This window comes from Corvus cornix, chromosome 1, assembly GCF_000738735.6.
Source record: "Corvus cornix cornix isolate S_Up_H32 chromosome 1, ASM73873v5, whole genome shotgun sequence".
NCBI classification, from domain to species: Eukaryota; Metazoa; Chordata; class Aves; order Passeriformes; family Corvidae; genus Corvus; species Corvus cornix.
In genome coordinates, this window is record NC_046332.1 from 103493991 (window position 1) to 103638169 (window position 144179).

General features: G+C 40.0%; 1 long non-coding RNA gene across 5 annotated transcripts; it reads right to left on the reverse strand.

The window, feature by feature from the left end:
* Nucleotides 1–28885: 28885 nt before the first annotated feature.
* LOC109143969 lies at nt 28886–98704 on the reverse strand. 5 transcript variants are annotated; one of them, XR_002044436.3, is made up of 9 exons: nt 98659–98698; nt 97687–97794; nt 92995–93067; nt 54727–54831; nt 47412–47491; nt 39717–39806; nt 37157–37312; nt 31121–31276; nt 28886–30179 (listed from the first exon to the last, which is right to left on the reverse strand). It is a non-coding gene; the product is annotated as an uncharacterized LOC109143969 (long non-coding RNA). The 5 variants fall into 5 exon arrangements; XR_002044433.3 differs by having other exon boundaries at nt 39717–39834; XR_002044434.3 differs by lacking the exon at nt 39717–39806 and having other exon boundaries at nt 97687–97778; nt 98659–98704.
* Nucleotides 98705–144179: the final 45475 nt, after the last annotated feature.

The window sequence follows — 144179 nt, forward strand, 5'->3', positions numbered from 1 at the left end:
GAAGGAGAGTAGGATTTATGCCAAAGAAAGGACCACAGAAAATTGCTGCTTGCCTCAATCTAATTTGCTTCCAGGGCTTTTCCCCCTAGCTATTTTTTAATGGGGTGTGTGATTAGTGGGGAAGCAAAGTTGACTTACATTTACAGATTGCATCATCTCTGCTGAATACCAGGAATCCCCAAGGCTCTGGCACTGCTCTCAGTAAAAGAGGAGGCTTTTCTGAATGGCTTGCATTTCTCCTGCCATTATTCTCCTTTAGATTTTTTCTGCTTGTCTGTTTCCCCTTGCTCATCTAGTAAACTAAACTGACCTTATTTGCCTCTCTCAGGTATTTTTAAGATTTTTCCCTGCAATTAGTCATCTGTGTCAAGAGAAAACTGAAGCAGGTTTACAGTATTGCTAGTGCAAAAGTTGCTCACATGAAAAAGAAAGCTCTAGCTTCCACATTCATTGACAGAATTATGGAAATTCGCCTGTTGAGGAGGTTACTTGAAAAGCTTTTGGCTGTATTGCTCTCTCTTTGCACCTTCTCTCTTGGCTTTAACTGGAATATGTTTTCTGGTGCTGTATCATGTGGGTTATTGTTGCTAACTGCAAAATATGTCACACATTAAATCCAGAACACAATGATATTTGGGCACACTTGTGCAGATCCTGAAAAAGTGTAAGCAGTCTAAGCAGCTGAGTGCTTTTAAAGGCAGAGAACTTTTCCTCTAAATGTAAAGTAATCAATGCTTTGAGACTGAAATACAAGATTTTCTGTGGTGGATTTGGCTATTTTATCATTGTCTGTAGTATCCTGATACTGTCTATGCCAAGTAGCAGGAAGGTAGAGTAGAAAAGAAGGAACATGACTTCTTTTAGAGTAAGTAAAGTAACTTTATGGTAGCCTGCACAAAGAAATCTTGCCTCATGCTTGGGGCTTCCAGATATTATCAGCTTTTAAGAATAATGTGATTTATTTTTCATTCCTGAAATTCAAATATCTAAGAACTTTCCCCTTCATCCCCACCCATGACATTAATAATACTCCCTGTCTGGAGTTATTGTTGTTATATTATTGCCTACAGCTTTAGGTAGAGGTTATGAGGAAGAGAAAGCACAGAAATGGTGCTAGGCTTAATGACTTCTGCTTACATTTAGCACACAACTAAGCCACTCACCATACAGCTGATAAGAAAGCTCAGTCCACATCAGAGTATTTGAGATTGTACAACAGCACCTGGTAACTGCTATGTATCCTTTATGATGTTAAAATTAGGTTAATGCAGCTCATATTTTATACTCCTGGCTAACAGTTCCTGCACTTGCTGTGTTCAGGCTTTCCATTCTCTCCCTGATGTGCCAGGAATAAGAAGGAGCTGTTGGAAAGGTCCTGCACAGCCTGATGGCAGTATGGAGGATCTGGGCCATGTAAAACCACATGTATGGTTTTTTTCCTCTTCTCTTTTGCCTTCTTTTTTTTCTCTATATTGTCCATGAGGAGCTTCAATGGGTTTCCTTTGCACAATCTCGTTAGTTAAAAGTCTGGAATGGGAGGTCTTGAGGAAGCATTTTTCAAGATGCTGGCAATGACAAAGTCATGGGTGACCAGCAATACTGTGTGCAGCAGTCTTAGCTGGAGGGGTAGACATGACCATGGACGGATGATGGGAAGGATGAGTAACAGGAAGAGATTCTGCAAGGCACAGGACCTCAGCAGAGCATCTACCCTTTTGTATAAGCTTCATTTTCCATGTTTTAAGCTCTTTACTGCTATTACATGCTTGAAGACAGCTGGCCCATCCCTGTAAATTTGATTGTAGTCTCCTAATCCTGGGAAAGCACTGTTGTTATTGTAAAATAAATTCAATTTATTACTATTTGGATCACTTTTTAGTTCATATGTAGAACTTTTACTGTACTGTGCAAAACTATTCTATCATTTCATAATCAATTAAAGTTGTCAGATTCCATGCCTTAAACTGAGAAACCTATGCTGCATAATTTCAGTGCAGTAGATCCCATAATATTTTGTACCGAAGTTCCTCTTACCCTACTTTGACTGCATTCCTCTGTCTTCTGATGTGCAGGATGGAATGTCAGTTTGGAATAAGGAGATAGCGCACAATATATGGAAATTGGAGGAGGTGATGGATCCAAGGGCATGACAGCATCCTATTTCTGTACCTACTGAAAAAAGGACGCAAGCAAGCCAGCCCCAAAGTCCTTAGTGTTTGAAAGGAGATTTTGCACATCTTGGAAAAATGGTATTGCCCTAGTGATGCTCAGGGAGGCAGCATCAAATGTTAGAGGAAATAGGAAGCCCACAGCAGGTGCTGGAGTGGTACCTACTGTTCTCTTGCTGAGGTTGATGAGTTAGGGGATGGCAACTCAGATTTCCTGCAGGACGGTTCTGTTACTGTGTTTCCTATGGCTCTGTTGGCTCATACACATGAACACACAGATGCAGGGATGGCTTCAGTAATATTAAGCCAACGGCAAGGAGTCGAGAACAGTCCTTGCTTAGAGTTCCACAGAAAGCAGTTTATTGCTACAACTTGAGAAGGGTTCTAGAGACAAATGACCCCGAGCATGTGACAGCTTGGGCTTAGGTATAGGGGTGTAGCTAACACCAGGAGCCAACCGGGGAAGCAGAACTGGGGTACATTACCATAACTGAACAAGGCATCCTGGGAGAGGCTTCTTTCCCTCACCATAACTGAAATCTTTGGCACCAGAGACTGAATTACCAAGAACTCTCTCTGCCACTTGTACCACAGGTCAATCGGCCACCACAAAGTCTCTACTTAGGGCTGCAGCTGGCAATGTCATAGTGCCAAAGGAAATAGAAAATTTAATATAGAGGAAGGTTTGGCACAATAACAAATGGGTGCAAAATTGGCCCTGAATAAATTGATATGGAAAATGGTTCTAACCATTATAGTGTAAGGTTCTGGAGCAAGTCTCAAGGAGAGGCACTGAGGAAGGGGAAAGAGGATGTCCAGCTTTCCTGAAAGGCAGGAAGAACAGGTCTAACTCACCAAAACTGTGGCTTGGGTCTGACATTAATTGTGATAAAATGTGACATTCTGAAACTGCCCTTCAGATCTTGTAGAAATACAAAATGATCTGGTTCTGGCCACTCTGGAGACTCAAGTAAATATTCCCATACTTAAGATGGGATGTTAACAGCTTCTGTAAAAATTCATGTGGAAAAACCCTGCTGTTTTAGGCCATAATTTCATATCGTCTTGACTTTCTGAAATACTTATTTTTCAGTTGTAGAACTCAAACATGCCTGTATTCTGTGTCTGTCCTCAGAAAACTGGAAGTCCCAATCATTTAAACCAACTTTGTTTAAGCCAGGGAGACTTAGTGGCCTCCAGTATGGCCTTCAAATGCTGTATTTTCAGATAAAAAGCAAGACTTCTACCAACTCACTAAAATTCAGTACTTAACAATAGCTCTTTTTCGGAACCCCAATGAAAGGTGCCTACTGTGTCTAAAAAATGGGTTATTTTAGCTCTAAATTGCCACTTGCCTCCTACTCAGTATTCTGACACTTGGGACTATTTCTGCTTCATCCTTGAAAGCTTTCCCAGTACATATTATCAAGCTGAAACTCATAAGCAAAGTCCTGTCCTTGCGTGACTTTTTCATCTCATTTTAATATATTTTTTAAAAGCCAAACAACAACAAAAAAACCCCATAAAATTCGTTCCTTCTTCCTGATGAGGATCTATGTAGCTATCTCCTGAATGAGTCATCAGATTTCTCAGCTGATAATTTATCTATTAGATTTGTCTGTCCCCACTTTTTTAATGCATGAAGTATAAGTGACCTATGTGGGAAGATTAAACCTTATCTTTTCAATTGATGCCATTTTATAATATAAGCCAGGTCATCTTAATACCAGTTACTTTATAAAGTCAAACTGCTTTAATGCATGTACTTCTGTCAGCATTATGGGAAATCAGTTTGTTGTTCCGGCAGTATGGCATATAATATCTTTTTTTAAATCTCTAGCTTTCTGCCCTTACCCAGACTTTCTCATCCAGTTTAAAACTTGATTTTTCCTTTCATCCCTTTGTGACTTTCCAGGCAGTTTCCAGAACTCTAGTTATGTCAACTCTTTAGGTCTGGTGCCTTAGCCAAAAACATCATAATGCTTTCCATATAAGAAAAGAGATGGGAGAGTTGTACACATCAAAGCAAAATGCCATTTTGTTTGTTGTCTAGCATCCCCATTTGTTTTCAAAGTTCCTTGTAGCTCACTACTCTGCTATCAGGATTAAAGCCCTTACTGTGGCTCTGAATTCAGAGAAGCTTAGACATATTTGAAGAATTTAATTTACAGTCATATGAAGAAACTTAAAATCCAGTGGTTTTTTTGGAAGAGCTGTTTAGTTTGCTTTAGACAGTGCTGCTATTCTACAGCAGAAAAGAGAGGGAGGCTGTCTCAGTTTAATAGAACACAAAAAGATCTTCCCAAGCATTAAAAACTTAAAAAACCTTAATATCAGAACATTAAGAAACTGTTTTAAAATAGCTATACTGCTATTTTTAATGCTGCCCTCTCAAACTATGAGTTAAACAGTTTTGTAAACATTAATATTCGAAGTCTCAGAATGACGTAACTGGGGAGAGATGAAGAGGAGTGAACAGTCCTACCCCCTGCCCTTACAGAATTAAAGACATCTTCTTAGACTTAGATAAAAATAGATACCATTAAGTAATGTTTGGTAATTTCTTTTTTTTTCAGATTGGACTTCCAGTAGAGTGTAAGAAAGATAGGGAGTCACCTCTCACTGAAAATCAGTGTGAACCGAAGACACCATTCTTTTAAACATCTTCTGAAAAGCCCAGCATGTAATCTTCCCTTCCCTTCCCTTCCCTTCCCTTCCCTTCCCTTCCCTTCCTTCTTCCCTTCCCTCCCTTCCTTCCCTTCCCTTCCCTTCCCTTCCTTCCCTTCCCTTCTCCTTCTTCCTTCCCTTCCCTTCCCTTCCTTCCCTTCCCTTCCTCCTTCCCCTTCCCTTCCCCTTCCCTTCCCTTTTCTTTTCATTGCTTCATTCAGAAAGTCCAAATAATTATTGCCTTCCTTCGACCACACCCTCCTACTTCTTTTGAAGAGACTGATTTGTACAGTCATGGAAGTGCTACATTTTTGTGAGTTGTGTTCTCTTTGTGTGCATATGTGGAAAGGACGGAGGATCACATGGGAGGATGCATAACTTGTTTTCTCACAGTTGTTGCATTTCCCTTTCTTTAAAACTCTTTGCTTGGGCTGCTCTTTCTTCCTGTGTGTTTATCATCCAAAGTAAATTTTATACCGATCACTTATATCTAAAATAAAGGTTCTGAAGAAATGTGCAGAAGTTTAACATAATTTTTATCTTGAAGCTTAAATAACACACCTGAGGAAACCACCCAGGAAGCCTCTGTATTTGACTGAGAGGTTGCAGTTTTTTTCTGTCCCCCATCTTCCATTTCAAGCAGAAAAAGCCTCCATATAAGCAGACCACAAGAGCCAAGGTTCCCTATAGTAGAGACAGACAACTTTATACATTTTGATAATTCAGGTTTCTTAGCTGACTGCTAATTTCCTCTTCCATACCCCATCTAAATAAATAATGAAAAGGAAATGAATGAAATCCCACCCTTATTTGAATGCCATTATGAAGCTCCCATTTATCGCCTTTATCTGGGTTAAGACACTCCTGAAAGAACTTTTAATATTCTATTCTGTTTCTGATGTTTTTAAGAAAGAGAATGTAACAGTCCTTATAAATAGCCCACAAGACTGGGAAATTGTCTGGGAGAAATCTGATCCCAGAGAGTCAAGTGTTGATGTTCCAATCCAACTAGAAGCAGAGTCTGAGAGGGCTTTTTAACCCACATTTATACTGCTTTGAGCCTGTTTTGAGAAATAGCTGTAAAAATAGTAATTTGTCTCTTAAAAAATATTAGTTCAATTGATACAGTGATATGACTGCTAACAACATGCTCAAAGGTGTGTGGTCCTTTTCTATACTCACCTATTCTTACCAGGCACTGGTCTCTGCTTTCCTCTGCCACAAGATGATGGCATTAAGACCAGTCATGTGATGTGACTTGAGGTTCGGTAGAGTGATCTTTCTTAACAGGACCACTGCCTTGTTGATCTTTGCAGATCCTTCTGCTACAGAGTAGTGGGGATTTGGAGGGAAGGTCTGAATGATGCTTACTCACAAGGTGATGTCCAGGTCCTTCAGCAAAGGTGTTTGGCAAGCAAAGAGAGCTGCTGTGTGTGACACATTCTGGAGATCAGGCTCTTAGAATAAAGGACTGAATCCTGTTATAGCCTAAAAAAATCCAGCCAGTGCCTGTAGTTGTTATTTCCCAAGGGCCCTAGAAATTCTTGCCCTCTATGAGCAGGATTCAAATTAACAAAAAATGAACACAGCTAGTTAAAAAATTCTAGAGTGGGTGGAAACTATTGTGTGTCTTTTGGAGTCATATTGAAATTTTTCCTTAATTAACAGATGAATAATATGAGAAGTGTGCTGGTTTCAGGAGCCAACTAATTGATTTTCTGGAAGAATGAAGTATATTTTCTGCTTTAACCAATTGAATCCTCACTAAAGAGATAAGAGGCTTGTTGCGGAGAACTGGAATTACAGGGCATGTGCTTTGCTGTGCTCATAGTTGGACCAAAATCACAAAGGAAGCTGATTCTACTAAGATGGCTCTTCCTCTTAAGGAATTAAATAGACCTAGAGTCTGTGTATGCTTCACATGCTGCTCTTCATGGCCGGAAGGAGAGTAAGGAATGGAGGTCAGGGAGTTCAGTCAGTAATTCCTTTGGGATAGTGAAGCTCATTAAGCTTAAAAAGAGTAGGGGACTTCCAGGTATGACAGTTTCTGACAGTCCCACTTGTGTTTGCTACTTCAAGAACACTTCATGTTGAACTTTCAATAGTAGCTAATTCAGTGCTGAATCAGTCACTAAAGCTTTCAGAGTAGTTGTGCCTTTGGAAAGGAAGACTCTGAGGAGAAAAATGAAATAAAAGAGGAAGGAATTCTCAGTGTCTAGGCCCTGGCAGTATAAAAATTTCACTGTGCTTCACAGTTTGAAATGCAGACTAAAATGTCTCCTTTTCTTGAAAACTCCTTACAGTGAATCCCAACTATGTGCTTAAGACTTACTGTTCTCACTGGAAATGAAGCTTCAGAAATTTTTTAAAAATCTACTTGCAGAGAAGTGTTCTAATTTGTCACTTTCTGCATCCTCACAGCTCCACTCTTGCAATGACATTGACGCAGGAGTCAGTTCTGTCCAGCAGCATCTCAAACTATCTGCTTTCATATGGCTGCTTCTGCTTCACTTATTTTGACGACTCTGAATTCCATCTGACTTCCAAAATTGTATTTGGGTCTGGCTACCCAAGTGCATGTCTAGACATGTGAGTGTGCTCTGGTAATGACGCATTCCTTTCCTTGATGATGATGTAATTTTCCCCATCAATCCTAGTTTTGGTGAAGAATTTAGTAATAGCGATCATTCAGATGAAGCATCAATAACATCTGCTCACCCTCTTTTTTCCTAGACTTGTCTCTCTTTGAAAGGACCATCTGTTTCAGAGTACTTGCACTCTTCTGAAATGCCCCTTTTCCATTTACTTTTTTGTTTCAGAGTTTTATTCCTGTCTTTCCATCAAGCTCTGTAAAACTCTACCATCTTCTGGTTCTGATAACTGTCTATCAGATTTGAATCTTTCCAGCATGTCAAGTTCTCATGATTCTGTTGTGCCTTAATTTTCTTTCAGTGCCATGCCTCTGCTTAGCCCTTCTTACTCTGCTCCCAGAAACTTTTGAGATAAGTGACCATGAGGATTTGGTCTAACAGTGACACTTGTGAAGTCACTATGCTGACAGATTTCCCTATGGTAAAATATAAACTATATATGCTGTTACATTCAGTGAACTACAGTGTTGTTTTGTTTCTTTTTCCCAGCTCCATCTTATACTAAACACATCTTTGTCTAACCACTACTACTAAAAGAATTAGTGCCATTCCACATGGTGCAGAGGCTTTTTGGAAAAAAAATACAAAAAATAATCTCTTCTTCACAAATATTTTCAGAACTGCCAAAATGACTGTTGAAATTTGCTAGACTAGGCATATTCTCTTAACCTTGGTTAAACCAAGATATGATGCTTAAAATATTTGAATTTACCAGAAAGTTTGCTTTTCCTTCTAAAGGCTGCGTGTTAAAGGCTCTTCATTTACCCATGAATCTTTTGTTAGAGAGACAATCATATATTATGTTTCACATTTTGCATTGGTTTTGTTCATCAGAGACAAAATGGGCTTCATACCCAAACAGTATGTTTTGGAAATCAGGAGGGCTCACTCTCAGCGTAGCCTGAAATGTGCTTTGTGATCTTTGGCTTGCCATGCACTAGATACAACAATAACACTATCTTCAGACACCAAGTGCCCAAAGGTTTATTTCGTAAACACTTTTAGATCCTACAGTGGAAAATGCTGCATGAAGTTTACAGTTAATGATGTCCAGCATAAAGAAAAAATACTGTAAATCTACCTCATGTTTTTTTCAGGTCTTCTTGTGGCTAATGTCCTGGTTACATCCCAGTGCAAAATCCTGTCTGGATTTCTCATGTTCCTTTTAACTGGAATAAATGCCATTAGTTTAGTCACACAGAGGAAGTATTCACAGTGTTCGTCTTTAGGCAATTCATTCAGATGATTAAGTTAGGAGACTGGTCTCCTTAAGCTCCGTCAGTGGAGTGGGACGTTCCTCCAGATGACAACTGACAGCAGGAGCTTAAGAAATGTGTCAGTAGCTGTATCTGTACTGGTAAAAAGGAGGAGGTAGAAAGGATTGCGCCCACATTCTTTTGGCAGACTTTTTTCTAGGTGCAACTAGGTCCCTTTCCATAGCACTGAGCATGTCTGGATATTCTTCTGGCTGGCATACAATGGCTAGATGGTCTTAAGACATAATAATTCTTTCCTCCAGTTCAAATTGCCTTAAATACTCTGATAGGCTGTGCTACAAAGTATTATGCATACCTTCCAGACAGTGGCCCCTAGCTGGAATGAACCAGCACCAGATTGCAACTTGGGGAGGTCTGGTAAGCTCATGTCAGAACAAGCCTGAGAGCAAAACAAAATACATGAAATTAGAAGGAACAGAAAAACAGGGTAAAGAGGTAAACACCAGAATTGGACTTTCTGTGGTGTGGGTGTTTGTTTTTCTCTTGTTCTTTTTTTGTTTGTTTGTTTGTTTTTCAGGGAAAAGCAACTGAATTAAGCTGGGATCTTTCCACTGTTGCTAAGCAATGCCCAAGTCACCAACATCCCTGGCTCTTTTCTTTGGTTCTTCACTGGACCGCTGAACACCAGACTTCAGCTCTGAAGTACAGTGTTGCCCCATATTGGGTGAAATGATTAATGTGGACAAATTACAAAATAGGGAGGAAGACAGATGGAAATATTACAGAATTCTTTTTATGTAGTTAAACCAAGGTTTTGTTTCCAGACTGGCAGCTCCCCTCTCTCTGGACTCTTTGCTCTGTCTTACATCTCTTCCCATCTGTCCATGTCCTGATTTCCCTTTGGAGATGCCAAGTTTGAGCCCAAGACTAGGCTGAGACTTGAAACTCTTTAACATTTCCAGGCAGCCATGTGCAGTCATAGAGGTGGGAACAGGATCTCTGTGGGTTAACATCTACCTACTAGAAAGTGAATAATCTCCTTTATCCTTTATCTTCCTCATGCCTCTTACCCAGAAGAGGTGCCCTGTTCTGCAATGCCAGCACTTGCATGACATGCAGTGAAGGCTTTATACCAAGTAGCATGGAGGAAGAAGCATCTGCAAGTAAATAATAAGCATTCTGAACATGATCATGATTATAATGACCAATCTTCAAAATCCTATACCATAGCTCTTGAACTAGAACCATCGTGGAGAGCACCCCATTGCGCTAGGCAGGGAATGAAAATGGTTCCTGCCATGAAGAACTTACAATCAAAGTACAAGATGGGAGACAACAAGAGGTTATTGCACATAGATAGGGAAAACGCACGCTAAAAACAATGACGTGCATTTCAGTGTATTTCTTTCTGCTCGTCCCTCTCAGTCAAGTATACAACACTGCCAGTGCAAGGGTGAACCAGTCCCACCTTAGGATCATTACGGTGTTTTTGACTTCCTTTAGGTAGCCGTGTTATTTGTATTCTTACAAAAACTACTATAGCAGGAACTCTGTTGTCCTTCATAGTGTAACTATGTTTGCAATCAGTAACTGAAGAAGGAAAAAAGTGGGTATGGAAAAGACAATTAGGCCTAATCACTTTTGGAAACCCAGACAGTTTTTCAATAGTGGTTCACTAACTTCTTGACTCTTCAGTGTTCCAGTCTTCAATTGCGGTATACTGCTTAAATGACGCCTTTCAGGGGAGTTTTGTCAATATTTTTTAAAAATAGTATTGATTTAATAAAGTTTTTAATTGTCAAAAAAAAAAAAAAGCATGGGCAAAGGATGGCATAAACAGGAATAATTTCGAAGGAAAAAAATGGATGTGCCTATATGGAGACAATAATAGGCTAATGGATGAAAAGGTAATGGGGGTTTAGTCAGGTTCCTCTGAAGGCTCAATCTGTTGTCTGTTAGATCCAGCTGCCTATTGCCCAGGGGCCTCTTATAGCTGTTGAGAGTTACTGGGACACAAGAATGCTCCAGCCCATGCCCTACTTACACGGTCTTGCTTTGAAGGCTGCCAGAAATCTGTTGGCGAAAACATTCTTTACCACCAAAAATACCCTTCAAAAGGAGTCTTTTTTTTTGAAGGAGACAACCTCCCCAGCTGCCTTGCATTGCTATTTTGGTTTCTTGGTACCATTTGCTGAACAACTGTGTATGCTGCTATTCCTGTCACCCTGCGCATACAGTTTTACCGGGGCCATTAAGAGGGCTGGAGTTCCCTTGGCCAGGCATATGATGTAGGAGCACCTTCACGGTTCCTCATTCCCTCTCAGGTTTGTGGCTTTTCCAGGTCGTTTCCTGCTTGGTTTCAATCTTCTGCTCTAGGCAGGAAGCAGCAGAGTCACTGCTTTGTGACAGATGGCCCTTCTTGAAATGAGTCCTTCGTAGCTCTGCTGTATTGCAAACTCTCTGGGATCAGGGAAAGGGACACCGTTTAATACAACAGTGTATCACCATTTACTCTTTTGGATCTTCCTTAAGATCTATAGATCTTTAGAAAACAAAAAAAAGGAGAGAGACATTAGGGAGAAAGGAAGATGGTGAAAGGAAAATCAGAAGAGAGAGTATTCTTGCACCAGTAGAGCAGGTCTGACCCTCTGTCATTGCTCTCTACAGATAATGGAACAGTGAGTTGGATCAAAGGGAAGGTAAGGCGGTCTTTCCTAGTATGGACACATACTAACATGTGGGTAAAAAGGTTTTCAGTAGGAAGTTATTAATATATTTATTAAAATATACACTGGTTCAATAATTGCATGTTTGCCAATAACTCTGGAGCCATCAGAGCATCCTCTTACAGCAGTGGACAGGAGCATTATTCTTTCTGAATTTAGTTATGATAACCGTTTTCAACAGATATAGTATATTTCCCCATGCTCAAATGCAGCTATACTTTACTTTTTTTACTTAGTTCTGGGGAAAAGGGCGTTTTCATCACTACAAATTACTTTTATAGGCAGTCAACATTGAACCTCCTTAGTGTAACCCACTCTTGCCTGCCCACACACGCAAATACTCCAGGTTTTTAGTACTTTACGCTCTGTGGCACTCCAGTCTGTGTGAGAGTTAACTGATCTCTGTATTACTTCTTCCATTGCCAGCAGAATGGTGCTGAAATAAGCCTTAAAGAATCTTCCTTTTTATTGAATGTTAGGAACAACTTACTTCAGATGGCAGGTTGAATAGTCAAGAAATAAACCAAAAAATTAGTAAATGTTCCTCCCCATATAATTTTATTCAAGTCCTTGCATGACTGAATTTAATAATAAAACTCTTACTGACTTCAGCTGGGAGAGATTTGTACCTGATCTGGAATGTATTGGAAGAATAAGCCTAGAAACTCTGATGGATGCACTGGACTCCTAAACTAAACTAGTGGTGGTTTGGTTCATTCCCCAAAGGAAGTGAAGGACTGAGCCCTAAATTGGCCAACAAGTCCTCTTGTTGGAATTGTGATTAACATGTGATTAACACATGAATAGAGTGTGGGTTTTCCAAGACTCATTTATCAAGGGGCAAAGAAAGTGGTGGGTCCAAGGAGTCTCATGCATACCTTTCCCATGGCATATAATTTGACTATGAGTCAGCCACTTTATCCCCATAACTATGACAGCCTAAGGGAGCCACCTTTAAGGTCTCCCTGCTGAACAACCTGGCTGCATGGCAGCTAGCTCCCCTTGAGCTGGAAAGCCTCTCAAGGTTGCTCCCTGAGACCCAGACAATTTTTTGGTAGGCGATGGTCATCATGCATAGCCTCGTACTAAAGTGCACTAAGATTTTGTCTTGGTAATTTTTGATCTTTGTTTTGGTAACTTTGGTTCTGCCTCGGTACTTTTGAATCATTGTTGTATCCTTCATGCAGTACCATAACAGAGTGAATCTTGCCATCAAATGTTGATACGTTTCAGTTTTATAGCATAATATTTCAATAAAACCACTGTTGCTGATATCTTTGATGCTACTTCTTTAAGTGGTCTGAATTGCCCATTCACAGCAAGCCAGCATAGTCAGAGAGATCTTGAATCAGGATTCACAGGAGAAACACACAATGTTCTTAGAATCTTTTCTTCAGAAAAATCGAAGTTTAGGGATCAGAATTTCACTGTAGCCCTATGTGTTCATCTGTAAGCAATGGACGTTTTCTGGTATCTGCTTCAAGAGTTCTTTACAGAATTATTATGGATATATGTAATAGTATGTAATCAATATTATGAAATATCATCTGAACTAAATATGGGATACTTTAAAAAGCAGTAGTCACTCCAGAGAATACATTTTTTTTGTGAGTCTTCACTTTCAGTTAAATTGTAGATACCAGAGTGACCATGCTGTTTAGTTGGAGATTGGAAGGACTTGTTTCTAGTCTTCTTTTGTATGTTTCCAATATACATTTATTTTTTCTTGTATTAATTTCTGATCAGAACAAATGCTAATGATTTTAAAAAATGTTGAAGAACTTTTTATTTTGTGCTTTATGCCTTTCCTGACAACAGTGTTTTCATATGGATAAGAAGGGCAATTATGGAACTGGTTCTTATGTTTTCTGATTTTCTTTAGAAAGTCATTTCACTTGAGATGAGCTCTTCATAGATCAAAAGAGACTGCAGGGTTGTACATGATGCTTTCACAGCAAATCACAGCCAATATTTTGCCTGTCTTTCAGCCTAGAACGTTTTGTTCAACACCACATTACTTGGTTTTTGAATGAGGCCTTAACCTGAGAGAAATGTCACAACTAACTTTTATTCATTCTTTCTATTCTCATTCACAGATCCCTTTTCTTGCATGTGCTTCTCGTCCTTGACGCCCATTCAATCTCTGAAACTAAGGTGAAAGGTGCTTCTTACAGCTGAGCAGCACATCATCTCAGCCTTATCTACCCCTATGACCCCATTTCAAAATCGGGGTTTTTTTCTGCATTGAAAAATTTTGAACCACTGTCTTTCTGACAGTTTCAAGTTCTAACCTGAAATATGCTGGGGCAGACCTTGAATTATGATTTGTTTTTGCATTACAAATTCATTGCTGGTGGATGCTTGTCATGTTCTAATGCATCTACACGGATGACAAGATTCAACTCTTGCCTGTTTTCATTGGCTTCCAGTGGTTGACTGAGCAGTGCTTTTTTTGTTTTCAGGAAGAGCACGTGAAATGTGCTGAGCAGAAACAAAACACATTACACTGTGATTCACTGGAGTATTATGTGCCCTTCACACAATTTGCATGACAGCTACTGCCTTCTCTCTACTGTTGGAATCTTTGCCTCTCTGCCATTCCCTTGTGAATTTCTGACTTTTGTTCACGAAATGCCAAATTTATTTGTCACTGCAAAATATTGTGTATTCTTGGTAACTGGGACATTATTTTCCTTTCCTCCCAACCTGATCAGGACACAAGTTTGTTCTACAATACAGACTCCACTAATAAGTCTCTTTCAATTTTAAATGTCTTATATAAAGAAGCTCTGCTTCATAGACTATTTAATAGTATTTGAGGCCCAGATTGTGACTTGAATTTCGTATATCTATAAATCATACAACCTACCTGAATCTTGGTTTCAAGCATATGGAATGAAAGGTATTGTCAAAGAAGAGGTACAAAAGAAGTCTGTCTGTGAACTTTCTGCTTTGCTGCGTCAACTTAGATCCCAGAGCAAAGGTGGAAGTGCAGGGTGGTTGCTGCAGAATAGGCCATCAATAAAAAAAGTGTGCTGACAAAGACATGAGCATGATTTCTTTTACCTCATGTGGCTTCTCTGATCTGGTCTTGGTCATTTTTTATGTTTCGTTTGTGTTAAAATCGACAGCTGTGGTGAAAAGTAGAAGAGGTCCCTATTTTTTATCCACTGAATATCATCCTCTGAATTCTGCAGAAAATGTTTCCTCTTTCTAGTTATACATTTTCATCAAAACTTGGCCATTTGCTGAATAATGAAAGGCCTTACTTGCCTGTCCTAGATTAATCTGGGAATGAAACTCCTACAATATTTTAAGCAGTCATGTTGCAAAATACAGATGGACTTTGTGTAACTGTGAAGTGGAAGTTAGTGCTAATTTATTCCTTTCCATTAAGATTTTGCCAATATCTGTGGATGGACTGTAAAATAAGCTGTATTATCATGGTTCCTGGAATGACACAAGATCTCAACTAGACCTTATTTGTGATAGGCTAGAGGCCAAAGTTGACTAAACTTTGTAGATTTCTTGATCATGACAAGTGAGACTAAAATAAAATATAGGATAAATTATATATAAATTATATATTATACATTATATATGCTATTGGTCTGAAAGGGGCAATAATGTGCTCACTGAATCTCATCTGACTGTTCCTTCAACTCCTCCAAATTTCTGTGGACAGGGACTCACAACTTGTGTTCTACTTGGGGATACCCTTTGTTGATTCACCTCATCATAAAACTTCCCTGTCTTGTTCTCGTAGTTGTTTGCTCAGGTGAAAAAAAAAATAGTGTTTGTTTTTCTTTAGCTTTTGAAAACAAGGTTATTCTGCATTTACAGTTTCATTTGCCATATGTAGTGTCCGCTATCCTTCTTTTTAGAGATTAAAGAAGTTCATAGTCAAATATTTTTGTATAAATCTATACTTATGACTATGAATACTTCACACTGGTGGGATTTCAAACAAGCCTGTAGTTAAACTGAATTTCTTCATATGGTCCATTACTTTTTTCCTTCTACTGCAGGTGGTTCTTGTGTATTTAAGGTCTCTTAAAGACTGTTTAGTCATTTGTGTTCCTTTTCCAGTGATAGCACCACAGAGCAGCAGATAAATTAATTTTCCAGGTGGAATGAGAAGGCAGAATGCTGATTATTGCCATTCTAGGTGTGAATGTAATGAGATCTCAAGGAAAAAATAGGTTTCTTGGGTTTCTTCTGAAGTTGAATGCATTCAGTTCAAGAATAGCTTCTTCTGGAATGAAACAAAATTGCTGATGAAACTCTCATAAAAAATTAAAATTTGACTCACCTAGTAGTTTCTATATAGAAGGTCAACAAGCTTCTTCATATAAAGAAACTGTGTTTGGAACTCATTTGTAAGAAAGAAATAGTGTAGTCGTGTTTTTGTTGCTTTGTTCCTTCATCCCTCTTTAAGCATAAGTCAGTATGCGAACATCTTTCTTCTGTCTTTAAATACAATTAGTGGAGGCTTGTTTATCATCAGCCCAAATTACTGCCAAGAACTTTCTTGAGAAATAAAAGATTTATTTTAAGACACTTTGAAAAATGATCTGTCTATGAGAATTGGAACAGAAAATTTTGATGACATTCAATGGCTGTTCCTGTTTGATTCATGAGAGTCCATTTGACTAAGGAGCACAAGCACTCAGCAGAGGGTTTGTTCTTTATAATGAGATTATGAGATGCTTGTTATCATAGCTCTTTTCCATCTGGCTTTCTATCATTAGACAAAGCATGTTGTCTGATTTTTTTTCTTTTTTTCTTAGGGTTTTTCTGAGTTCTAAAAAACTACTTGTTGATTATAGTCAACCAGCCGTGATAGCTAACTCTAAAGACATAATGCAGCATCAATGAGCAGATTATCTTGCATCTTTTGATGCCTTCTCATCTACAAACTTTTTTTCCTTTTCCTAACACCAACAGGACCAGCAAATGATCATACTGACCTGTTTTTTCTTTATTGTGTACTTGCTTCTTCTCAAGATGATAATAGAACTGCTATTCAGTTCAAAGGAACAGGTTCAGCATCTGTACAAACAGCTAACAAACCATCTGCGATAATGAAGTCCTGTTGCCTTTGTATGTTAATACCAAAATCCAGAAGAGCTGTATTTGTTCTTCTAGCTTGATTAGTTGGGAAACCACGCTGTGGTCACAGAAAACTTCTGGGATGAAGGCCCTGGCAGCACCTAGAAGAATGTGAACAGTGTGGATGCTACATCGCAGCCTTTTTGTATTTGGTGAGATTAACAGCCCCCAGATGTACACGAATAGCAGATGGAAAAATGTGGCTGTGGGCTTTGTGCATACCTCAGGGTAATTCTGCTCTGGCAGATGTTTATCAGTAAAGAGGATGTTCTGTAAGATGTGACTATAAAGTTTTGGTCTAGCTCCATAAGTTGTTTGTTGTTTTTTATTTTCTTAATAAAGACCTCAATAAAAACATGAAATTTGAAATTTTAATGTCATGAGATTCCTACACTCAGTTTTATTGGCTATGCCAAATGCTTTGTTCTAGCATGCCCTGATGTTGTCAAACCTTCAATATATTGCACCTACAACACTGCTGAGCATTTTTTTAATTCTCTTTTTTTCTATGTAAAATGTTAGAAATTAATTCTCTATTTGCTTGATCAGTGATAAACTGCTTTCATCCAACGAACTTGAGTCTGTTGCATTTAAATCCCTACAAAAAATAAATCCTAATCAGTACAGTGACCTAAGTATATGATAATATCCAGAACTAAAGGCAGAGTAAACTTTTCATTTGCACTGTAAAGGCAACTCTTTCTAGGACCATCTTAAATACACTGGCAATAAGGAAAGACAGTTAAAATGAAATTAAGCAAAGGCAATTGATTACTAGAAAGCTATCTGATAAAACTCTTGATATGTAAAGGTTTAAATTCAAAGCCAATATAACTTGGATTCTGGCATAGCATTTGGTCCTTCCTCTTACTGACATGAAGCTGAAAGGAATCTTTTTGAGTTCACCTTCAAACTTAAGAAGAAAGCTAATAAGATGAAAAAGGTCAGGATTTGTGGGAGACCTCAAACAGCAGCTAATTTTCAGAATATGAAATACATCTGTGGTAATTCCACCAAATCCAGTAAAACTGTTGCTGGAGGAAGGTAGGCTTCAATGTAGGTAAAGAATGACCACTAAAACTGAACATCAAACCTTGATACAAAGTGTATTGAAATCAGTGAGAAGACTTACATTCCCTATTTTGATTCTTTCTCTCTTTTTATATACAATTCTTCATGTAATTATTCTTTTTTCTTAAAACACACAATTCCTCATGTATCACAATGTACCAGTCTTCGTAATTATTTTCAAACTACTCTATTCATGTGATCTTGAGCATGCCTGGATCTTGTCAGTCTTGATATCTGAATCAAAATTGTAGCAAAATTACACATTTTTTAGGAAAGGCATTTAAAACTCTTGCTATGTCTACAAATGCAGACTTCTCACAGCAGTATCTAATGACTGGGATATGTGGACACCAACCAAAACTGAGCATCATATCTACTTTAAGGAACATGAATACATTCAGTAGAAGAACAACAGCAGATTTTGGCTTTTTAGAAGCATTTCAAATTTTTGTCCAGATGCTATGAAACACTTTTTTTCTTTAAGCTTGGATAAAGATACCAACTACTGATCCTTGAGTATAATGAATGTTCTACATATGTGTTTCCTTGATTCTAATGGAAAAGAACAATGTAGGATAGTGAAAGTAAGTACATTTATATGGTATTGGTAAGTAAATGTGACGTTCCTGCAAATAACAATTTACCTTACATAAGATTCCTCCCTTTCAGGGTCAGGATTCAGGAGCTTCCCCTTTAATAAAGCAGAATTAATACTGCAATGTGAAGTCATGAATTAGTGGGAATACATGTACAACTTCTTTTGTATCTGCATTGTTATTCCCAGGCCATTGAGCACTTGCATAGATGATGGCAAGAATATGTTCTTCAGATAAAATGTCAGTTCAGAAAAATACTGATGATTAGGAATGGTTGTGTGACATCCTGGTAATGGAGGTGGCCTAGTCGTGCTTCCTCACTGAGCACTTTTTCTCTGTATCTGATAGATTCATCCTGCATCAGGAGAATAAGAGAATGGGTGAGATGAGATTTGAATTGGCAAAATCACTATTCCACCATGTAGTAGTTCAGGGCAACAGAAAAAAATTAACTTTTCTTTGAAGGAGGACAGGACTTTGTCTAGAATATCTTGCAATTATATGGTGTCCCATGCTGTGCTTCTTCTGCTGTCTTCAATCTCTTTTCTTCATTTTTGTTTTATGTGATCTTGAAACTGTTTCCTTAATATTGTTGCTAAAGATCTGTTCAGACTACAGTTCCTGTTCTCCCATCTATACTGTCCACATGCCACAAGTCATTTGCCCATCTTGCTCTGTTGCCAGGCTCTTTCCTTTCCCTGCTGGCATTTGAACTTACTAAGCAGCTTCCCAGATCTGACCATCACATGCTTTAGTAGAACGTTCTCATCACATTGTAGATTGCCTTTATCACCTCTGAGAGAAAGGATTGTAAACATGCTAGTGTGCCTGTTCTGCATTTCTAGGCAGAGTAATTGTCACTTAAGAGAACCTAAATAACACCATAATACACCATTCAAGATTGCAGCAGTGCAGGAGATCATGGATAAACAAGGTCCTGTCACCCCTGTGTGTTACATTCTGTTCTTTCTATTAAACCAACCTCTAAATTAGCAATCCATAAAAAAATTGGATCAATAGCAAACCTTTTGTTACTGGTAGAGAAACAATTCAGGGATATTTCACAACTCCAGTGCTTAGTGCTTTCTCCTCACAATCTGATGGAAATGATTAAAACAAAACACCTCATAATGAGGTGGCTGTTGAACAGTAAACTTCTGGGGGTTTTATTATCATTTTTATTCTGTTGTTTGGAACAGCAGTGGGATCTGGAGTGTGGAAAAGGGCACTGTTAGAGAAGTTTGTTTCTATAACAACACAGTGTAAAAATGGAGTTCCCTTTCTTAGCATCTTTCTTGAAGTGAAAAAATACCAGAGTTTATTTCAGATGCAAGGTATTGGATAGCACTAGCACTGTGTGAGACAGTAAGTAGTGACAGATGGAGTTTAAAGCAATGCTGTGTGTGTGTGCAATATTGCTCTAGGGTGATAAAGCTGTTTTTTTAAATTTTCCTAAGGTTTTTTAAAGCTGCATATATGTGTGCTCACCTGAAATCATGTTGCTGACTCTGCTTTCTAGCCCATCCTGACGTTAGCATTTTAGGAAGGAATCACATTAGGCTATGGTACCTGAGTAAAGTCAATTCACTGCCACCTTAAGATTGAACATTACTGTGAAAACATGTCCTATAAGTCTTCCTAGTGTCAAAGGAAGAAGGAAACAGAATGATTTTAGGGGCTGCTTGGGTGAATGTCTTTGAGTCAGCTAAAATCCGTGTACCTGGTAATTCTTCATCCTGTTACCTGCAGGACTCCCAGGACTATTCAGCCAGAGCCAGGATTAGCCCTATTCCATCTGATATTACTGTGACAGAACTCATAAGGTTTATGAAGGTTCATAGTATTGCTAATTTGATGTTACCTTTACTGCTGTCACCTACTCTTGCACACATACTGGCACGTGGGTGTCTAACTTTCATTGAAATGTACACAAAAGACTAATTTAGAGAAGTCTTTTCCCGGCTGCTGAAAATCTGTGGCTTGGTGACTAAGTTTGGCTTTGTTTTTTAGCTGTTTTTTGCATAGTTACTCAAATTCATGAGAGATATTTTAGGTGATACACTCAAAGATTGCATTTCCAAACCAGAGAATCGAATATATTAACTTCCTGTCATTGCTCCCATTACATTTGAATTAGTTTATTCTGATTTCAGCAAGGAACTTGCCAAACTTTTTTAAACTATCAAAAATGTGAAATTAGAATATTCTGTGATTGCTGTCTATGGATATATCTGCTCTCTTTCAGGTATCCTCCAGTACCTCTTTTTAGGTTATAAGGTATAATTCTTGTGGTTTTACATGTTGTGCATAAGACTGTGTAATTGTCACTCCTTGTAGCTAGTCCCTGGGAGTCAAAACAGCCGTTCTAACTGGTTTGTAGCTTATACAGTTTGGATTCAGTGGCCAGCATAGAACAGATAACCTTAAAATCAAGTTGTGTTGAAAAAGGGAGGCTGCCATGGCTCAGAGGAGAGCAGCAGGCAGTGGTGGGTCAGTGCTGGCATGATGTGTCCAGTGCTGGGGCTTATGCTGTGCAGCTCAGCAGCCTGACTGGGTGAATTGAGTCCTTGTTCCTCATGGAAACCTGAGCAAGAGGGTTGTATGGAGGAGGTGGCAGAGAAGGAGAAACTGATGTCTTTGGTGGCTTTGCTCCAAAATCCAATAGGATTGTGGCCAGGAAACCCCTCCAAGCCTTGTGAGAGAAAAGGATTCCTTGGTTGACAAAGAGTCAGAACCATCTCTGGGAGGAGCAGGTACTGTCTGCTCTCTGTCTCTTTCATCTGCCTCTTCTCTTCTTTGTGGTAATGGGTGTGCATTTTATTTGGGCACTGAGGGAAAGAGATGTGCAATAGGTGGAAGTTCTGTTCTTTGGTGCTGATAAACTGAACTCCATTCTCCCATCTGAAAAACCATTAAAATTATCTGCTCTATCACAAAAGCGTATATTTGTTTTCTGGAAAGGGAGCTCTCAAGGTTAGCTTTGCTTATTTAGGAACCATGTTCAGAGAGAGAGAGAATTATGCTGGAGAGAACATATGTATCCATGTGCAGAGAGATAGCCTTGTGGGGAGGACATGGTGTGCATGCCCTCAGGAGGAAATTCTTTTCAAGCCCCCATACCTTCTCATGAGGGAATGCAGGCAGCAATACCTCTGCGGGGCTGCATGCAAGGCCCAGGACACACAGAAGAGTCTTTTCCCTTCAACCATGAGGAAAAGAGGAAAAGCCAGGTCTCTGGGAGGCTTTTTCTTTCACAGATGGGATGTACATCCCTTCTTTGCAATCTGAATTCTAGCTGAATATTAAGATAGGACTGCATACAGTTGGAGCAGTACAGGCTTGCATGCTGACAGATTCAGCTTGTTCTTTCCAGATTGCTAAAGCTTATTTTAAAAGGTCTTGTTATTGGAGATCTTCCATTGTGTATCTAAAGCCACTGATAACTTGCTGTCAATTAAATGAAAATAAGTTGTTGTTACTTTTCAATTTAAGGGGGACCTCTCAATAAAAATATGTTTACCAACAGTTACACATACGGAAGTGTTTTAAAAATATTTTAAGTGCACCGCAGTTACCTAAAGGTGTGAAATAAAGTTGCCTGTGTTCACTGCGTCACAAGCAAGGCCTGAAATTCAGTGACTATCGGGGTTGTTGGGCTGTTTTTCCATATATATGGCCAATAAAATTAGAAGCTTTATCTCTAGGCAAACTCATTTATATTTTCTTAGGTTTAGATGATTCTTTCAGCTAGGAAAGCCATAGTATGAGTTTCTTAAGCAAATACTTAGCTCTTTATAGTTGCAGTGAAACACTGATATGTGAAACACTGATGTACTGTTCCATGCTTTTAAACACTTACTTTATACTATATACCAGTGTATAATGCAGGAAATTTTGAAAGACAACTGTAGATTTCTGAGAAAAGCCTTTACTTTTAGCTCAGAAAAATATTATCGTGGCTTACCCAGTCAAATTATAACAAAACAGATTCTGGTTTTGGTGGAAAATGCATTCACATTAGGACATGTGAGTCTATAATTGTAAAAGTAATCCTCCTGTGGTTTATGAAGCTAAAATACTTGTGGGTGCAAAACTGCTATAGTTTTGTGCAGAAATAGAAATGTTGAAGCACATGTACTTCACTGCACGTGAATCTTGGGTTCACATCAGAAAAGCTGGTTAACTGTTTTTTGTAACACGTGTCTGTTGTGGTGGTGCTGTTCTCCTGATACTTTACAGCATTTAGAAATGGCTTAGGTGACTCACTTGCAGGAAAAAAAAAAGGGACTTGAAGCATTTCTAATAATGGAAAGAGTGACAAGGGAAAACTATTATTTCCAAATCTATTCCATTACAATGTTCTAAAACCTTTTTTTTTTTTTTAATGTACTGGAGCACAATAATTGTAAAAATAATTGTATTCACTTGCTTCATAAATGTGACATTCAGTACCTAAATTAGCTAAATGTGTCAAAAGACAACTCAAATAATATAGAGGGACGTATTATCAGTCGTGTTATAGCTGTGGGTTCTACTGGTCACATCAGTCCTCTTGCTCCAGTTGAAATTGATCTTGAGATCTGTGTAAACTGAACATCTTCCAGTGAGTTTGAACAATAATTTAAATACAAGTTAGAAGGAAAAGGCTTTGCATTCATGGTATTTCAGGCATGCTGCGAGCTAGAAGTGTCTGTTCCATAAACAGGATCAGATGTACACTAAGAGATCTGCATCTTGTAAGGTTTCACACGACCTACAGGTACTTAATACTATCTTATATTTCCTTGAAAAGCAGTAATCATGGGAAGTTTCTTCCTTGCTGCTACTGATGACATCAGCATGGCTTCAGGTTCCTTCTGCCTTGCTGCCAATTCGTGGCATGCATATTTTTGTACATCTTCCTCGTCTTCTTGAGACCACTTTGACAGCTGAAATCCCATGCAAGGGACCCCACTAACATTTGCCAATAGCTCTGTTCCAGCTGGCATTGACACTGTCAAATGACTTTGGCAAGGTGAGTGAAATATTAACATAGAATCAAAGAATTGCTATGGTTCAAAAAGACCGTGAAGGGGATTGAGTCCAACCATTAAGATGTCCAACCAACATCCCTGAGGATTGGTTTTCAGATATTCCTCCTTGTCATAGGTGGAATAGTGATCTGGAGGAAATGCTTTCTTTCATGCAAATTCAGAGCTTGCTCTTCCTTAATTTCCTCTCAGTGAACTCATTGCAGGTGAAGCCAGAAATTTTTTAGTGTATCAGCCAGAGACCTGTGCTTAGAAAGTACTGGTTGGAATTGAGATAAAGACATTCTGACACTTCTTTAAGTCAATTTCTACTGTATTTCTTGTAGGAAATGATAATAAGTTCTCCATGAGGTCAGTTTGCCCTGCTGCTCCTCCCCTGTACTCAGGGTCTCTTTTATTATTTGTGTTGCCACACTTTGTCTCTAGACCCCAGCTGAGATCGAGTTCTCATTGTGTGAGCGACCATAGAAATGGATTGTATGTCACAATGAAAGCACAGTTTAGCAGGGGAGGACAAAAAGGGGTAGCTAAGGTAACAGAGACATGCTGAGACTTGTGTAAAGTCACCCAGTGAGCAGCAGGAAGGAGCAGCCATAGGACTGTAATTTCCAAGTCCCAATTGCACTGCAAAACTACTGACAGATGTTTCTTTTTAAAGGAAGACTCTCATCATAAAAAGAAAATGTTATTTTTGAAAATTTTCTTGCTAAAGGATCTTTAGAAATGGCAGACAGAAAAGAAACTGAGAAATCCTAGGTTGATCATTTGAAGAAGAATTAGGTCTAAATCTTGAAAAAGATTTTAAATAAGACTTGGACTGCTTTTAATGATGTTTTCCTAGTTACCAGCAGATTCAGTGGAAGTTTCCTGTTGTTGCCTTACATTACGTAACTTAACAAACCCAGCTCTACACTGATAGTCAGTGCATAAAAATGGTACAGAAAAAAATTGAACTCACAGTGACTTCTTCTAAACAATATTCTATCAGTTTTTTCATTAGAAACAGTATTTTCAGTTGGGCTGGGAAATGGAATTACATCAAAGAGGTTCTCACCCCATATAGTAAATTTAATTCTGTTTAACTTTCATCAATATGAGAATTTATTAGCATATAGATAAATCAGAAGTAGAAAGAAACACAAGAAGCAGTCTTGGAAAAAACTTACAGGTATGTGCTGCAAGTCCACAGTTTATAATGATGTTAAGTAGACAAGAAAGTAGAAAGAACAGACACAGGAATGAGAACAGTGAAGTGGTGAACAATGTGAACGATGCTCAAGTACGTCTTTGTTGACTTTATTGACGTTGGTATTCACACCAAAGTCTGTCAGGAATATATATCCAAATATCTATATACTTTCCCAGTCATATAATTTCTTTCCCTAACTAGTCTTCCAGAACAGCTGGGAAATCTGCCCCAAGAAACAGTTCAAGTCCTGCTTATAATCTTCAAAAAGGGTATTTGACTCATTTGCAGGCAGTGTCTTTTTGAGATATCCTGGTACAGGCAGAGAGGTTTGTTTTATAACACTAAATTCTAGAGAAATTCTGTGGGATTTGAGTAAATCCATTCTTCCGTACACTTTAAGCATGAAATTTAACATTATCTAAGATACAACATGTAATAAATTGTACATAATTTCTGTTGAAAAGAAAAAGACTCTTGTAGACTCAGAGTGTTCACTGAAGTGTGTTGATTGCCTTGGAAATTTCAACTAAAATTAAAATGCCTTACCTGCTGCATTTTTTTGAATTATATTTGTATTTTTTATCAATACAAGTGCAAGAAAAGTTAATAGAAAATTGCCAGCCATGAATTATGAGTTCCAAACTTGTATTCCACTGGCTGCTGTTCCACCTGTTAATAAGTAAACCAAGCAGCAATTGCCACATCATTGAGAATGACTCATTTCTGTAATGAATACCAATTAGGATATCAACATATTCAATGTTCTTATTCAATATTCTTGTTCTCTTTCAATATTGCTATATTATTGCAAACTCATTAAAGGAGTTGTGTGGTGAAAACATTTATTTTACAGAATGGAGAGAATGAAATCACAAAAATACTTCTATATCTTGAAAAAATGGTTCAATTTCCTTCAAATTAAATGGGCTGATTACAAATTTGTATCTTTCTAGTGCAATGTTAACGCTTTGATTTAATTTTTCTTATTCAGAATGCAAAAAATCCCCAACAAAACAAAACAACCCCAAAAAAACCCAACATAATTTTCCACCATATGGCAGTACTGGCTTCTGAGCAGTTCTTGTGCTAGGCACTTTACTGTCTCTTCTATTCTGCCCTGAAGATGTAACAGTTCAGCAGAACCCTGCTTCCATTTGCTCCTCTAATTTTAGTTCAGACAAACACGACAGGCAGGTAGCACTGCTGAGGGACAACAGTCTTGCTATACAAAGGCAGGGGAATATTTGATGTGAGAATTTTTTTCACTTGCCCAATTAGAGTCCTCATTAACATGTAGAACTGTTGATGAGAATAAGCTAGGATAATACACCAGCTACAAGTCTCATTTATCAAGGTGCACATTTTATAGTTTATAGTGGTCCTCCTGACTGCTGGTGAGCCCGAAATGAACTTCTCATGTTGACAATAAAATGCTCTGTACCTGCTAGGCTTTGTCTGTGCCAGATGGGTTTCACAAAAAGTGAGTCATGAGTCATCAGTCTCATCACAGCTCTGCTTGGGACAAGATCTGGTTATAGGATGCATGTAGTTACATACCTGGCTGCAATGTCTTTTTGTTTTGGGTGCTGGCTCAGACCTTTCCTTTGGCTTTTTTAAGTTTGGTAGTTTTGTCATTGGAGAGGAAGGGTATGGTTGTTCCAGGATTTGAATTGTGAATATTTTCCCCTTTTCTGACCAACGTCTCCTTTGAACATATTCTATGATTGCGGTCATTTTGTTTGATTGCAAACTTAGAGAGAAAAAAAAGAGAGAAAGTAACATCATCTCAGTAGTGGAACTGTTCAAATCCTGTGTATGATGCCATGCATGGAGACAAGGAGCTCAAGGCTTCAATTAATGAGTAGAACAGGCTTGTCTTTAGACAGCAGCAATACCCCCTAACTAACCACCTAGCTGTCTGCTCTCCTTTGCCCCCTTGTACCCAGAGGTCCCTGGTGAGATGACTGAGCTGCTTATTATTCATTTGCTAAATGGCTTGAGATACTAAGGTAAAACGAGACATTTTGGTGTCCTGTAGCCTACTGGGCTGTAATTCTTGTGCATTCAATAATGTAGAAAGTGCCTGGGCTACTGGGCTCCTGAGAACAGCAATGCAACCAGGATCTGACTTGAAGAAAAGCTGTTTCCTAGAGTCAGACTCTTGAAGATGAAAAGAAATTAATACTTCTGTATAAAAGTATTTGCCCCCATGAAGACTTCTAGAAAATATAAAGAGCTGAGTTTTGTTGGGTCCCTCCCCCTGCCATGTGGTCCTGGGAGAGGGGCCCTGAGGGGAGACACGGGGTTTCCCTGTCCCTGGTCAGCCTCGTTCCCCATTGGATGTTTTGTGTTCCCCTGCGCGGGCAAGAACCCTCGGGTCCCGTGATGGCCTCAGTTCCTGGGCAGAGCCCCGGCCATGCGGCTGGAGAAATAAACATCTCTGAAACATCTATCAAGAATTGGTCCATATATATTTCTTTTCCACGGCCCTCCTTGTTTGATACATCGTGTTACAGAATCCCCACTGTAACAGGGTTTTATACCCTACAAATGCTTTTGAGGGGAGTGAGCCATTGCAGGGTCACTTACTAAGTAAGTGGTAGCAAACAGGAGATCTGTACTTCATGAAGATTTTCTGACATACTGTGTGTTATGACCTGCCCCCACAAAGGTGAGAGTAACCCAGGTTCTTGGCAATGGATCCTTTGGGGCAGATTAGAGTGAAACAACACCTAATGATTGGTGCTTGTAAATATATATATTTGTGTTGGGTTTATTTTAGAACAATTTGGTTGCAATGGAAAATGTAGCCATTTTGGTTATTATTATCTATAGTAATATATCAATATGAAATCATAGAAGTATTACTTGAGAAAATGTATAAGGAAAAAAAAGAAAGAGAAAGGATAAGAGTAGAAAGATACATAGTCACCACCCATGGATCTGTGATGAGACTTGATTGTTGCTGCTAGTTGAAGTGATGTTCTTGATCTGTCTTGATCCATCAGGGGTCAGGAAAGAAGCCCCCAAAACACAGTCTGATGGGTTAAAATACACTCAGGCTGGGTGGGAACACCCAGATACTTCCCCTGTGTGTGGGGGAAGTTTTACACTGTCTCTTGCAACAGACCTGGGATCTGCTGCACCACCTTTGGATCACGTGCAGTCCTCTGATGGCAGGCTTCAGGAATGGGTCTGGGGGTGCTTCAGGGGTCCCCGATGGTTTATGGCACCTCCTCAGCTGCCTCTCACATCAGCGCAGTTGAGCCAGTAATGCCCCATCAGACCTTCCCTGCAGGGAGAGGGGACTTTCACAACTGAGTCCTATCTCTCACACCATGGAACCCTTGGATCATTCCAAGCATTTTGCTAGTATCCTAGCCCATAAAAGTAAATACAATTCAACTTCACAGTGACTTCCTGAAGCTTCTACAGATCTCAAAATAAATATTATATTCACATTGCAGGCAACGCTGACATGTTCATTCAATGAGCACTTACTGCAGATGAGAGTTATGTACAGTTAAAGTGTGTATAAACCTCTTAAAGTGATGAAGGGTACTCAAAGCTCTCTGATAGCAAACCTGTCATCCATGGTATTGCTTCAGGAGGAACCCCTACAGAGAACCAGAAGGAGTGGGGGGTTGTGTGTTGGATAAGATGTGCATACAGAGTATTCCCTGTGATACACAGGGAATGCAGAATTATTGTGGCACTGTGAACTGCATGAAGGCCATTTATAGTGAAGAATAATAGAATCATAGAATCCATTAGGGTGGGAAAAGACCTTCAAGATCATAATCTCTAACTGTTAACCCATCACCATCGTGTTCACTGTAGAGGAGAACTGCGAGCCCAAGACTCCTGAGTGTAAAGTCAGGAAAATTCCCCCAGCAAGGCCCTGCTTGCCACACAGTGAGCCAAAGAGGGCTACAAATCCAAATAGAGATGGGGAAAATAAGGGCTCTGTATGCTCCCAAATGCAAGACTCTTGGGGGACAAAGAAACCGGATCCCCTCTGGTGAGGAGGTATATCTTCAAAACAGCTCACAGTTATGCATAGACCTAATGTTTGTCTCACACAAATGGAGAACTTACAGGCCAGGAATATTTATTTATACTTATAAAAAACTTTGCATAAATCCATAATGAAAGGAAGTTTTCTTCAGGGAAATTCAAATGATTTGTGAAAAATATTGCCTAAGGCTATACTGTAAACAAATATGGATTTCACATAGATAACAGGGGTGATATATTGATGAATTCAAAATGTGAAAATGTAAAGAAGGACATAAAAATGTCTGTTCTAAATTTAATCAAACATTAATTAAAGAATCCTGTGAGGTAAGTGGTATTCCATTACATTTTTTTTCCCTAAAGGAAGGAGAAAGGACTGGCTTTATTGTCAGGTAAAGCAGATGCTCCCCCCCCCCCCCCCCCCACCCCCACCCTGCCATACAGAGGCTTGACGTGTCAAAAACCAAAAATGCTGAGGTTTCTTAGCAATTTTTGCCTAAGTTATACTTGTCTATGCAAGTGTACAAATAGTGCTCTGCTGGATCTAGCAGTAGAAATGGATCCAGGAAACCAAGTCAGGTTATGAAGACCCTAAGCTTCCTCGTGATGCAGAGCTGGAGTTTGAATTGATCAGCATTTCTACAGAGAAGTGCTCCAGGCACTTAAAGGGTGGAGAACTTCATTTATCCTTGAGTGAAGAGTCCCTAGAAGGGCCATCACAAAGAAGAGATCATTGAATTGCTGGTTGTTTCATTTGACAAGGATAAACTATTAGGAAATCTACACTTCTACTTGACATGTAATTGAATTTTATGTTCAATCTCTAATTCAATCTAATTTTCTGCATAATAAGGATACCGTGATTAATGAAATATAAATGGTCAAATGAAAAGGCAGTTATGTTCTTCCTTTGTTCAAGGTTGGTATATGACCCAAAATACTACCAATCTGGCTGGACAGTTACAGTACAAAAATCACAACACTGATTACTTCAGAAACGTAGTTTTGCATTTAGGCTATGATCTGACCTGTTTTGATTTAGCTGAACTACCCCAGGCTGGATCTGAAGTTATCTGCAGCATAATTCAGCTATCTGATGGCACCCCAAGTGTGTGATTAAGCTATCTGACCTTCCTGTGCTATTCTTTCTTTTTCTACTCTTGGTTAGATTAGGTTCTGTCCTAAAATCCATTCTCTCATTCCTGCTTTTGATTTCCAGTTTAGAATAATAATAATGTTATTAATAATAATAAACAATTTATTTCATTTCTTCTCACTCTGTTACTGAAAATAATCCTTGAGATGTGTTACTTCAAATAAAATTAGTCAAAGCCACTGTTCCGCCTCCTTCATTCACAGGAGCACTAAATCTGGTGTGAACCTTTTGTTAACAACTCCTCCAGGACTTAATCCTTACACTTGAGTCTTGGTTCACGCTCCTCAGTTTTTGGTTTCATCTAGTTTAACAAGTGGGTTTTTATTTTTGTTTTTATTTTTGTTTTTAAATATTCCCATTTGCAAAGTGAATTTTATTTTGGTGAAATGTGGGATTTCATCCCTGTGTCCGTGGTCCATGTACACATGCTGCTGTTTCAGCTGCAGGCATTACTTGGCCCAGGTCAGTGAGAGGTGGCCCTTCTGCTCAAAGCATCTGCTGATGTCAGCAGTCGATCAAACAGCTGGTGTTGCTTGAAGCAGAATTTAATTCAGCTTCTAGGACGACAAGAATTCTTACCTGCCATGCAAACAGATAAGGATTTACTGTTAGTACATTCTAGATACCACAGCTCTTTAGCTTTCAATTTTTTAATCAAGCAGAATTTTTAATCAAAACTAGCTAGCTGTGAGCGTGCAGTAGCAAAACTTTATCTAAAATGCAGATGATCTTTCATGCTCCCTATGTATTTTACTAATGCTTGAAAAAAGAATTAATTCTGTGTGCAGTCTGAGTCATTTTGCAATGAACAAGCTGTTATTTATATTTTAACATTTCCTGAAGAGACAGTTTCTATAGAACATCAGGAAGCAGCCATAAAATGAATATGGAAAAAAACTGGGACACAAACAAGTAGATGTTTTTTGCAATTGGCTGTGCAGAACCATTCCATAGCAAAAGGTAGGATCACATGCAGTAGAAATCGCTGGCTTTTGTGAGTTGACAGAAAATATAATTAAAATAAAGAAGTGACATCTTATGTGACAGAACCTGAGTAGGCAGCACAGCATTTATCACCTCCTGTTCACTAGCTTTTCTTTTTTAAAATTAGTGAGATTTATCTTATATGACGCCTACTCATGGTCTTGTTGGCATGAACGAAAACAAAAAAAGAAATATAGCAATGTAAAATAACACCAGGAGTTACTGCAGCCAACAAAAAGGGACAAATTCATCCCTTATGCTGTGTAATAGAACCGAACAAGAGCGGATACAGTCTCCAAAATGCTTTACTTCCCAGGGTTATTCATGTTTGGTTTTTAGTTTTGTGCTCATAAATTCTACTTTTATCTAGGGAAAACTCTAGATCAAGCTATCTTCTACAAAATGAGAGTTGGACTGACATCTTGATTTCAGCTGTGTAAATTTGACGTTATTCTGCCAGAGTCAATGAAGTCATTCTGGGTTTATACTTTAAAGACTTTAATCAGAATACGCCAGTGAGCAGGAAGATGTGGCACCTGAAAATCAGTGGTTGGTGCTGCTGTTTTTCTGTCAGGCTGAGAATTTTGACATCTTGCTTGCTTGGTTTTCTGTGCTGAGTTTTCTGATTCAGCCAGGCTGTGGACTGAGACCAGTAATATTCTCTATTAGGAGACATGGAATCTGGGAGGTTTCTGAAAACAAAAGCAAACCAAATCAAACCAAGACAAACCTAACTTAACACAGTTTAATTTTAGAAGACTCAAACAACCAATGATTTGGAATTCTGGATGACGTGACTTTAACAAAGAAATGAAGGAGTGCTGTCACGGAAATCTGCAGATAAGAGGAACAGAGCAGGGAAGAGGGTGAATAATTTTATGCATATATTTATTAAACAAGAGCTTGTAAAAGAGCTCAAGTATATCTACATGGAGTGGGTGGAAGGACTAAGCATGATCCTTAGAATAACTATATATACAAGGTTTTAAAAACCTACTTTTAGGAAGGCAGTGAGGTGAGAGAAAAGGGTGACCAGTATTCAGATTTTAATTTTTTATGTTGTTTCTGATGAGTCACTTTCCACTACCCACACTTGAAGAATGCTTCTAAATGTACCCCTCGGGTGCATGGAAGCACACACTTAATTACAAGCCAGTGTTCATACAGTGATGCCTCCTTAGTGAATGGGATGGAGGCCAACATCCCTTCCCCTCCCACTGCCCCTAAGATGCCAGTTAACACCAAAAGTTGAGGCAACCATTACTTGCAGTCCAGAGAGACCAAAAACAGCTGTTGTCCCTTTCTCCCCTCCTGCCTGGTGCACCTACAGCATCTGACCTGCAATCATTTGGAACAAACACACCAAATCTGTCCTTGAATTTCTGTGAATTTTGTAGGGCCCTTACATGGAAAGCAATGGCTTAGGCAGTATGTGGCTTGTCATTTCTCAAGCTCTTTTTATTCCAGCAACAAATATCTGTGATGAGTGTACCCAGTTTGTCTGCACACAGAGCCATGTACTGCACATCATGGTCTTTGGTTTTTCAGTAAGGATTTAGCACCACACAGACCTAGAAGAAAGGTGCATGAATGCAGCACTGCACCTTGTACAACACCTTGGTGCACATTTCACTGTGAAAAAGGAAAGGTGACAGGCTCAGGTGACAGACTCAATGCTGAGGAGTTCACTGTGTGATTTCACTCTGCACTGAGTGCAATGGGAGTTTAGGATGAATGATGACTGTTCTACTGTACAATTCCATTACCCTGTGCTCGTTATTTCACCTGTCCTTTTTACTTATTAAGTTAGCCATCCTCAGACCATCTGTGTTTTTGTAGTAGCACCTTGCAGCCTTGGAAGTAAACCTCACAAAAGCCTAGTAAAACATCTGTGACCATTTGCTAGCTATCAAGATATTTTAGGACATTAAACACCAAGCTGTGTGGATACCATGAGGCTGTGGAATGTGCTGGACACTTATCACAAAGTTTAAGGTGGATGAATGTCCAATAAGATCTGTTGTATAGCAGTGCACTCTTTTAAGAGGTATCTCTAGCAATGACAGGACTGTTTTACATAGAGATCTATGACAAACAGTGCTGTTGCCTTCCTGCAAGTTGCCAGTCTTAAAGTCATTCACATTCATTCATGTTTTCATGATCAGGGTATTGGCAACAACAATCAATTTGACAAAAGAAAAAAAAAGAAAAAGCATTGCAACTGCAAGTTACAAACTGACATGTCTCATTTAAGCAGTGTCACTTACAGCCAAATATTTAGACTCCAAATCAGGATAATGAAAAAAACATTTTCAGGAGTGTGGTGGAGCTTCTGTCTAATTGACACTTGTACTTCCCTGCAGCTGAAGAGGATAAAGTTTCACAGAAGTATGAGCAGGTCAACAGCCTGAGTTCCTGCAGGCTTGACACAGTTTGTATGGACAGTGCTTAAATCAGTTACACCTTTTAATCTTCTTGCTAAATTCTTTTGCTAATAAGGAGATAGGTGAATACATAGTTTGTCACCTAGCAACCCCAGATGAGTTCTCTGAAGAGCTTTTGAATGAATAGCTGCTGATGGATCTTAAAAATAGCTGTTTTGTTTTGTTTGGTTTGTGCAAGTGAAAGGTGTGGTCCCCCATATGTGCTTGTGTGAAATGATAAGCAGGAAACTGAAGGGAGAGTGACACAGAAGAGGAAATAAAAATGGAATCGTATGGTGTAATTGGCATGCATATATATAGAAAATCTGCTTCTATTCTTTTAAGTCAGCTCTGCATAAACTTGCATGACATACCTCAAGTTCCCTGCCTATTCCATGGCATGCTATTCAAATTCTTTCCTATGGAAGAAATGGGAACATAGATACTTTGGTATGTTAAACAACTCAACCCCCCCCCCCCCCCCCCCCCCCCATCCCACAAAGTAGAAAAATTGGTTCAGGGATTCATTATTTGCTTACAGTAGGTTGTAAGTTTGTCAATTCTTGCCTGCACTAGACTTCACCCTTGGATTTTAGACTTAAATAGCAACTGGTAGCAATAATTGAAATTGCGTTAATGGCAGCAGCTGGATGTACAGGACAAGGCCAGCTGCAGTGGGGAGGAAGAGTGGCAGCTATGGGCAATGACACCCTTTGTATCCTGCTCCCTAAACAGTGCTGTAAGGGAGGGGGCCAGAGCCCTCTCAGCTCATCTGGTGAAGTCACACCTGGCCAGGACAGGGTCACTGTTATCCCAGAGCAGGCTGATGGCCTGCAGCAATTAAAAACCCTGTTAGTCTTTGGGGGCTGGGTTTCCTTAATACTCCCTCTACAATGACCAGCCCAATGATGCAAAGCACCTTCATGGCCACTTCAACTGACTGCCAGCAATTCCTCTTCCAAAGAATTGTCTCTTGGTGACAAAACTAATTCAGTAGTTTTACAAGGCCTGCTGCCATCTTACATGTCATGGGACATTCCTATGAGAAAAGGAGCATGGTCATACTATAACCAACTTCTCTTTGTTTGGGACATTGTATCCCAACTCAACAGCTTGGCATATGGTAGTAATAAATTACAGTGAGCTCTCATTGTAAATTGGCCCTGTACTGAGGGCATAAATTTGAATGATTGCGCCCAATAAGGAACAGAGAAGTTGATTTCTTTAGAAATCCAAAGCTTCTGATTTCCCCAACCTTAAAAGCCAAGAGTATTGCAGCTGCTATTTATTTTTGTAAGTGGAGACACTTCTTTCATTCATGCAGTAATTTAAAGCACATTATTTTTGTTCAGTGTAGGCACTCGAAGAATAAAGACAGCACTACAGAATGCTTCTGAATTCTTTAAAAGCTTTCTTGGGTTTTTCTTTCAGTTTCCAGTGTTTCGTTTGCAAAATAAGAAACATGTTGTGATGAAGCCCATATTTTGAAGCCTAAACTAGAGGACAAAAGAATTTTTTACAGAAAGTGGGAGAGAGGTCAGGTGGGTTGGTTAAAAACAAGGTGTCATAAATGTTTTTTGGCTCACTCTCTCTGAGGTTATCCATATCACAATGTAGGCCAATTTAAATTTAGTTAATGTAATAGTTGAATAAACCGGTTGTCAGTTGTGTTCAGCTTATCCTGCTGTCTGCAAAGGCCGTTCCACACACTGTCCACATATTTATTGCAAGCTGGGTGTGTGTTGATGTTGGCTCTTACACTGCCTGTGTGAGATGTGTGTGGCTGTGCATGCACACACCCCAGGGGTCCCTGAGCACAGCGCCAGGAGCATCCATTTGACACATGAGGAAGGGCACGAGGGAGGTCAGGCAAGGCTTACTCTGGTTCCACAGCCTGGTGGCAGCCTAAGAATGCTGGAGGTTTGGGAAAAGCCATGAGATGAAACCCAGGGTCCCCTTACGGCATGTTTGCTTACCTTCAGGGCCTTGATGAAAAATGTGAATGTGACTCTCCAACCTCATTTTCACCAGAGGGAAAAAAGATTTTGGCTAGCTTGTGGCAGCTAATGGGAAGTAAAAGCTCAGCAAGGTTCAGGCAGTTTGCAAAAGGCTCTTAGCAAAATTATCAAAATAAAAGGGAACTTCCTGTAGAGGCAGAAAATGCTTACATCTAAATGTAACTCTGAAGTTACTGACTGGGTCCTTTCATGCATTAGACACTGATAGTTTCCTCTGAAAATTAAGCTGGGCATTTCTAATGTACATTTTAAGGTCTAATTAGTATCCCATAGCATGGTGTGTGCCTGGCAGTACTGAGACACTACATTTCATCTCAGAAGCTGGTAATGGACCATCTGCAACTGATTGATGGCAACAGTGAAAAATGCTAACGGGAAGCAAGTTAGTGTGGTCATTTAACCATTTCATACTGAAATATACTTATATTTCCATGTAAATGTCAAAAAAGAGCAAAGATGTAACAGTGAGAATCTAAATATTTTAAGATAGAATAATTTTGTGCTGTCTTTTGGGTCAGGAAAGAGTGATGGATCATCTTCATTCTTCTCTTGTATTGAATATTTTTAATGCCCAATTTGCTCTTAATTTTAAATATTTTTCCATATTTATGCTGTTATTATTCAGTCTTTTAACTTTAGTAAGTGCTAGATTTCAGAGTGCTTTTCTCTAATTCTGCCCTGTTATTTAAGATTCTTCTAGTTAGTTAAAGTTTTTATCCTTTTTTCCCCCCTCTAATGCTTCCAGAAGAGAACTGGACTGTCATGAGCTAACAGGTCTCTGTGTAGGCTCAGAAGTTTTATTTGACATTATTTTCCCCCTTGGTTATTTGATCAGGCTGCAATCAAACTTTCCATCAGTCTCTTGGCAGTATCTTGCCAGAGACATTGTACTGATGAAACACTGTGCTTTTGTGCGTAAGGATGTGGCTCTACAAAACTACATTTTAGGCAGGGGCTTCATCCTCCAGTTTGAAAGGACCCTCAGTAGCAGCCAGTGAAAGCATTGCCAGTGTCTTATGAAGTATGACTGATGTATGACATTTTCCTACATGAAAACCGTATGTACCATCACATTTTTTCCTCCAAGCCCAACTTTGGTCACCTACTGCTTGAATAGTGAGCTGCTCAGGGTGTTGCAAAACCACACAAATTACATGTTATCATACCCATGCAGTTGGCTTGCTGTTATGCAGTGTTTTTCTGTGACATTGCCATGTATCTGACTGGCCTTGCTCACTGAGCGAGGGATGTGAAGCCCTTTTTTGGATGCAGTTTCTTGCTGTGTGCTGGGGCAATGTGCTTATGGCCCCCAAAATCCTTGCCATGGCTGTGGTAATGGTGTAGCATTTCTGACTCTTGGCTGCCTGTCCCTTATCTTAGCTGTAGTTGGTGCTTATCATCGTCTCTCTTTCCTGTACACTAGATAATTAGTCCCTGAAGTTTGTCTCTTCATGTGAAAATCCTTCAGTTGCTAATCCACCAAAAAAGCTAAGTGTATTTTTAGAAATCCTGGGCTCTTACTTGCTCCCCCAGTGGATTTAAATTTTAAAAGCTAGCTATTGAGTCCTGCAACCAGGTCCTCCTTTTCATAAAACACAATACCAACTATGCATTTTTTATCAATATAATGTGGAAATGATGTTAATCCAGTATTTTGACAGCTATACAATGATAAAACTTGTAGAAAATAAGAGCTGAGAAAATAAGGTCTGAACAACAGGCAGGAAGTTAAGCGTTTAGTTTTTTGAAGCATGAAGTGCATGAAGTAATTTCAGGGATTCAGACATGAGGTCCACCTAGCCAAGTACTCTGTCTTTAACAGCAACCAATGAAAAATAGAGAAAAAAAAAAAACCCTGGGTATGTCTGCTGAACTTCCAGACACCCACGGTTTAGGCATTTTTTGAGACAGTATCTTTTCATGCCTAGTAACCTTCTGTGCACATTTTTTTTTTAATCAGAAAAAGTGTCTAAAATTTTCTTTAATTTATGTAAACTTTCCTGTAGACAATACCCACACACAATGAGTTCTGAAGTTAAACCACATATCATTCAAAAAGCTAATTCCTTTTTCTTGGATCTCTGAACATTTTATTTGATGCTCCTAGTTTCCAAATTATGATTTTGTAGACCTTTATTTCATCCTTCTTTGATTTTGTTCTTCCAGGTTGAAGACTTCTGGCCTATATACTGTTTTCTTGTCCAGATGCTGTTTCTGCCTTGAGTGGTGTTGCTCTTCTCTGCATCATTCTCTGTACCTTGTTCTTCTGTATGTTCATGGAAACATCCTGAAAGCATACGGATGTTATGAGGGATTGCTCCTTGAACTAAGATTCCTCATTCATACATGAAGTGCTTCCTCTCCATTCTAAGGAGTGCTTTCCCTCTCTCTTTGTGGCTGTCTTGCATTTAACATGAGTAAGTTTGAATCTTGGGATTTTCTGCCATTCATAACCATTTTTATTTTCTGTTGTGTTCATTTGTACCTATAATAGCTCTTGGCAGATTACCATGCATTTTTGATGAAGGGAATTTCCTCCCTTTTCGGTGACTTTTTCAAGCTGTTTATATGTCTGAATTTACTAGTGCCTATCCAGAGCTTAGTATTACTTTGAGTGTGTGTGTGAGCCATAATGAACAATTTTAGGCTGCAGTTAAGAATGGTCCGTTGAATCCATTCACAAGGAACAAATGTGAAATGGAAGATAGAGATACTATAAAATTACTTTGCTTCACTATGCAGGCAAAGAAGCTTATTCTTGAATAAAAAAAGAAGCTAATGGATGTACATTAGCAAACATGTAAGTGCCTAGGAGATACTGGATAAAGAATTTTAGACTTTTCTTGGCAATGTGGATTTTCTTTGTAATGAGTTGTAGGGATCACTTCTCAGTATGGAGAATAAGCTAACAACAATATTTGACTTTGTTTTGGCTTTGTGGTTTGTTGTTATAGAATAATCATAATGCAGACTGGATCAAAGATAAGTTTAATGAAGCAGGGACTTCATCAGTATTTTGAATTCCATATCTCATGACTGGATTAAAAGGACTTTAATGTTCCTTGAGGAGAAAATGTGTTGGCCCTCTATAGGACAGCCTCAGAATCCCAGCTGGACTTGATACCATATGGCCAAGATTGTACAAAGCAGAAACAATCTTCATCCCTTCCACTGTGCCTACATCTCTGCTTCAAAAAAGTTTAATGATTCACGTATTTGTGCTTAGGTGTGAAAACCAATTTATATTTTACCCTTTTTCCCCCTGTACTTTGTAACTTCTGGGTTTGAATGGGCTTTGAATTTTCTTTTTCTTACATTTGTACAACAATAATGTGAAAGCGTTATAGGTGTATGTGTGTGTGTATGCTTGCTTTTTCTTTTGGTCGAGAGCTTAAACAGTAGAAACCATTTTGTTCTCCTTCTGTCAGGAAAGAGCTGTTGTTTTTGCTTTGCAGTCCATCCTAATTTGCACCTGTGTGCAAAGGGGACTTGAGGGAAGAAGAGAATTCCTGTGAGATTGGGTTCATTTTGCCACAGCCAACAGAGGAATAGGAAGGGTCAGAATGGGGACTGCTATTTCTAAATGATGATGTCTTTGCAAAAAGTACCCCTTCAGGACTGGTATTTACCACTGAATCCTTAGTGGCAGAAGCAGCAGCCAGTCTGGCTTCCTGGAGATCTGCTGGAGGCAATGCAGGACCAATGATGATCAATTTTCACCTTTTACAACCTGTTATCTTGCCTGAGAGCTGAAGTTGCCTACAGCTCAACCCTGCAACACCGTATCAGAGTACAAGTATTGTATTCTTCAGCCCTTCCCCAGCAAATCTGGATCACTTGGCAACATAAAGCAAGTTAGATCCCAGATTGTTAGTGCAAGAGAAGATTTGTGGAGTTTCCAATAAAAACTGTAGTGATCTTGTGGAAGCCCATACAATTTACTCTGATGGACTTTCAAAAAGAAACATTGAACTACCGCATTTCATACATTTGTTTGGGTGAAGACAAGTGAACTAGATGACTGGATCACTGCAGAGAAGCTGCTTTTGTGCTAATTGACAGTTGAAATTAGGTAGAAAATTGCTCAGAGGACTGGAATTTAGTTACACAAATTTAAAATTAGAAGAACATTTTGTACTTTATGAAGGAAACATATCTGTAACATTTGGTACAAGCTAACATTAGTCAGGGTAATTAAATTCAATGTTTTTAAAGATTAATAAATGTTTTACTTCAAGTAGTTTAGCAGGCACAGAACTAGGAGGAAAAAAAGTATTGCTCTGCTATATTTTCTTCTTTCATGTGTTCTAGTATATTAATTTGCCAGGGTCAGAGAAGTGGCTGGCTGGGTGGATTCTCTTGATTTCAGGTAGTTTTCATAAGCTCAGGTAGTTTTCATAAGCAAATTACTGCCCTAAGGAGATAAACCACATTTTTGAAAGTCATCTAAGAATTTAAAAATAGAACTGACTGAAAAACTATTTTCAGTTTCAAGAGAAGTATTGATTTATTATTTACCTTGGAAATAACCTGGAAGATTAAAAAAAAAAAAAAAAAAGGAAAACCGGAAAACCTAATCCCCTCCCCCATGCTATTTGCAGAAGTTTTCATTGCAAGACAAATTCTTGACACCTTCACCTAGAAAGAATTAAAAGAGAAGTTGTATGAAACTGTTTTCCTGAATTTCTTACCTTCCAGACTCCTGGAGAGTAGGTACACATCAAAATGCTGAGGCCAGCAGGAGTGATACCAAGCCTGCTTGGTCAGCCAAGCTCTAAAGCCTGCGACGGGGAGATGGAGCTGTGACCTCTGAGATAGGGGAGGCAATTCTTGCAGTCAGTTTGGGGAAACTGGGATTTAAGAACCTTTTGGAATCTTCAATATCTGTGTCCTCTGGGCATTCAAGCAGGATCCCACAGTTGCTTGATAAAACCCTTATGCGCCTGCCTGCTCACAGCAAATCCCCAGCACAACAGTCAGCACTGCTACAGTGGAAGAAATGAGGTAACCCCCACTGGTGAGCATGTGGCCCTTGCTGCATGTGAGGTAAAACAGTTTCTCTGCAGTTTTACTGTTATTTTAAATCTCAGCTCTATTTTTTATTCAGTTCTTATTTTTACAAAAGCATTGTATAAATATAATATCTCTGCTATCAATGACATTTTAAAAATGCTGATAAATAGTTTAGTCTTTGTGGGACTGAAAGAACTTACACTCACTCTGTAAGGTCTTGCAGTAGCATCACTTAGGCAAAACTATCTGATTACTTGAAGAAAGGTGATATCCCATTACATGGCATCGAGTATTCCCCTCAGCCATATGGTAACCAGCCAGGTCTCTTCTTTTACCTGGGAGCTTGTACTATGTCAATAAAACCCCAAACCAAAACACTTCATGCAGCATTTGGAGATACATGATAGCAGAACAGGCTATCCCCATCTCTTAAGATATTTGTAGATGCCAAGCACAAACTAACCCTCATTATACCAGATGTATGTAATAAGAAGAAAAAATTCTGCTCCATAAAATTTACTATATAAATTAGACCAGAAACAGTATGAATCTGACAATAGGCCATGCTAGATAGGATGGGGTGATTGTGGTAAGTGATTTTGAAAGCAATTTTATTAAAAGTCATGGATCTTATAATTATTTTTTCTGTTAGGTGGCTCATTTGGTTGGATTTCTTTTTTTGTATGTTTGTTTTGGTAAAAGGGCTTATTTTTTCCCTTTCTATTTTTCATGGACAGGCAAGAGAGTGGGAGTAGACTGTGCTACAGCAGAAGTGAGCAGAGGAAAGCTCATTTGCTGGAAGCAGTAGTTACAGGGGGATCAAGTCAAGCCACAGAACTCATCCTGGCAAGCGGAACTTGTTCGCACGCAACCCAGTCTCATGAGGAAAAAGTCTTTGCATTTGGAGTATTGCATGTTGATGCCTTCTGTATTTGGACCTCTAACAGTGATAACTTCAGAAAGGAGGCAGGGAGGAGTGTGCAGCAGTCTTGTTATAAGGGCAGCTTAAGAAAACAGATTTCCCAGCCCAGAGAATCAGCAAAAGAAGGGACAACAAAAGATTTGATAGGATATAGGCAGCATTACTTGGAACCAGCTCTGTTAATCAACTAGGAAGTGAAAAAGAGACACTATTTGAGATCTAAACAGCAAAATCACAAAATAGAGTAGTCATTATTTTGAACACGGGGTATGGAGAGAAAAGGTACTTGGTTAGTAAGCACCAGTCTCTTAGAAAATGTAGGAATTGTAAGTAGCAGTTCCAAAGAGATGGAAGTGCTGGCCAATTAATACCTGCAGATATAATCTCTATCCTGTATTTAAAATCAATTCACCTTCGTAGAAAATGTGTGTGGATCTTAAAAATATTTTTATGTAGGCAGTTCTGAGAGTGAGATTGAAGCTGTGTGTTCCTCAGTATATAAGGCTAATCACTAGAAGAGGTCAAAATTGATGGCTCTCTCATAATTTTGAATATTAACATTTTTATTTTAAAAGGTTTTAGAAGGATTTTAGAAAGGAATTTTGATGTAAGGAAGTTCATGCAAATTAAAAAATGACTAATATTTGATGATGAAGAATAAAAGATGTCAGATGTGAGTTTTCACAAGAAAATAGGAAATAATGCTAACAGAACTCGCTAAAATAGAGATGGCTCAAAATCAACATGCATTTCCAAAATAAGAAATTTTAATGAAGGAGAAATAGTGAAGTGAGCATGAGGCTGAAGATTTTTCAGACCTCTGCATCAAAAACTTCTTCTGGACTTGATCATATTCCTGCTGGGTTCAGTAAATTTATTTTGACATTCAGAGTCAAGGGGTGGGGGAGAAACCTGTTTGTTAAAAATTATTATTATGGAGAATCAGAAATGAGTACTCATTACTGAACTCTGGGAGAAGATTAGTCAGCAAGCAGCTGGCTTTGACCTTGGAATGCAAAGATGCAGGAATGTGTGGGAGTCAGAGAGAACTCTGTCATCACTTGACTGACATCCACCTACTCCTATAGAAGCATTTGGGATGCACATTCTGCCTTCCTCTGGAAATCAATCTTTTGGGAAACAGTTTTCTTAGAATGCAATTTCTTAAATTGCTCTGCAGGAAGGGGATATGCTATGAGGAGCAAATGGGAAGTTTATAAGATCATTCATGTTACACAGCAGCCAAGAGACAAAAAAATACCCATGTCAGCTATTATGAGTTCGGTAAACTCCTAACGATTGACTGTGACATTGATTTTAATATGCAAATTAAGGCAAATGTGTTTAGTGTCAGGAGAGAAGAAGGAAAATGAGAATCAGTTATGATTAAAAATCCCATACTGTGGCTGGGAAGGAAAGGTATTCCACTGTCAGTGAGAGGTATGGTTGACAGAAATATGTAAAGAATGCAAAGGAAGAAACCTGTATGCTGTGCTTTGTAATGAGGAATGAGACATGGAATGAATGCAAAAAGGAAAATTTAAGAATTATTGTCTTTAGACTAACACATACAATATTGGTCTGTGAAGTAAATAAGCTTAGCATATGTATCTGTAGCCTCCTTACATTCTACAGAAATCAGTATTCAAATAACAAAATAAAACATATTGAAAAAAATTGTCTTAATTTTCTGGTTTATGTACTGTAACTACTCACATAAATGCTATTGGTTCCTATTAGAATTTAGATATAATTCCTATGGTGATCTGAATTTGTTATGCTCCCCTGAATGGCTGCCAAATGTGAATTGCTGTAAAGTGAAATTAAATCGGGTTGCTTTCAAATATATAAGTATATATAATATAAAAGTAGAAATATTGGAAATAATGTTCTTTCTGTGCTACTCACAGGAATTATGTTGAGGAATTTTAAGCAAATATATATAAATGTCTTTCATGACATGATAAATGAATTACATAAAGCACCTTTATAGATTTTAATTCACCTTCATTAACTTGAGTCATCGTTAGGCTTCAGCCTTCTAGAGGCAGAGCAGAGCAGAGACTCCCACATTCTGTGATGGGACAGCCCTTAATTCATAGCTGCAAAGGCTGTGCTTCCTAGCAGAAAGGCACTGAGAAAGCAGTGCCCTGTTTGCACATGGCCACTTGTATAGGTCAGGTTTGATTCCCTTCTCCATTGAAAGTCAAGGACATGGACATCACCTCCAGGTGAGAGAGAGGAGCACTTCTGTTCCCTCCTGCAGGACACTGTGACTATGAGGCTTATTAAGTGGCCAAATACCACAACCTATTCCTCAGAAAGAACTTTGCACATTTGCCAGGTAGATGATGACTGCTATGTTAGAGTGATGATTCCAGCTAGGATATTTCCACAGATGTTTGTGGGCAATGCAAAATATATTGTACTTTTAATGAGATTTTTCTATTACCCAAAAAAAATCACTTTAACTGGTTGTAGGGCGAGAACAGAAATATCCCTTTAAAAGCTTTTAAAGGCTTGAATGCTGTACTGCTCTAGAAAAAAACCATCACAGAGAAATTTCATGTTGGAGCTAGGATGAGGAAAATCTTTATTTAGATCTGTACATTTTGAAATATTTCTATTATTTTTTATAAAGTATCTGTGTTAGTGAAGGGCTGTTATAGAATCATGGAATGGGTAAGGTTGGAAGGTCACCTGGTCCAACCTCCTTGCTCAAGCAGGGTCATTCCAGAGCACATGGCACAGGACTGTGTTCAGACAGTTCTTGAACATCTCCAGTGAGGGATTCCATAGCCTCTCTGGGCAATCCATTCCAGTGCTCCATTAACACATTGCTGCACATTTAACATCCAGGATTTATAGCTTCCTTTGCTACATTTTATGCCACCAGTGGGACTACACATATTCTGTGGCATGCCTTTAATTAATTAGTCTTTATCCATTTGATTTGGGGACAGACAGAGGAACTTAATATATTATTACTAACTAATGAGCAAATTCTACTTTCTGATGATTAAATTTTCAAAAGTAATTTGAAATATATATTCTAAGCTCTTCACAGAGAGACATCATCAGATGGACTTCATTAATTAGTCAGCAACATTCACTGCATAGCAAGGCTATGCAGGTGCTAGAATAAAATAACGATTATTTGAAGTTTTTTTTCACATTTTTCATTGTTCCATAGGAAAATGGCCCAGGGCTTATTTTTCTCTGAGATGTTAGTTCCATTTATAACTCAAATTCCATACAAAAGGAAAATGCCTTAACTTTAATGTGTGCTAGTACTTCTGGATTGAACTATTAATCTGAATCACCCAAACTGATCTTGTCTCAAGTTAGTGTAGCTGATTAGATTGTGTGGATGTGGACTGTATCTGTGTTGGTGCAGCAAGTCATGTGCTGGTTTGCTGTAATTCCCCCTTTCCCGATACAATAAGACAGACAGTCAATTTCTCCCACGATTCCTTCTTGGAAAAGAAAAAATTGCGGCTCAGCTTATTGGAGCAAATAAAGTTGTGTGCAATCCCCTTTAGAAATCTTTGTGCCAGTTGGAGCCAGTGGTGATGCCTTTCATGGGCTCAGCTCTCTGTGTGCTATCCTGCAGTGACAAAATTACAAGCTAACTCTTGCAGTGAAGACAGACTCTCCACTTTCTGCTTCCTTTAATGTCTAAAAAAGCAAAGACTTCCCTCCTCCCTTCCTCCCTTCCTCCCTCCCTTCCTCCCTTCCTCCCTTCCTGGAGTAGGCATCAGTGCTATCTGTGCTTGGAGGAGCCCAGTGGCTGACACAGCAGAGAGGGTGAGGCAGAAAAGCAGCACAGGGTGAGGTCAGACATTTCTTTGCTGTGCTGAGGAGTAAAAAAAAAAAGAAAGGACTAAGCTTTACACTGTAAAGCATCATGCCAGATGTCTGACCACAATGGTCTGTCACCCTGGAGGACTGAGACCTCAAACCAGCACTGAGACAATGACCGAGGTTCATGTTAAAGTTTGGCCTGCTTCATTCTTTTGCAAGGATTCTATCAACACAGAATGCTTCAGGGGCATTGCTGGGGGAGTAGCCACAAGACTGGTAAAGTTCTCTCCTGGAATCTCACTTGCTGGCAGAGAACCCCTTCAGCTTACTGAATTATGAAATTCTTACTGCTGATTATTCATCTGTGCACTGATGTTAAAAGTCAAATGGTTAGGGACAGAAATGAACATGAGCAGAAACATGCTGATTAAAGAAAAAAGGTTGGAAGATGCAGGTTTTAGTCCTGTCTTTAGACTACTTATAATCAAGTAAAGTAAACAAGTTATGTCCATTGAGAATGTAAAGTCTCTACAGTTTGAAATGATTCTCTAAATTTTGCCTGATTTTCTGAGAGCAACAAAGACATCTTCATGGAGATGGCAGAGATCACACTGACAGAAAAGATTTGCCTGTGTAGCTCCAGGAGGGAAGGGTGAATGCCAGGATGAGATGTGTTTTGCAAGAATAGCTTTTAGGCCCTGAAAATGGCTGCTTCTTAAAGCAGTCATTGGAGCAACGTCAGGAGAACCAAGTCTTGAGTTATTCTGACCTGGGACTGAGTCAGAACATTACTGCTAAATAGCTAAACACAATAATTATCACAATAGTCTCAGATTTAGCCCTTTCCCTGCAATAATGCAGAACTACATCAAAATCAAGAAACTACTTCAAAGAAATTACAAGGAGCTGCCAAAAGAAAAAAAATGTTTGTGGCATTAACATGGAGATTGCTAAAACATAATATACTGGAATATTAGAATATATTTATTCTATTAATGGAAAAAGAAAACTTGGAAAAGAACTCCAAACAAGTCCTCAAAGTTAAAGAGCAGAGGAAGGGGAGATTACTAGGAGTTTAGAGGCCTAAAATGAACATCACATTTGAATGGAAAAAGAATATAAGTTAAATGTAAAATTAATAAGGCAGAAAAAAAAAGACTTTGGGGAACAATTTTCTAAAGACATAAAAATTAAAAATATAGTTATTTGTCAAACATATGAGAAAGCCTTCCAGAAAGACTGTGGGGACAATAGATGATCATTGTTTAATAGCAGTTCTCACAGGGCAAAAATGCAGAAAAATTAAACCAATTCTTTTCAGTGAACATCACCACCAAGGAGACATTGGAACCAGAGGGCTTTGTATTACAGGGATCAGAGTTCAAAACAGAACTTTCTCAAATGAAAGTGTCAAAAGAATAAGATTTAGAAGACATAGATAGAGTAAATACAGGCAAATTACCAGAACCAGGTGCTATTTATTTGGGAGCCCTGAGGGAACATAAATATGAAAATAGAAGCCCTCGGCTATGCTATGGAGTCTATTGATTAAATCAGTTGTGGTACTAGATGAGAGTGAAATGGCAAATAAAAATTTAACTTTTAAAAAGGATTAAAGTAGGATAGGGAATTCAGACAATCTATAAATTTGGTGTTGTGTGAACTGTTCGAAGACATCCTAGGACTAATAGACAAAAGGGTAAGAACAGTATAAGGAGGGAGAACTGACACAACTTTTGAAGGGGATTAGTATCTTTCAAATCTATTTGGACTGTTTGATCATCACTGAATACACTGAAAAAGTGATCCAGTTGATACTCTGCTAAAAATTTTATTACAAGGTCCTTTTCTGAATTCTCTTAAAGAAATTAAGTTGTGGCAGGATGGGGAGAAGGTCCTCTGCATATTAATAACTGTTTAAAAGGTAGGAAATGTAAAGTAGGGATAAAGAGTCTTATTTCACAAGGGAGGAAGGCAACGGAATTCCTTAGGCATCTGTGCTGAGGTATTCACTGTTAAATATACTAAAAAATAGTTATACATGGTATAATTCAAGTGTGTGTGTGCCTGTATAATATATATATATGTATATTTATATCTCTATTTGAATATTTAGATGACAACATAACATGAAATTCATATTCTGTATCTACAAATAAAAGTAAAGCACTGAGGAAAACCTATTGTGTCTATACGCCCACAGTGAGATCAGCACCACATTACCATGCAAGACAGAGAGTCCAGAGTCTCTGGAGATTGTTCTCTAAAAACATTGGTTCAGTGCTCAGCACTGCTCAAAAAAAGCAGACAGAACATTAAGAAAGACTATTAGGGGGAAAAAAATGCGGTGTTTACAGTTTTGCTTTTTATCATAATGTGAATAACCATCATTCATCTATATTGAGAGTACATTTGTGGAGGTCTGAGCATAATTCCTTGCATTTCTAAAAAAGTAATACAATTATAAAAACATGATAGCTCTCTCTTTTGACATATATATACACTACCTGTTATTTATATAATGTGGTAAGGACTGTTGGTTTATAGAGCAGATCCTATGCAAGGAGAGATGCCTGATATGCTTCAGGTAGCAAGGGAGAGGCTTGAGAGGACAGCTATCACTGGGCAGCAGATTTCGGACACGTACCTTTTCATTCAGGGCGGAATTAGTTTTGGACCTTGCTGCTATTAGTGGGGGCTAAAAATGTAGGTGGGTCCAAATGATGTCTGCAAAACAAGTATATAGAGATATGTCAGTTGAAAGTTGTGTGTGCAGTGCCACCGCAGTGTCACTCCATTGACTGGCACTGCTGTGCTCCTGCCCCATCCAAAGCCAGATGTCCATTTGTCCCTGCTCCACTACCCTCTTGTACTGGCATTGGCATACGCTTGAGGCTGTTTCAGGTCTCTGAGATATAAAACCATTAGTCTCTTAGTTGTAGGGTTACTTTTCTGTCATCTCCTTTTGCTGGTCCGTGCCAACACCTGGATGAAGGGGTGGGCAGGACTATATTGCTGGGGAGCACAGTGGTGTTTGGGTTTATATTGGCTCAATCTGCCTTATACCTTCACCCTGAGTTGGGAGAAAGATGGGGAAGAAATTTGTCTGTTCTTATCCTTGTTGCTGAATCATTTTGCACAGGCTGTTATCCGGAGCAGAGTGGATGGGGTCTGGTTCAGCTTGCCCGTGTTCTTAAGGCTTGTACTGGCTTGTTGGTTTGTCTTTGTTAGGTTTAGCTTCCTTGCTGAAGAGGAGGAAAGTCAGACTTTTCTCTTTTTTTTTGAGAGACAGCTGAAAGGCTCGGAAATTAATTCTAGGCCACTGTAAATAGAGAGCCTAGAAAATTTTTCACAGAGCTCTTTTTCCTCATCTTGGTTCTTTCATCTGTGGCTAGAAGAGACAAGAGCTTGCAAGGCGCTCTTGCACTCTTGTCTAAACATAAGGCTCTACACTTCCATGTTTCCTCCCATGGCCTTGGCACAGTTAAGCATAAGATAGCACATTTTGGGTCAGAATTGGTTGGTCTTAGGAGTCATGTCTCAAAACTCTGACTTCATATCTCAGACTTTCTCTGCCCTGAGAGACCCATTCCTGCTTCCCTCATGCCTGAAGGGAACAAAACAGATCTGCACAATCCTGCTTGGGAACAGGATGTATCTCACCTAAGCTGAGCTCCAGCCTATGAAGTCATGTACCACCACGTGCCACACACAGGGGATGGTGGACCCAACCTTACTTAATTTGTGGCCCAAAATAGAGTAATCTCACAGACAACACCCAGCAGGAAGATATGATTTGTAGAAGCATTGTTGACTAGTTGGTAGTTTATGTTAAATGCATATGTAGGAAGAAACCACACACTTCACACACAGGTATATCTGCAATTAAAAAAAGAAGTGGGAATGCATGGAAGAGCTCCCTGTTCAAAACTATTCTCTCAACTCTTCTGAGAGCCTAGGTAATTCAGAAACCCTCTTCAATTTCTAGGTTGCAAAAATAAATAAATAAATAAATAAAAGTTAATTGAAAATGGATGTCACTTAAGTATTATGATCTTCTTAGAAAGGCTGACACCTTCAAGAGGAAGTACTGATGCTTTGCATGAAATATAGTGGTTTAATATCAAGTTTAGCACTCTATCTGTATTAGAGCCAAACGATTAATTTCCCAGCCTTTAGAATATCATGATTTTACATCATTAGGTGCTATTCAATGCAATAATCATCTGTTTTTCAAAAGTAGAGAGGCTTTAAACAGAATGAGGGAAGAAATGAGTATTTGCACAGGCCAGTAGGTTTGTCTGAAACCATGTACACCTATTTCTGGTCTCTTGTTTCCATAAATAATAGATTAGATAGCTTCGTGGTTAGCAGAGGAAACATGGCATATGTAAATGTCAGACAAATAAATTCAAACATTCCATTTTTTTCTGTGATGAATAGTTCAGTGTCAAGTTCTTATTATTCTAAATAATACTCATAATTTAATTTTCCTGGTTCTCTAAATGAGCTTAAGGCTATTGTGACAAAAAAAATGGGGGGAAAAAAGGAAAAGGAAAAAAAGGTGAGTCTGTTCTTACCTCCTGAGCAATTACAGTTGCTACATTTTTAACAAAAGGCTTCCTAAGTAAGACAGGGTAATTTGATGGAAATGTTTAACTGACTTGTATTATTTGATAGAAAAACATAACTGCTTTCTATTACTTACTGTATCTTATACCAACCCCAAGTGATGGTTTTAATACAGCAATGTATTTTTTGTAACTGCTCTGTGTGGTGAGATAAGGACACTGAGCTTGACTGTTGCTCACAGAAGAACAGAGCCAGGTTATATGGTACTCTATGATGAAGGAAACCATAATAACAACATCTTGTCATCAGGCATTAGTAATCTTTGGGAAGCAGTTTTCTCCTTTTGATTTGCTACCCCCAACTGTTTTCTGGTGGATCTGTGGACTCCAAATTGAGAGTGAATGTCTGACTGAAACCAGACATGTTTTCCTTATCTTTCCTGGATTCCTTTGAAGGGTGAATATTGTCTGTGTGTGATTCTGCATGGAATATGGATTTTTTTTGATACCCAGTGCACTTGATTTATTTCTTCGTACTTTTTCATGCTGATTTTTAATGATTAAAGATAATTAGCTTTCTACAGAACCACCTGGAAAGCAGTGAGAGGGGTGTGGGGGCTGGTCAGGGAAGGAAAGAACATGCCTGGCAGCCAAGGGGCCAGAGTCCAGAGCTGGGCTTCTGCAGGGAGACCAGTGCAGTGGAAAAATACAATGTGCAGTTAGATCTCAGAAAGAACAGAAATTAAATTTGCTGGGGACTGAGGGACTGGGCAGTGCTTGGGGCACTTCAGAGAGTCACTGGATTTGCTGGAACCAGTCCTATCAGCAGAAATACCACACAGAGGGAGAGACTGGATTGTAAACCTTCATTTGCACTCTGAGATAGTGGCTTTAGGTTGATAATGGTTAAAAATCTGTTTGAGGAGCTCACTTAAAGGAGATGATCTACACAGCTCCTGCTCAGAACTCTATCTGACTTGGTGGTCCTTTACATACTCTCTTTGCATGCACTCGTTGCTGTTGCCAAATCCATCTCACACTTAACACACAGGTCTGATAGCTGCGCCTGTCTAGTGAACACTAGAAAGGAGACAATGCAAACTTATGATCTAGTTGCAATCCATCATTTTGAGTGATGTAGCATTGCAGGATCTAGGACTGCATGGAAGAATTGGGCCTGTACAAAACAAAGGCACTGTTTCAAAACCTGTTTGACAGTCACAAACTTTTGTAGGAAACCATGAACTTAGGAGTCTCCTTTTTTTGGAAATATTTGCTCTCCTTAACATTGAGAACTCATGGCATGTTCTATGAATGTCTGCAGAGAAAAGGTCTCCTGCTTTCTTCTTTGCCTCTTCATGTACCAAAACCCAGAGTTGTGGGATAGAGTTAGGATAATGATGAGATATTGCTGTGCTTGTTGTAGACCAAGAAATCAGAAGTCTCTGTCTGTGAAATTCATAAAGATGTCTAGAAAATAAAGTAATCAACTGTGGCGATCCGTTAATCCATTGCTTTTCCTATTTCACATGCTCCCCCTGCCCCCTGCCCTAGCCCTGGCCACTCCCTTGGTTTCTCCCTATTGGTTCCTGTACCCCAACCCCGCCTAGGGACCACCCCTGGGCCCCTGACAAAATGCCCCCAAGCCCAGACCACGAGGTCTCTGTACCTATGGAGATCGTGGGGACAAGATGTGATTAAAGCCATCTCAAACCCTCATGAGAGACTCTTCTCACTTCCTTCATCATCACTGGTTGTAACGCTGCTAGCTGCCAGAGCAAGATCACGAGGCCGTCCGACATGGACTGCGGGATGCGATGGGTCGCATTGCCCTAGGAAGCCCCTCTGAGCTCTTAGGGAGCTACAGCCTGCTAAGCAAAATCTAGCATTACAACTGTCAACTTTTATGTATACACAGAAATGTTGTACACAACAAAACTGACTGCACACCATCTGCTTTTAATTTTTGGGTAAAGCTCTTGGAACTCCCAAGCATTCCTAAAATCAGGCCCTCTGAGAGTTCACTTATAAAAGCAAATAAACCAACTTTCACTGTACAAAATTCTCTCCTGTATAAGTCATTTGTAGGCTGAAATATCTCCATGGAGCCTAAGAATGGGTCTTCTCCCTATGCATCGAAATGACCTCCACTATTACTCACAACAGAGTTTGTGATCACATCACCTTTGGCATACTGGAAGATTGCTCAGGTATACAGGCATATCATATTTCTAGTCAACTTAGTCTAGAGATTATTTTACTACTGCAGGCAGCATTTTCATCTGAGTTATATCTGTGGAGAAACATCTACAGGTACCTCTTTTTTGATGAGACCTATGTAACATATTAGTGAGCCTGAAACAGATGCAACCAAACTCAGAAAATGTTGCTTAGTGTTAAAGTAAAATATTTCCTAAGAACTTTCTAAAGGCTGGCACTGATGACCTAGAGTGGTGTTTGTCATGCTGTTTTCTGCAGTATAGATTGATTCAGCAGCAGATACTAGTTCTGCAGGAGTTGTTCAGTGTAGATTAAACACCTAAGTTGGAGAAAATTTTGAGTCTGCGGCCTCTTACGATTATGTCAAGGTTGAGTTGGTGATGGCAATAGCTGAGTGGTTTTGGCATTTTCTGTCTCTTCTTTTAAACAGTACCTTTATTAAAAATAAAGTATATAACATGTAACATAAAAATAGTGTATACCATTTTTTTCTGATAATTTAAATGATGATTCTCTGAGACTGAGGTGAATATTTGGCCTCTTACTAGTGAGAAGAAGGCTGCTATCAGAACATGCCTTATACTTCCTATCTTCTCTCTTTTTCTTGTATTATTTTATTCATCAGATGCATGCTTTGCATGATTCCCAAAGTCACGACTGATTTGAAGTTTGTATTGCCTCTGTCTCTGGAGTTTAAGGTCCTTGGCCTAAAGTTTGATGTATTAAGAATTTTCAAGTATAAACAAAGGCAAAAGCAAAACTGACGTAACAGTAGCTGATTAACAGAAACACCATCCTGGAGATAACTCAGAACTTCAATGTATTAAAATCTGAGAGCTTTCCAAGTGAGAGTTTAAAAACCCCTGAACACAACTTCGGTGTACAAATTAACGTAAATTAGTACAGTATTTTAATGAGGTGATAGAAAGTTGCATTAAGAAAAAATATGGTAACTCTGGAAATAACTTAATGAGGGTTGTGTAGGATATGGATATAGATATATATGAGGGTGATAGATCACAATCTGAGCATAGGAAAAAAGCATATACAACCAACAAATACCAAAGTATTATGGAACTCACTATGAATGTATTTGGAAATTCCATTTAGTACTCTTAGTAAATACTAAAAACTAACTTTGCCTTAGGTGTTGAGACATGAAATGGGTGAAAAGTGTCCATTATCTTCTCTGGAGAAGCTTCTGAAATGAACTATTGAAAAATTCTTAAGCATTTGTGGGGGTTTTGCTATGGAACTATGAGTAAAATGAATTAGTCCCAAGGCTTGGAAAATTTATTCTGACCTATAAAACATATTCTGATCAGATTAAAAAGAAATATTAAATAGATTTCAATACTCTATTGAGGGATGAGGAAGAAAATGGGGTTTTACCTTTTTCTGGTCTTGTACTAGATTGAAAACTGTCTTCACAAGCTAAGGGCATTAGTGGGATTGTACCAAAATGTTTACAAAGCCAACTTCTCCCTACACCCTGAACTATAACCTACATACCACTAATGTTTTATTGGAAATTTAAGGAATTGTATGAAGGCATGGCACATACACTGTTCAGATGACATTGTCCTCAACTGGACAGAAACTAGGGCTTGTTTTCCAGTACTATGGCTGTAAGAAAGTGAGCAAAACCATCCGGAGATGCTCAGAGATCACCTGTACACAGGTATTCTCAGGGGTGTTTCAAGCCTAGGCCTCTGAAAGATACTTGACCCATAACATGAAGAAACAGGTCTAAAGCTGAGAAATGTTGAGAGCTGGACTAATTTTCACCTCCTTGTTGTAATTTCACAAAGATGATGTTTCAGTGTCATGTTTGAATGATCACCCAAACTCACAGGCTATTGGCCAACAAAAAGGAGTCCTTGCACTGTTGAGCTACAGAGTTTCAAAGGTGCTGCATGAATATTTTACAAGCTGCTAGATAACTATATGTTAATAAAGCCATCAAAATGCTATCATTATTATTATTTTTGTTGTTATTTGTAGAGATTAACATGCTAATTTGTGTCAGGTGGTGCTATTAAAGAGCAGTATAACTTGCAGAAAGGTTATGTATGCCCTGATGGTTCATTTAACAGAAATGAGGTTTATTATATCCCCTAAAAATAATTCAGGTAAGAACAACATAAAGGCAAATAGAGCAGGATATAATTGCTGTGTGGAAAGTGCTCTGCAGAACAAGGGCTCACACAATGTCAGCCCTTCCAAAGGCAAACTTTATTCCTGCTGGTGATGTCTCTCAGGGAGCAGGATGGCAGCAGAGGCTGGTGAGGGGGGAGTCTCGATTGTGCTGCTTAGGTTGGAGCCTCGGGCTGGCACTGGTGTGATAAACTGCAGTGTCTCAGATCACTGCTGGGCACTGCTGTCACGTTGCTGTACAGGGTGCGGCTGCTGGGAGGGTGGAGTGGATGAAATCCTTCCATTTAATAAGCTTGTTTGACATCAGCAATTATCAGCTCACTGCTGTGTGTGAAGCATTTTCCCTGTTCCAGCAGCTGGGGTGCTGTTTTACTGCTTGCTGCAGTGTAAAGATTAGATTGCTGTCTCTAGCACTGAGATGCTGCAGGCTGAATGATAACTATGGCAGGCTGTAAGGGTGATTCCTAAAGTGCTCCCAAGAGCCTCGTTGATTTATTTATATATTTTCCCCCTCAATGCTCACCCGCAGGAGTCTTATAGCTGGTGCAGCATCAACAATCACTCCAGGTCAAGCTGCATTAGCCCGAGTGCTAACCTTCTAACAGATTCAGATTTATGAATCCAATTATGGGGCTTTACAGCCTGTTTAGCTTTGTTGTTGCTGTTATTATGGTTATTTATTCCTGTCTGAGTTTAGCTGCACTGCAGCCCATTTCAGGGTAATTAAGGAGGTTCCTATTGATAAGATTTAGGCTCAACAATATAATGACAGGGATGCAGTATAAATTTTTCCTTTTGTCCTTCCTCCATCTGACAGCTGTTGGTGTGAGCCTATGGGCCTTGCAGGTCTCAGTATCCTTACTTCTTCACAACTCTGACTGCATTATATAACTTCTTAATTTTTTTCCCCCAAATCATTCTGACACAAAAGGGTAAAGAAAGCATTTATCTGTTAACCACATAGAACATTATAAAAGAGATCTTATCAGAAACAAGATAAGATTCTCTACTTACTCTTTAAAATGCTGCAGTTTCTTTCTTCCATCCAAACTCATCATTCAATGGCTTAGGGCTGACTCATGACTTCCATATGCTTAGGACTGGCAGGAGAGACTATGTCTGTACAAAGGGCAGAGAAAGAGATAATCAGATTTGTGATGCATGCAGAAAAAGTCTGTAGCATTTAAGATCTTTACCAAAATACTCCATGAGTCCAAGCAAGTTACAGTAAGCAAATTATCTTGGAAAAAATTATAGGATATCTAATTGAATTTTCTACCATGGCTTCCATCAATCTTGTAGAGTGTTCTGGGCTTGATAACAATTAAAGCTGGTGATTAATTGTCAGACATAAAGCAGCTGAGAAAATATATATAGAGACATATTGTAGAAAATATTGCTAAGTTTTTCTTGTTTCAGCTCTGAATGTTACCAGAGAGTTCTGTGAACAATTAGCATTCAAGTCAGAGAACATCTTAAATCTGCCAGGAAAGCCATATTAAGGGAATTTAAGTAATGATGGCCTACTATTAGGGAAAAAACCAGCTGGGGTTTTTTTCAGTTTTTCATACATTTATATGGTATAAACATCCTCCTCTTCTTGGTCACCTTTTGCAGTATAAATGTTTCTAAATTACCACGCTGATGTTTTCTAACTACCTGAGATCCCTTCTTTATGCCATCATCTGCCTCTAGACTAAAATACTCTATAGCTACATAATGAAATTTATGTGTTTACTCAGCCCAAATTCATGTGAACTAGTTCAGTGAAAACTAGGACTGGGCCCAAGTTTCTCTCTGAAATTAAAAAGAGGAGGTTGAACTTGAAAGGTTGGACTTTTGCATTTTTGTCATCCTTTTTAGGTTTTGAATAAGAAAACAACAATTCCAAAGAACAAACTGGCTAAACCTTTTCTGCATTTCCTTTGATATTCATACATGACCCTGTGAATTATGAAGCATGTGATGAGAGATTATTTTCTGCTGGGATCCCTGGTAGAATCATGCAGTTTGGATATGTCAGACCACTATGCTGACTAACACAAGAGACAAGACTCAGTAGCACAGACGATCGCATATTAATGTGCCTATGCAACTCTGGGAGTGAAGGTGATTCACCTATTGCAGTCCTGGAGAGATGGCAGCTAGAACATAACCATCTGCTTCTTTTTGCATAGAGATACATAGAAGTTTAGAGGATTTCTTGGACAAAGCTTTTCTTTAGTCTTGTGGAATTAATCACCTAATGGATAAAACACTTGATGGATAAAAAGGCAATTTAGGAAAGGCAAAATACCACATACCATTCATTCATTCTTTGAGGGGATGTAGGGCTCATAGAAGAATTGGACTAATTTTTAGCTGTTTTGATAAATGAAACATGAGGAAATGGAATAAAAGATGGTTTGGAGGGTTTCATTAAAAAGCAGAGAAAATATTATGGGACTAATCCTTAACTCAGGTTTGTCTGGTTCTCCATAGTAATGGAAACATGACAGTATTGTTGACATAGGTGTTTGGTACTTCTCAGCATCTGTAGATTCGAGATCTTCAAGCAAAATTAACACCACTGTTTTAGTTCATCTTCCTGGTGATATAAGCTCCATTTACATAAAAGAAAAGTTCTTTCTCTTTGGTGTGATCGTAATGCAGGCTCTGGCAAGGTTGGAAGGGTTGGCTCCATGATTTCACCCTATGGATTCTCTTGTTAATATTTATTTAGCAATACTTTCAAATTAGTAATTTTCAGCAATAGTTCTCCAAAGCAGAATAGAAACAATCTTCTCACAGTTCTCTGGGAGAACTGTTTTTACAAATGACAATCAGCTTGCAGCAATTATTTGAAAGTGTCCCTCTTTTCAGAACTGATATAGTTGTAACTGTGAGTACCATGACAATCAGCACCAGTAACAAGAAGTAACTCTAGCATGCCAATCCTTGCACTGCAAGTCAGTTGTAAACCAAGTTTACTTCAGGTTTTTCTGATACAGTATATTGTAAGTCCAGAAGAGTTCACTTTCATGTGCAACCTTGTGTTTCATTTACAATCAGTTCCCAGACCTAAAGTTCTGTTTTGTTTGTTTTTCTTTTTTAATCTTGAAGCAAAATGTAAGTGAAGCATCCTTGGTAAAACACCTTAAAAAGGAAAAATTTCCTGTGAGAGCAGCTGTGAGAAGCAAAGAATGCGTTTGGGAACTAGAACCAGTTGCATAAGATGGTTCTTCAACAAAGAATAAGTCATTATCTTCCTACTAAATCCAAATTCATCATTACTCCTTGCAAGGCATCATTTCCTTAACATACCTCTTCATTTTTAAGGCTGACATATCTTGACACGATGGCAGCTGATGATAGGATTAGGAATGATTAGTCAAGACAGTGTAACATCTGAATAAAGCTTTGACAGGGAGCCTGGACCCAGCATGCTGATATTGCACAAGCCATCTTGTTAGATACTGTGTTATGAAATACCCTTTTTGTTACATTTCTGATAAATATTATTATAAAAGACAAGCTAGGTATTATTTAGTGGTTCTTCATAGCAACCGCTCTTCGTGGGGTTTCAGCTGAAACATGCTCAAGCTGACAGTAGGGAGCCAGGACCTATTTCTGCGTGGGAAAGATCACAGTTTCGCTGTGCTGCCTTCCAGAAATAGCAGGGAAATTCGTCAAGATTTTCTGTACGTTCTCTCCTTTTCTCCTACATACAAACCCATGCAGCTTTCTGAGGATAGCAAGCTAAGCCAAAATGAACAGGGTGATGTAATGGTCTGTGATGCTGGGGTGAGGCAGGACCGACCCTGCATCTCCTGATGGCAGTGCATGGTCTGCTTGTTACATGAGAGACCTGTAAGCCTGGCCCAGTCACCATCAAGGCTAAACACCATGCCATAGGGTATCTGATGACACACAAACTCTGCCAGTTGTAAAGGTGTACTAGTTTGAAAACAAACCAGTGGGAGGCACCAAGTCAGAATAACAATTTAATGGAAATTAAAGAAAAAGGGAAAAAAAAAGGTAAAAGAAAACACTGTCAAACTGACAGAGTCAAGGTACAACCTGACACCCTGTTAGGCAGGGTGGTGGTAGCAGTCTGGTAGAATGGTGGCTGCAGTCCTCTGAAGCAGTGATCCTGTAGTAAAACAGTCTGCTCTTCCTCAGGAAGTCCAGTGGTGGCTGTGTAGCTCCTGTCCTCTGGAAATCCAGTGGGAAGCCGGTGTCTCTGGTGTTCAGCCTCAGATTATATCCACGATGGGATGCTTGGTTCCTCCCTCTGGGTGGAGCATCTCACCATGGGGTGATGAGTCATGAGGCAAAGTGTTGATTAGGCTCATTAACAGAAGATAGTCCGGAGGGAGTTATCTCTGAGTCAGGTGGCAGGACAATGATGGGCAATTAACAGAAAGATAGTCTGGGGGGAGGAGGCAAGGAAACACTGCCCCACCTGATTTCAACGGCTGATGGGGATGGTAATAGAATACACTGCAACCCAGGACAAAAGGATATCAAGGTGGCTGCTGTCTTACACCAGAAATGACCAAAAATAGAGTATGCTTGGTCCTGGGTACATGGCACAGGGGATGCTGAATGGAGATGTTGAAAATTCTAAAAATATGAAGATAATACCTTGATGTCTACTGTTGGAAAACATCTCCTTCCAGGATTATGTAGAATTCCACCAGGGGGATTTATAATTTAAAACATAAAAACACCTGTGTGCAGAAAATGAAGCCCATGTCAAAGATAAGCTAGAAAATATTATGCTCATGTGTGTAATACAAGATGATATTTCCGTGGGTTTATTTTCAAGTGTATTTTACTGCTTTTTTGTTGGTGTTGGGTTTTGTTTGTTTGTTGGTTTTGGTTTCGTGGTTTTTTTTTCTTTTTGTAATTAGGATTAGTTAAATCATGAGGCAATGGTGTATCAGACTGGTATCAGACTGGCTTACTTATCTTAATTTCTGCTGAGATCTAATTACATACTCCCCAGCTGGACTTTGCTGAGTGAAGAATTTGCTCATATGATGTTATGTACAGGGAGTTGTGGTTAAGTGCCAAGTAGAATCTAAATCAAAGTAATCATCAGGCTTTTTTTATACCTAGTTCTCTGTGTTAGGCAGAGATTCCAATTGCAGTAAGTCTGAGAGGCTAAAGCTTGGGGACATTCTGTTGTCTGTGGACTTCCTCAAAATCTCTGTGCAGGATGGATTCCTCTCCTCCAAATGTATGTAAAAATGCGTGGAGACCTGTGGCACTGTCCCGTCACTATGTCTCCTCAATAAGTACTGTGCAAGTGAATTTGAACAGGGTGAGTTTGCACCAACTAGAGGTAAAGTGAGGTTCAGAACAAGCAAACAGAAGTTCTTTTGCTTTCCCTAAACTCATGGACTTCATTAATGCAATGCAATGAGGCTGCAGGGCCTGGTCTTCTGGGAACCTCAATTTAAGTGGGAGCATCGCATGGAGATGCCACTGGAGTTGGAGCAAAAGGCAGTTTCAATGTCTGGAGCTTTGGGCATGTCTGAAGGTAATGTCAGGCTGCTTTTCTGAGGCCAGTGTTTCTCCTCCTTAATCATCATCACAGGCAGTTAAAATAGAACTGACTCCACTCTGTATTATTTTAAAAGGGGGTAAGGAAGATATCCTCAGTTGTTATCTAAACCTCGGTGGGGTGAGAATCCTATGCACTTTTGCGACATGAGCATGAGGCATCTTCATTGAGGCATTTCAGGTGCCCAGGAAATGGTACCTAATATTTTACTGCAACATCTTAGAATTTGCATTGCTTTCTAAAACATCTTTTTGTATGTTAAAAGTTATTATCAGAAGATGCAAATTTTATGTAGATTTAACAATAAAGCATATTGTAATTTATTATTTGAATTACCATAATAGCAGATGTTTTCCATGCTGTAGTGGCAGTGCAGATTTTATGTCCTTAACACATACCCATGTGGATGTAAATATTAAATCAGCTATACTGTTTTTCATATACAGCTGAGGAATCCAAAGACTAAATTTATTTAGTCACAGCTAGATTAATAATAATTAATAATAGTTCACAGCTAGATTAGTGGTCCAAGCAGCAGCCATATGCAGTGCTGGGTTGTGGATTACTTTACAAAGAATAGATGAAACACAACTCATTTCTCCAACAGCTGATGAGAAATGCAGATCAACTTACTTCTAAAATATTTATCAAATATACCTGTGGATAAGGCACATTCTCAAACAACCAACTCCTTCTGTAATGATGGGATTTATGCTTCTATTTGCAGCTTGGTATTTTGGCTCTGCTAAATTTGCCCATGGTTTCATGTTGCCACCAATCATCATATTATCTGAGCAATTTCCAGACAATAACAGGCAATTATAAATTCCTGGGAACAGGAACATTTCTGGGATGTTTCATTACAAATGGGAACTAACTTTAAATAACTCCTCACTAGTCTTTTAGATAAAATTCCTAAATCCAAGGATCCTTGAGCTGCAGACTCATAGCCACTCACTAGGGGTGCTGGTTGGAGTTTCCATCCCTATTTGACTCAGTTTTTTTTTCTTTGCAGGTAGGGGTTAAATATCGGTAAAGTAGAATTCTTTAGATGCCATTTGATGTATCTTTAAAAAATATTCCAGTATAAAGATTATGAGCAAGCTTGCTGCTGGTAAGGCTAGGTTTGTCTAACTTCTCTGCAAGCTCTGTTTGTGAACAGCTGTATAGTTTCATCTTGACCTCTCAATATTTTAATTTTAGTTTCAGCATGAAATCTGGCAAGCCTAATTGGTTTTGTGTTGCAGTTGCATTAGTCTGAGAGTGCACCAAAAAGACCCCATAACTGAACTTTATGAGAATGTTATCCTGCAACAACACACAGGATCACAGAACGATCAAGTTTGGAAGAGACCTTCAAGATCACCCAGTCCAACCATCAACCTTGGCCCATTCTGGACCTTCCTCCCAGGTGGGACTTCAGTCGCTTTGCCACTCAGGGGTGGATTAGGTGACACCTGGGGGCTTCCTCCACTGTGCAATGCTTGACAGATGCTGTGGGAATGGGGGACAGGGCACTGTCTCACCTGGGCGAAGTCTGACCCACCCCCTAACACACATTCCAAACACCCCAAGATGTCTCAAACCAGATTACTCTGTCCAGTCTCTGACAGCAGCTCGCAAGCCACTCTTCCCCCACCCTGTAGCACTGCTGTGCTACACCGCTGTTGTTGTGACCCAAGTGCAGGACCCAGCACATCATGTTATTGAACCTCATGCAGTTGTCCTCAGCCCATTGGTCCAGTCTGTCCACATCCCTCTGTAGAACCTTCCTACCCTCCAGCACATCAACACTCTTTCCCAGCTTGGTGTTGTCTGGGAACACACCGAGGGTGCCCTGGATCCCCTCATCCAAATCAGTGATGCAAATATTAAACAGGGCTTCCCCAGCACCAAACCCTGGGGAACACCACTTGTGACCAGCCACCAGCTGGATGTAGCTCCATTCACCACCACTCCTTGGGTTCAGCCATCCAGCCAGGTTTTTGCACAGTGAGAGTACAGCCATCCCAGCCATGAACAGCTAGTTGCTCCAGGAGAACACTGTGGGAAACAGTGTCAAAGGCTTCACTGAAGTCTAGATAGACAAGATGCACAGCTTTTCCCTCATCCACTAACTGGGTCACTTTGTCGTGGAAGGAGGTCAGGTTGGTCAAGCAGGACCTGCCTTTTGTAAACCCATGTTGGCTGGGCCTGATCATCTGATTGTCCTGCACATGCTGTGTGATGTCACTCAGGATGATCTGCTTCATGACCTTCCCTGTTACTGAGGTGAGGATGACAGGCCTGTAGTTACCAGGATCATCCTTCCAACCCTTCTTGTAGGCAGGCATCACATTTCCTAACTTCCAGTCACCTGGGAGTTCTCTGGTTAACCAGGACTGCTGGTAAATGATTCAAAGTGGCTTGTCAAGCTCTTTTGCCAGCTCCCTCCTTACTCTCAGGTGCATCCCCTCTGGGCCCATTGATTTGTAAGTGTCTAATTGGCATAGAAGGTCACTAACCATTTCCTCTGGATTATGGTGAATGATGAGATATACGTAAGTAACCAAGACACTATTAAAAAACAAAAGTGTTTTCAAATGTTTGTGTTCAAGCTGGCAGTCAAAGGAAATAGGTCTCAAATGGCAAGACATTTTTTGCTACCGCTATTCTGGGGTAGAAAATAATGAAAATCAACAAACCAAACCAACTAGCAAGCAATGCCCCTGTATTGAATAAGGCTAAGGGTGCTGTCAAAGAAGAGCTGTTCAGAAATCAGAAAGGAAAGATCTACCTGGAAGAGCTGTGTTGTAAAGGAAATGTTAGCAGAACTTTCAGAACAAGTTCACACTTGTGTGTGCTTTCAAGATAGAATATAGAACAGAAATCAGCAGCACCAGAAAGTTAGTAATGCTTTCTTACCCATATTGTAGATGTGTTAAGAGACTGAGTCAGAGGTTGTTGCAAACCTGAAATTTAAGGATACTTCCTTTCTGAGAATTTTGGCTGGTTAGAAATGATCTTAAAAATAGATACAAGACATGGTTTTTTATAGAATGTTTTCAGCTGCAGGAGAAAATTTGGAATGCTTCATAAGTATGTTAAGACAAACACAAATGAAGGGGAAGATATTGGATCTCTTTGCTTTTTCAGTGCACCCAGGGGTTACACCTGCACAGTGTCTCCGGTATAACTGTGTGTATGTTAACTGCATCTTTTAAAAGTATGTCAGCAAGTATTGAACTGCTTCCCTTTGATCACCAAATCCACTAAGTTTTACCTGGCTAAGTAAGGATGTCTGCTTCCTTGACAAAGATGTTTCCTGTTTGCATGAGGCTTTTAGCCTCTTAATCTTTAGGGACTCTAGGGAGGCAAAGTAGTGTTCTGCATCAATAACCCTTCACATCAAATATCTGTCAAGAGAAGTACCTGAGGTGCTTGTTCCTGCTGCAAATATTCTTTAGTTTTTCTGTCCTTGCCTTGACTCTCAAGGTTCTTCTGTTTGCCTTCTGCTCTTCTTTGCCCAGATATAGCTGCTAGGATTGACATTTCCAAAATTATGATTCTGTAATAGGGCTTTCATGGATCGGTGTGTGAGGAGGGTGCTTGACTTTATGTTGTCCTATGATAATAGGATCAGCTTTAGTGGATGTGTGATGGAGCCAGTGAGGAGTGGTGTCCCTCAGGGGTCTCACTGGGACTGATACTGTTCAACATTTTTGTGGGTGACATGGACAGTGGGATTGAGTGCACCCTCAGCAAGTTCACTGACAACACCAAGCTGTGTGGTGCATCCTACATGCTGGAGGGAAGGAATGCCATCCAGAGGGACCTGGGCATGCTTGAGAGATGGGCCCGTGCAAACCTCCAGATGTTCAATGAAGTGAACTGCAAGGTCCTACACCTGGTTTGCAGCAATCCCAGATACACCTATGGGCTGAGAAAAGATGTGACTGAGAGCAGCCCTGCAGAGAAAGACTCAGGGGTGATGGTTGATGAAAAACTCAACATGAGCCAGTAGTGTGCACTTGCAACCCAGAAAGCCAAACAAATCCTGGGCTACATCAAAAGAAATGTGGATAGCGGGGTGAAGAAGGCAATTTTCCCCTTCTACTCTGTGCTTGTGAGACCCTACCTGGAGCATTGTGTACAGTTCAGGTGCTCCCAATATAAGAAGGACATGGAACTGCTGGAGCAAGTCCAGAACAGGGCCACAAAGTTGATAAGGGGTCTGGAGCACCTCCCCTATGAAGACAGGCTGAGAAAGCTGGGGCTGTTTAGCCTGGAGGAGAGAAGTTCGCATTGAGACCCCATAGCAACCTTCCAGTATCTGAAGGGGGCCTACAAGGAAGCTGGAGGGCAACTCTTCATCAGGAACTGTAGTGATAGGACAGGGAGTAATGGGTACAAACTGAAAGAGGGGAAATTTAGGTTAGGTCTATGGAAGGAATTCTTCACTGTGAAGGTGGTGAGATGCTGGAACAGGTTGCCCAGGGAGGTTGTGGATGCCCCAATGCTGGCAGTGTTCATGGCCAGGTTGGATAAGGCCTTGAGCAACCTGATCTAGTGGGAGGTGTCCCTGCCCAGGGCAGGGGGGTTGGGACGAGATGATCTTTAAGGTTGCTTCCAACCCTTAGCATTCTATGATTCTGTTAATAAAAGGGCTGTATTCCTGCATGAGGTTTTTCAAGAGACAAGCTGTGTTACTTAGCAGTGCAAAGGGGAGGCACGACTGTGACCCACCACCTGTACTGAGGAACATGGTGGTAAACAGGGGCTGCTCAAAGAGCAGGAAGCTCGGGTGCAGAGTAGAAGGGTTGCTAGAGGGCCAAGAAAATCTATATTGATTCTGAAGCTCCTTCTACTGCTCTTGGACATACTTGGGTGACTTCTGAGGCAGGGGACATTAGAGGAATAAAAGAGGTCAGCCACCAAGGTACTTTGGGAGGCATTACACAGCATATGCAAAGCCCATATGTCTGAAGGAGTTTCTGAAGGCCACCTGCAGTCCTAGGAAGAAGCCAGATGCTTTCCTGTTTCTGTACAAAAGCAACCATGGTATATCTTAATGTCTTAAGATAATTACATTCTATTTACCTTTCATTTTAAGAGAAATTGCCTCCACAGTTTTATTCTCTTCTGTTCGTATGACAGCTTATGTGAATGAAGCCTTCTTCCCATTTCCCTGCCATGATGCCACCCCTTTGTACTTTATCCCCCTTTCTGTCTTGAAAGAGCACTGTTTTTTAATTCTCTGCCTGTAAAAACTGACTTTGTTCTACTTTTTGTCAACAAAAAGTAGGGTCTAACAAAGAAGTGCTGTTACTAACATGGCAAATGCAGATTATTTTTAGCTATAACAGCAACAACAACTAGGCATTCATATCTATTAAATGCTAAAGTATAAAATAAAAATTGTTTTACTGCAATCCAGTGTAAAATTAAATTTGTTCATTTTGCTTGCAACACTTTTGATGCTATCCACATCTATGAAATGATACTGGTTAGATCCACTATATCATTAGCAAAATTCCCAGTTAATTGAGGAGATCCAAGCTTTCACTTATCACTCATCCCAAACAATCGAAAAAGGAAATATAACCAAAGTGGAGAAAACAGGATTAAAATACATACATATTTTCTTTTAAATTGTAATCAAATTTAAGGATTTAGTCATGAATGGTTGAATTGGAATATCCACTTTTGTTTTATTTCCTTTAATGAGTGTTGATGCTTTTCAACTAAAATTCCAACATGGGGAATTTGTTGTTACAAAGGAAGCTTATTCAGATAGATAATTTACAATGGGATAGTTCTCAATAGAATTAACAAATAGTATAATGTCAGATGCACAGGGAAGTTATTAGAATGATTGAAAACAGTCAAAGAATTTATATACATTCCATGGATAAGAGATAAAACTAGAACATCCTTTAATTTGGTGTACTTTTTATATGTTCCAGTGATGAGAATACCTTCATTTAACAATCAGATGATGTACAATGGTTTGTATCTTTAATTTATTACTTATGCACTCCTCAATACCTTGTTCCTTACTTCATTATAAATTATTAGACAAGTAACACTAATGAAGTTAGGTATATTGATTATGTGTAGAAAGATTTCATTTTGTTTGATGAAAAATTATTTACAAGCAAAATTGTGATGAACGGGTCGGCTGTGAGCTTCATGGGCTTAGTCATAGTCCTTAGTTCTTAAAACAGTTGAAGATCACACTTTGTGGAAAAAAAATGAGTTGTTCTGCTTCTGTGTCTAAGCCTGCAATATCATCTGGGATTTAGATGCCATTTCTCCCATTTTTTTTGGCCTGGAACTGATTTCCAGCGATTTGAATTAATGTGGAGTTATTTGAAAACTTCAGTTTTACTTGAAGGGGTTTTTTTATTTCCTATTAAACAAGTAAAGGAAAAGCATTTTGTCTTTCTTTAGAGGCTGATGCAAATATCTTGTGTATTTCCAGTCAGTGTAGCTTTCTTGCTAAACATCCAAGTATTCTTTTTCAGAGGCATTTAAGGGGGAAAAAGTAGCTTTAAGTTTGTGCTTCTTCTAGAACTACAGTTTAGGTGCCATCCAATTTATCTGTTCAAGAAACAGATAATAGTTCATGCTATTTTGCACTTGTTCAAGTTCATCTGTACACAATCCTGAGATGACTATTTCAGCTGAAAAAGGATGTGAAGACTTTCTGATTCAGACTTTGGGGAGAGGGCAAGGCACACATAGAGAATGTCTTCAGTGGCAAAACTTACACATTCACTATCATAAACATATATATCCATTTATCTATTAAAAGTTACACACAGACACACACAAAAGGCAGTTCTATCATATTTATATTGCATACTTTCATGCAACAAATAATTTGTGTGTGCTTATTCCTTCCAGGGCTGTAGCCTTGAGTCTTTGTTGTGTATCAACCTTTCTCCATGCAAATTTACCACAAACAAGGTGTCATGACCTGGCCCTGAAGGTGAGGGTACCTCAGGTTCTTGTTAATAGGTCCCCTGGGGCAGATTAGAGTGAATTTTCAGTGTTTATATGTATATTCACTCTTGGATTTCTGAGTAGCCAGTGGCTTCTTTTGTAGTCCTTTAAGGGCAGCACCCAAAATGGGACAAACTGCCTTTTCTTTGCCAGGTGTCAGTTTACATTCTCTTGCCAGAACTGTAATTTCATCCACCTCTGCTTGTGGGTCATGCCGAATGTTATGAGCCCAGGCCATACTGGGAGGAGAAAAATTATCATTATGATTTCCTCACGAGGGGAGAGTCCCCACTAACTCTCCCTCAGCAGTAATACCCTTCAGTCAGCCACCGGGGGTCAGTGTCTTTCTCCCCACTACCCTCTCTGAGGGTCAGCTTGACCTTCTCCCAGAGAAAATCTTGCAACAGGTCCAGGTCATGCCAGAAAACCCAACAACAGCTTTGGACCACATCAATCACTCCTCCTGGGATCCTGTAATGTCCCAGCCTGTTCAATAGGTTTAGGGGAAGATAATTTGATTTACTCTGGGCAGTGCATGGGAGAAACAACAATTCTCAGGAGATTCAGTAACAAGCTGTTCATTAACCCAGAGAGGATTAATATTCCTATTTACTTTCTCCGAGAATTGGCTTGACTTTGTCATGGAGAAAACCTTACAACAGATCTGGCTTACACCAGAAAACCTTTAAACAGGTCTGATGTGCCTAGGTCATACTGAGAGAGAAAAATTATAGCAGTGGGGAGCAGTGGAGATCAGACATATCCTGGGTTGTCATGATCTTCTGCCAGAGATTTCAGCTGTGACTGAAAATCAGTCCTCCTTTATCCAGAACTCTGGCTGTTATCCCTGTAAGAAAACCTTCTCACCACTCTTCAGAGTAATCCTCCAATTTAATGTTACAACCCACACCTGAAGGCAAAGGTAACTGAGGTTCTTGTTAGCAGATCCCTTGGGGTGGATTAGAGTGCATTGACATGAAATGACAGGTGTTTACAAATATATATATAGGGTAGGTTTATTTCAACACTGGTCTACCTTGTCAACAACCCACTTCTGTTGCAAAGCACCATGAAGTTTGACATCTGGTGATGCTGGAAGAGGTACAGGCACATAAAGAAATAACAGTCTTGCATTCTAATTAGCAGAAGCCGTGAGTGGTGAGGATAACAAGAAAAGGATGACAGAGCAACACATGTAAAGGATGCTATTGTGAGCAACTGAGTGGTTCTAAATAATTTCAGGGGCTGTGGGAAGTTTCGCAGTTGACTGCTGTTTGATTGATGCTAGTGAGCATTACAGGAAAACAACCTGAAGAAACAATCCTGGAACAAATTGAAGAACAAACTAATAGAGAGGACAATTATCCTCAATGTGTGAAGGAATATTTTGTTATGCTAATGGTTCCTTGAAAAATGGCAGCACTAAATAAGCTAATGGTTGAAAAATAATGACAGATAGCAATGAATCCTCAGACTAAGTACAGAATGTAAGCAGCCCACAGCAGAACTGTGTGTCAAGTATTCAGATCTCCCCTGTGATCTAGAAAGAGAGACACCCTAAGGAAACAGTTACTGCCCATAGGAAAGTAGTTGATGAGCATTGACCAATCTGGAAAAATCTCAGTTAAACAAATCATAGAAAAATCCTGCTCAAGTACCTCCTAGTCTTTCAACCTGAGGAATTCACAGTGTAGGCAATAACAGGTGTTCTTGATCTGTTGATTTGACAGTCAACACCACGAGACTACAGAGATCACTTCTATACCAGTCCATCTGTTGAGATAAGAATTTGTGCTTCTAGTTGTGTACTGCCTCTGCCATAAGTGACTTCAGGAAATCTCAAAACACATTTTGAGCCAAATTCAAATCAGAGGGTGGATTAGACCTCCCTGGAAGTCTGAAAACAAGAAAAAAAATCCTCTGCTTAACTTTCTTGTGTAATTCTAAGATTTCTTACCTGCCACCAAAGACAGTACACATTGTAATAATAATAGGCAGCGATATGGGATACACATCATAAGGTCACCCCAAGACAACATCAATAAGTAATTTTTGTGTTAAAGAATGATGCAATTCTTGTATCCAGTCCCAGAAACAAGAAAAGGCCAATGAATATATGAGAAATATGTGAAATGATGAGGAGGTATACTTACAGCTTTTTACCAGCTAGGCTAGTAGTTTAATGCCTTAGAAAGCCTCAGGCAGCCTAGAGAGGTAGCACAGGCAATCCAGCATTTCAGTAGCTCTAAAAGTGGCAAAATGGTAGCTGCAAATCTAGTACCAACAGCAGAAGCAAAGAGGGAGAAATATAGCTCTTAGCTTGCCTAATTTCCTGCAATTAGAAGCTTTCAAAGAAACAGAAGCACACAAATGCTCACAGAAAGAGTTGCAAAGCCAAAAGAGGGCAGGCCTTCCCCCTTGGTCCTCTCTTTTATTTGGAGAAGGGGAAAGGACAAAGGGGTTCGGCTTGGGGAGGGGGAGGGGAAGCTCGGAGCAGGCAGCAACAAAATAGGGACCTCTGTCCTAAGTAATCTACTGAATGAACAGGACTGAATGAAGCAGCAGAAGTTGCCTTTCGAATGCTGGCAATGCCTGGGGACGGTGCCTGGATCCTCACTTACGGGATCAACACAGGTTCCCTGGTTTGTCCATTGAGAGCTTTCTGGAACAGATCCAACTTTGAAAGAAGGTGATTACCATGAACAAAAAGTTTTTCCAGACTGATCCAAAATCAGACAAGACTGTCATTTTGAGCTTCTTCACAGACAGGAATTATTATAAATAGAATGGCCCAAACTGCAATAAGGACAGTTCTATTTAATTTTTTTATATTAGTTTTGCAAAGCATTTAGTTCATGCCCTGATATACATTTATGGTGAAATGCTGTCTCAAGTACTCAAAAATAGTATGTAGGATGTTAAGGATGAATTACTAATGACCTTTCATTTAGTCTGGTTCAAGAAGTACTTAGATTATCATTCTTTTGTGAATGACAGGTTCATGAAAGTGTCTGACAGGTACTTCCAACCATAATTTTTATCCCATGTTTTAACATGTACGTATATATTATGCTGATAAAACTTTCATTGACTTCTATGGGAGCACTGAAATTCTGCATTTCTACTAAATCTCAGCTTCAGAGTTGCATTCATGTAGATTAAAATCTTAAACTCCCAATGACTCATTAGATGTAAGATGAAACCTTCTCAGGGGTTTTTGAGTTTTTTGGACTTATGTGCATATATGCTTATGGGGATGAGTCAAATGCTATAACTTTTGAATATTTAGAACAATCTTGCTCTTGAACTTGGGAAAATTTTGACATTGAAGTTTCATGTTATTTAAGAAAAAATACAAAAAGGAAAAGTAAATAGAAAAAAAAAAGAACATTAGAAGTGTCACACTGTGTGAAGTGCATGCATGTACCTGGAATTTTGTTATGAAGGCATTTGACAAAACCACTGTGAAAACTTCTGTCAGTGATTTTATTCTCTTCCATGCTCTTAGAGCCACACAAATTGCACTGTCACTTACAAAAATGTCATGCCTGGCATTCACCAAGTAGTATTTTATTATCTGTAGCTCAGGTAGATTTATTTATTATTCTGAAGAAGACTGGAAAAATTTTCTGTTGGAAATGCATGAGTATGGGAAAGTTTTAGTTTTTTAAACTCCAGCCATTTTGGAGTTATTGAAATTTATACAATGTACTGCTATCTTAATTAGAGTGATGTGTGTTGCTGCAATTGCTGACCTCTGCCAGACATTCACAGGTGAAACTTCTTACCAGTTCGTCACTCAAAAGACAAGTCCGCTAAGGGAAATCAATTTAATTCTACTCATCCACAAACATCCTCCTTGGAAATGAGTACTTCCTCCTGCTTGGGAGAGATTTTAACCTTGTCTATATTCTTTTAATCCCTTGTCAGTTTAATAGGTGCATTCCCAGGTCTGTGTGCCACATGCCAATTACTTTCTCAGCCCTTTAACTGGCAAGTAAAATACAAGCTGAGTATTTTCATTTCCCCATGAAGGAGTCTGTTTCCAGCATCACCCACCTTCTGAGAAGTCCTCCCAGCCATCTTTGGACTGGGAATCCCACTGGGTACCTCTTCTCCCTAGTGACTACCCCCATCAGCAAATGTCTGAGCAAACCCAGGCACTGCTGAACCCTGAGGGGGTGTGCTGTGGAACAGGACAGGGCCTGTCAGTATGTTAGAACAGCTCTGGGATGGCTCCCAGGTGACTTCCTGAAGCTGTAGCTGATAAAGTTTTTCCATCAGGTTCCTTTCATCTTTGTGCCTGTGAATGGCTCTACTCCTGCTAATGTTAATGGTCCTGCTTTTTCTGACAAAGAAAATTCTGTCATTTCTCCCACTGTTGCTCTTTGTCTTTCCACTTCTTCTGAAATCTGTAGCGGTTTATACTCTTTCCTAGATTTTTTTTTCATCTTTTTCATATTTTTTCATCCTGGAAAATTTATGCTTAGATTCTCAGCTGTTCTTCTCTTTCTCCATGTTGTAGTGCCTGCTGCTGAATAAAAAAAGTATCCCTGTTGATTTTCTGGCTCCATTTCTTCTCACCCCTTCCCTGAGTACCTGTTTCTTCTTTCCAGGATTTCATGCCCACGGAATGTTCAGAGACTGAATAGAGAGCATTTAGTGACTCACATGCTGCTATGTAAGGCAGCAGATGCTGGTGTAAGATGTCAGCAAAAGTGACTGAATGCTATAACTTGTTTGGTCACCTCAGGCAAGTCATCTCTCTTCTTTGTTTCATCTCTAAAATGGCTTTAATAATACCTAATGCCTTTTTGATTTATGGATGGAAAACGATGCACAATCCAGCTGTATATTACTATTATTGTTGTTGTTATTATTACTATTATTATTCCTGCCGTCTAATTTTTCCCTTTAGCTCCTTCCAGTTAAATTAATGTGTATGTCAACATCCTAAAAGTACATGCAAATTTACCAATAAAGAGCATCTTGTTCTTATGAGGTCCATCTTTCACAATACAAATCTAAAAGGTTAAAGGAATAGCTACCTTTGTGATACTTTCCTTTTAAGGTACATAGTTAATATTCAGATGCCAGCTGTTAGTCAGCCAAACTTTTATTCTGAGAATCCTTTTTGTGAGGAGTTAGGAAACAACAAAACACATACTGGATATTTGGAATAATGATGCCAACTGGATTCTTTCTCCTATAGTGAGTGGTAGGTTGTTTCTCTTTCTAATCCAATGAGATTGAGAGCTGTACCTGATATGAACGACTGAGATACAGACCCAACTGAGTAACGTTTATCAAGAAAAACGTGATCCTCTTTCATGTCAGTGTCAGACATTGAACTGCACTGAAGAATTCAGGATGTAACTCATACAGCAGAGTTGATTCACTAAGCAATGGTTTCAATATACTGAGGATTGGTATTTTTTTTTAAGAAACTTGTATGGCAAAACCACTAAAAGCAGGTTAAAAGTTGCTTAATGGAGTCCTGATTTTCTTTCATTTTTATTTATCCCTGCTCTCCCAAACAGCACCATTTGTACTCCTGATTTCTGGCTGGATATATGGGAACATAGAGTGAGGTAAAAAAAAAACCCAGGCATTTCTGAACAATTAAGGTGGAATTTAGGTCAAGCCCATAATTTAAAAAAAAAAAAAAAAAGGATTAAACCACTTAGGCTTTGGCAAGCTTTTAGCCTCAGAAGAACCTGCAGTTCTGATCCTGACCATGCATCTCATCCCCTGACTTACATGTGAGCCACAGGTGAGACTTGCAAACCCTCAAGTCCTTTGAGTGCCCTTTGAGTGACCCAACCTTGTGACTCCCCCCCAGACAATTCAAGGTCACCACAGTGCCATACACCATGCCACACTCATGTCCCAGGGATAAAGTCTATCTGCCTGCTAGTTTCAGAGCATGAGCACCCAAGGAGGGGGAGGTGTGGGTTATGGTCCTTGCTGCTCACGATGCACTCAGCTAAGGAGTTAGACTCCCTCTTGGTCTCCTGGTTTGATGAATCTTGCATTCTTGGATGCACATCTTCAAAGAAGCTTTCAAAGTTAGTTTCTGTCTGGATTTCCTCTACAGGAGTTGTGTATTTGAATGCCCTTAACCAAAGACTAACTGGACCTCTGTTTCATGTACACCAGGTGAGTGGTTCAACTAGTGGGTCACTATCCAGCACGAAGGGAGTCTCCATCACTTTTGGAAGTCTTCTGAAATGGGCATCTAAAGCACTTCAGCTCATACCACGGTTTTCAGCTATCATCGGACTCTCACATAAGCATGTCATATCTACATACAAACATCTATCGTCTACCAAGAGATGGAAAGATTTTTATAGAATTTTGACGCAAGCCACTGTATCTGGGAGAGGACCAGTGCTGCACCTCCCCAAGTGTCTGCAGCAGATCCAAAGACCTCTGGAGTCCCAATCCACAGCTGGCAACCCTCAGGAGGGGCTGTAGAGCCAGCACGCAAACACCCACAAACCCAGGAGCGATGACGAGCCCGAACCCAAGTGGCTATGTCACCCAAGTGGCTACGTCACCCAAGTGGCTATGTCCAAGCATGCACACCAAAGATGAAGAGACAGAGAGGGGTCTTTTGTACGGGTTCTGAAGCGTTTATTCCAGCAGAGGGTCCAGGGACAAAAGACATTAGCAAGGGAGGGTCCAGGAGTTTTATAGGGGTGCAATTAACCAATCCAGTGTGGGCAAAGGGGAGGAGAGAATACAAGCAGACCAACCAGAGACAAGATGGGAGGGAGCAGGGAGGGAGGACCAATGGGGGGGTATCGAAAACCGGAGAACTTTCTAGAACTATACTTATTCAACAGGGAAATATTTATTCAAAGCGTCATACATAGAACGGGGTGGGGAAATGATGAACCAATTGTAACTAAGTAATCAACACAAGGGTCTGTGGGTGCTCACCTTAACCACCATGGGAGATACCAAACTGAGCCAGCCCACCATGAGTTTAATGCTGCAGTTCGGCCCTGCGGCAACTCAGGCAACTCGGGCAGCAGCAGCCACCACTGCAACAGAATTTATGTTTGGATTTTGGTCTGAATCCTGGTTTAATTTTAAGGTATTTTTTTCCTATTCACTGGAATATAGATGTCCCGTTTATTTCTTCACAATGCACTCCTCCTGGATTTGTTATCCTGAAAGAATGAGTTAAGACACTGCACATCATTCTGCCTAAATAACTCCTTTGTATTTGGTTCTTTAATCTGGACAACTGAGAATATGTCTTTAAAGCAGTTTGTTACAAACCACTTCAAATCTACATCCCACATAGTTCATTAAATGCTGAGTGATGAACACATCACACATTTATCCAAAATGACCTCTCTAATTAGCAGCTGTTAAAGAGCTGTCTGATCTCCTCCAGTTATCTGGACGTACAACAGCACATGCCTGTGGTCTCAGGTCTTGTTAGTTCTGTTTCAAACAATTTCTTCAGTCATCAGTAAAGTCAGCAGGAATTAAGGCAGCTCAGCATTTTGAAAGATCATGCTACTTCTGTAGGTGCTCAGATGTGCCACGCATCCATGTTTGACCCAAATTCTAGGATGAAAGTCCTGATAGCCACGGCTCTCCACCCCAGCATATACCATTAGGAGTACGGCAGAGCTTGTCAGTGCTTGTGAAGCTCCCCTTTGGATTGTTTATGACTTTGGGCAGCTCTCCACCTGCCCGTATGAATGATAGTGCAGTAACACAGCCATGAACATTTATGGTACAAATGATAAATCCAATTAAAAAGGAGACAGTGAAAGCCCCATGCCATGGCAATGCTCCACGTGAAAGAGGCATGTACAATATGTTACTGAAAGAAACTGTGGAATGAAATTAGGAGACCTATGAATGTATTTTTGAGGCTTTTTCCTTTGTCCATTGACTGCCACTTTAGATCAAGGTTACGAAATCTATACAAGGCAGATACTGAAACTTCTCTATAATAATCCATGATTGTTTTGGTTTTCCATGGCAGTATACTGATGGGCGGCATATTTATAATCTCAGAAGCAGGCACTAATTCAGTATCTCACATCCTCTCTGTTTAGCAGTGTTTACTTTAAACCCATGGTTAAGTTCAACTGAATGCATTGGTTGAGAACTCAGCATCTGTCAGAAAGATGTTACTGGGTCTAGCTGGACTTTCCATCTGACCCAGAACATCCATTCATTTATTCTCAAGTACGTTTCTAAATCAGGAAAATGCACTGTATTTTATAAAGACCATATGGAGCCATTATTAATGTGCCATAATTCTTATTTATTAAATACCAGCAAAAGTATTCAATAGCTGCTTCGCTTAGAAGAAACACTTCTATTAATTTTTTTTTTATTTTTCTTTTTTTTCTATAGAATTTTGCATCAAGTGGTCTTTTACAGACTGTGTTGTTGAAGGCAGATGAAATGATGAATCCTGCAAATCAGGCATACCAAATTTGCTGCCTCTGGATCTCTTCCATTTGTTCATGTTTTTGCTTAATCTGTGAACAATATTCTGATGTGAGGTGCTGCATATGTTTTGCGTGTAGGTAGCGGCTGGATAACAATTACAGGAGGGCAGCTCACCAACCCAATTGGCAAGTGCTAAATTGAATAGGATATTCAAAAGCAGGAATAGAAATATTTTGGTTCAAAGTTTAAGTTATTGAAGTATACCATTTGGCACCAAAAGTTTTTTTTAAATCATTTTTCTTACTCTGCAGTCATGAATCATTCCAGCAGTGGGTATATGCACTAGTGATTCCAGCCACAAACTGCTGAACTTTGATGTTGGCTGATGCAAAAATGTAGCTATTACAGTGATTTGACATCAAGCTCCATACCTTGAGTAGACACCACCACCCCATTTAAAACTAATTCCTCAGGAGTGACATCTCATGCACAGGGATTATGAGTCATTAAATAATCATTTGGTAACACAGTGCATCCCTTGCCTCTGGAAGTGGTGTTCAGCACGGTGCCTACTCAATTAATCAACCTTAAAATAATAGTTTCCACTCTTCTAAATTACACTTCCCTTCTTAAGTTTGTAGAAAGGGATCATTTAACTAGAACATGATTTTAAAGGTAGAAATGAGCCTGGGCAATGTAACTGGGGTTCAGATGTGAACTCTGTCAAAGCGCTGAATGATTGGATCTGGTGCAAAATGCTCCTTTATGGCTGACTTCAACTGCTCTGCTGGTGCAAGTCAGAAGGAAAATCATCAGATGGAGCTCCCTGATGACCTGTCCTTCAGAAGGAAACCTGTGGAGCATGGAAATGTCTTGTGGGGAGCTTCAGCTACCCTCACTTGTTTTAGTGGCCTTTTGGGGCTCTGAGCATCAGGGAGCATTCCAGTGCAGTTGGGGTATCCCTGATTGATGACCACTTCTGGACTAGACTGTGCTTGTCCATGAAGGAGGAGAAGTATTTACTTACCACATGTTGGGGTTCCTCCTCCCTGGCGTGGGGTCCAGGGGGAGGGGACCCTGGAGTAGAGGCACGGCCTACGGGGTTTCCCTACTGCCTGGTCAATCCCATTCCCCGTTGGTTGTTTTGTGTTCCCCTGCACGGGGAGGGCCCTCTGGTCCCATGATTGTGGAGTTCCTCAGCAGATCCTGGCCATGCAGCTGGAGAATAAAGATCTCTGAAACTTCTATCAAGAATCAGTCCCTATTGCTTTCCACGGGCCTTGCTGTCTATACGTGTTGCAGGAGACCCCACCGCAACATTCACATATGATTGTCCCTTTGCCTTTATGGTGGGACTTTTTTTCCCCCTGAATTTATCTGTTTAAAAGTAGTTATCTGTTGTCTATGCTTACTCTATAATCAAGGAAAGAGATAGAAGGGTTGAGTAGTCCTCTGGGGACACTTATCTTTGTTTCCAGTGACAATAGAGAAAACTGGAGGAGCCAACTACTTTAGGCTATCTTCTGCCAATTAAGATAGGAAAGATAAACCCCACTGTAATGTACAAATCATATTCCATCTGCTCATTGGCATTTTGTTCTTCCAGTGAAACAGGGCAGAATTTTGACAGAACATTTTTCATGAAATGTTTAATTTGTCCTGTACCAGTTGTAATCTATTCTCAGAGAGGGACCCCATGATCAGCTCTGACCTCCCTTAGAGGAAGGATGTGGGACTTTACTGGGTGAATTTGTTCAAGTATTAGACTGCATCTTTTAGAAAAGCTACCCCAACTGGATTTAAAGGTATGAATAATATGGATCTGGTATTTTTGCCTGAATGGCTGGAGTCTCAGCTTCCAGCTGTAGTATCTTTCCAAATCTTTGTCAGCTGGTTGGATATCCCTCCATCATTGACTTGTTTTCCCTTATAGATGCTTTGACTGAATTCAGCTCAGGTCTTAGCCCTTTTTTGATAAGCTTAATCAATTCAGGTCTTTGAATCATTCATTTTAGGATTTGTTTCAAATCTTTTTATATTTATCATGGTTCTAGTCTGATTCCTTGTCAAAATGTGGATACTGTCACTGGACTGTATCCTGTGCCAATTTTGCAGATGATAGAATTTCCCCAGTCTGTTATCCCTCTTGGCTACAACATTTTACTGTAGCTCATACTCAACAGATTATCCACTGTGGTTTGCAAATGGATTTCAGAATTATCATTTTCTAAGACTAAGTTTGCTATTCTATAAGGATGACATCTGGCTTCTTGTCCTGTTTCTGCATTAAACCATTTTAAATTGCACAGATTTTGCCTTCACCTTTTTTTTTTTTTTGCCAGCTTCTTGCACATAATGTATTCCCTGCTTCATTTGAAATTCCTGTGGTATCTGTACACCCACAAGCTTTATCAGTAACACTTTCATACTGAGTCATCAATAAAAACATTACATGGCATGAGGACACAGACAGATTCTGGGAAAGCCAAACCGGGACACTGCAACTTAGTAGATCCTTGGCTTACAATCCAAATCCTACCTTTTAACTATTTCTGTAATTCCAGACATGTGGTTTATGAAACAGAAGTGTCTGTTTGAAAAACACAAAGTTCCCACTTTGAAGTTGTACCAGCTTCTCTTTGCATCCAGTTAGTTGTTCATGATACATGACTCATGAGGCACTCCTTTGTCAAAGTGACACTGAGATACTTCAAAGAAGCTTTGACCTGCAGTGGCTGGATGTGAGGGACAAATACCTGGCTGTGTGCAGGTTACAGGTGTGAAGTTTGCAGCCCTTCTCCTTGCCATTGCTTGGGATGCTTTTTACTGGGTATATCCAGGTGAAAATACAGCATTTTTTTCACAGACAACACCGGCTAAGTACTTTTTTGTTATTGAATCAAAGACTACTGTGAAATAACCCTGAGCATCTTTTGAACTTTGCTGCAGTGTCCTGGTGACAAAGCACAATTGGGGTCTTACAGCCTCTAAATAATCACACAGGGAAACTGTGTTTAAAGATACACCTCTCTTACAGACACTGTGTTCACATTTAAAAGGTCACAAATCTCAGAGGTTTTGAGATTTGGGTGCTGTTTGGGGCTTGATTAATTAATGTGCACATTCCTGCAGCATAAAAATCAAACCAGTTTTTACTGTATGAATGGTAGGGATAAAACATTCAATTCACAGAAAGACTGACATCAATTCACTTCCTTATTAGTGACATGGTAGAAGGTCAGAGGGCTAGTGATGTATGTTTCCATTGTCAGTTTTTGCTGTAATAAAGACAGATAGTCATACTGTTGTGCTAAAAAACGGCTGGTATTGGAAATTGTTACGAGGAACACTTTGTGTTAAGCTGCTTTGATTTTTTTAATTGTGAGAAGACATGTCTCTGAAAATTTATAGAAATTCCTCATTATCCAGAAAAAGGAGAAACTTTGCAGTCTCCAGTATCTTAGATTTAATCTCTCTGTTTAAAGTTCCCTACTGGTGACATTTATTTTTCTCTGTTTTAACACATGCTTCCTTTCACCAACACTATCTTCCCATCAGGAATCAAAGCAAATCCAGATGGCTCAAGAACAGATGGCTTATGGTTTAAGAAGCATGGGTCAAATTCAGCCATGCAGTGTACCAAGTTCACAGGAGCGCTCTTCTTACATCTAGAGATTTGGAGAAGCTGAATAATGATTTTTCCCTGCTTTGCTATTGTAAGGCTGTGAAAGTCAGCATGTATGAGTGAAACCAGAAGGTGCTATAGGAGGGAAAGTTCTACATGCTTCACTCAAGGAAAAGAATGAACTTCTCATATGGTAACAAGGCACAATGTAGCAGTTGCAAAGCCATATATCTGAGAAGTATTTCAACAATCTACTTTGCTCTGAAATTTGAACGAGACTCCTGGAAGAAGTCTGATAATCAGTGCTGGAGACAGCCAAGGTGTTTCCAGGGAAGAAGAGAAATGGAGATCTAGCAACCTCACTATTCAACATGACATGTACATTGTGCCAGTAAAGCACTTTGTTTTGGAATACATGTAAGGATAGAGTCCACTCAGTATTTTTTTTATCAGTAAATCCCCACTGCAATACAGTCAGGAGTGTTATCCCTATAATTTAGGTGAACAAAGAAACAGAGAGAATTAAAGCAATCTAGTCTTTCAAGACCATGCAATACAGCAGTACATGGAAAAGAAACCGTTTACCATATTTTTTAATCCTCAATAGCTTTTGCAGAAAGGGATAGTTTTGAGAAGGGAGCTTGATGGATAGAAGATTCAAAGGTAGTCTTACTGACTTAAACTTTGTGAATATTTGGCTTCTCTCCTTTCAAAGACTTTCTCTTCCCTATGTTTTGGATTCTTCTCGGCACTCCAGGAGTGGTCTCACCAGTGCTGAATAGAGGGGAAGGATCACCTCCCTTAACTTTGCCTGATGATGCCTAGGGCACTATTAGCCTTTCTTGCAACAAGGCTCATTGCTCATGTTCTCCTTGGTCTCTGCCAGGACATCCCAGGTCCTTTTCTGCCAAGCTGCTTTCCAGGTGGCCCCAGGACTTTGCTCTTCCCCTGGTTTAACTTAATGAGGTTCCTGTCAGCCCATTTCTCCTGGATGCTGAGGTCCCTCTGCATGGCAGCACCACCCTGTAGAGGATCAGCCACCCCTCCCAGTTTTGGGTAATCAGCAGACTTGCTGAGTGTACACACTCCCCACTCTGCTTCATCATCCAGATCCTTAACAAAGATGGTAAATAGGGTTGAATTCAGTATTGACCCTTGGGGCGTAACTAGCACTGCTCCTTACAGGCCATCATCTAGACTTCATGCCACCCTGTCATGTTTGTTTTGCCTGTATTTCTTTTCACACTTGCCTATAAACTTTACACTGACAAGAAAGACTTAAGAAGGGAAAAGGGGTGAGGAAAAAAAATCAGCATCTCCCACAGAGAAATTAAACATGATAATCTTATTCTCTATCGCATTATGTTTGTTATCTGCTAGACATTGCTTAATACCGCCATGTGGTCCTTGCCTTGTCTCTCCCTTTCCAGGCCTGGAGTTGACAAAAAGACCTAGGTGGAGGAATACTACCTCCAGGAAAATCCTCAGAGATCAGCATAGGCAAGCATAAATCAGGAGAACCTTTAACACACTGTATTTTAGAGTAAGGGCCAGTCTAGCCCATCCCAATACTAAAGATATAATTGGGATAACTTAGTTCCATCAGGATCTCATCTGAGCTTGAGGACCAAACCTCTGCTGTTAGTTCTTACACACAACCACTGCCTTGGTACAGCCTCTTATCTGGCTGAACTTTGCAAAACCATCCTATCTGGTAGGAAATGCAGGGTATAATTTTAAGCCTCTAATGGTTTGGTTTTGGAAATCTTGCTCCTACTGTATATGCAATCAACACACCTGTGACTACCTGCTGTCATCCTAAGTGTGCCTTTTTCTCCTAAATACATAACCATAACAAATTTACATCTGCTGCAGAAATGCTTAAAGCTGGCATGACCTGGATTTATGGGAGCAGAGCCAGCAGAGCAACATGAGAAATGTGTTCTGCCCAGCTCTAGTTAATATTCTCAATCTCCCAAGATTTCTGAATGTCATCCCAAGTATAAATTAGACCACTGAGAGGGTTACATATCCCTGTATTTTTCTCCCTGCCTCTCTGCCAGTCATTTTCAGCAAGCAAAATCAAATCTTTCCAGGTAAAGAGTTGTAACAGATTACATCCACTTTGCAAAACTTACTATAAAAGATATATAGCAATGTAACATAAAAAGTCCAGTGATGGCATAATCCAAAACCTCTCCAAAACTTTTAGTACAAACTGATTTTAAAATAATCCTTTTGTCTTTGCAGAACTTGAAACCTTTTTCAAGGAAAGACTCTTCTAATGGGATAATTTGACATTTTGGATGCACAAGCCATGTAGTTTTCCTCATAAATTGAATTGAAATGTTCCTTGTATGATAAGTCTACATTGAAAGAGTATTTGTGGTACAGGGTTACCCAAACCAGCTCTAAACAAATTAGTCTGGGCACCAGCTGCTGTGTAACTCTGTTAGCCAAGAAGTCCATCAAGGGTAATGAGATCTGCTGAGAGGCAGCCAGCATTAACTTATGTAAAGTGTCCTGTTGCCGTGGCATTCTCTTATTCCTAATTTGATAATTTTACTATTCTGGTGATTTTCAGCAGCTAAGTATCTGTAGCATATACTTGGAATATTGTTTACGTGTATGTAGGCTTTGGAACTAAATAATTCAGAATCAAATTTAACTCTAGTCTGTGTATTTATGTATATGGAGTATAATGAACAGAATCTATTTCATATTAACAGCCATTTATCTCAGTGAAGCTAATTGCACTTCATGTGAAGGGAAGTATGGAACCTGAACTTACCTATCAGAATATTATTGAAGATAATGTGGAACTATCTGGCAAACTCACAGCTTCCATAAATACACTTCCTAATATATTTTCCAATGAGAGGCTATGAATATTTTGGTAGGGGAAAGGTGAAGTAAAGCCCTTCTCATTCTAAGATTTAGTCTGGCAGGAAATTGAGAATACTATGCCATACATGACTTACATAAAGACGTGTGTTTTATGCTGTACATACACCTTGGACATTGTAAAAAGGCAAGTTTTCCACTGGGTGTTCTTGGGTACTTGGTGAGAATATAGTAAGTGTGCTGCAGACCTCCCAGGCTATTTTTTGGGCTTCTCTGTGGCTTGGTGTATCATATCTATCCTAGCTTTTTATCCCAATTGAATGGCAAAAGCTACATCTGCACCAAAGCAGAAATGTCTTTTTTGAGCTTCAGCTAAAAGTGGTAAAATCAAGGTGGTCCTATAACCTGTGAAGGTCCCAAGTGAAAGTCATTTAGTTGAAACTTAGTGGAGACTCATACATACAGAAATAACATTTTTTAAAAGAAGAGCCTTTTAACTACGAATGTTCTACAATAATTTTCTTGGTATTTGATTTCTCTGAATTTAAAGCTATTGGCAAATGTTTTGTGGACCAGCAGGAAGGAAGCATATGTATGGAAAACAAATTGTCCTGAAGCTGGTCTGTTCTATAGATTCTTATTGAGTATATAGATCTAACCTACAGATTCTCATAGAAAATGTAATTGAACATAGAAATGACTAAAAAAAGGGACATTTTTGTAATATTCTTCCCTCTTACAGACACTCATCAGGAAAAAAACCCCCCATCTTCTGTAACGAAATACATATTCTTCTCAGTAATAGGAAAGAAAGAGTTAGGCCATGAGAAATATTTAGTTATTTCTTATGCACTGAGATATTACAGTGACTATTGTCCATCAGGAGCCCCACTAGATATAACTGCAGAGTTAAAGACAGACAGACTTCTCTCCCAGATTAGTAAACCCCCCACAACTGCTAAATGTTTGGCCTTATGAAAAAATCTAAAGCTGTATGGGTGTTACATGCAGAAACATAAAACTCCATGACTTCTCTGCCTCCAAACAAAAAAATCTACTTATACTTAAAGGAAAAACCCCATTGCCATGCATTTGAAATTGAGTGCTGAAAATCACTAGTCTTTTGGAAAATGCAATTATGTGCATCAAAAGTGTGTGTGGGTGTAAGAGCTTGAGAGACAGAGCCACATGGCATGGCTGTTTGCAAGTCCTCCAAGCTTTTTCCATTTGAATTCTTTTACATCCCAGAAACTGTTCTCCAGAAAAAGTGGCACCTCCTCTTGGCATTTCTAATTTGACACATTAAAAACATAACCAAAATTTCAAATTTTTGCACAATATTCAAAGGATGAGAGTTACATTAGCTTTTTATCCAGGACAATCTGAATAAAAACTTACTGCACAGTAGCTTTTTAAACTTTGTTGCAATAAACTCCAGTGAAATAACAGAATTCTCTTTTTGAACTCAAGCAATTTATGTGTTATGAAGTGTTGAGAATAGATTAATAATTTTTGAGAAAGGGACCATAATAACCAGTTATTCAGCTGTGTGAACTCTCAAATACCACAAGCTGCAGAACACACCCATGCAGTCCTTTGTCAGGTCATGTAGCACAAAGTTAAGCTAAAGCATACTTTTCAAAAAGGTGTATTCTAATAGGTTGAAGATTTTGAGTGTGAAAAATGCCAAACAGTCCTTTGTAAAGTCTTCCAATGCTGGATTATGGTCTCCTTTCCCCCATTAAAGATTACTGCAATGAAATTCCTATTATGCTCGTTGTTCCCTGGGATAAGAATACCTCATCGAGTCAGGAAAAATCAAACTATTTCTCACACTTGCATAAGCAGTTCTTCAATTCTGTGCAATTTTATGACTACTCATGGTATGATAGTGTTTGGCACATCATAAATATCCAGAGATTATTTCCAAGGTGCATCCAGCCCTTGCACACAGAACGGCACCACAGGCTAAGCTGGCTTCACTGAATGAATGGAGGTAACACGAGCAGCACTAGCAATGGCACAAGCTTTGTCCAGGCTTTCCCACTACTGGGAACACATCCTGGGGCTCTGTGGCATCGCTCTGCTGGATGCCAGCCCAGACACAAGCCTGTGCCTCTTTATCTCACCACTGTTGCAGCACATGCTGCTTGGGTGATGGCGAAGGGGTGCGGGGTCAGGACAAAAGTCAGTGGTGACACAGAGGTTCAGAGCACAGACAGTGAATGAGCTCTCTTGCCCTGGGAGCTTTGCTGACTGCCTGTGCCAGTGTAGCTGTAATAACCAGCACCACTGGCTGGAGGGAGAGCTGGGAAGTGACCAGTTTCTTCTCTCTTGTTCCTCTTGTCTGCTTGCCACTGCTTACTTAGCTTTCTTCTGGTGGGGGAAAATCATGGACTGGTGAATGGGCTCTCTCTTACTGGGGTGTCTGGAGAGCTGACTGCTCAAGTGGGCACTGGGATGTGATGCTGGTAGTGCTACTCTTTATGCTGGACTTTGAGCCACTTGAGATGTTAAATCTCATGAAAATTGGAGGCGCTCTTGCTCTTGTGTTTAAGACTGATTTTTACCCTACCCTGGTGCCCACCACTAAGGCATACCTGCCTAACCCTAAACATGCTGCATGCCACAATCACATTTTATTTTGTCTCTTGTGGCAAAATAAGGTAGTGTCATGATCTGTAGCAGAAAGATCTGTGCCTTTTGCACAAGTAGATTTTTATTTCTACATTGCATTGAAGGAAAATTAGGTTCACTGTGTTGGTTATATTAACTGTTGTGAATGTAAGGAATGTTTTATGGGAATTTAATAATTAAACAGATTTCAAGGGCCTGTCAACAAGACTTCAGCTCCATAGAGGAGCCACTTGAACAGAGAGTGCTCGCAAATATACGATGAAGTTGAGAGATGAGAACATGGTTGAAATTACTGTACATTAAAACAAAGTAGTCAATAAAAATGCAAACACTCTGAAGTGTTTTAATAAGATTACACTAAATCACCCTCAAACAGCATTCAGCAACACATGTCACAGGGATTCAGGGCTGCTTATCCAAACTCTTCTGTTCCTCACCTTCTCTGCAAGAATGCTAAATCTTTGCAAAGGATTCAGATTTGCCACTCTCTAACTCCTTCTGTATGTTCTTTTAGATTACACTGAAGAAGTCTTGTATATTTAGGCCTTATTGGCATGAAGCTTGACCTGAAGTCATTTTGAATCATCTGCCATCTATGGAGCTGGATGCATGTTTGGCCCCATGGGAGTCATTAACGTGCTGAATGGGGGCTACATAGCTAAGTCACTGTGCGTTGAATTAAATGCACGCCACCTTCTTGTCAAGGAATTAAATACGTATTGCATAGATAACCATGGGATTTTTATTTTGGGTGGGAATTTAAACAAAATATTTTGCATTTTGAACAGTTGCCAAACTCTTCTTCAGCTCAAAACAGTGTAAGCTTTTTGGCTTTGCTTATAGACTCTTTGGCAGCAGGGTTTGGTTTTTTAATTTCTTTTTTTCACTGAAGGCAAAAATCTGATCAATTTATGATCTTTAACAACAAGAAGCTATGAACAGAAGTTTCCTTCAATTTCTCTAGGGACACTGCTAGGTGGCAAAATGTACATGTACAAATATTTCCCATTCATTTCTGCTTTAAGCATTAATTGTCTAATAGTGCAGCACAAATGTGGACAGCAGTTTTGTCAGAAACATTTTCACCATTTCTTCCTTTCTTTCTTTACTTGCTGGGGACTTTTGTTAGCACCTAGAGGTGAGTTGCTCCAACATATCGAGCACCAGCAGTCGTGCCGAGCAGAGCGATGAGTCAGGCCAGCCCTGAAAGGTTCCTGCAGGGTGACCATACCTGCTCACAGCCACCACTGCTAAGAGCAGAAAATGAGCTACAAAATGCACAGGACAGGTTTTCATGCCAGCCTGTGTAGGGTTTTGTCACCTGTCTCAGCCTTTAGGGCAGTATTTCTCAAACTAATAGCTAAAAATTGTTCTGCAAAGGCATAAAGCATTTTAAGTGCTTCACCCCCACTTTTACTCCCATGCTATCCAGAAGGAGGCAAACATTAAGTAGGGAAAAACAGAAATAACCAATTCAAATAACCAACCTCCAGCATTTCAGCTGTTAAATGATCAAGAGTGTTGTTATAAAAGGTGAACACTGGTCTTTTATAGAATTTTTGTTCCTTTAGAAGAAACCAATGGTCTTTGGGGTTTAAAGGAGTTTAAATTGTATTTTCTGGGGAGTGTATCTCTCAAACAAGAATTTGTTAACCGCTTTTTACTAAATATTTTTGAAATATCTCAGAAGTATCCTATAAAATCCATTGTCCCTCAACAGGTTTCTGATGGCACCTGGTGCACTGATCACATTATTGCATTTCAGGTGAAGCTACAGCCCATTCAATCTGACCTCAGTTGCCAGATCAGTCACACACTCTAAAGACTTAGCAGAACTCCTCTTTTGCTGATGTAGCTTTTCAAGATCATATTTGTCATGATCAATGAAACACCAATTTTTATCTCCATCAGCTTTCCCAAGAAGCCAAAATCTCCCTGCTCCCTCTTTGAATGGTGCTTCAGGTTGCGCATAATTCAAGTATTTATACTTTCAGCACTTACAACATTCAGAGCTTCTGTTGCAATGGGTATGAGTCATGTATCTCAAAATCTCTTTCTGGGACTCTAGCCAAACAAGAAGATCTTTATTTTTCTTCTTGCCTTCCTTTTTTTTTTTTCTTGTGCCTCTGTAAAAAGATAAGTCACTATCTGAAAGGAAAATACCTTAAGCTTGAAACTTTGCCCTCAGGTGAAGCTGTTCCACTGTTGAAAAGTCTTGTGGTTTTAAATGTTTAAATAATAGATTAACTGAAGGCCTGCATGTTTCTTAGAAACAGAATGAAAAAATTGGGTTATTTGGGGTGATTCTGGAAGTTACAGAGCCTGAAATTCCTCACAAATAGAGAGGATGAGGAGAGAGGAATGGGGGCAGGTAAGGACAGTGCTCCATCATAACAGAGCAGTTCACTTCACTTGCATGCTGTTGAGAGACAATATCTGAAAAAAAATAGGAAATTCCGATTTTGTTTTGGAATAGTATGTCTGAAAACCAGAAGTTATTATACATCTCATATTGCAAACAAATATAAAGGTGATTTCCCTGCAGCCATGATAATAAAGGCTCTTAAAAATATCAGTTACTCAGAGGAGACAATCTGACGCAGTGAAAGGCAGAAGATTAATCAGAATTGCTATGCAAAACACATTTCACACCTAGTAATCCTGATTTTTTTTAATACAAGTTCTTATGTCCATCACCATATTATAATGGGAAGCCAGGTGAAAGGGGAACTTTCACATTTGCAAATAACAAGTAGGTCTTCCCCATATTGCTTCATAAAAAAAATGTTTTTCTTTTCTATTCTTTGTTTCTCTATTTATGTTGTGTAGCTAATGGTACATTTGAAAACAAGATGAGAAGCCAAGCTTTCAACCCTTTAAGAGCATGTTTAGGTGTTAATAACATTCAGACTTTGTTTAACAGTACATAGAGAAAGGTACAGATAGAAATGATGATGGACAAATTAATGTATTCCCATTAGGAATTGAGGAGATCTAGGCTGGATATATATCTTGTGTCTGGTGGGTTCAGACTTTTTGAAGGAAATCAGAACTCTATTTAAACTTCAACACAAGAAAGCTTGGGGTGTTAGCAGAGTGAAATGTTTACTGACATTGACATACAGAAGTGGATTTTTTCTTCAGTTCTCACGCTACATCTAAAATTGGGAAAGGATCTATTTTAGGTTATTCTTGTCAACATGGTATTATTAAAACCTTGAATCTTGGAATAAATTTTGGAAGCATTACCCATTATACTTGATAATTTGCCAGATAAGGAGCTGTGTGTTTCAGTATTTGAATTAAGTTCAACAAACATATAAAGTGTTAATATATCCTATACTTACAAAAGATAGACTGCCACTAAAAATAAAATGGGTATGATAAAGCAATTTTGTAATTACAGAAAACTGCTACAGATACTGTTCTACTGAAATATATCACTTCACTGTGAGGCTTCACTTCTATTAATTTTTCCTTTCCATACTGTAGGTGCACAGCTTCTCTAGCACTGATAGATGACACCCAGGCAAAGACTGAGTTCCAGAAGGTCTCTGCAGCAATGCAGTGTGGTGATAAACACAGTTGTAACAAATGTGAAAGAGCTGCTCAGGAAAGCAGCACTTTGCAGATCCTGATTTTGATTCAGATACATGCCGCTAATAGTAAATGGGCATCAGTCTCAGCATGCCAATAAGTCAGGTGCAGTTTGAGCAAAGGTCACAGTCTGGCTGCAAGGCAGATGTACGTGAGCCATAAAATGTGCATGTGGCTAAAAGGCAAAATTCAAACTAGTCCAGTTTCCAAAGAGATGAGATCTAACTGCATACAGAGGTTTGGAGGAAGAAGAGATGTCAACTAGGGAAACAACTGATCTGCTGTTGTTAGCTGTACTCCTTTTCCAAAGTCGAGGTGTCTCCTTCAAAATTGTGGGGCAAGTGTCAACAAAAAACCCCATCACCATATTATCCCAGCACAACACCACAGTGTATTTTTCCCAAGTTTTCTTCAGAGAAATGGCTGAAGCAGCTTCCCTGGGAAGTAACTAAAAAACTGATGAAGTGGAATTTGAATTTTATTGTCTACCTTGAAAGGAAAATGGAACAGCATGTGACAGGTATGCATTTTTTACTTTAATCATACTGGGAGATGCCTTGTTCTGACGTTGATATGAGTAGGGAAAAAATGTGATTTTTTTTTTTTTTTTAATAGAAAGGATGCCTATTTTGGCCTCTTTTTCCTTTTAAGTTCTAGTTGCCAGCTCTGGGAATTCAAGCAGGGAATCAGAATGGGGCTCAGTCTATCCTCACAAGTACAAGGTTGTGCCATTCAGGTTGTCTCCTTGTTACACAGGGGCAAGTCTTACTCTCAATGATAAGAAAAGAGTTTCACAGAAAATATAACATCAAACTGCTATGAGTAATCAGATTAATCAGTGCTGGAGGCACTCAGTGGCAACTCAAAGAAAAGAAAGTGTTTTACATGGAGAGGCTTTTCACAAAAGTGCACACATTCCTTTTTATCTGCATGTTTATGGATGGAGTCATGTATTCATAATGCCATGCCAGATGTAGGGAAAAAATATTCATTTTGTTAGTTGTATCTGGCCCAGAGCAAGGAGGATAGAAGTGGAGGAATGGAAGTTAGAATAACTGTAGTGTGTCTGCTGCTTCCCAGACAAAGTTACCTGTAAATTAGGTAACTGACATGTCACACTTACATCTTACCCAGCAATGACTTACTCCTTCATCCTCTGTTGACTTCAAAAAACCTATAATTAGCTCAATTCTCAAATATACTTCCCCTGATTCTATTGTTGCTTTCTCATGCTGGACTCTCCCAAAACACCCTGTGCCAGTTTGAACAAATTTGGAGGAAAATATCCTCTGATAGAAGGCAGGTTACAACCATCCTTCCCCCATCAGGTTCGGGAAAAAAGAAATTTTTTTCCTTGGAGGAAAGTGAAAGAGATAAAACTATTTATTTAACAATCACACAGGAAAAGGATAATAATGCTAAATAATAAAACCTCTCACTGTGGAGAGAAAACCTGGGAAAATTTCAGAGTCCTTCTGTAGGTAGCCTCTCCCCTCCTCCTTGGAGCTGGGACGGGATAGGCCCTCCTCCCGGGCCTTGATGAAAAAAAATCCTCCCGATGTGTTCTGATATTGAAACAGTCCAGAAAAAGTAGATGGAAAAAATCGAAGTCCCAGGAAAACAAAGTTCAAGTCTCCAGAGGGAAAAAAACCTGAAAAACTGGCTGAAAGCTGGCTGAAAAAAGCAAGCAGGGTGCTTCCCTCCTCTGTTGCTCGCTGCTGCAGCTGAACGCAGAGGAGTCTGTGTGTCCTTGAAACACTGCTTTGAAAGTTCTCTTGGTTTTTTTTCTCTCCCCCCTCTCAGGCTCAGTTTAAAGGCATAGAAAGGCAGAAAATTAATTTCTGGGCATAGAGCAGAGATAGGGGATACACATCATAAAGTCACCCCAAGACACACCCATCACAACTATATACCTTAAAGGAAATCTGTCTCAGAAAACCTCCAAGAAGATATTAATCATGTAATAGCCAGGATAGAAATAATTACAGGTCAAATAAGTAAATTTAGACACAGTATTGTTGCAGGTAGTGGTCCAAGGTGTCTGTAGCTCGTTACAGTCATCAAATAAAAACTGATGCCTATATGGGGCTAAATTCTTGCTGTTTTACCACCAACAGAATTTTCTGAGCTGCTGTATTATGAACACTTGCATAGTTATTTATAAATATAAATTGCTATGAACTCTCAGTTCCTTTGCTCTGGCTCCTACTGGAATTACTCTCTGAATAAATGAAGTCTTCATATGTTGGGGAAAGCAGTTTTGGTAAAACTGATGCTGTAAAGGTATGTGACTTCAAACTGACTATCTGAACAAAAAAGTTTATGTGAAAATACAGGCCTAGGATAGACTCAAGTGTTTTGATAGACTTCAATTTCAGAGTAGAGTTAGTAAGCACCTTTGTGCTGTACTTTACTGAGAGGATAAACCTATGATCTTCTACTCGGGTTGTACCAAATTGTTCAACTCAGTTTGCAAAGATAAAGATGTGACGTTTGTTTTTACACTGAGGTGTGAAACATGGTTTAAGATGCTGATGGATGCATGACTACTGCTCTCTAGAAATCCACAATCACTTCAGACTTTTAGTGTTGTGTGTTCAGAATACATATAATAGTTGTTATTTAAGAAAGTGATAGAAATTTAGGCACAGATTTCCTAAAGTAATGTTATCCTGAAGGTGCTGACAGGGAGACTCGATATACTGAGTTGGTAGGTAACAATAACCAGAAAGAGAGCTCCTCCCAGGTAGAGTAGGCTCAAATTACATCACTGGAAACAAGGGGAAGGATATGGGTCTTGCCTTTAAACTCAGGAAACTATCTCATAGTGTGAGCACCTAAGATACAGCAACTGATTCCCTCTGACAATAAGATTTGCAATATAAATACAATTCATACCAGCATTTGCAGTTTTCCTCCATTTATATATACCTGCTGTCTTGAAACACTGAGTATTGCTGTGAATTTATCATCTGATTGCAGAGGTTCATTCCTAACTCCTACAAAACTGAGAACTAAATGCGCTAAAGGATTCAAATTCTTCAAACAATCTTCTGTTTCACGTATTTTCTTTACATTCCCACAGAGGAGTAACATATTTTTATTATTGTACAGTGTGCAAAAAAATGTGTGCGTGTGCATGCAGAGGTATATGAAAACATGTGAAGAGGTATCAGGAGAACAGAGCCCCAAAACTGGACTGAGCCTAAACTCTCTCCTCCAAATCTATTGAATTGTTGAAAAACTCCTGAGAGGATGTGCCACCACCCAAGAGTTGTGCCTCATTTGAATGTTTCTCTTGAAATTTCATCTCTGCTCAGGGTGGAGATGGGGAAGAAGAGGCAGCCACAGAAAATAGCTGTCTGAATGATGGGATGTTAATGCCTTTCAAGCTGTGGCTTCTAAGTATGGAACAATTTTATTTGAAAAGTAGAACATTCTGATGACATAGATAATTACCATGCCCCACAGAGAGCTTTCAAGCTGGTTCTGAAAATAAGCAAATACTTTTAGTTCACTAGTGAATCACAAGTATTCAATCTCACTTTAGGACTTTATCTATCATGTCTGCCTGATGACTGGACTAAGAGATAACTAACTCAGGAGTAGCTCACTGCTTTTGATAGCTGTCTGTTTTAATCCTCACTTAGGGCTCAGATGTATGGTTTAGTTCAGCATAACAGGCTGCCCTGCATCACGAGTGCCCTGTTTACACTTTTGGTCAACAGGAATTAAAAATGCCATGAAATTCATTTCACCATCTTTCACCACTACATTTCTCTCTACCAGGTTCTTTTCAAATCTGAATGTAAATCAACAGTCCAAGAGCTAGATCCCATAAAGTATTTATCCAATGCATGCTAGCAGAGGTTTTTTTTAGTGTTCAGCTCTCAGAGTAGCGTCCAGAGCCTTAAATTTTTGTTCTCTCTACAGTTTATGATGGAATTAAACCACTGGACTTTTGAAAAGCATGTGTGTTGAAGATGGAGCTGTCTGTGCTAGACTGGCACTTCTGTTTTCTTGTGATATTAGTTAGGCATTCAGATAATGACAGAACAAAAGCATCTTGGATGCTTTACCTCTTTCTCATTATAAGGGAAAAGTCATAATGCAATGCCAGCTTCTTACAGGATGCATTGGATTGCCAGATTGACGGTGCTTTAGTAAAATAAAAAATCAAACCGATCACATGAAGAGAACAGACGTAATTTCTAGGTTAAATGTTCAAAATATTCAAAATGTATATAGGAAGCTGGGACTTAACCTTTGAGCTTCTGTCTAGGGGAAACAACAGAAAAATAATCTCTTCCACCTGAAGCAGACCTTACTACCTCAGGTGAAGACTTCCTTTAACAGAGTGCATGCACATGCAAGATTCCAGTTCTATATGAAAATTCCTGATCTCTGGAAAGGAGGCAGATGCATAAAGTGACTGTTCAAATTTAAAAGAATCACAGAGCATATATGACTAAAAGATGAACAAACTGTAGCTCATTTTTCTGAAGCAATGCTTTTAGCTGAATTAGTCATGAATTGTTGTAATATGAAGTGAGGAACAAACAAGCACAGATCATCCCAATGTATGGAAGTAAAATGTAAAGTGCAACCAAGCAAGGTTTACATCTGGTATGGTCTGGTCAAATTTCTTTGATAATAAGTGCCTAATCTCCTACTGAGCATACCCAGAAATACATGTCTATAATTTACCATAGACTTAATGCAAGTTCTGGAAACACCCATGTGTCAGTGTGCTTGGGTAAATGCTGACTGCTCCTGACCCTATGCAGATTCTTTAGTGCATGAGAAACAGAGAAACAGACAAGCATTTTATGCTTACTTGCTCGTGGAAATGAGGGAGATGCTGTTTTCTTTTTTTAATCAATATACAAAAGAAAGCAGACATTCTGTCACCTTATCACCTCTGATTCTGTAGAGAACAATAAATGAAAAAAGATTTCAAATAAACAGACATCAGTTGTTGGTATGAGTCATCCTGATGAATAATGGTGATAATGAGAATGGTATATTGTGTATCTAACATGAAATCTCTATTTCTAGAGAAATCTAGAATAAAATTAAAATCTAGTTTGTTATTCTGCTTTTTAATTATTTTTATCTTCTCTTTGTTTATGATGGGCTTACAATGGCTGCATCATAAATTTCCTTTGTGTACCTGTTATAGAAAAGGTGTACAGGAGGTAAAATTTTAGATAAAATTCAGTACTTTAAAGTTCCAGTACTCCTAATGCAAAACCATCTTAAGCAGTTGCAAACTTTCCCTGGTTTTTGTGAGCTTTCAACACATCCAGTATAGATTTCTATTTAAATAATGCTTTTTTTCCCATTTAAAAATTGAATGGAAAAAACATTGTGCAAAAGGTCTTTGTGCTGGAGTAGTAAATAAGAGGACTTCCTAAGCAAAAAAATAGGTTCCTTTCTTTTCTGAAAACTCTATTCTTGCTATGAAAGTGATTACCTGACAAAAATAGTAGTAGAAGACAATATCAGAGATGAATTCTGCTACCGATCATGTAGTTTGGTTTACTCTAGTCTGTTTTGATACAGGCAGTTTAGACAGAAAAAGACTTATAAAGACAGGATTGTAGACGCTCACGTGTAAACATGCACTGCATTCTTTCCCCTTCCTCTTCCTCTTCAAGTGCCAAGTTGGTAATATCTCTCCAGACCTGTTCAGGAGTAAAAGGAAGACATAACTGCAGTTTAAAAAGAAATTGGTTCAAATGCTAGTGGTTATCTAGTTATGTCTTTTGGCTTAAGTGGTTGCCAGTGAAGTAAGTTTTTTCTTTCCCAAGGCAAGATTACAATCTCCAAAAGCATTTGTGGGGGCCATTAAAATTACTCTGGCTTGACATAATAGCATCTCAGAAGAGATTGTGATTAGTCAATAACACAATAAAAAAGATTGGACATAAAGAAGTGTTCTAATTTTACCTGTTATTTACAGGAGGAAAAGGAAGAAATCAAAGATGTTTAGGGAAGGGTTTCGTTTTTTGCAAATTAGGATTGTTATACCAAAATTCTTGCAGTATAAAATAAAAAACATCAGTGGTTGTTAGTTGTCACAATAGTAAATTTATACACAAGAGAAACAGGAAAAGAAAAAAATAAATTGGTTAATAACCGTATCACTTTGAAATTCTCCTGACCCAAAGATAGTGATGTGTAAAATCATTTGTTGCTATAGTAAATGTCAGTTTGGTACTAGTAAGCATTTAATCAGCTTTCTGCTTGATACATTTAATCTGACTTCAGTGTTTTACTTGAGAAACTAATACATTACGTGGTTAAGTGACTGATGATGAATTCAGGAGAGCACAAGTGCCAGTCACAAAGAATCAGGTCTTTTTAGTGCCCACATTAGCTTGACTCCCATGAATAATCCTCTGTCTAGCAGAAGAAGTTAAGTAAAGCCATTAACTATCCTCAGCAGCTATGGATAACCTCCAGCAAACCACCAAAACCAATAAACACAGGTGGTATACTTCGATATGTTTGGTCTAATACAGAACTTTCTCATATTTTCTAGACTTACTCATTTATGGAAGCAAACTAAGTTCTCTCTAAGTTCTCTTCTAATTCAGAACTGTGTGTCTTACTGCCTCCTTTTCTGTTTCCTAATTTCAGACTGCATTATTCACCAGTCATGCCTGGACATCTCTTCCCCATATCATCAGAGGACATGGCACAGCCTGGAAGAAGAGTGGCTCCCTCCATGGTCAAAGTGGCACAAAAGAGCTGGTTGGCATGAGCTCAAACAGATCCAATATGTGCCACCCCTGTTTTAGAAGTGGATTCACCAGGAGAGTGGTGATGTGACCCAAGGTCACCATAGAAAATGGTGCTGGAGCCAGCAGCAGAGTGGAATTTCCTCGCTGTCATCTCTGTGCTGTCCTCTCGCGTCACCAATTGCTCAGGTCATCCAGACCTGCAACCTGGCAGTGTCCCTTGCACTAAATAAATAAAATGCAAGCAAAACCGTGACAGTGGCAAAGCCAAACACTCCAAAGTGATGAGGTGCCACAACTAAGGTGGCCTTTGCCTGCAGAATTAGATATCTTATGTGCACATAAGTGTGCCATCCACTCATCTATCCTCACATCTATCCACACATATGTATGCTTATATTTATGCTGTAGTTCTGTCTTCAATTACAATGTACCATATAATTTTTGACAGCATTCCTTAATTATAGAATTATTACAAAGCCATATGGTGGAAACAGAGCACAACTCATCCCTGTGGCCTCATGTCTACTTAACAGGGGTCACTCCAGTGCTGGAAGGTTATCTACTGCTACCTTGCTTAAAAGGCACTTAATTACTCTTAACAGGGTGTAAAGGAATGGGTGAATTAAGTTCTTTTCTTTTTTTAAAGACATCAATCTCTAACTGCATTGTCGTAGTTACAGCTGGGGAGTTTGAGAAATGTACTAGTGAAATATATTACTCAGACGTGTGATTATGATTCATCTGGGAGCTTGGAAAAGAAAAGATGCACAAGTTCTTCCTCAGACCCATCAATTCTTCCTTTATTACTTTATTTGAAAGAAAACTTGGACAACCCAAAAAATAATTTGATTTTATGATAGCCATAGGAAGAATAAAAGATGTTCTTTTATACCTACCCATGGCAGAACTACAGGCTAAAGATCAATTTGAAACAATGGTTTTCCTCACTTCATTTGCTAACCATTTCAAAGGCATTACATTCCCATTTCTTTCAGGCAATCGTAGATTCTGGGGCTGGAAAATTTGTTCTCCTACTAAAGCAAGATACTCTTAACATCTTTTGTCTGGCAGTATCTAGTTATCAAGTACTCCAAGAAAGTTAAAAAAGGATTGTGCAATTGATAAACAATCCACCCTTGAGGGTTTCAAAAGATTTTTCCCTGGCTTGTGGGATGGCACATCAAGGCAGCAATACTAGTGTTTTGTTTCCTCCTTAGTAAGAGAGTTCTGGACGTTTCCATGATGAATAAACACATCAGTTCCTCTTTAAAATATTTTTAAACCCTCAAAATATTCTAAACGCATCCTTCATAGATGTTGTCATAGCTGACATATGAAAAGTATCCCTGGGCTATCCAATGTTGTAAATAGTTTTTTCCTCCTCTTCTCCCCAGTCTTAGCTATTTTCTGACTCAGACTCCAGCCATGCACTTTCCCACGCGCAGGCATGACCTGGGACTTGACTACATGAAGCTCTTGTTCCTAGTTTGTAGATTTTACCTATTAACTGTGGGCTCCTCTGCACTCTTCACAGCAGGTCCCATTCCAAAGTGTCAGTGCCTCTAGGGCAGGGGTAGTGAATAGTGCAATGAGTAGGCAGTCTGCTTAAAGGTTCTTTTCAGGGCAAAATCACTGCTGGTAAAAAATACCTGTTTAAAACCAAAATATATCACCCCTATTTTTAAGGTGCCTGTCCACCCTTTGCATGGGGATTTTGCAAAGGCCAGCATCCTCTGTGTGTTCCCACAGGGTCTCTGTCTTCCAGCTTGTCTCCTTGCCACAGCTTTTGATCTACTCTGGATATTCCTAAGTGATTCACCAACATTTAATGGGGATTAGGATGTTTTTAATTGTTTATAATTGTTTTGACCTTCTGCCTCAGCTGAGATCCTGGAATTGTGCCATTGCACTCCTTCAAGCAGGAGTGGTGGATTAGGGCAAAGCAGTTTGTAGAAAGAGGTAATTTTTTTTTATTGGCCCAATTACTGTGGATGGAGAAAATAGTTATCTTGCAGGAATGCAAAACCTTGTGCAGGTCTGAAATGAAAACTTCAATCTTCAAAGATAAATGCATGTAGAGAGCAATTACTCTGAACTTAATTTCTTTATGTTAACAAGTTAAATTAACAAAAAGAAAAGGCAGCTGGTGGTTGTGAAATGGAGACAGTGTCTTAGCAGAGGGAGGGGTGATAAATTGTTAGCTCAAAAATTTTCATCTACTTCATGAGGTTGTTCCAGGAGCACAGTGGCCTCGTACAGGAGATGACTATCAACAACCATTTGACTAAGATTCACCATGCCAAATACACAGTAGGACTTATGTCTGAGAATGCTACAAAAACCTGGAAAATTATTTCCTTTAACTAACCACTCCAAAACTATGAGCAAAAACAAGAAACAGGCTAAAATGAAGTGCTTCTGAAGTTTCCCTAACCATTTTACAAGACTCCAAAATGCTATAAAAATAACCAAGACAGGTACTGAGCACAGGAACCAACACAACAGCAGCTGCCCCAGTCTCTACCTGATAAAGAACCATTCAAACATCTTCAGCCAATGAAAAATCTGCTAATCAAAGGTGAACTGTCTGCTCCAAAAGCCAAAATGTCTTCCTACAGGTACAACCACATAAAATGCTGGTGTATGGGGAATTAGAATTACTTTGTTGACTCTTCTCCTCACATTTCTGTAACAAGCCAGAAGTTAAGTCTAGTACTCATTCTCATAAGGCAATTTCAAGAAGAAGACAAGGAAACATGTTGAGTCTGAAGTCTCAAGACAAAATCCCCTCCCTGGCTGCTCTATCAACTACTTACAGAAGAGAGCCAGAAGAGAAATAACAAGCCAGCCATCATTATAATTTTTTCCTGTCTCAGAAAGAATGTCTGTCCTAAATCACAAGTAGTGCAAACGTGCAATTAGATGACCCTATGACTAATAAAGTCAAGGAAGACTGTGCAGAAAGTAACATTTTCTCTCCAGTGAACCAGTTAGTGACCATAACTTCCTACCCTCTGTAGTACTGTCATATCCACCATGTTCCACACTCTGACAGCATCCTGCTTTGTCCTCAGTATGGCCCCAAAATGAGTATCAGCTTTCAGTGCTCCAGCCCATGCAAAACAAATGTAATCTAGTCCATCCTCACCCCATGTAGCTTCATTTCTGTCAATTTTCTTCAAAAAATGAGCACAATACAAGCATAAAGATAATTTTATTACATCTTGACTTTATCAGGATCTACCTCAAAAAAAAATTAATTGGGAAAAGGTAAAGGAAAATAAAAAGAGATCCAAATCTTTTTATTACCAAGGCTGTGCTCTATCTCATATATGAAATCTTTATCATTTGCACTGAAAACATAAATCTCATCATTGATTTTTATTAAATTCAATAAAAATTGCCCCTCCATCAAACTCTCTTGAATATAACTCCACTGAAATCACCTTAGATAATGATGAATATCAAACTACAATTTACAAGTTGTGGTAAGACCCTCACTGATAAATATGCTTGTCTGAAGAAAATCAGCCACTGCTCAGTTTTTCAAACCTTACCTCATTTGCTGCAAAAAGATCACTCATGGACATCACTTTAATTATTTAGAAGTCCTTTCCTGGACAGGAGTGCTCCTTGGGCAGGTGGTTGGCTGTGAGTTAAAAGAACTGAAAATAATGTCAAGTGCTATTGTTACCAGCATAATTTGGGACCTATATAGTCAATCATTAACAATTTACAATGTCCTAAGTCAAAAGAAAGCAGAACTTCCTCCTTTCATATAGCTGCAGCCTCACTAACTTCAGCCCCAGGAAGTTACCCAAATACTCAGCAGGTACCGCTGTATTTGAACAGCAAACACTGAGTTTGACAAGACGTTTTCTCACAACCAAATCATCCTTGGATCCTTTACAAGGCATTTCTGCAGCCCATCCACTGTGCCACATTCCATCCCAGACACAACAGCCAACACTGAACGACTGTGATGCACCTGGATGAGCTCATGTAGTCAACAAAGGACGGAAACTTCCATCTTCCAGTGGGGGATAATTCTCTCAGTGCAGACAAACCACCCCTGAGATTTTTGGTGTTATCCACAGAGACAAAATGAAACACCAAAACAGGAGAACAGGTACTAGAAATTCTCTCTCACAAGTACTAAGAGTTTAAATTATCTTTTGAAACCTGTTTTTATTCAACACATTCCACTCCAACATAATCACTCTAATCTTGATGAGGGATAAATATATTTCTCACTTTTGTCCAGAGTACTAAATAAGCTTTTTGTCTCCACAGGTACTTACAACACTTTTTTTTCTTTTTGTTTCAGACAATCTAATGGGTTAATTTCATCTTTGTGCCGATTTGGTCAAATTTAGAAATATATCCTCTGAGAGAAGGCAAAACCACCCCTCCCCCACCAGGTTCAGGAAAAATAAATTTTCCTCGAAGGAAAGTGAAAGAGATAAAAATTATTTATTTAACAAACACACAGGAAAAGGATAATAATGCTAAATAATAAAACCCCTCACCCTGCTGAGAGAAACCTGGGAAAATTTCAGAGTCCTTCTGTAGATCTCTCTCCCCTCCTTGGAGCTGGGATGGGGTGGGCCCACCTCCAGGGCCAAGGACTCGGTGGAAAGTCCTCCCAATGTATTCTGAAGTTGAAACAGTCCAGCAGAGAGAAAAGGAAAAAAACTAAGTCCCAGGAAAACAAAAGTTCAACTCTCCGAAGGAAAAACAGCTGAGGAAAAAGCCCTGCCGAAAGCTGGCTGGAAAGAAAAGCAAGCCGGGTGCTTCCCTTCCCTCTCGCTCTCCTGCCGCAGCTGAAAAAAAAACATCGCTATCTCTGTGTGACCTTGAACAAGCTGCAAACTGCTTTGAAAAAGTTTTGCTCAGTTTTTCCTTCCCCCTCTCAGGCTCAATTTAAAGGCATAGAAAAGTACAAAAATTAATTTCTGGGCATAGGGCAGCGATATGGGATACACTTCATAAAGTCACCCCAAGACAATCATCCACAGCTGCTGTTTCTATTTCAGACCTGAAGGGGGGCTGTGTGTCCAATCACTTCTTTGTTGATTCCAGCTTTAACAGACTAGTCTAATGAAACATTTCACTTTTCCCCACAGACTTTGATTTAGTTCTGCTGTTAGAACATCATGGTTATGCTACTTCTGCAATACTCACACACAAAAATATTGTGAGATCTCTGTATCCATGATATTCTTACATTTCAGCTCCATGGCTGTCACGCAGACTGAAGTTCTAAACTGAACTATTTATGGAATTATTGTTGGACTTGTGGGCTCCTGTGATCCCTGCCTGTTTTATTTGGGTTTAGCATACATAGGAATTTAAATGTTTCATAGGCAGGTCTTTGCCTGGGGTAGTGCTGCACAGCCCTTGGGCCACAGTGTGGCTCTGACAGCTGACAGTGGCACCTGGTTTCAGGCTGGGAATCTCTGCCCCCAGAGCAGCCTGTGAAGCCAAACTCACCCAGTGCCTTCTGGAACCAGCAGCTGTCAGAAACACGTTCATTGCAGAAGCAGTGAGAACATAATCACATCCAATATCTATTTAGTGTTTTCCTAAGTAACAAACACTATGCTTGTATGAAGCTGGTAAAACTGTTATTATCTCTGAAATGGGAAAACCAAGGCATAACGCAGCCAGAAGCTTAAAAAAAAAGAGCATGAAATTTTTATCCAAATAGCTTGGTTTTCAGAGATAATAGTCACTCAAATCTCCCACGGAATTTGTTTTTAAGATGCGGAAGTCAGAATGAGCTGCAGGTGCTCAACACCTCTGAAGATCAGGCCAGTCCTCATGGGTGACTAACTGGGAGGGGGAAGTGTTTGAGATGGGGTGGCAGGTTGCATCTTGCTGAGGCTCATGATTTTCCCAATGTGGGCCAGGTACACATGACATTTCAGTAACAGCCTGTTGAATGTATTGCTTCTCATCCCAGTGTTAATTTGTAGGATCACATTGTCTCTCAAAGCAAGATTTTATTTTCCTAAAGAGTTCTGAACACAAGCCTAGTTAAATCAGTTAACATACTGTTCTCTGTACACACAAGAGAGCTGAATATCCTTATTTTTTCTAATTACATAAAACCAGTGTTCAGGAACTATAGAGCCACGTGGTCCATGGAATACTGCTTAGGAAGGGCACACATCCTGCCAGTGATGAGGGAAACAGCAGCCTGACCTAGTGCAGGCTCATGACTCCCTATGACTTGTGTCCATTTTCCTGGGGCCACTGACCCTTACCCCCTTCTTCCGTGTGGACTGGTACCAACATTACATTCCAGAGAAGGAAAATGCTTACACTGTTTAACAGAAAATAGCCAAGAAAACTATGAGGCAGGTCTGTGTCTGTTACCTCTGCTGCCTGGCAGTGGGGGATCTCCACCAGACAGCCTAGTCCTAGGAGTGAGCAAGATAAGTGCAGGGCTTTTTCCAGTTTGTCACTTGGATCCAACCAAGTTTTGTGGCTTGGAGTGTATAAAGGAAATTTGATGTACTGTGTTTAGCTTTTGATGGATTTGTTTTTTGTTTTGTTAATTTGACTGTCAAGGTTTTCAATAGCATCAACAGCAGTAATTTAGCTTCTGTTACCTGTTGTGGGTGGCTTATGCAATGTTAAATTATTTCTTTCCTGCAAAGCATCCAACTGCCAAGATCATAAGAATTACACAAATTAAATAACTAAATGAGAGGCTTTTCAAGGACTCAAAGAAAATTCAGGGCTTTAGTATTGCTCAGAAAAGAGCAGAATGACAGGAATAAAGCTATTAGGATATGATTTCCTTTCAAAGCAAATTCCATGCAAATACTACCTCCATCTAGAAGTGTGTAGGTGCCTCCACCAAGGTCACGGCACTCTGTTGCTAAGCTTCATGTATATGAGACGAAAAAGAGAACACCTCCTTTAAAAAACCATCTCCAGTCCAGGAGACATTATCAGCTCTGCTGTACACAGAGAAATCAAATGATCTGTCCAGCAACAGGACCTGACCTCTGCCTCAGGTGTCATTGTGTCTCCTTTTTCTTCCATGTGCTCTTCCTTCTCATGCACAACCTCTTCTTCCTTTACAAGGAAGACTCTAACCAGAAGTCAAACCCGAGCCCTTTTTCATTGCAGGACTGCCAGCAACTTAGACTTTTTCTGAAGTTTTGAATTTTCAAACAATAATTATGCCACTCTTCATTTGACATTGCTGCTTCATTAAAAGGATGCAGAATCAATGCAATTTGTGGTGATTCCAGCTCTGGGCTCTCTGAGGGTTTGTAAATTAACTGTAGTTTTTTCAACACTGCTGTAGCCCTCTGTCCAGTTCTGCTGGCCAGTCAAGGGTATCCAACATGTTTTAGCTGAAGCCACTGTTCCTTAACAGATCTTTACATGCTGGGACGTGGTAGGATTTGGAGTGAGAAATGAAACTGTAAACAAATCCCACTGTTCCCAGATGGCATGGCTTAAGACTGTCATCTCCATCTTGTCAAATCTCATTTACTTATTTTAGCTTAATGTACAGAAAATACATGATTAAGATTTTCACATTTATGGAAATAAGGGAAATTTAGTGTTTGGAAAAATTAAACCACTCTTTATTAAACACATGAAAGATCCAGTAGTAACTGTAACAACAGAGATGGGGTGAATTACCTCACTAGAAATGAAGAGATAATTCAGTAAAAGGGCACATGTAGTAGAGAAGAAACCTATCACTAAAAGACAGCCAGATATAAGACATGGTGTCCTGATGGCACTCTTTATGGGCCTCAGCTATTAACCACGCAATAGAATGGGGAAAATTACTTTTCTGCAAAATTGTAAATCAGTTTTGTGCCATCAGATGAAATATTACGTGATATTCTGAATTAGTCTTTAAAGTGACCCGTCTCAGATATACTCATATCAGGGGTAATAGTAGAGCTCTGTGTCAGGTGATACACATTCAAGGAAAATAACTGATAATGATGATGATCACTTCAAAAAACATATGGTTAAATCATACACAGATATATGCCAGTCTAGATGTAGCTTGACAGTAAAATCAGCTATTGTGCAGGGTGTGAAGAACATAAAAAATATTTAAAAAATTACTAACTTTACAAAGTGCTGACAAATAAGAGGAGAAAAAGTATGGGCACAGCGTATCTGTTGCACAGGTCACCATTTATTGCTGTATCTTTTAATGGAGTATTTGGAAATATAACTGCAGCTTGTAAAGGAACTGAGCACAGAAAAGAAGTTCTTTATTTCTTGCTCACCTTGATTTAAGCAGTGTTAGGGTCAGTCCTCTTACCAGTGCTGAAACACAAACATGCTGTTGAGGAGGGAGGAAAGCCAATTTCTCCCTCCAGTTTGCTCAGGGTGTCAGGTATGGGGTTTATGTCCCAGAGCATTCAAGTGGTGAGGATAAGGTAGCATCTTGTTTCAATTCATCTTCCCAGAGTGGCACTTCTCAAGCACTTTGGAAGTGTAACCCACTTTTGGCTCGTGCCTATTCACCATTTTTGCTGGCAGCTGCTCATCTCCAAGGCAAGGCAGTGGGAATTGGCTGGAATTACTGGCTGCTAGTACTGACACCCGTTTGCTCACTCTGGTTAAGCTGAGCTGCTGCTGGCACTTAGAGGTAGTTAGCAGCTATCCAACTAGTTGAAACACTTGCAGCCCAGAAATAAAAAATCTGTTCATGCTAAGAATGGAACTGCAACCAGCTTAGGAGGAAACTGTATTGCCACAGATATATCTCATCTAGCACTTCTTGAGCTATTTCAGCCTGTATGTAGTTACTCATCCAGGGCAGTCCTGGAACTGAGGTGTAGCCATGGTGTTACTGACCTTCAAGAGACTTCCTGGATCATTTGCTCTTATGGAGAACTATGTGGAGAAGTTACATGCAGAAACAGAAGTGGTTCTTCTGCTATCACTGGAAGGTTGCTCTAGTACCTTTGTCATTAGAATCCTATTGCTGATTTCCAGTGGTTTGTTCTTGTGCCAATGCTCAAAGTTACTATTTTTGTGTGTGTGTGTTTGTTTTAGAGGCTTTTTTCATTTCTGTGGGCCCCCACTCTCCTCTGCCATACCTATTTATAAACAACAATTACATGCCCTATCCACTTTCATTTTTCTGCCATAAATAAATGAAGTCTTTCTGTCATATTGTCCTGATTTTCCATACTTCTGAACATACTTGCATTGTTAGATATCTGCAGCTTTTTCTGGGGCTCATCTGGCCAGAACTTGATATGGACTCCTAGAGGAGAGCTCTACCTTTTAGAGCAGTCTTGATATTTTCCTGTTTCCACTGGAAACACCATGTGTATTGTGCCCTGAGGTGGATTTTCAGTCTTTGTTGGTTGGTGAAGCAAAATTATTGGTGATCAAGTGGTACATCCAGGACCCTGCCTGTCACCTCCCATTTGAGAGTCCAGAGATACATGTAAGCTGTACAAGTAAGATTTCTGGCAGTGGATGAGGAGTCATCTTGCACTAGGAGCTGCACAAAAGGGGAAAAAAATCCAACTAGTTTACCATCTATAAACCTCATTATTGCAAGCTCTGCTTTTCCATATTTTGGAAATGGAAAAATGGGTAACAAAAAACCTGGACTTGATTCTTTTGGCTAGATGAAGTATTTTTCCTCTTAACATGATATTTTTTAGTTAGAGTCTTGCTCTGTGTTTGTTTCTTAAAGCCAAATACAGTTTTATAAAATGACTGTGTCCTTAAAATTTGAGCCACAGTTGATATAATTTTTTATTTGAATGGATAACTCAGACCCTATTCTGTATTGTATGAAGGCAGCTTGTGTTTTTTGCTCACAAAACTCATAAGTGATTGCTAAGTCACTTCACTTCTGTATGCAAAATCATAGTCAACAGCACGCAAGAGTAAAAGACTGTATGATTAGGAAACTGTGGTGTTGGATTTGATGAAGTCTCAAAAAGATGTCACCTACAAAATATGTCTTTGAAGCATTCTGTCCAGCAGCAATGAATTGTGCTGTGGTAGGCAACACGCTGCCTGCAGGTTGAGGGAGGGGATCCTTCCCCTCTGCTCAGCACTGGTGAGGCCACATCTGGAGTGCTGTGTCCATCTCTGGGCTTCCCAGTGCAAAACAGACATGGACATGATGGACAGCATCTCGTGAAGGGACACAAAGATGGCGCATCTCTTCTACAGCTAAAGGCTGAGAGCTGAGTTTGGCCCAGACAAGGCTCAGGGGGTATCTCTATGGGTAAGAGCCTGGAGGGAGGGTGTGGAGAAGATGGAACCAGGCTCTTTTCCATGGGGACCTTAGGCAGGACAGAGCCAATGGGCACAAACTGAAACACAGGAGGAGAGTTTTCTGCACATCAGAAAACACTCACTGTGAGCATGACCGAGCCCTGGCACAGGCTGTCCAGGGACATTGTGGGGTGTCCATCCTTGGAGATATTCAAAAGTCATCTGGCTGTGGTCTTGGGAAACTGGTTATAGGTGGTCCTGCTTGAGCTTGGGGATTGGATCAGGTGATCTTCAGTGCTTCCTTATAACCTCAACCCCCCCATGATTCAGAGATTCTGTGATTTTATTATTTAGTTTTTATGCAAAACCACCCTCTTTGAAGGAAATATAGTAACCAAATTTGGGTTATGTGGAATACCTCCTTAAAAAAAAAGTCATCTAAAACTAAAAAGAAATACTTGAAGTAAGGAATATTTGAATTAAAAGTTGTCGTCCTTAAGCAATAAAATTTTTTGTAGGAATGTCTATAGAGACATTGCATCAAATATTCCAGTCCAAATTTTTTGCACCTTGCTTATGCTAAGAAATACAGCATGTTCCCTTCCTCATGAAAATTATTTTCTGTTTAAAATCTGTTTAAGTCATATATTGAATTTCCCCATTTGGGTAGTTGGATGGGTAGCAAGAAGATGGAGAGGGAGTGATGGGCTAGAGATGCAAAATACACATTAAATGGTTTTTGCTCTGTTTTCATATTCTGATAGATGCTTGAAAGCTGTGGTATTAGCTGTATGTGGAAAAAGATACATTTTGGAAACAGTTACAGATTAGGGGAATATTTTTTCATGTTCATAAATTAGACTCCTAAGGAGAACACGGAAGTGGCAAATTTGCATGTCCATAGCTGACTGATGAGAAAAGCATAACTGTCTACTAAGTGCAGCTGTTGATACAGAAGATAAATGCAATGCAAGGAATTTGAGAACCTAAGCAGAGAGAAATTGTAGATATTAGTCAGAAACTCTCTCTGTTTTAAGTTAGCTAAACTACTCTAGTACAAAACTGTAGCTAAAATTACCCTCAAGTAACAGAATAGCAGAGAAATTGTAAAACTTGGATAACAATAGTCACAAGTTTATGGAAGCCAAAAGAATTGTTGCAAGCACACCATGAATAAACTGTGGTTTGGAAATTGAATTGGAAAAGCTGAAATCCAGGAACCAGCAAAATTTTGCTGTTGTGAAAATATGTGCAACTAAGAAAAAAATCTGCTGGTCCTCCTCTTGCAGTGTTGATGATGGAGATCCCCTCATTTCCACTCTTCCATCCGAGGTGCTGTCAACTGCCAACTTCTCTTAGGAAAAGATATTTGCAGCCCTCTGTTAGAGTGCTTGAATTACTGATGATTGTTTGTTTATAACATATTAATCAAAATCCAGACCGTATTGTGATATTCACAGTTTTGATAGACGCCCTTCAGGTATATAAGAAGTTCAGTTTTGTCCAAGGGAAAAAAAGGGAGGCCTGTAATTCAGGTCATTTTAGAAGATAGCTAAATGACAATACACATGAGCAGTAGGAGTGACTTTCTTAGCTGTCTAGTAATGGAGCTAGTCTGAGAAATCCAAATGCTGTGGGCCCCTTCCTATTGCAAAATCTCTGCTAGGCTGTTTTGTTACATGAAAACAAAGCTCTACAGGAGGCAAGAATGCTTTTACATCCCAACACTATAGTGGTTTTTAGCTAACATACCTTATTTTAAAAAAACCTTTAAAAGCTTGTCTCTCTCCAAATCTCTAGAGATGCAGAATTTCAAACTACCATTCAGGCTACACCAGAAGTGATGATCAGTGACTATCATTCCTAGCAATAACATGCCAGCCCAACCATTGGAGAGGGCTTTTTAGGACCTACTGGTGTCTCATAAATATGTTTGGAAAATAGACAGTTTAAAAACCAATTATGTAAGTACTTTTCATACAAATATGTATATGTCATGCTCTGCTTCTAAGTAAAAGGGAGACTTGCATAGAAAGAGATCTCTGGTCATCAGCTTTTGCTCTTCATATTTACAAAACCAGCCACAAACATTGAAATTGTTTCATGTGAAGATGAAGCTTAAGTACAAAAGAAGGCAGGCATCAAAAACATCAAAACAAACATATGCATATTTCCCTGGGTGGTGGGTGTCAAAAGCTGCTGAAAATTAAATTCTTGCTTGATAGAAAGCCTGTGGTCTTCAAGGAGATGTTGTCCCTTAGCCTGATTGTCCTGCAAAAATTAATGTTTTCATTTAATGTGATGGATCTATTTTCATCATCAGTCTAATGCCCCAAATTTCTTTTTTCCTTTCTTTCTTTCTCTCTCTTTTTTAAGCATAAATGTAATAAAATTCTGATTTCCTTCACAAAATGCAGAAGATATTCTTGCAACCCTGAGCCTGCATAGCTGGCCAAAAAATGCCACAGAAGATGCTTCATTTAGAAAAGGACTTGGAAGAAAGCTGGCTCAATTACACAGCGTACCTGCATAATAGAGCCCAAAACAGGGAAGCACCTTCTCCAGATAAAATAGATATAAGCATAGATGAGATAGTATTCCTTTGAGGAGTATTTTATGTATTTCACAGGAAGAGAGTATATTGTCTAATGTTTTTACTTCAGGCTTTACACTTTGGTTTATGAAGCACATTGAATCATTATTCCTTGGGGGAAAGTTTGCTTTAGTTCCTCACTTGTGGCAATTCAATGAAATCACTTTGAGCAAAAGGTGAACATTTGTTAGCAATGCAGAAGAACTTACGTGACACTTCTCTATGATGGCATTTACACCTCCCAAATCCTCCTTGTTACGCCAGTTGCTGGCACGTAAAATGAAGCTCCACCTGCTGCATCTGGATTCATGTCTAACTTTCTGGAACAGAATGGATTTCCAGAAATGTGACTGACAAATGAAGCATAAACTATGTTCTATTACTCATCCTGCACTATAATGGGAGTATTTAAAGTTCTTTCTTGGCCCATGTCTGCTTGAGTCACTCAGATGAATAAATGGCTTTGTCAAGACATACCTGACTGGGAAAGGCAGCAGTAGTGTAAAACTACGTGAACACAGGAACAGGTGCAGCTGGATGCAACAGCTTATAAACTCTGTAACTTGTATTACCAGGGTGATAATATAAATAAATGTAACATGATTATGCTTTTTAAGCTAAGCAGAATCCCAATCTAGCTTTAGTCAATTAGCTAGAGATGGCTGCTTATAGGAGGGCTGAAATTCTGCTTTCTTACTTCAGCCATACAGTTGGGCAAAGATGTGTAGACACAAGGGGAAGCAGTTAAAATTTGGCATGAAGATATTCTTGAAACTTGAGGGCAGAGATGTGTGAGATGGAAACAGTCAAATTGGTTTTGGAGGAAGCAGTCAGTGTAGGATGGGGAGGTGAGTGTCTGGGGAACTGCAGAAGGGCAAATTGCAGTAATCAAAATGGGAGCTGATTGAGAGGGCCCTGGGCGTTTCTGTTTTGATATAGTGGAAACCACACAGAACTTCATCAGGAAAGGAAAAGAACAAGGTTAGGAAACAGCTGGATTTATGGCAGAATGAGAGCGGCGTTTAGTCAGGAATGAGGTGATACTGTCATCACATTGGAAATATTGTCTACAGGAGAGTGGCAGGTGGCAAAACAGAGCCTGGTTTCATGGCCATTAAGCTCAGAGATTTTGGACGCAAGCTGACATGTTGGTTCAAGTCTGATAAAAGGAGCTCCAGATTAAAGGAGCTGATTTATGAGTACTCACCAGAGGGGTATAGAAAATTATAGTAAAGGATATGAAAATACACTTGTGTGTCTGTGTTCCGTGTCACAAACAACCCAAGAGAATGCCCTAATCCCTGGCCTGCCCCTTGTAAAGAGTTTGTGTAAGACTAAAATTTCATTTCACCTGCACATAGCATGGTTTGGGGTCCTCTCCTTGCTGAAGAACACAATATACCATCATATTTTGATCAAAAAAAATGCATTTTATATTTCTGGAATGGGTCAAATCCTTTGCAGAGAAGTGAACAAAAATAAAGGTTATGCAATGCTAATCTGTTTTACAAAGAGTGTTTACAATCTCAAGAAAGTAAGAAAAGAACATCGTGTTTTACAACACCTTCCAAGCACACTCCTGGTAACAGACTGTGAGCTCAGACACCATATTAATATTGAAAGAGGTAATGATTTTAGCTTATTCAATATCAAAGGCTAACTGAAATAGAATATCACTTTCATTCTTTATTGGTTTTACTTGTATCCATCTTTCAATTAAAAAGACACAAATGAAAATGCACAAAGTGTTCTCTATGCTCCTACGCTTTTATGATAATGCAGGTATATGCCTAGATGTGTACATCTGCAACTGAATTTGACCTTATTCAAAATAAAGCAGAGAATTTCAAATTGTCACTTATTTACTGTGTCTCTGAAACAGCTATTTCCTAGCTCCAAGCATTTGCAATGTAACCACATGTCCACATTTATACCCAAATAGCAATGGGAATTCTTTAGAATTTATAGCACTCCTACAAAACACTTTCATTTTGGTGAATTTGGCTTGTTTTGAATATAAAAGGGATCCCTCAAAAACCACTAAACCCATTTGGGACAGCTCTGTTTAGATTCCTGAGTGCTTTACCAAAGGACTCAGTTCATCTGGAGTGTGGCACAGCATTGTGCCCACAAAAAAAGCAAAGACCTGGTCACAAATACCATGCAAGGCAGTGATGATGAACAAACAACTCTCCCATCTACCCATGGCCCATCTGCCACGGGAGCCATGTTCACATTCGTAGGGTTGAGGATTGTCTTTGACCCAAGCAGACACATGGCATGACCCACTATGCTGTGATATGTTCATTAGGATCCAGTGCATTGTGAACTAGAGGGATGCACAAAAACCCCTGCTGCCCTTCTGATGGGACCAGCACTCTGCCCAGAACTCCCCTCACGAAGATACTGCACTCTGTATTAGCGCTGGCTGTCTTCTGCACTGACCTTCACACACCATGGGAGCACAAATTCTGAAGGGTATAAAGCAATTAAAATGTGCTGTCTGCTCCTTACAGAATGAGAGGAAGGAAACTCATCAGGTTACAAAGAGCCCAAAAAAAGACACGCATCTGCTGGTGTCGTTGTCAGCTCATGGGATGAGCAGCTGGAAGATTCCCAGCTCATAGTTTGGATTACTAAAACAGGGGGATCAGCCCAGGGGCATTCATGCAATAGAAAGCTGAAGGAGATGCCTGCATTACTATAAGGGAAATTCTAATTGCGTTTATGCTCATCATTTTTACAATAATGCAAACAGGAGATAAAATAAGAAGAGGCCTCATGGATGCTTCTTGAATAAGAACAAAGAGGTTGATGGAATTAGATCAGGAGTCAGTATAGCCCAGAATATTACCATCTGGTGATCAAAAAGAGTATGGTCCTAAAATGAACTTAGGACAATGGCGTTTATGGGGAAAAGGACATACACTGTATGGATGTATAATGAAATTGTAATTAGGAAGGACAATTGTAATTGAGGCCCAAGGACAATGTAATCTACATTATTGTAATGTGAATTATAATTGGCATAAAGACACAAAACAGGGACATGCAAAGTGCATTCTGCAGACTATTTTCAAAATAGAATGTGCTATATATTAACAACTGTTATGTGTAGGTGTCCCAACCTTAGAAAGGCTTAGGAATGCTTTTTAATTTCTTTTCTTAAAAATCACAGAATCACAGAATCACATAATATTTAGAGCTAGAATGGACCTCTGGAGATCATCCAGTCCAACCCCCTGCCAAGGTAGGGTCACTTGGAGCAGGTGACACAGGAATGTGTCCAGGTGGGTTTTGGATGTCTCCGCAGAGGGAGACTCCACAGCCTCCCTGGGCAGCCTGTTCCAGTGCTCCGCCACCCTCAATGTAAAGAAGCTCTTCCTCATGTTGAGGTGGAACTTCTTGTGTTTTACTTTGTGACCATTACTCTTTGAAGTATGCAAAAATGTTCTGGTTTGTTGAAATTAAAACCTTTACAAATATGTATCTGTTATGAAAAAATTTTTATAGTTTGAGGATAGAATTTTCACTGAAGACAGCTGATATCCTAATAATATCCAGTGCATGTTTCAAGCAAGTTTATCAGAGACCTACATTCAATCTTCCACTCTTGCATTGCAATCTCATTTCTTTTTCCATCTGCTGCTCATGAAAACTCTATTTTTCATATTTATGGGGAGAAATAATTCTGATACCTTGTCATTTTCAAAAAATACAGAATTTTTTATTTCTATGCAAACTTAAAATACTTGGAAGCAACATTAATTTGTTGTTAGCAATGCATGAACAACATTAAAAAAGAAGCAATTAGTAGCTGTATATCTCTTCCTAATTAAAAAAAATCAGAAAATTTTCAGAAATACATGATTGTTCACTGCTTACAACTTGAAAACAGTTCTGGTTGTTTGTGGTGTAACTGCTGATAACAACAAAGGAAAATTCACTGATGCCTCAGGTACAAATGATTTCCAGGAAGGACACAGCTTTTTCCACTGTACATTACAATGTCTTCCAAATACTAATTGCAGATTAGGACTGTGAAAGTGCTTGATCTTCAGTTGTTTAGCCATTTCTAACTTTTATTAGGGTATGAAAAAAATTATGGAAATGGTTTAGGGAGAGAAAACTATCCACAACATGAGTATGTTAAGTCTACATTGTAGGTATGAATTAAAAAACCAAATATCTTCAGATCTTTGTATAGGAAATGAAGAAAGGGATACAGGTATCCTATTGTAACTAGAAAACTGGTGGGTTTCAGGGTTTTCCATTCAGAAGACACAAATGAACGTGCACAGCTAGTCATACTTCTGAGCAAGACAACTTGGAGAGAGACAGATTGTGGCCACTGCTAAGCAGAAGTGTAGAAGAAGCCTCAGAGATGCTGGTGTAAGTTGTGTCTTTCTTGGTATGGCTTATTATTGATGCTCCTGTGCTGCACCATCCCACACACGGGTCTCTGTTTCTGTTCATCAGCTCCTCTGAGCTCCCTGTTGACTTCAAGGTACATAACCAGGGGGTTTTAGTCCCTCCTGCTGCACACAAATTCTGTGCACACTCCAGGCAGGACCAAGCCCCTCTCTGAACAAGCTCTGGTTTGACGTGGTTGCCAACAGCTATTTCTACATTACTGTTTTCCAACCAGTTTTGATGGTTGTTGTGGTTCTATCATGAAAGTTTCTCAAGCTTGGTTACAAAACTATCATTTGATGGAGTCAAAAGGGCAGCAAAAATCAAAATGTAAATCCTGTATGCTTTTCTTCCAACCACAAAACCTGTCCTGCTACCACGGAAGAGAAGTTGGTTTGTAATCTGTTCCTAATAAACCCATGTTGACTGTTGTTTATCTCCTTGATAGTTCCTCCTTGTTTACAAGCAAATTGATTGATGAATTGTGCCACCATGTATCTGGAATTGACATTAATTTTATTTGTCTGTGAAACTTTTCACTCCTTTTTTTTTTTCCTGGTTTAGAACTAAGTCCTAATTTTTTCTTTTCTATGGACATGTAATACCTGATCTGCTCTCCTATGGATTTCTAAAAGCAGAATGAATTACAGTAAGGGTATCACAGACTCAACCTTCCAGCTTAACTTTTAAATGTCAAGACAAATCTCAATATAAACTCAATTCTTTCAAAAGAAATTCAGTACTTGTGTAGTTTTCATTCCTCAGTTCATCTGACTGATGTACAGCTAAACTGACCAATTTTGAATAACTTTCCTTTTCCCATTCTTCTGTTGAACAGCCCTCCTTTCTTGCCCTACAAAACAACCAAAAAGAAAGTAAGAGCTTAGGAGAGTTTGTTCAGTACAGCATGATTTTTGCCTTAACAATAGAGGGGAACTACAGCTACAATGCAATGTCTTCATCCTGTAAAAGATCCCAAGTAATTGGATTCTTTTATCGAAAGCAAATTGACCCTCCACTGTTGTATTTCTGGGTAAATAATTTCCATGCAGCAAAAAGAGTCAATTAGGTTGAAGTAACTGTCATGGTTTAGCATAGTTTGGGTTTTTAGTTAAGGAGGGCTCCATCAGCCACGGAAGTGATTCTTTGCAAAGAGGTGCTTACAGCTTCCTCTAGACGCAATAGAACCAATCAACTGGCTAGTTTGAATATTGGCAACTTTTTAAAGCCACTTAAGAAGCTTGACACGCCTCTGTGATCCACATTTAAGAATGAACAAACCCCAGGAAAGCTCTCTCTTTCTTCTGGCTTTTGGACAGGCAACTGGGGACTCGCGGCGTGGCCCAGCGGGGCCGGGCTGGGCCCTGCTCGTTGCAGCCTGGCTGGGTCAGCCGCGGTGGGGCTTGGCTGAGATCTCAGCCGCTTCTGCTCGCTGGACACCCGGCACAGCCCCCTCAGTGCAGGCCAGGCTGGCCAGAAGACAGCCACCCTGGAGCCCCCGCAGCCCTGTTCCACCCGCAGCCCTGTTCCGTGCAGGTGGCCCCATGGCTCGGCCAGCCCCTCCCAGTGCAGCCGCTGAAATAAAATGCTACACCAAAATGAGCTCCGGCTGTCACCTGGAAGAAATTAGGTGACCAACAGCAAAAGGCGAATTCCAGCTGCAAGGCCTGGGTGAAATTAACTCTCATAGTGCTGTAAGATTCACCAGAACAGATGAAGCCTGCAGAGGAAGAGGAAAGGTAAAGGAATGTGAAGAAAACACCATAAAGACGCCAAAGTCAGTGAAGAAGGAAGAGCTGAAACCCCGAGAGAGGAGAAAGAGGAGATGCTTCAAACCTAGAAGCTGGAATTTTGTTGTAAAGCTATGGTGATGGACTATGATACATCAGAGTACCTGTTGTAATTTCATGAAGCATGGGGGGTGGAGCATTCAAACTGCAACGGTGAGCAAAGGTACCTGTGCTGAAACAAGCAAATGACTGTAATTGTGAGCAAAAGTACCTGTGCTGAAATAAACAACTGTTGAAGCAGCTGTGATTTGATGAGAAGTTTGAACAGAGATGAAAATGATGAAGACCCTTGCTCCCAGGGAAGAACAAGACCTCTATTCCTAGAGATGAAGATGCTCCCAGAGATAGGTGAAGAGAACCTTTGCTTCTGAGCAGCTCAACCTTAAAATGGTACCCCATTAGCTCAAGATTGGACCCTCAAAAGCAGTTGTGGGGAAAACTGTAAGTCGAGGGAAGGGACTTTCACATGCGAGCAGAGAACCAACCCAGCCGGCTGTCTCACTGTGACACTGAAGCCATGAGAGAACTGTGTCTTGTGGAGATGTCTCCATAGCATGAGCAAGAGAGACTCCTCTCCCTAAGTGAACTGAAAAAGATTATTATAGATGTGGTAAACTGACTGGAAAAAATCTCAAGGGTTGTCTTTTTACGTTGTCAGTAGGAGAAGGGAGAAAGGTGGGGGGAGGAGAAGTGTTCTGAAGGTTTAGTCTGACTTTTTTTCTTTCTTTTAGGTCTGTTAATAAACTTCTTTATATTCTTTTAAGTTTTGTGCCTGCTTTGCTTTCTCCTAATTCTTATCTCACAGAAGGAAAATAAGTAAGTAATGGATATTTCGAACCAAACCAGTACACTTAATTGGTGTTTCTGCCAAACCACTACAGTAACACTTTCCCACAAGCGTACAAAATGGCAGTGCTCTGTTGCATGCTGTTGACAAATTAAAAGACACCCACAGGTTCTCTGCATATAAAGTTAACATACAATATTGAACTGCTGGGAGAAATTGTGTCTTTTCAACTACACACTGCCACTTCAGCAGTGTTTGTTCAAAAGTCATTACTAACCTTTGGCACCTCATCTGGGCTACTGAACACTTGCCACTAGGGCTCCATTAATATCTGAGCAAGGGTACAATGTAAAAAATTCAAGGAATCACAACTATGAAATGGAAAAGCCAGCCAAAATCTATGGTAGTCCTCAGCAAAATCAGTAGAATATTTCAGAAATGTATGAAAAATACTGTGTTTATTGCTATGCTGCAAGGAGTAATTTTATGCTGCTATCTTACAGTCAAATTAATCCTTACACCAACATAATTTCCACCTGTGTTTTTACCTTCTATCTTAACCTTCCCTTTGACAAGGTGTTTTGCTTGTCAAGAGAGAGATGGGATAGAGGAATCAAATTTGTTATAACAGAAAAAGTCAGCGTTTTTCTTGATGGAGGATTGATCTGTACAAACAGAGATGTCTACACTGTAGGCCACTAACCTGATCTCACTGTATATGTCTCCCATTAGAGTCAGTGGAAAAAATGAGCAATTCTCCTGCAGGGTCCAGACAAGGCATTTCAGATCCCCTTCCTTTGGTTAGGAGGGATGAGACCTGCAGCATGCCTGTTACCCTCCATAGACCAAGAAGAAGTGCAGCCAGCTAGCTCAAAGGTAAATGCTCACAGGGTAGATATTTCTGTTAAGAGGAATAAACACTTCCATAAGTGTGACAATTATCTTCTGACCATTTATGAACAAGAGGGAAATATTCCTGAAAAAGCATCTGGAATAGGTGCCAAGCTCTAGAATGCTCAAAGTAAATCATACTGCTAAAAAGGTGGCTTGTTTTGTTTTTCACCTACATTTCCTTGCTTGCTCACCTTGGATAGCTCACCCTTTCTCATTCAGGCCGAATCACTGAGAGATTTCCCTGGTCAGTTCACATTAAGCATGATGGTGATTTTGTGACAACTCAGCTTCCCTAGGCTGCATAAAGTGTTTTTTTTTGTTGTACTGCCACAAGTGCTCCCTGAGTCCTGGCTCAGGGAGCTGTGGGGAGAGAAGAGCCTCAGCAAAGTGACTGTGGCCCTGATGCCATGAAGATTTTTTGCCTTTTCTTTTATACCCCTGTTATACCTTTTTACAACTTCTGTATTCCTAGTGCTTTTTGCCTACATTCTTGGACTTGTTTGTCAAGCTAAGAGACTAAACATTTTAGAAGCTTCATAGCTAGGGATCAGTGTGCCCCAGAGGACCCCAAGGTCCTCTCCAGAACACATTCTGTAAACCAAGATAGAACCATCCAGGGGAAGGTTCCTTGGGGAGGGGAGCTCACTTGAGCCTCTCATTGGGGAATCTTTGATAGATATGCTAATTAGTAAAACCTATAATGTTATACCCAATCTTTGGGGGCAGACTTGGCAGGGTGCATCTCGATGCATATGACCTGGACATGTGCACCTAAGGATCCTTAAAATAAATACCAAGGTAAAATCCCTTTTCCCCTTCTAACCATGTACGACTCTTGATTTTAAGACCAGGAAAGGCATCAGCCCTTCCCACAAAGAGAGGTAGCCCAGAGACAGTAAGGCAGAGCTGACAGTAGCAGGAAAGGGAGAGCAGTCACTGCCAGCCCCTGAGTGACATTTAACCATGGGGGTCAAGTCCCTGAGGTGAGAAGTCAGAAATTCAGGTGTGTTGCTCCCAGTAGGAAAGTTAATCTGGTATTGCTTCCTTGCTGCCCCAGGGTTGCAGTTACTCTATTTCCTAGGGGCATTTTGAGTTTTTTCTTTTGTGTCCATTAATCTCCTTTCACATTTTGAGGCTGTAGCCCTACAGGTGAAGAAGAGGCTAGATGCACATCCATCAGGTCTAGATTTTGATTGAAAGTAATGGTAAATACATATAGTAAATTAAAGGCTTGTATCCTGAACCTGTCATTAAATAGAATCCTATAAGCTATATCCGTGTTTTCCCCTGGGTCTAAATCAGAAAAGCTGGCCTTGTGGTTTACCTCCCAGTTCCTGGGGTCAAGGCCAGGAAAGTATGTATTTATGAATTAGAGTTATCCCCTCTCCTCAAGTTCTAACCACATTTGTTACCTGTTTTAAAAGATTATTACTTCATTTCTATCTAGCTGAAGACACTCAGGAGATGCAACGCACTGCAGTAGCACTTACAGCTTCAGATAGCCATGGAAACAGGAGGCTGGAAGCAGGCTAGAAATGTGCCAGAGTAACAGCCAAGGTTCTCTGATTTCTCTTTCTGTGCTTGCTTTCTTGCTTAGTGGGTTCAGGAACAGATTCTGGCTGGATCTTAATGCTTTAAGAATTGTGCATTTATGAAGAGAGAAAAAAGTGCTAAAAATATACACATAAAATCTGTACTCCATCTAATGAAAAAAATTATGGCAACTTCCTTTACTAATAATAAGAAAGATCCCAGATCTCCTTTTTATGTGAATTATTGGTGTTTATGCAATTTGATGATGTTTAGACATTATAGTACGATAAAAAGTTCATTGGTTAAAATAATGTTGGTATTACCTGGGATATATCTACATGTGTCACTGCAAGCTCCATCTCCCTTTCACATGAGCAACATGCAGCTGTGTTTTTATACATGCAACATTCTCAACAACAGCATTCTGATTTTCAGTGATGATTTTTTCTTTTTCTCAATTTTACTTTTAGTATTTTAACTTTCTTTTCAGAGTCAGCATTGACTTAGCATTTAACATCTGATGTTTGTTCCAATAATCCTTGTCATATAGAATCACATATTTACTTAAAAATGAATAAAAGTCTTATAAATTCTTGTCTATAATTTTTTTTTTTAAATCATCTTGAAAATTTTTTATCATGATAAAAACAGGCTATGTAGATTGTTACTCTAAGTCCTGGAAATTTGAATAATAGGAAAAGAAAGTACAACTTCACCTCAACATTTTTTTTACAAACTCCAGAATCTGTATAAATGTATTTTCTGGCCTCAGATCTAAAATGACTCAAAGGCCATGTTTTTCATGAGGCTCTGGTTCTACAGTGATGGCTTTGGCTCCTTCTGCTTTTCACCCTTTTTTTTAATGTAGTGCAAGCCTGTGTGCACCTGAGGTCTACAATGCCTCCAGAGTGATAAATGAGAAAAGTGCAGCAAGAACAGGCATCTCAGCAAACTTAAATCTTTCAGAGGTGGAAATCCCCATATGACAAGGAACATTAGGTGATACAGAGTGGGTCTGCCTTTGTTTGCTTCCCAGGGATGCAACGGTGGCATAGAAAAAAGGACATGCTTATGCACATTTCCCCCTGAGACATACACTGATAGAAAGCTATTAAATTAGTTCTAGCCCAAGACATAAGGAGGAAGCGAGCCTAGTTCTGTGTTTAAAGCTCTGGTGATATTTTTCCAGGGCTGAGAACATAAAGCTTTTTTTTTTCAGTTTACTCAGAAACTTCTGAGAAGTTGCAAATATTGGCTGATATTTCTTGAATATATAGAGTATATTTCCATGCAGTTTGTTCTTGAAGGGAGTGCAAATCCTCTATGGATTAGCTATGGAGAAAAAATGACAGTGAGGTTTTGAACTATTTGTCCATTGTTTCTGAAGTATTCATCTCCTTCAGTGCCTAGGCCAATTCTTCTGCCATGGCTGCAGATATAAATCTCCACTGTCATTGGAGCTAGACTGGTGAATAAAAGCAGCAAGTAGTGAGAAGAAATAAAGCCTGTCCACTGGAGATGAAATTGAGTCTTTTTCTTTCTCCTTATTTGGTATTTGTAATCTCAGTTCTTAAATTCAGTGTAACAGAGAACATTACAGAAGGGTCAAGAAAAGATATTTTATGATCTTCAAATGATAAGTAATGAAATAGAGAAAATTACACCCAGAAAAGAGACCCTCAAGCTGGAACAGGCAGGTCTTTCTCTTTCCAGTAGTCATCTCATTTCTTGACTTGGACGTCAATTTATAAAATTCATAGCAGCATTTTAGTACAGATTTTAAGATTGTTTCAAAAAAAATTACAGTGTATAGGAAACTGTAAAAGTAGAAGCACTTTCCCAACATAAAAAGGAGAGACCTTGTAAGATTTCTAGCTGCGTGTAGATGTCTCTATGCTGAGTTCTTCTCCATGGAGAGAAGCCAGGGCTGGTGGTGCTGGGAGGCCTTGTGGAAAGCACGACAGAGGAAAAAGGGCACGCACTCCCTGTGAGTCAGCTCATCTTCCTGATCTAAATGTCCTCTTGCTACAGTCACACTGTTTAATTTTTCATTACTCATAGCAAGAGACATCTGAGATTGTCAAGAGAAATTTAAAAAAAACCCCAGATTTTCAAATTAAAAAACCATATAAACTTAAAAAATATTAGGAATAGCAGCAGTCTATTAATAATGTAGAAAGAGAATGGTTATTTTACAGATGAATTCCAGATCTCTCTGAGAGAGTAAATGTTACCCACTGTATATCTTCATTGCTCAAGCCATAAAATCAGGATAATTTCGTAACACTTCAGACAATAAATATTAGTCTTTTCCTCAGGAAATGTTGAGTAGCGCTCTGAAAATAATAAAGGCAGTTAAAAGAAAGTCACATAACCCAAGCAAGCTGTGCTTAACTTCACCGTGTTGTCTCTGGAGGTTCTGTCACAACCAGTCTTCTTTGCCTTATCAGCACCTTTTCTGCTTAGATAAGGAGCTTTTTGGGTTGAGTGTCTTCTTGTCATTCCCACCTGGTCACACAAAGCTGCAATGTAGATACTGGCTCAGGTGGTAACAGAAAGCCCTGCTGAGACTCCAGCAGAGGGGCTTTGCCTGTTCCAGAGCCAGCCATGGGCTCGGTGCTGGGCAGTGGTTTTCTCTAGTCAGGCAATCCTGGAGATACAGGAGCTGACATCTCCAGGCAAACACCATTTGTCACAAGTTGAGGAGTACCAGAAATGCATTACAGAGTTTATGCACTGGTTAATTATGAAAGAGGCTATGTACAGACCTGAGCAAGATGTGCAAAAATTATAGCATTTGGTAACAGATGGTCACTTGAAAGATTTATAAAGCCTCCCCCAGCCTTGAGAAGAGAAGTTGAAATACACTTAGTTGGTTTGGATGGCAAAAAATTCATGGTCCCAGCAGGTTAGGGCTTCAGTTTCTGGGAAGAGGGCTGTCACATACTTGTCCCTACTAGAACATAGTACTGAGTTGTAGCAAAGTTAATGTGCCATATACCTTGTGTCATCCTTCTTGATTTTATCTGGCTCTTTTTAATCTGTCCTCTCCCGTGCCTACTACAATTTATCTCTACTCTCCAGGGAATTGTTTTATGTTCCCTCCAGGTCCTATGTAGGGTGTCCCTCTGCACTTTCTGTCTGCATCTCCAGAAATGTTTCTGCAGATGACGAATTGCCTTAGTTGTATGAAGGGGCAGAAAGAGAGGTTAGGGAATATGACCTAGAAGTGTGATTCTCTGTCCTAGATCTGACCTGTCTCCCTGGCATCCAGTTTGGGATTTTCCACTGCCAATCCAAGCACAGTATTTTGAGAGAAAATTTATCTCTCTTCCTAACTCCTCTCCATTCCTGCTCTCTCTCTTGCTTTTGACAATTTCATTACCCTGCCTGTCAATTATTCTTGTTATTCGGTGTTACCTGAAGTCTCTCTCAGTTGTCACATCAAGATTATGCAAGACTCTTCCACACATTTTGTCAAAGATACTGCCTTGTCCAGGATTTAAGCTGTCACCTCACATCTCGAGCTAAAGCAGCCTTTCTAACTCTCATCCATTCAGAATCATTTTGTCCAATTTTCCCAACCTGCCGTATTAACAATAGCAACCTTGTCTTTGTAAATCCTCATTAACCCTCCAGAGTACCAATATCTGCTTTCTTCTCAGGGTCTCCTTCCGTGATCTATCATTTCCCATCCTTTATACAGATAAACACTCTTCTTTGGCCTGAATACCAACCTCCCACCAGCCTTTCATATTTTATAAAAAAATTAGTTTATTTTTTTTTCCTATTCTAGTGCTTGGAAAAGACTACCTGGCAAAAGTACTTTGTTATTTCCCTTCAGATCCTACTTCAACATCTTCCTTGGCTGCAAAACCTACAAAAACTGACAAATACACTGCTCCTGTGCTTGTACCACTGCAATGTTGATTAATATTATCTCCTGAAGTCCTTCTGCACCTCTATGGATCTGCATTCCTTTGGGCTCTCAAATTGTAGATCCAGTGGGCTAGGAATTAGGGCTTTATTCTGTGTTTGTCTGGTATTGCAATGTGTGCTCAGAAAGTAATTGACCCTTGTGTCAGCATCTTATCAATGCAATTCCAAAAAGGGCACTTCCAATCCATGCCCCATCTTCAGGGTTTTTTGTTGAAATTAATAGCTGAGCGAGACAACTACTAAAGCAAGAATTGAAAGTGGAGTTCTGTAGTGCTGCCTCATATTATGTTAAAGAACAAAAGACATGTTATTCAATTAATTTTCCTACTGTGAAGTAAGATAGGTACACCTAGGCCAGCACTAGAAATTAATTCTCCAATCGGTCTTAAAAGCTTCCAACAATACCACTTACCCAAATAAGGATATTCTACAATACGGTGCTGAACTATTGTCCCTTCATTTCTATTAATATCAAGTTTGAGTCTCTGTTTCTGCAAAATTAAGCCAACAGCAACTTTTCCTGTCTCTTTCAATTGGCAAAACAATTCATTTTACTGTGGTTTCTGCAAAGGGTTTTTAAAATATATTTTAAAATGGTCTTTGTTCTCACTAGAAACAATAGATTTTTTTCAGTCTTGCTTTATAGGTTAAATTCTGCAGTTCTCTAGTCTTTTTTGTTTTTTTCTTCTCTGCTATGTTACTCTTTCACTAAACTTGCTGTTCAGAGTAGAACCTGGTGGTTTGTTACTGACCTAACCAGTATCAAGTAAATAAGTAAATGAAAACAACTACTTCCTGTAATAACTTGTATATTAATACATCTGGGAATGTCATTAGCCATTTTTAAAGCAGGATCATGTTGCTGATTTATATTCAGCTCATGATACACAATGCCCCCAGGACCTTTTCTGGCCGAGTTGCTGCTTCACCAGTTATTCCTCATTTTGTATTTGTGCATTTGATTTCTCCTTGCTAAGTGTATCACTTTGCACTTGTCTTTATTGAATTTCATCTTATTGATTTCAGGCCCTTCAATTTATCAAGATCATTTTGAATTCTGATCCTGTCCTTTGATGTGCCCACAACCCCTGCTAGCTTGGTAGCATGCTCAGCTTTTATAAGCATACAGTGTATTTTATCATCCAGATCATCACTGAAAATATTTCATAGACTCATATTCAGGTCGGACCCCACTGGAAATGCCCTCCTATATTGACAGTGAAATATCCACTCTTTCAGAAGGGCTTTTCAGTTAGTCTTGCACCCATTTTAAACCACTATTTTCTTGATCATATTTTCCAATATTCTTAAGGAAATATTGCCTGAGATGTTCAGGGAAAAAAATAACTGACAATATCCATTTGCATGTGAAGCAAAGTTTCAGAAAAAAACCCAAACTTCCCAATTTAAATGGAATTAATTAGGGAAAAAAAAAAGGAAAGGTCAGAAATTATCAGAAGCTGTACTCTGTTGCAGCCTGTTGGGAAGATTGAAAGAGTAATTAAGCTATCAGACAGATTAGCTGACAAGAGCATTAAAAATTTAAAGAAGTTATAGTGAAATTAATGCATTTCTGAGATTCCATGCAAAATCCAGCTTTGTGGAAGGGATAACAGAAAATGTCCAGCTTCTTGATTAGATGTTAAATAGAAAGAATCCAGGCATTAATCTAAGTGAGCTTTAAGAGTTATAAATAAATATTTTGTCAGTAAAACTAAGCACTTCTGAAAACATACATAGTCACATTACAATGCATGAGCTTTTAAAGGGGGATGAAGAGTTAAGTAAAGATGAGTAGAAGGAAACTCCTTGACATTTTGTGGAGCCACAGAAATGGCAACAAGAAAACCCTCAAGCAGATTCACAGAAAATAGTTCTGTCAGGGCCTGGTAGGTCACCCAGAGCATCCCCTGCCTCAGGGCAGGATCTCCATCTAAACCTGTTCTGAGAGATGTTAGTCTGACCTCTTCCCAAAACCCTCCTGTGCTGGGGTCTCTTTGGGATCTGCCAGCAGTCAACTGCTCTGTTTCACCAACTGTAAAGTTATAGAGTTTTTCCTGAGGAACAAAAACCCCTTTCCTTTCTCTAATTTCAGCCCACTACTTTCAGTCCCAGTCCCAGCAAACAAGAAGAGCAATTTGGGCTGGATGCAGCTGCCAGCCTCTACAGTAGCTGTCAGCACTGTGCCTTTCACCAGCATGCTGTCAGGAGTGCTGAGTGTGGAGTGGGGATGAAACACATCATCATGAAGGCACAAAGCTCTGCAGATTGGTGAAAAACACTACAGAAGCTCCTATTCTGGATCACCTCAGACCCAACAACTGAAGCAAATTTGATGACATGGGAACAAAATCTCCTTTATTCTGGTCAAAATGAGAGACACTACAGTACAGGGGTAGACAGCTTTTCTTCATGTGGGACATTATGCTGTGGTGAAATCTCATTTTTTAATGTCTTATCATTGATCCTTCTGCCTGTTATTTCACCATGGCAACATTTTGGTCCCATTACTGAGTATACAATTAAGATTTCAGATTTCTAATTTCAGGCTGCATATGTACTGATGGATACGAAGCACCCACGCCTGAGATGTATTATGTGTGCTACACAGGCAGATCTTCTGCAGCAGAAATGTATGCTTGCTTTTTCACCAATTACACTGCCATAGTAATGTTTTCCTCAAACCATGGATCTGCCAGAAGTGGAAGGCAGTGAGGCAACGAGAGAGTAGGGGTAGCAGCAGAGAGGCAGCTGGGGCAGGAGGGAAGGTGTGGATAAGGGTAGGGGTAAGTTAGAATGGTGAACAAGGACAGGAGAGTGGGAGTGGGTCCTGAGAGTGCAGAGCAGAGATGGAGCAAGTCAAAAGAGTGGGACATGAGATGGAGTCTACTGAGAACTCAGGAGGATGGAAAGGAGATGATGTGGGCAAGGTAAGAAAAGCCTCCATGCAGGTGTTCGAGAAAAGGTGGTATGTGATCAGAAGCAGGATTAGGAGACTGGGGAGAGGAGAAACAGAGGGAGCAAACATTTTGAGTGGAGGGAGGCTATCAAGGTAATGGAATAGACTAGGGAAGTAAAGAGTGACAACTTTCTCCTCCCAGATGTAAGCAGAAATTAAATGTTACCAGTATCTGGGTAGCCAGAATCTGACTAGGCATCTGTGTTTTCAACCTGAGATAATTGGAGATGATTGTGACAGGCTTCCTCAAAATTACTACACCTATGAAATACTACGCTTTGCAATTTAAAAATCAGCCACACATCTTGAGGGACAAGCATTATCCTGAGCATTTGTAAGGTACAAGGTTGGCAATAAGACTGTTTGCATAGAAAGCATTTCCTCTCTGCTTGAATTCTCCTTTATCTTACAAAAAAAATAAAAGTAAAATGTAATAAAATGTATCAGAATGCGTGAAACGTAATCACATAGCTTCTTATTTATATTCAGCAACCAAATCCTTCTGAGGGAGCAGTTATTAAGTGCACAGAATCCCATAATGCTCTTTAAATATCATGAGCAGGAGCAGCGAAGCACAGGGGAAGTAAAAATGCTGTCTCATGGCTCTCTCTTATCAAGCCAGTGCCCAGTGCACATCGTGGTTGTGGTGTTTGAATTATGCCTGCTGATCCTTGGTGCTCATGGGGAAGACAAGCAGGTGCCAGTCAGTTCTAGGAGAAGTCTGGTTTGTCAGTAGTGTGGCCACTTTCAAACAACCCTTTGGAAAGCAGGTTAGTTCAGTCTCACCATGATGGGATCACTGATTGATAGGGAAGGTTGTAGATAGAAAAAGGAAGATGGGGAAGAAGAAAAACCAGGAAAAAAAAGAGCAGCACTCCCCCCTTTTTTCTTGTTTTCAATACCAAAACTCAGGTTCCTTTATCCAGACAGGAGGGAAACATAGGACCTTTGGGGTCAGTGATGTCCATGACTTCCTGCCTGACTTCCACTTAGGGGGGTTTTACTCTGAGGTTCACCCTTTGCCACTTGCCATGGCCATCTATTTTACCATGAACCCTTGTGATGCCATCTCATTTCCATGAGACGGCCTAGTCCTTGGTCCCTCACAGGCTTATGGCCCACTTGACTCAGCAAGAAACATCAAGGCTCTGCCTCTGTGCTGGGGGTGAGGAGCCAGCAGCTCTCCAGCTGTTATTTGGGCCCAAGAATCTGCACTGTGCTTGGGAGGACAGGGGACCAGGACATGTTCTGGGGCACTGGCATGGTCACCACTGCCTTGGCCACTTTTCTCTTGAGCTGAAGCCAAAGAACCACAACGAATGTGCTCTTGCCTGTGGCAATCCCCAGGGTGGGCAGGAGGCCAAGCCCCAACCCGAGGGTGCTGGTGGACCCCTGCATCTCTCTAAAGTGCAAGGGCCTCTGAACAGTTGGTGAGGGACACATGAGGCTAGGGCACAGTTCCCACCCTGGAAAGGCTGCCTGTGCCTTAAGAAGCAGCACAGGAGTCTTTGCTAGCTGCCTCTCATGTTTCTGCTTCGTGGCAGGGAAGGATCAAGGGCAGGCAGAAGCACCGGAATAATCCCTAGTGCAGCATGAGGGGGCTGGGTTGTGGCTCCTCATATGTGCTCTGCGTAAGAAGCTGACAGCTGTCTGCTTTGATAAAGCTGAATTTCATAAAGGAGCCATCTTTCTCCAGGTTTCTGCCCTGTATATGAAAGTGTCAACAGAAGCTAAGAATCTTTTGCCTTCCAGACATAAGAAATACTAGGGCTCCCATGTTTATATGCTTTTAAAAAGCTGATATCAATGCCTAAAAGAAAGCTGAAATCCATGGAAATTACTGCCCTGAATATTGAGTCCCCATATCCTAGTAAACTCAAGAGGCATACAAGAGCTTCTTTTGAGGGGAGCAGGGAAAATCCAAACAAACAAGCAAGCTCATAGACTGCCTAGATGTGAATTGTATTTTCTTTCTTCTCCTTGATTTTGTGAAAACCTGCTTGCACTTGAGAAGAGGAATAATCTATCTTCAGCTGCCCTATTTACACGACAAGAGTATGACCAAGAAATCAATGCACTTAGCAGAAGAGAAAGGTACCTCGTAGTAACTAGGTCATAAACACTCTATCCCTCTTTTGCCTTGAAGCCCTGCTCTTCTCTTTTTTATTTTGTGTTTCACTACAAATATACATTGCTCTTTCAAAAGCTCCATTGCCAAACTTCTCCTTAATGTAAGCTTTTCTTTTCTGAGCACTGGTGCATTGATTATTACAGGATATATGGTATGTAATATCCATCAGAGAATGAGAGAAACAGAAAATATCCAGGCCTTGTCTTGCAATATCCCCTCCTGCAAATAATGCAAATAAAATATAATTTTTATTATTTATGTTGAACATTAAATCAAGTATCAGATAACCCTTATCCATGACATATTATTGATATTTTATTGATGAATGTGATAGATATTTTAAAGGGTTGAACACACATTTTACTGATGCAAACTAAGATAATGTGGATGAGGAGAAAGGCACCTTGACCTGAAAAAGAACAAGCCACCTTGCAATTCTCCCAGTTTTTCTGTCTCCCAAGAGGTTTTGCAACCCCAGTGCTAAGCAGTAGGTGGGTCTCAATTCCGATCACTGTGACGTTTTTGCTCCCCCAACCCCACCATGATCCTTCCTTGTTGTGTAACTGCCATTACTGGAGGTCCCATGAAGTTCTCCATGGGCAGTGAGACACGTAAACAAAAATGCTCAAGTTATTCCATGTTTTGATTATTCCAGTCATCTCAAGCAAGGGTAGTAGTAAATAGTGTGATAATTAAATTCTCAGAAAGTAGTAAGTCAAACACTGCTGCAGAAGATTGCCATGGCCTCAAAATGCGGCAGTGGTGAGATCAGAGATTTAAATAGCGCTTCCAGAATGTTACAAAATGAAATTCGTTTTTGCAACAGGAATGCTAATGGGTCTGAGCAAATGTAATCACAAACAAGGACAGTCAGTGCAAGGGGAGACAAACTTCGCAGAAGTAATGACAAAGGAGAAGTTAAAGTTAATGGGCAGCTAATGAGATAGGAATCAGCAACAAGGCTGAGATGAATTGACATGCACTGCTCTTTTGCCCACATAAACTCTTGGTAATTCCAACAGTAATTCCAACTTTCCTCAGAGGCATGACTTGGATGGCAGGAACAGCACTCTGGGTAGAGTTACAGGATGTTGTAGTTCTTAACAGCTGTCTTGGTTTTTGAGACAAAACGTCAGGAGGAAACACTCCGGAATGAGTGTTCCTCCCCTTTTCCTCCATCAATGAGACAAATGGATCACAAGAAGTGGAAGCAGGAAAAATAAACCAAACTGTTTATTAACACACCAACAAAAAAGGGTAGAACAGGATAAAAAAAACCCCTCGAAATACTACACATTCCCAGAGGAGAACAGACACGCGGGCTCGGACCAGCCAGGGCCACCCTGCGGGCCCACTGGTGTTACAGCGGGGATTACTGTAACACGCATATATCAAACCAGGAGTCCCGTGGAAAAGAAGTATATATGGACAGATTCGTGGTAGTTGTTTCAGAGAGATGTTTATTTCTCCAGCCGCATGGCCGGGGCTGTACTCAGGAACTCCGCAGTCACGGGACCCAAGGGTCCTTGGCCACACCGGGGAACACAAACCAACCAATGGGGGATGAGACTGACCAGGGGCAGGGAAGCCCCGTGTCTCCCCCCCAGGGCCCATCTCCCAGGGCTCCATGGCAGGGGGGGAGACCCCAACATCTCACCTGTTTTATTTTAATAAAAGGAGAATGAAAACAACTGGATAAACATAACAAGAACAGTTTCAAGACAAAACAAGCCACCCTCCTGAGTCTTTAAATGTCCAAACAGATTCTGTGGAACATCTTAGGGCTGACAGAAGGGAGACAGAACTCTCCAGGCATGCTTTGTGGGGAAACTGAGGCAGGAGAGGGTTTAATTTCTTCCCTTCCCCTTTTCATCCCCAACTTGGCATTGGAGAGGAATTGTAGGGAAATGGAATTGTATAGGGAAGCCATGGGGTGAAAAATGGATTAGGAATAAACTGGGGATAGGGTAAACTTAGGAAGGGGTTCATATTGGGTATAGGGTAAAAGGGGGAAGTAGGCTGTGGGTAGGGAAATTGCTGGGATGGATATTGTTTATAATTTTGTGCATAACAGCTGCCTTTGACTGGAATACCTCCAGGCCCAGTAACATTTGCTGCTTGTAAACCCTTCTTTTCTTGCACTATATCAAATTGTACAACTTCCCCATCTCCTACACTTTGCAGGTAATTTTTAGGGTTATTCCTTTTAATGGCAGTTCTGTGGATGAATAAATCTTCCCCTGTATCATCTCGTGTTATAAATCCATAGTTGTTTTTTACATTGTACCATTTCACAGTTCCTGTGATTTTCGTTGCTATAACTTCTCCTATCACGTGCTTGCGTGTTCGTCGTGGGTGCTGGTCTCGCGTGGCCGCCGCCTCGCCGACTCCGACGTCTCGGCCGGGCCCCCGCGTTGCGGCTGCTCCGCGCTCTCCGAGCGGTGCTGCTCCAGCGCGTGTCTGGGCTCTGCGCGGCCCCGCGTTGCCATCGCCGCTGGCTCTGTGCCCTGTGAGCGGTTCCGCTCCGCCAACTCCACGCTGCTTTGAGTGCGGCCCCGTTTTGGCTCGGCGCTGCGCGGCTTCTCGTGTCGCTGTGGAAACCACCGCTTCTCCCTGCACAGGGCTCTCCGAGAAAGTCGCTCAGAGCAGCCTGCCACACCAATGCCCGGTTCCTGGCTGCTCGTGGCCCACGACACCCGCGGCGCCTGCGGCATCGCTCCCTCAATCGCGGTCGCGTGGCTGGGGACCCCGAGACAGGGATGGGGTCCGTGATAAGGTGCGCGCTCCCGGGGGGCCGGGCGCATCCAGCACAGGCACCTCCGCCGGCATGGCTGCAGTCATGTGCCACAGGGATGGCGGCTGCGCGGCCTCGGCCACGGGATAAGTATGATCTTCTGCTTTAGGGGTAATGGGACCATACAAATGCTCTTCAAGAGCTTCCCTGATTATAAGGTATGCACGGAAAGCTTCTCTTTGATCCCTTACTTTATCCCAGATCTCGTCCCAGAAGAGATCTGTGTCCCCTCACAAGATCCAGGAGGTTCGATATCAAAAAGTAAGTCTCGAGAAATATAGAGAACCTTTCGAAAAGCCAGATAAAGAAATGTTCTGGATCTCCCGGTTGCATTACTTTTTTGTTTTGTTGTTCAACGATTCCTTTTACTTCTAGATACATTTTTTTCTGTGATGATTCTTCCATAGTCCAGAGAGAATATCCAAACCAAGATGAGAAGAGAGAGGTCTAGAGTGGTTTTTTACTCACGAATTTCCTCAGGGATCGGTGTCTTGCCCGCATTCCTCCACCAGTTGTTACAGCAGGGATTACTGTAACACGCATATATCAAACCAGGAGTCCCGTGGAAAAAAAGTATATGTGGACAGATTCGTGGTGGATGTTTCAGAGAGATGTTTATTTCTCCAGCCGCATGGCCGGGGCTGTACTCAGGAACTCCGCAGCCACGGGACCCAAGGGTCCTTGGCCACACTGGGGAACACAAACCAACCAATGGGGGATGAGGCTGACCAGGGGCAGGGAAACCCCGTGTCTTCCCCCCAGGGCCCATCTCCCAGGGCTCCATGGCAGGGGGGAGACCCCAACACACTGGGGCCACCCCCGCAGGCTCCCCGGGCCAGCGAGGAGGGAAGGGAGGACGTGAGGCAAGGGGAAGGAAAAGGAAAAAAGAACAAGAAAAAAAACTCAACAGATCCTTTTCCCAGCTAGCTGGAACACAAAGGAAACCCAAAAAGCAGCACAGTGCTCCCAGCGCACTCCCTCCCAAGCCCTGCTCAGACCCTGGAGCCGTTGGGCCGAACCGTTCAACGCCCCGTCGGGTCCGTGGCTCCGGCCCCATCTTAAACGCAGGGCATCCTTGGGCATTGAGCAGATGGTTAAGGAATAAAGCGGCTTCATAACATCACCCCAGGACAACAGCACAGCCCAACCATTGCCAAAGTCAAGATTTATGGGTGGGCATGAGGAGGACTGACGGGTTTTGCAGCTGTGAGCTGGCAGAAAGGGGTTTTACCCCTCGCATGCCGACACAACAAAGCCCGGAGGTCAACGCTGAAACCCCTCTGGAAGGCAGCACTCAGTGCCCAACACACAATGAAAATGGGGTAGAGCTCCTCACCCAAAATGGGCTGTATCTTCCGGTCACTGTTAAGCAGGCACACAGGTGAAGGCAAAGAAGAAAGAGAGGGGACTCTCTGTATGTGTTCCACACAGGTTTATTAGGGTGAAACGACAGAGACGAAGAGGCCAATTGGTGGGAGGGTCCAGGGATCTTATACTGGGTACAGAATAGGTGGGGAAAGGGATCTCTGCCAATGGGATGGAGGCAAGTAGGTGGGGTTGACAGCAAGGGAACCAATGGGAACAACACATAGGAGGGACTTAGGGAAGGATCCAATGGGGTGTTGAGGAACAAGAACTTTCTAGAACTGATACATATTAAACAAGGAATATGAATATACAGAAGTTCATACATAAAACAGGGAGGGAAAACATTAACCAATTGGGAGAAAACATGTAAAAAGCAGAACAAAGGAATCATGGGTTCTCACCATGACTGCGAGTTACATGCTAAACTTGGGTTGCTGACCACCACAGCTGGTTGTCTGAGTTTTTCTCAGGAGACAGAGTGGCTGGAGCCACTTGCACCACCACAGAGTAGAAAGTCGCTATTTCCTCAGGTTGGATACAGAATGACCATCACAACAGATGGCAGATGGGTGTATAAGAAGTCAGTAAGCCTGTGAGGAGACCTGTTGGTTCTGGGGAGTATGGAGGGGATCAGTGAGGGCGCAGCATGAAAGGGAGGACAAAGAGATTGATGTGGTGGTTCTGACTGTTAGTCCTGATGACATGCTGCTGTATTGTGGCTTTTTTGTTTGTTTATTCTAAAAAACAAAGAATAATAATTAAGAAATGCAGAACTGCTGCCTGGCTCAAAAGGTTGCTTTTACCCAAGCTTCAGATTCTAAAGGAAAAAGCCTTTCTCCAGTTTTGGTGGAGAGAATGTATTTCTGCATAAAAGTTCCCAGGTATGGAAAGAAACAGACACATGTACACACACACTTTTTGGGATTGGTATACTTTATGATTAAGTGCAGGCAAGCTGTTCTTCTTATTTTCACAGTGGAGGCTATAAATGAGAGTCCTGCAGTTCAGTGAGGGAAACTGTATTTTAAAGTTTCATGTGCGAAAGATCTGAGGTATTTTGACACCCACTTCTAGTAAAACCTTTTCTTTTTTTTTTTTAAAGGGAAAAATATTTGTTGTTGCTCAATTCATCCCACTTGACAGGAGTTTGTATAAACCCACACAAAACAATTTTTTTCCTGGTTTATGCCATTAATGGAAAAATTCCACCGAAAAAGGTGAAGTAAATTTTGTGGCTAAAAATAATAAAGTAAATTCAGACATGATCGATTTTAAAGAGTACTGCAATTATAAAATATTTAATTATGGATTGTTTTGAGAAAATGTATTGTCTACAGTAATTCTGCCAGTTGCATTTCTGACATGGGTTTTTTTGGAACACTTATGCCGTGTGGTATGTTGGCTTAATAAGAAGTGTTTATGTGCCAGTGCTGAAAACAAGGAAATTATCAAAAGTGAGGCTAGATAGAAGGTAATTTCTCTGCATCTAATGCTTCCTGAAGTTTTCTGTCCAGCTCTCCAGGACTTTATCTTGATTTCTCCACCAACTTAAGCAACAGCTGCGTAACAGCATTCCTGGATCAAATGAAGCACGTTGAGAAAACTGACTGAGGACAGATGAAATCTTATATCTGCGAAGATCAGAGAGGAGACCAGGAAAGTGAGTCTATAGAATTCTTCATCTTGTCTGCTGTAGGAGGTGGATTTGCAGAATTATCATTGTTTAGGCAAGACTTTTTCACTCTATCAGTGTTATGGTGTCCATTTTCTCCTCCTGCGTATTTGAATCAGTACACTCCTGCAATCAAAGAAAAAGGTGGATTTAATTTACACCAGTTATGAAGCCCTTGGATGTGTCCTACAGAGATCAGCAGCCCAACGCCTAGGAAGTTATAGACCCCATGTCTATCTCGAAGCATGTCTTTGATATTCAGCAGAAGCTTTTAACCCACTGACATAATGCATTTGTCAGAGCATTAAATCTGTGTTAAAAGGAAACTCTTTCATACCAAAGCTGTCAGCACTGTCATTTCAGTTGCCTTTAATGACAAAAATATGCAATGTGAGGCCAACCCTATTTTAATTTCATAACTGCTGACTCTGAAAAGTCACTCTTCTCTGGCCTTTTTTTAGAGTGTTTTCTCCCATAACAGCTACAGTTTGGTTAAGAGTATAAATTATCACTTGCTTAAAGTTGCAAATTACAAGTTATGTACTCCCCAAGCCTGCTTTGCCTAGAACACTTCCAGATTAAAAGAAAATCCTCATTTCTTCTCTAGCTGTTGGAGGGGACACAGGGAAAGAAGAATGTTCCTTCCATCACAGATTTCGATGTCTGGTAAATCCTTTCACATCCAGATATTATAAACTGTATCATAATACATTGATCTTAATTCTTGGTGGGTTTTCACACTGGAAACTGTTTTCCTTTGGGTTTTGGTCTTATTTGGTTTTGGTCTTAATGATTTTTTCATTAATTTTTTCATTAATTTTAATAAAATACAACATTATGGCAGGAGATAGAGAAATTCACTGCAACATCCATGCCAGTCACAATATCTCTCTCCTCAGCCCCATGGTGAATCTGATACCCTTGAATGTGGGCCAGGAATGAGACAGGAAGGGCAAATGGCTCTCCAGTTGTCTGACTGCAGGTCTGTCCTGCAGAAAGTCTGCACAAAGTGGGACTTCAGAGTGATAACCAAATAAATTACATCATTGTGTATATCTTGTAATTTATAGTTCAATGGCATTGAAAATGTTGCTTTTTAGTTACTAATAAGAAGTCAGACTTAACCACTCAGTGAATTTGACTGTGGACTAAAAGTGCCAAGGAATACTCAGATAATACAGTGACTTACTACAGCTATTAAAAAGAAGATAAAACATGTAAGTAAAGTTCATTGAGGGAATATTCTCTTTAAGAAACATATGTACATTACAAATACCTTTTAAAGATGTTATCACTTCTAGTAAAATATCTGAAAGGCAGAAAGTAGCTCTGTGAGAAAACGGTGAAGTTGTTCTCTGCATAAGGCAACACTCAGTTCCTGGTAGACTACAGAAAGGGTGTGTACACTTGGCAATCCTGACTAACCATAGAAGTGGGCAGCTGTTCAGCATAGTAGCCACAGACCTCTGTCAGCAGAAATACCCAAAACTTTAACAGTCTTCCAAGCATAGCATACAGAAGTGGAAACCACCTGGCATAGATCACACAGCTGTATGATATTATTATATATAATTATTATTATATCATTATTAGTAACAAAACACAGCTGCTGGCTGATGTAGAGCCAGCCTTTCAGAGCCATCTAGTTTTCTGGAGGACTTTAGTTAAAGAGAACCAAAGCTGTTCTGGCTGTCAGCAGAGTGACCGTTTTCTTCCAGTTGTTGTAAGTCTGTGCCAGAAAAGTAATCACCTAGAAATTCCAGCACTGACTTTAAAAGCCTGTGAAGTGCCTCCTCTTTTCTCCCCCAACAAACGAGTCTTTGTTTCTTTGTATTGTCATTTCTATTAACAGGTGTTTAAAGTTAGATATGCACTTCCCCCCCCAAAAAATACCCCAACAACAACAACAAGATATTTTGAAGCAGTACTTAGCATTTTCTGTCATTATGTGCTGCTTTCTATACAGCCTCCATGCAGTTCCCATAGTCTGCCAGCCTAGGAAGGGTGACACTTCTAAGGTTCAATCCTTCAAGAGGGGGATGCTACTGAATTGCCAAGACTTAAAACTTTCCAGAATCTAGCTTATAACTTCCTTGGACTAACAGGTTTCTGCAACTGCTCCCCAAGTTTTTCATGCTGTTACAGTATGTTTTTCGTGAATTTCAATATTACTTTCAGTACAGCTCAAACTTAATCCATCTTGAATTGGAAGCAAGTGTATGATTAATTCATTGAATGATTTCACTGCCTTATAATGAAAGCTGTTCATTAGTCCAATATTTGCAGATGAGAATGCACTTAGCACAAGCAAATTATTTTACTTAAACCTTGCACAGGTACCAGTTAATTTGTGGCCATAATGTGCTTTTGCTTCATTTACAAAAGATAAACAAGGCAAAAAAGTCCTTTCGCAAATATTGGAGTGTTCTGACTTCATTAATATATCCTCAAGTGCATTTTTAAACTGTTTAACCAACAGTTGCATCTTTAATTTTTCTCTGGTGCTTTCACATTGGACAATGTGTCCCATCTTAAAAGCAAGTAATTACATGCCACAGCATCCAAACTAAACAAATGAAGTTTCAAGTACCAGATCTGGGATTAGTTAATCCATTTCCCCTATCTTGTATCCACACACTTCCTGTGCCTGTGAAAACATACTGTCCAAGTGACTGAGAACATAAGAATCTGTCCTGGTTTGAGACAAATTAAGGGAAACACTCTGGGAGGAACGTCCTCTCCAAAGAAGGCAGGTTTCAGCCATCCCTTCCCCACCAGGTTCGGAAAGAAAATTCCCCGGAGGAAAGTGAAAAATGAAAAAAAGTTATTTATTTAACAGACACAATGCATGCAGGCACGGGAAAAGAATAATGCTAAATAAAAAACCTTCCGCTGTGGAGAGAACCTGGGTAGATTTCAGAGTCCTTTTTGGGTGTGGCTTTCTCCTTTCCGGAGCTGGGGTTTGGCTTGGGCCCTTCTGGGCCAAGGTGTAAGGTCTCCTGGCCGATGTTCTGGTGTTGTTGAACAGTCTAGAAGAGAAGAAGAAGAAGAAGAAGAATCCACAGTCCCAGGGCTCTGTACTTAGCTAATGAACAAGAAACTAGCTAAAAACCAAAAAGGAATATAACTCTCTTCCCTGGTGCAGAAGTGGAGCAGCTGGGCAGAAGAAGCCAGCAAGTTTATCTCTGTTTTTGAACACAGCACCGAAGGAATTCCACCAACTCCCCCCCACTCTCTCTTAAAGGTCTGCCTACAGAAAAGGCACAGGATTCATGTCTGGGCATGGAGCAGGTGATAGGGGATACACACCATAAAGTCACCTCAAGACATCTTCTCCCCGACAAAAGAACTCAGAAAAACATTTCAGGATCTGAGAATTTAATTCAGTTAGTGCTTTTAATCTTTACCTTATTGCAACAGTAAGAACTACCTCATAAGTAAGTTGTTAAAACAAAATGTCCCTTTTAGACTTTATTTTCTCCACACTCTTATCAGTTGACAGTGATCAATAGATAACCTTTCCACAGCAGGGCTGAGGACTACAGATGTTATTCCTGATGCCCGTTGTTAAGACATTTCTTGTGTCAGTGACTGACAGCAGCATGGTCTTGATCGGAAGAACAAAGAAGACCACAGTGCTCTAAGCTGCCCTGGAAAGCTGGTTTCTTCCATGTGCCCCACTGCTCCTGCCCCAGAGGAGTATGTGTATGTGTCACTCAGTGCAACCAGCAGGTTAGTTTTCTATTTACAGCAGTTCTCAAAGCCTCTTGAGAGAATTAACTGAAGTCCTGCAAGACATCCCAGATTCAGGCTTCACTGCTTTTCTCCTTTCCAATCTGAAGTTGGGGCTTGCTTTCTGACCTCCGAAGAGATTTAGGCATATACGTGTCTACATCCCACCAGAAAATGAGACTGAGGCATCAGTGTCACCATGGCCACCGGATACTGACACATGACTTGTGACAGAGGGAGTCTTTTATGCCATATTTCTTTCACATCTCAATGAACTGTTAATTATTCCTTGCAGTTCAGCGAACAGAGTTCACAAAATCATCTGACAAAGTGTTTTTGAGAAAAGGCACACGTCATAGGGATATGGACCATCCCTGCTAACGAATGGCTGAGTGGCTCTTGAGTTTCCCTTGAAGAGATCAAATTACATATTCTTGGCTGAAATGGGAATCAGAAGATTTCTTCAGCTGAGGGAGACGGTACAGCATGTTTTAGTTTTCTCATTATAATATAGATTTATGTATCTTCACAGGCACAGGAGTGACAGAATGAAGAACCAAAGCAAGTAAAACTGCTTTTTAGCATAAAGTACAAATTTGCTTAATTGGATGCTCTGTAGATATAGGGATTTTAGGGCTTTTGGAGGAAAGTAGTTTGACTGTATGTGAGGATTTTCCATGGTTTCATTAAATAAATCACTATTTCTTTAAGATCAGCGGAGGTGAGTGGGAAGCATTAGACATTACTACCAGAACAGTCAGACTTCATTCAATTTTATTGTGACACAACCCACCTTTTGCATAATGGCAAGGTGTAAGGTAGCTGCAGTAGTAGATTAATGGTGCCACACTCTACAAGCTCCAGCTTGGCCAGTTCTTGGCTTTCATTCTGGAGTTGCAGCATACTGATGAAAATGGCTACATAAAATCTCCAAGCAAGCTAATTTTCACAGTAGGTTGAAACACTTACGCAAGTAAAAAGCATATTGACCCTCATGCCTGTCCCTTCCACTGTAACTGCTGCAGTTCAAGAGTTCGATGAACTGCGAAGCTTTTGCTTTGATTTCCTTAACAGTCTCTAGAAAAGGCAGAACAGTAGAACAATTTATCAGCTGTACCTGTGAGAGAAGAGGAACCATGGACACTTCATCATATTGGAAGATATTAAGTGGTGAGGGAAACAGGTGTTTCAATTTGGATGATAAACTTTTTATACTTAGGTCTATCATTTATTGCTGTATTTGTAAGTCATCTGCCACCCAGGAGTTTAGAATCTGATTTGCCTCTAGGCAGGCATTTTTCAGCCTGTTCTGTCTGAAGGGCTTCCTTCCTAGGAGAAACCCTTGTCATTTAATAGGACATGGGAAGGGTGTCAAAATGTTATATATTCATTCATAGACTGAATATTCATAGACTGGAAAAAAGTTAATATCAAAAAATGAGGTCACTTTTCATGTGCTGCTGGTGAAGGATAGACAAATTTTAGGCATGTCTGCATGTGTGTTGGTGTGGTTTTTTTCCCTGTTACATGAAGTATTACCAGCCACTGGACCACAGGTGGAAAAACACTACCCTGGTGACACCAAGCTACATACTGGTTATAGGAATAGAAATTATGGCAAACTAACAGAGCAAATGGAGGAAAAGGGCAAATAAATAGTTTTATTACTGCATTTCTCTTTCCTTTCTGGTTGCAGTCAAGTATTGGGTTGAGACAGAGTGCTGGTTCATCACCAAAGTCCAGCCTGGGCTGGAAGAAATTGCCAAAATTAGGAGTTGTGAAATACTCCAAAAAGTAATTGACAGTACTGTGTTCCAGAGTAAATGGACGTTGAATTTACATCTTCAAGCTTATATTTCACCTGAGTTTTATCTGGGATACAGTGAAAGAACATTGCACTTGACTCTGTTCAGAAGTTCTGTTTTGCTGCTATAACAGCTAGGACCATCATTTATTTACTTTTAATAAAAGATAAAATTTCTGAGAAAATATCAAAACATGATGTATTGCCTATCAGTATTTTGCAGGATCTGAAACTTAGTAAATCCATTTAAATGTGAAGAACAGCTGTAAAATTTCGCCTCTTTCATATACAAATGAAAAGGTTAAGAGGCTGAATCCAGCACGGTCCAAGTCTCTAGCCTCTTTTAATTTCTTTTAGATTTCTGTAGAAATGTCTCCACTAATATGGATTTTCTTTCTTTCTCTCTTTCTCTCTTTCTCTTTCTTTCTTTCTTTCTTTCTTTCTTTCTTTCTTTCTTTCTTTCTTTCTTTCTTTCTTTCTTTCTTTCTTTCTTTCTTTCTTTCTTTCTTTCTTTCTTTCTTTCTTTCTTTCTTTCTTTCTTTCTTTTCCTTCCTTCCTTCCTTCCTTCCTTCCTTCCTTCCTTCCTTCCTTCCTTCCTTCCTACCCATCTTCAACCTCAGACCAGGCTGTATTGATATTTTTCACGAGGCTTATTTTCTCAGGTTACAGGTCAGATTTTTTTCATAGTAAGTAATAAAGTTCACATGACAGCTGTCTCTGAAACAGACTGAAAGAGGGCATGTTTAGGTTGGATATGAGGAAGAAAGTCTTTACTGTAGGGGTGGTGAGGCACTGGAACAGGTCGCCCAGAGAAGCTGTGGATGCTCCAGTTCCAGAAGTGTTCAGGGCCAGGTTGATAGGGCCCTGAGCAAGCTGGTCTAATGGGGAAGGTGCCCCCACACATGGCAGGTGGGTTGGAACTAAATGGTCTGTGAGGTCCCTTCCAATCCAAACCGTTCTGATTCTGTCAAATCTTTTGCTCTCCAGCATGTCTCCATCCAAACCCACTTCAGAGAGAAATCAAATAAGCAGAAGGGGTATGGATAAAAAAACAGGCTCTCAGTTGGCAAGCAGCTGAACAGGACTGCAGTGTTCTCAGTTTTCCCTTCCCCAGACTGCTCATTAATATTGGAAGTTGGTATCTGTATGTACCTATACAAATGGATCAGATATGCAGGGCTGGCAGGGCTCTGACCAAAAGAATATTACTTGCACGGAGGAACGTGGCTAATGAAGGTTGTGCCTACACAGCTGCAGAGGGTGTGGCTGCCCTGGCCCTACAACTGCTGCTTCTACAGACACTGAAACCATGGGGTGGCTTGGCTGAGCAGCTGTCAGGGGCTGTGCTGCTCCTGGACAAGCCCAGTGGGAGAGGGAAGAAGGTGGAGGAGGTGGACTGCTCCTCATCTTCATTTCTGTTCTTCTGGGCCTGTCCAAGAAAAATGGCTGTTAAGGAAGATTGAAGAAGCAGCACTTTGCAAAATAAAAGTATGAACACATTCCTTTTCAAAGTATTAGCACTGTATGATTTACTGACCATCCATTCTGGAAATTTTAATGAGCTTTTTCTACCAACCTTTATACTTTCTTAAGAGCAAGAGAGGGAAGATAAATCAAGGAGCTGGAAATACTCCTTGAGTGTCTTTTATGGATGTAGTTTTCCTTGTAACCAGATTCTGTAATGAACTACCAAGCAGATCATAAATGTGTCATGTAAAAATCTTCCACATCTATTAATTTAATTCAAATTAAATTAGCAAGGATGATTTTTGAATTCTGAGAGCCATATAGTACTGTGACCAAAACTACAGTCTTTCTGCACTAGAGTCGGCATTCTCCTGGAATTAAATTGAAAATGAAAAGGCATTTTAGGCAAAAGGAAGAAAAGAAAATATCTTAAAAGGTTTTCTCTTGCTCGTCTTTTTATGAACAGAGGAAATGAAATTACTAAGAAACTCAGACTTTTTCAGTTACTATTAAAGTCAGAAAGCAAGGAAATATTATATGTACAGGGTATTGGAAAGTATCATTGTTGAAACCATTTAGTGAACTGATGAAAAGAAGTATTTTCTGAGTATATCTAAACCAATCCTTTTTTTGAAATTCACAACCCTAATAATTTCCAAGAAGTATGAGGTCTCTATAAAAGGGGCTTTAAACTTCAGGGTAAGTTTTGCTTTTTCTCATATCTTTATGCCAGATACAGAAAAATTACCAATTTCTTCCTTCCCCATTCTGAACTAGGGGTTGTGCTTGTTCATTGAGGTCCTGCTCTGCACAGTCCTGTCTCTATTTCTGAGAGGGGATGGTCGCTGGCCAAGAAACAAAGTTCAGTGGGGTGACCCAGCCTCAGTCATCTGTTCACACAGCTTTAGACTGTCCTATTACAGAGGAGAAAATTGGCCTATCTTCCTAACTCAAAGTGCAATTCCTTTTTTGTCAGGTTGAAGTGACAAATTTGGAGTATTGCACCTCCCTTAATATTCAATATCACTTTCTATTTTTGTAAGTATTTTCATTTCAAAGGACACATGTGAAATGAAGGATGTGATGCAAGGCCTAAATGATTCATGGGAGATGATGCAAGTCAGGGCTTTTCCATTTCATTTCCATTTTATGAAATTCTTAAAAAAATATAATAGTAATAAATAGATTCGGGAATAGTTGTGGGGAGGTACTTGTTACTTGGTACTTGCAGGGATGGGGAATAAACGACAGAAGAACAATAGAAAGGTGAATAAAAGCATTTTGATTCTTAAAATCAGATTTCTTCTTGCTGTCTCAAGGTGGATATGCAGAGACAAGTCATTAAAAAAGGTTCATTTGCTGCAAATGAAAGCTGCAAAAATCTCAGCCCATATAAACATATGTGCCTTTTCAGAACACAGAAAAAATCCTGGCATCTCTAAAGTCCGTGGCATTAGTCCATCTTCCATCTCTGAAACTAGGAATTTGCTCATGATTCTATTCACATAGTGTGCGGAGACCCCATTTTGATTGTATGCATGAGTTAGTTATCTGTACTTAATGTTTCATGGCAAGGAGCAGTAATTTACCTTTTTTGTGTGTGTGTACTTAACTGGCACACTTATAACTGGGGTTTTTGTGTGTGTGTGATAAGTTGATTTCACTGCTCTGTGATTCTGGGAAAGGGAGGGTTACTAGGTGGGACTAGTGGGGAAAGGGGTTTGTCCTGCTTTGAAAGTTAAAATGTGAGGTAAAAAGAGGAAAATAAATCATTGTTTTACTGCTGCTGTAATGATGGAGTGCCTGGGTCTCATGTTTTGCCTTGAAGAGTTCAGTGAAGGATACCTCAGTGAAATGTAGATGTTGCTAAAAGTGTATGGATTGCTTATTTTATGTGGAAAGACTATCAATAACAGGTAGGTGATGGGGAGTCTGGATACCATAGGTGTAATTTACGTGATTTGGCAAAAGCCTTGTGTTAGAAATGATCACCATGAACATCATTTTAATCCTTCAGTCCCTTCTGGCTCAAGGGAAGTCCTTTACCTTTTCTTGCTCACGACAGTTAATCTGACCCCATTCCATTCCTGTTATCCTTTTTCCTTGGAAAAAGTAGTGATTTTTTATATGACATTGAACCTTTTTTCTATAACTTTTGCCCTAAAAAATCAGTAATGGCTCTACATCGCTCTTCACACCGTTAGGGTTCTGCAAGCATGTGCCATTTGTGACTACCTTATGTGAATGCGGTACGACGACAACAAAAATTGAATCTCATCCCAGCCTATACTAATAGAAGAGCTGCTGCTTTTTCTTCCCCCTAATTGTGGTATTCTATAAAAGGTTTTGCTAGAAAAGGAAAGCTTTTAAACACTTCATAAAATCCAGGGCTCTACTTCTCTAGCACCACAAACTCGGCTCCCTGTCTTCCAGACAATTCATGCATCAACAACCCACTTTGCTCTTTTTCTATGTCTCTGGTCACAAACAGGCAGTTTGACCTGGTCAGGATGTTCAATCACGCCGTATAATGAAAATATCTAAAACAGTAGTGGGCATAATCCATTAACAGTCATGAAGACAAGGGTAGTGTACAAGCCTTCTGCATCACCTAATTCATCAGAAATTACTAATAGTCAGAATCTGGGAGAAGGTGAGGAAGCAGAATAGTGAAATTATTTAAATACCATCTTAACTGCTTGTTGTTTCTTCACTCATGAGATCCCTCAGTAGGTTGGATAAAGGTGAAAAATTTTTCTTTGGGAATGTTAGATTCCTGATGAAATTCACCCATGAGATACCAGCTAGTGCGTAACTTATTCCTCGGTGATTTGGCTAATGTGTAGGCAATTTGTATGCCTAGACACATTAAAAAGAAAAATTAATCTGTTTAGTTCCTGGATTTACTGCACTTGCTCTAGGTGTTTTCCATTCTCATGATGCTTAATGTAGTAGGATTACTTTTGAAATAGGAATAATACTCTAGTTGTCTTTAAAGTTGTTAAGCAACATTTCTCCTAACACAATATCTGGCTGCTTTCCTCAAACCAAGCAGTGAAAAAGAAATCTGCCCAGGTGCTAAGTCCTGAGCAGAGTCCAGTTTTGCAAGCCTGTGAAGCCCTTGGACTCACTCAAGAGTGCTCCCTAAGGCAGGTTGTTTTCTTGTGTTAAAACAACACCACAGTGGAGTTCCTTTGTTCTGTGGTACAGCCTTGGTGTCTTTCAGTTGTCTGAACATAATGGCAAGGTTTTTCTGGATAGCTGAGAGCATGGAGTTCATGTTTGTTCAGGATTCAACAAACATTTTTTCTGTTTAAAAAGCTGACAGGTACAAGGTCTTGGAAACAGCCTCATAGCCAGCCTGAGTGCAGGTTATGGCTGTCTATACAGAAAAGCACACCTAAGGACTATCAAGGTTTTGTACAAAAATACAAGTTCTTAAAGCTTTGGCATAAGGTTTTCCTACTGACTGAGACTATTATCTGTTATGAGGGAGAAATACGTGAGAATGGGTAATAGAGAGTGATTCAGATTCTTGAAATTAGTGTCTTCTGGATTTTAGTACTACAGCATGTATTCAAGCCAGTGCTCTCAGTATTCAGTGATGGATATTCTCTGTTTTGACCCCTCCACGATCCTGTAGGATCAGGTCAGGTTGGAAAGGGCCACAGTGGATCATCTGGTCCAACCTCTGTGCTTGAACAGGGTCATCCCAGAGCACATGGCACAGGATTGTGTCCAGACAGTTCTGGAATATCTTCAGTGAGGGAGACTCCACACCCTCTTTGGACAATCTGTGCCAGTGCAGGGAAGTTCTTCCCCATGTTCAGGTGAAACTTCCTGTGCATCAGTTTCTTCCTCTTGTCCTACTGCTCAGCACCACCAAGAAGAGCCTGGATCCATCTTCTTGACATCCTTCCTTCAGATGCTTACAGACATTGGTGAAGTCCCCTCTCAGTTGTCTCTTCTCAAGACTGAAGAGGCCCAGCTCCCTCAGCCTTTCATTGTAAGAGAGATGCTGCAGTCGTCTAATCATCCTTCTTGCCCTGCACTGGACCTGCTACATCTCTCTTGTCCTGAGGAGCCCAGAACTGGACACAGCACTCCAAACACACCTCACTGAGGCTGAGTAGCAGGGCAGGATCCCCTCCCTGACCTGCTGGCAGTGCTGTTCCTAATGCACCCCAGGATTCATTGGTGTTCCTGGCCCCCAGGGCACTGCTGGCTCATGGACAGCTCGTTGTCCACCAGGAGCCCCAGGTCCCTCTCCTCAGAGCTGCTTTCCAGCAGGTCGGCCCCCAGCCTGTGCTGGTGCCTGGGGTTGTTCTTGCCCAGGTGCAGGACCCTGCATTTGCCCTGGCTGAGTTTCAGAGCGTTCCTCTGCCCATCTCTCCAGCCTGTCAAGGCCCTTCTGAAGGGCTGCACAGCTCTTGGGGGTATCGGCCACTCCTCCCAGCTTTGTGCCATCAGTGAACTCGCTGAGGAGGCCTCTGCCCCTTCCTCCAAGTTGTTGATGAATAAGTTAAAGACCACTGGCCCAGTGTTGAACCCCAGTGGATACCACTGGTGACAGACCTCTACTGTGCCACTGTTTATGAGCCTCTGGGATCTGTCATTCAGCCAGTTTTCAATCGACTTCACTGTCCAGTCATCCAGTCCACGCTTCCTGAGTTTGCATATGAGGATACTGTGAGAGACAGAATGAGTTTCTGAAGTTTAATTTGGCACTTTGGGGAGTGTGTGCATGAGAAAAATATTTTGATCTGTTTTAAAGCTGTGGCCTGATGATTTCAGTGCTTGTTCTGTAAAAAATACTTCATAAGCATTTACTTTTCACCATTTCATTCACAGAGGTATGCATACAGTTATTGCAGCCTCTTCCTCCATATAAGTCTTCTTTCTTTCAAATGGAAGTGTCTTCTGTTTTGTAGGGTCTTTTGTTTGTTTGTTTGCCTGTCATCAACTCTGCTTTAGGGAAACTTTTCATTGTAGTGAAGCCACAGAATGACATCCTGCCCAGGAAGGGAATGTAGTCCAGCCCTTGTGAAATGTGAACACCACTTCTACTATACCTGGTTATAGCTAGGAAGATGCAAACTACACACATCTTTGAAGACGTGGGTGCCACTAGCAGCACACAGGGACATAATGTCCAGATTTTTCCTTCAATTCCTTTCCCCATAACATTCTATTTTGATTTTGACTCCTGCTGCCTATCAGACTGATCTTTTCATCAAGCTGACTGTGATGATTCCTTCTTCTCTCCCTGGACTTGTCAGTGATCATTTAGAGTTCATAATTTTCTCAGGTACATCACACTCATCAACAGAGAATTTTACTAACCGTTTTATTGCTTACCAATGCAGTCTTGCTTAATTCTTCAAAGCCAGATTTAGTTTTTATTATCCTGCCTATTTTTATAACACCAGCAAACATTTGTCTATTCACCAGCTGCCTGTGCTTTCAGATCTCTCAGGATGATATGCAAAGCATTGATCTTACTGCATATCACCATAGCATTGCACCTGTGACTTTGCTCACTGTATGGCTGACCACTAGTCCTATTCTTCTTTCACTAAACTCTAATCAGTTATTAGTAAATGTCAAATTAGCTTCTTAAGAACCTTTGTTGAGGAACCTTGACAAAAGCTCTTTAAAAATACAAGGATGTATCTTGACAATATTATATCTCTTTCACAGTCACTGATTCCTCCAAAGAGATTTGACAGGTTTGTGCAGCATGAGTTCTCTTCTCAAAGCCTTGCAGGCTCTTCTGCCATAAAGAACAATTTTTCCATGCTTTCTCTAGCTCTTTCCTTTATTGCAGAGCCTACTGATTTGCCCAGGACAGCTGTTAGAGATGCTGTACAAGTACAAATAACAAGTTGTAGTGGTTTGGTTCAAAATACTCATTACTTACTTACTTACCTTCTGT